Source organism: Drosophila persimilis, unplaced genomic scaffold (assembly GCF_003286085.1).
Source record: "Drosophila persimilis strain 14011-0111.01,24,50 unplaced genomic scaffold, DperRS2 tig00000002-arrow-pilon, whole genome shotgun sequence".
Taxonomy (NCBI): domain Eukaryota; kingdom Metazoa; phylum Arthropoda; class Insecta; order Diptera; family Drosophilidae; genus Drosophila; species Drosophila persimilis.
Genome location: NW_020825289.1, coordinates 7537466 through 7660323, shown reverse-complemented (window position 1 = coordinate 7660323; position 122858 = coordinate 7537466). Strand labels below are relative to the sequence as shown.

Here is a 122858-nt window from a genome sequence, read left to right as displayed (position 1 = left end):
ATTTACGGCACTTCTTAAGTGCGTGCAATTACAATCAAAACACACACATTGAGTGCAATAATTATTTGTAGTCGTTTAAATTGAGCGCTCACACCTAACAGCACTAACAGTGGTCCGTTAACATATTTCTGTTTGCGTTCTGTTAAGCGCAACCATACTGTTGAGAAATGAGGCTCGTAGTTTTGTAGTTCAATGTTCATGTATATTACAACTGCCCTATTCATACGCTCATGAGTGTATTGCACAGCTTAGGTTACTATTTTTACGCGCATAGCTGTGTTGTTTTTGCTCGTCTCCAAAACATAGCTGTAATGTTCTCACACGTATAGCTAAAGCCCGCAGCTGCGCACGCATACAACGATGTGTACCGTTTTGCATTGGACCGTCGCATCGCCTGATCTTTCAATTCCCTTTTGGCTCGACTTCTTCTGTGGACTGGAAGTTAGTCGAAATCTCTAGATGGAACCAACCGCACGCATTTATACCGCCGCATCATAGACAACCCCCGCTATTCATATATGTACATGTGTAACATAACCGCCAATCTTAAATACTCAATATATGAACCTATGTAAATAAATAAGCTCAATATATTAAAAGATTATACAGTCCGCTAATTCATAACCACACACAGAATATATACATGGTTCAAGTGGGCTAAGTTAGTTTTTCATCGTTTTTTCCCACTGCTCTTGTCCATCTATACTATCAATATATTACATTTAATTTTTAAAGGTACATTTAAGAACAATGGGTATTGAAACTTCCATACGCCCTCTCAAATCGTATATATGTACTTAATTTATTCTAATGGATTTAATTTAATGCTTGTTTTATACACAATACAATTAAAGGGAAGTCTTAAAAGTAGGTTCTCTTGTAGAAAATTGATTCATAAACTAGCTAATAATATTCGATGGAATCTCTAAATTGAACAATTGAACGACTATCCTCTTCCGCTTTTTTGTTTTGACCTATTTCGCTAAACTTTTTTTTTTTAATATTTTCGAATTTCCAAAATTAGCAACATTTCTGAATATTTCCAGTGTGGCCGAAAATGTTCAACCTCCCTAGTGGGATCTAAGAACATCGATGTCTGCTACTATCTGTCGCTTCCCCATCTCTCTCAAAATCATGTCCTCAAAATCATATTTCTCAAAAATTGGTAAATTTTGAAGACGAAGTAGACGATTTCTAGTGATGGAAGTTGCCCAATATACTCCAACTGATACGGAAGTGCCACCCAACTCCCATCACTATATACAGGAGGGGGTTTCTGTCCATGGGAGGAGGTGGGGTGAGACTGCTCTCGCGAAATTCATACTTGTTTGGTGGAGTCCGGCTCCACCCAGCACCTGAGAGTTTTAAATACATACATATACCCATACCATAAATACATACCTAGTCTATTATAATGTTTAATACATCTTCATAATCAGGATCGTCTGGATCGTCGGCGCCGTTGTTAATGGCGGAAGAGACAGGGGCAGGGGCAGTAGCAGCAGTGGCGACACTGTCTGACTTGGCTTTCTTGCCTTTCCTTTCTGCTCGGACACTTTTTTTATGACAATTATATAGTTTCTGCGCCCAATTTTCAGACTCCAAGGGAAAAACTCTCTTCATGTTTCGCCCCAAGTCTCTGCTGTCTTCCGCCGTCGTTTAAATGTTTCGCTACAAGAGAAATGAGCGTCCGTATCTCTCTTGGGCTTAGCATCTCTTGCTTGCGTTGCTTTATCAGCAAGGTTTGGGAGTAATCCTTTCGACGACTCCAACGACAGTCGCCATGAACCGATACGGTTCTGTCAAACTCCCGCCGATATGCAGGCACGACTTCCATATGTCGGACTATTCTGTGCACCTGGCTAGCAATCACCGACGCGCACAGCTCCAGGTTGGTGCTGTTCAGTTCAGCCCCTAAGAGGGCAACAACAATGGCTGCCGCATTTGGACAAAAAACATACAAACGCACAAAACAAAACAAACAAATATGTATATGCGAGCGCGACGAATGCCACGGACAAAGCAGACACCGAAATGGCCGTTACGGAAAGATCACTCCGATTAATATTTTCTTAAGCCGATCAACTAACGATACTAGAATGGACAACTGGAACTTATTAAAAAGAGTAGAAGACTCACGCGAACGATTGCTAAAAAACGCGTCCGAACAAGGCGCTGCTGTACAAAACTATGAGCGTTAGCATTTCTGCTGCGCAATTTCTGTCTTCTCCTTTTCCGTTCAACAAGGCGTTCAACCTGTGCCAGCTCCGTGATAGTCCGAGTCCGTAAGGTATTGTCGGGATCATAGGTGTACGTCGGGACCGGTGGATACCCGGTGTCCTGCCAGTGCTCCAGCACCGTGTCAGTCACCTCGAACTTCTCCGCGAATAGTTTGCGCAGGTGAACGACATCCCAGAGCACAGAGTACTCCTGGGCGGCGTTCGTCTTTCCAAGTATATTGGCGGGGCAGCCATCGCATAGGATGCACATCAATCTCGGGCCATATCCTCGCCGACGAATGTTGTCGAGGACGAAGGACAAACCGGAGTCGATGGCATGGCTACCCAACACCTCCTGCGATACGAGGGCTTGTAAATAAGTTAATTGATTAGAATACCAAAAAATATTCATTCTAATGAAGCTGACCAGCTTCAGGCGGAGGAAATGGAAATTCCTTCCATCCAAGTTGAAGGCTGCTATCGCTAGCACCTTCCACTTGTTGCCACGCACGCCCCACTTCAAATGTATTTCGTCGTAAATCACGACGAAAGGAGCATTCCCATAATGCTGGATGTTGGAGATCAAGTTGACCACACCAACTCCCATTTCATGGGAATGCCCCTCTCGAGTGACACGGCCGATTGCATTTATTACCCTTTCCTCGTTTACGCGCAGGAATGGAACCATTAAGGAGTGAAACATGATGTTACTGTGTTGCATGCGAAGATATCGATACCCCATAGAAGCGGTGAGGAGGAAAGAAGTTTGAAAAGAGTGGCAAGGCCAAAATTTAAGGGGAAAAGGTTAGCGAAGAGTGAGTCCGCTCCAAAGGGGGAGTAAAGAAACCCCAAATTAATTTTTTTTATTGGCAAATCCATAGGGAATAGGACACAGCTCCGCCATCCTGGTTTGCTTTTTGCTGGTCTCGAGGAAACTATCCTGGCCACGTAGTGCGGGTCCCTCGCCCATTTAGGGAGAGAGAAAAAATCATCAATTAACATATTTACTCCCATTATTTATTTTTGTTAGACGTCTCCATTTATATGTATGTATATGTTAATCCCCTAATTTAAGTCGGTCCATATCTATTTATATATGTAACTTATTTGCAGTTATTATTAATTATTCATATTTATCTATTTATTTATTAAACGCCCGTAACACATACATATAAATCTGAGACTCACGTATTGGTTTTTTGTACCGCCGTTGTCCTGTATGTGTGCAACGTATCATGTATATGTGCACATAACGGTGTCCGGAGAGACTCTGTCTTTCATGCCATTCTTGGAAATATCTCGAAAAGTGAAGTTAAGTTTGTGAAGAAATGTTTAATTTTAATTTTTATTGCGGCCCACAGAGCCAAAATATTGGATGGCCCGGATGGATGCCATCTACCGGTCCGGCCTCAACGTATGTGCTGAGCGCAGCTCTACCTCCACCTCCGGGCGCTGGAGCCGGACATATACCGTATGCCCAAACGTATGTGCCGCGCGCAGCTACACCGGGAGCCGGTCTGCCATACCAACACCAGCTCGATCGGCAACATATAATCTAAACTGCGCAGACTGTCAGTGAACAGTATGTTAACGACATGTTAAATTTCTGGATTTCCGTTGCAAAGGAGCAGCAGGCGCAGGTAAGGATATCGGTGTTTATCGGGTTATTTGATCATGGAGTGATCCTTCCTTTTTTCTCAGGCGCATGCACAGCAGCAGCAACCACGGCCAACGCAACAGGCGGCACAGCCATTAGCTGAAAAACAGCAGCCACAAATCTCGGCCAAGATTGCAAGTCCTTTGCATCAGCCCGAAGTGGAGGAAGCAGAAGGACTGTTATCATTTATTCACTCCGCCTCTCATGGCAATGACAAAATAAGTCATCTTTTGTCTTCACTTCATTGATCATTCACCCAACACTGACATCGCCGCATCACCAACAGCAGCAGCAGCATCTGTGCCACATGTGATCTCCACATCCCCATCTGAGATGCAACAGCATGAGCAAAAAACGCCACAACAGCAACAGCAGACGCCGTGAAGCGTGAAGCGGATCTCCAGGAGAGCGTAAACGCTTTAATAAAAGAAAAGGAGCTGCCTCTATCTCCGCTCTCACCGCTGTCGGAGGCAGAAGAGGAGCAGAGCACGGGTAGGATAACAAATCCAAGAATTGTGGACGTGCTGCAGTCCAGCTCTAAGCTTCAAAAACTCTACAAAGAACTGCTAGCGCGGAAGAAGATAGGCCACAAGATGAACTCGAATGAGGTACGTCTACTATGCGACGGAGCTATCAATATGTACAGAAAGGAAGGACTTGAGCTGAGCCTCTCCCAATGTAAAGAGCTGGGCAGGCAGGAGCTGTGTCCCCACGGGAGGAACTTTTGGTGCCGCAAGGTGGGAAGTAACTGTATATACAATCGGATTCGTACCCTTAGCAGAACCCCGGAACAAAGAGAACGGGTAAGTTGTAACTGTAACAACAAAATCGCGCAAATAATTAATGCAAATTTTCACCAAGCAGGATTCCTTGTAGAAGCGAAGCAAGCGTGAGGAAGCAAAATGTTCCTCTGCCACATCTGCCACGACCAGCAATTGGGATCCTGGGACATTGCAGGACACGCCGCTTTCGTAATTCCATTCCAGCTGACGTTCCAGGGAACGTTACGTTCTCGTTCACGTTTAGCATTTGAAATTTGAAATTTTCGCCCTTCAGCCTTTTGTAATCGTAAGCAAACCTTGATATTGGATCAAATCTAATCACGGCCAATAAAATGAAGAGTAAAGGGATGTGTTGTTTATAGAAAACTGTTTATTCTAATAATATATATTATGTATATATAATAATATTTACCATTTTTTTAAAGCGCTTCCAATTGCCCAACCTGAAGGATTTCGACAAGTGGGGCAATCGCGTGGTGAAGAACTTGCTCTATTACCAAACCAACTACATTCTGCTCTTCCTGGTCATCTATGCGCTGATGATTGTGTGCAATCCAACCAAGATAATCATTGGCTTGATTGTGCAGGCCTTGATCAGCGCCGTCATTTGGCAATGCTTCAGCAGCAAATCGAAGCCCAGCTTCATTGCAAGAACAAAACGCTCAACAGAAATGGTACATCCTGGCTGGTGCTCTGCTTGGCAGATATCTTTTTTTGCACCTGATTAGCGCCGTGCTGCTGACCGCCTTTACCTTGCTGCTGCCCATTTCGGTGACTTTCATACACGCCTCACTGCGTCTACGGAACATGAAGAATAAATTGGCCAACACCATCGAGAGTTTTGGTCCATCTACTCCCATGAGTGCCCTGCTGGATGCGTTGAACGTACGTGCAGAAGGCGTGATCAATTAAGAAACGGTTCAATAGCTGTTGGCCATACAGGACCGAGACATAGAATCCACGTTTTTACAACTAGTTATCCCTTGAATGTTGAACCTTGCAAACAATGTATTACCATATAATCGATTTGATCTTGAGTTTTGTATGTATGTATTTGTAAATATGATTTTATTACTTGTGTACTTTGCTATTATGATTTTCAATAAAGTTTTCCCATAAAGAGCAAAAGTAAAATCCCAGCATACATTGGGAGAAGCTCAGCTCAAGTCCTTCCTTTCTGTACATACTGATAGCTCCGTCGCATAGTAGACGTACCTCATTCGAGTTCATCTGGGAGTCGAGTCGAGTAGCAGAGCCTGTTGCACATTCTTCATTATACGTATATTGGTGGTTTTTTACCTAATTTCGAGTTTTGGTTTTTATAAATTGGTTTAACATGTCGTTGGTTTGTGTTGTGTTCAAGCGTCTGCCTCCACCTCCGCCTCTGCCCCTGCCTCCTTCGGGTGTGATGTAACTTCTGGTCTGGGGCGTCGGCTTCGGCTTCGTCTGGGTGTGGTGTGGTGTGGCCACCTTGTGGACACTGTCCTTAGCATTTCCTGCTTGCGTTGCTTTATCAGCAAGCGCTCGCCTGCACTGCCACTCTGCAGCAGGATCCCGTATACATTGACGACTGTTGTCACCGACGATGCGGCAGACACCGAGGACGCGTCGGATAAATGGCCGGAAAATTCTCCACTGTCCGTAGATACATATGTAAGTCAAAGTCATCAGTGTCGTCGCTGCTCAAGTAGTAGAAATAAAGTTGTGTGGGCTGCGGCAAGTCGTGATCCCGTAGGTGATCCGGTCGGTGCGTCAGTGTCCGATTCCGCGTCGGTTTCCGATTCCGTTTCCGCGTCGGTTTCTGTTGTTTCCGGTTTTCCGTTAGACACTTTTAAATTCCGTCCGTCTGTGGTCACCATTTTTTTTCTGCATTTTTCCGCGGCGACGCCAAAACATAACGGATCTTTTGCCTAGGGCTGCAGAATCGTTGGCAGAATCGATTCAATAGTATCGAAAGAGTGTTTTTATAAAATATATATAAATTTTAATTTGATTTCTTTCTTTCTTTCGGTTTGAGATTGGCGCGGCGACGGCCGACGCGGTTGATTTCTCCCAAAGAACTGCACTCCTGCTTACAAGTAAGTTCTAAGCACTCCCGACGCTCACTGCTCGTTCTGCAACATTGTTGCGTACCCAAAACTCCGGTGTCGCTGGGCAACATCCCCTGTATAACGGCTGATCTTGTGTTTTTTATGTTTTATGTTTATGTTTTTTCGATCGATTGTGTTAACTTATATATTATATTAATAATAATAAATTAATTGAATAATATAATTTATAATACTATAGTACGTTCTTATGGAGTACGTTATAGTAGATAGTACCACTAACCATACAGTATATACTGTATGGTTAGTGATAGTACGTTCTCGTCTCTTTTTAAAACAGTCGGTACGTGCGTGTCGTGTCGTGACTTGACCAGGGCTGCAAAACCAAATTAAATTTCAACTGTCAACTGTGGCGCACGCGAAAATTTCAAAACAATTTCGTCTTGATCTAAAGTGCAAGTGCTCGAATTGCAAGTGAATGGATAGTGATATGGATACGGCCACGGTACAGACCCGTGGAACAGCACAGCAGCAGACGGCCACGGTGAAGCGCAATATTGAACAGCAGCCGCTGGCCAAGTGGCCGCTGCCAATTGCAATTTGGTACCCCCCGACAAGCTCAACATCATCAGCAACAAGTGTGTATTTAATGCAGTTCTTTGCAAGGAGCAAGGATATTTATCTTGGTTTCTTTTCCTTATTTTAGCATTCGGAGACAATGGCTATGTAGTCACTCTCGAGCACTGCTACCACAAGCAGCAACGACCGCTGGGTATACCAGATGCAGTATCCAGGCCTCCTGCTGCGGCATCGCCAGCAAGGAAATGCAGTACCAACAACCAGTTGGCGCAGGCTCCTGTGCCGGCAAAGCGTGGGAGGAGGAAGCTAACATCTAACATTGCTGCAGCAATCCACACCCCCACCGCCACTTCTGCCCAATATTCTATCTTTTCAAAACATTCCAAAAAGTGCCATTTGTAGATGACCAGTTTAGAAAATGTATTAACTATTTAAAGCGGCCGGAAATGTTGGAGGCAAAAATTAACTTCGTGTCTCACTTGACATATTTCAAGAACGAACCTTTTTTCATCATGATAGATGAGTATCATATCCCTCATATGGTAAGTGTGCGACTCAACCGTCTCCACCTCCTGATCCAGCTGCTTCGGCAAATTATAATTAATAACTAGATATGTATTTACAGACATTTCTTCCGATACCGAAGTGGAAAGTGCTGGCGATAGCTGCAAGCAACGGGTCAGCTACGGCATTCAAATATTTGTACATTCGCGTGGTAAGTTATTATCCTTATACATAACAACATTATATTTTCGAATACTTCAACAGGTTCCAGTCGCAGACGAGTCGCACCTAGGCTCGCGAAAAATATGGTCGGATTTGATGATGTTCTAAGCAAGATTATCAAAATAGGATAAGAGAACAACCTGCTGGCGGTGGTGACTGACCATTGCCAGGCCAATCTAGACAATTCCCCATTTTATGGGATAAAAAACATATGGTTAATAACATGGCGATGCATCTCATAACAGACAATATGTTGAACTATTTATATGGCCAAACTTATACCCACACGAATTGGGAATTAAAATTAAGAAATGTTCCAGAGTTGGATAACTCGATGGACGATGGCTTACGCTTAAGTTACCAGAACGAAATGCTCATGTTCAGCAAAATGCTGCAACGCTATTTTAGCAATTCAAAGGATTCTTTGATAGCCCATAAAATAAGTAGCGACAGATTGGAGTCCTTGGGCACAGCCCTTGGGCCAAACATTTTTGAAATAATGGTGTATGCTGCGAATCTGCACCCACAAGAGGAGTAATCTTTTGTCTTCACTTCATTGATCATTCACCCAACACTGACATCGCCGCATCACCAACAGCAGCAGCAGCATCTGTGCCACATGTGATCTCCACATCCCCATCTGAGATGCAACAGCATGAGCAACAAACGCCACAACAGCAACAGCAGACGCCGTTTGAAGCGGATCTCCAGGAGAGCGTAAACGCTTTAATGGAAGAAGAGGAGCAGCCTCTAGCTCCGCTCTCACCGCTGTCGGAGGCAGAAGAGGAGCAGGGCACGGGTAGGATAACAAATCCAAGAATTTTGGACTTGCTGTAACTGTAACAACAAAATCGCACAAATAATTAATGAAAATTTTCACCAAGCAGGATTCCTTGTAGAAGCGAAGCAAGCGTGAGGAAAACGTTCCTCTCCCAAATCTGCCACGACCAGCATCTGGGATCCTGGGACATTGCAGGACACGCCGCTTTCGTAATTCCATTCCAGCTGACGTTCCAGGGAACGTTACGTTCTCGTTCACGTTTAGCATTTGAAATTTGAAATTTTCGCCCTTCAGCCTTTTGTAATCGTAAGCAAACCTTGATATTGGATCAAATCTAACCACGGCCAATAAAAGTCGCCTAATCAGATATAAAATGAAGAGTAAAGGGATGTGTTGTTTATAGAAAACTGTTTATTCTAATAATATATATTATATATATATAATAATATTTACCATTTTTTTAAAGCGCTTCCAATTGCCCAACCTGAAGGATTTCGACAAGTGGGGCAATCGCGTGGTGAAGAACTTGCTCTATTACCAAACCAACTACATTCTGCTCTTCCTGGTCATCTATGCGCTGATGATTGTGTGCAATCCAACCAAGATAATCATTGGCTTGATTGTGCAGGCCTTGATCAGCGCCGTCATTTGGCAATGCTTCAGCAGCAAATCGAAGCCCAGCTTCATTGCAAGAACAAAACGCTCAACAGAAATGGTACATCCTGGCTGGTGCTCTGCTTGGCAGATATCTTTTTTTGCACCTGATTAGCGCCGTGCTGCTGACCGCCTTTACCTTGCTGCTGCCCATTTCGGTGACTTTCATACACGCCTCACTGCGTCTACGCAACATGAAGAATAAATTGGCCAACACCATCGAGAGTTTTGGTCCATCTACTCCCATGAGTGCCCTGCTGGATGCGTTGAACGTACGTGCAGAAGACGTGATCAATTAAGAAACGGTTCAATAGCTGTTGGCCTACAGGACCGAGACATAGAATCCACGTTTTTACAACTAGTTATCCCTTGAATGTTGAACCTTGCAAACAATGTATTACCATATAATCGATTTGATCTTGAGTTTTGTATGTATGTATTTGTAAATATGATTTTATTACTTGTGTACTTTGCTATTATGATTTTCAATAAAGTTTTCCCATAAAGAGCAAAAGTAAAATCCCAGCATACATTGGGAGAAGCTCAGCTCAAGTCCTTCCTTTCTGTACATACTGATAGCTCCGTCGCATAGTAGACGTACCTCATTCGAGTTCATCTGGGAGTCGAGTCGAGTAGCAGAGCCTGTTGCACATTCTTCATTATACGTATATTGGTGGTTTTTTACCTAATTTCGAGTTTTGGTTTTTATAAATTGGTTTAACATGTCGTTGGTTTGTGTTGTGTTCAAGCGTCTGCCTCCACCTCCGCCTCTGCCCCTGCCTCCTTCGGGTGTGATGTAACTTCTGGTCTGGGGCGTCGGCTTCGGCTTCGTCTGGGTGTGGTGTGGTGTGGCCACCTTGTGGACACTGTCCTTAGCATCTCCTGCTTGCGTTGCTTTATCAGCAAGCGCTCGCCTGCACTGCCACTCTGCAGCAGGATCCCGTATACATTGACGACTGTTGTCACCGACGATGCGGCAGACACCGAGGACGCGTCGGATAAATGGCCGGAAAATTCTCCACTGTCCGTAGATACATATGTAAGTCAAAGTCATCAGTGTCGTCGCTGCTCAAGTAGTAGAAATAAAGTTGTGTGGGCTGCGGCAAGTCGTGATCCCGTAGGTGATCCGGTCGGTGCGTCAGTGTCCGATTCCGCGTCGGTTTCCGATTCCGTTTCCGCGTCGGTTTCTGTTGTTTCCGGTTTTCCGTTAGACACTTTTAAATTCCGTCCGTCTGTGGTCACCATTTTTTTTCTGCATTTTTCCGCGGCGACGCCAAAACATAACGGATCTTTTGCCTAGGGCTGCAGAATCGTTGGCAGAATCGATTCAATAGTATCGAAAGAGTGTTTTTATAAAATATATATAAATTTTAATTTGATTTCTTTCTTTCTTTCGGTTTGAGATTGGCGCGGCGACGGCCGACGCGGTTGATTTCTCCCAAAGAACTGCACTCCTGCTTACAAGTAAGTTCTAAGCACTCCCGACGCTCACTGCTCGTTCTGCAACATTGTTGCGTACCCAAAACTCCGGTGTCGCTGGGCAACATCCCCTGTATAACGGCTGATCTTGTGTTTTTTATGTTTTATGTTTATGTTTTTTCGATCGATTGTGTTAACTTATATATTATATTAATAATAATAAATTAATTGAATAATATAATTTATAATACTATAGTACGTTCTTATGGAATACGTTATAGTAGATAGTACTCTCCATAGTACGTTTTCGTCTGTTTTTAAAACAGTCGATAGGTGCGTGTCGTGTCGTGACTTGACTAGGGCTGCAAAACCAAATTAAATTTCAACTGTCAACTGTGGCGCACGCGAAAATTTCAAAACAATTTCGTCCCGATCTAAAGTGCAAGTGCTCGAATTGCAAGTGAATGGATAGTGATATGGATACGGCCACGGTACAGACCAGTGGAACAGCACAGCAGCAGACGGCCGCGGTGAAGCGCAATATTGATCAGCAGCCGCTGGCCAAGTGTCCGCTGCCAGTTGCAATTTGGTACCCCCCGACAAGCTCAACATCATCAGCAACAAGTGTGTATTTAATGCAGTTCTTTGCAAGGAGCAAGGATATTTATCTTGGTTTCTTTTCCTTATTTTAGCATTCGGAGACAATGGCTATGTAGTCACTCTCGAGCACTGCTACCACAAGCAGCCACGACCGCTGGGTATACCAGATGCAGTGTCCAGGCCTCCTGCTGCGGCATCGCCAGCAAGGAAATGCAGTACCAACAACCAGTTGGCGCAGGCTCCTGTGGCGGCAAAGCGTGGGAGGAGGAAGCTAACATCTAACATTGCTGTTGCTGCTGTTTCTTCCGATACCGAAGTGGAAAGTGCTGGCGATAGCTGCAAGCAACGTGTCAGCTACGGCATTCAAATATTTGTACATTCGCGTGGTAAGTTATTATCCTTATACATAACAACATTATATTTTCGAATACTTCAACAGGTTCCAGTCACAGACGAGTCGCACCTAGGCTCGCGAAAAATATGGCCGGATTTGATGATGTTCTGAGCAAGATTATCAAAATAGGATAAGAGAACAACCTGCTGGCGGTGGTGACTGACCATTGCCAGGCCAATCTAGACAATTCCCCATTTTCCCCATTTTATGGGATAAAACACATATGGTTAATAACATGGCGATGCATCTCATAACAGACAATATGTTGAACTGTTTATATGGCCAAACGTATACCCACACGAATTGGGAATTAAAATTAAGAAATGTTCCAGAGTTGGATAACTCGATGGACGATGGCTTACGCTTAAGTTACCAGAACGAAATGCTCATGTTCAGAGGATTCTTTGATAGCCCATAAAATAAGTAGCGACAGATTGGAGTCCTTGGGCACAGCCCTTGGGCCAAACATTTTTGAAATAATGGTGTATGCTGCGAATCTGCACCCACAAGAGGAGCTATACTACTTGGCCCGTGTGGTGGGGATAATAATTTTACTGACCACTCCCAAACCATGAATGATTTAAGCGACGAAATGGACAGCAGCGTGGACAAGGAGTGCACAGAGGAAAGGTGATGCGAAAGACCGGATACAAAGGTGGAGGAATCATACCAGACTTTGGTCGGCAAAGGTAAGTACTCGCTGAAATAGCAACTTTGGTTGAAAGTGAACAGCTGTGAACAGTACTAGTACTAAAAACTACAATAATTCATTATATTTATTAACATGGTCATTTAATACATGGCAAAGCGCAGACTTAAGTGCAAGTCGTGAATATCAATTTAACGTCGCAGTGACAGAGATGTTTTAGAAAAAATAGATTGCATTTAAATCCTTTTCGCTCATTAACTTTCAAACAATTTCTATTTGGCGCGCACCACTTGTATCAAGTCGATAGTATCGATAACCGAACTTGAACCGGTTGACAGACCATTTTCGCTAAAACCTATTTTTGCGTAAAATGCAATAATAGCAAGTGTTTGAAATAAAGCAGTCAAGTAGAAAATTGATTTATTAATCGTATAAAATTATGTGGGCATGGTTAAATGTTCTATATAGCTGAGAATATTCCACGGAATATCAAAATCGAGGAATATGTAAAATAGAACTTGAATTTGTCAGTATATTTACGGTATATTTTTTAAATGAGACGGTATACTTAGGTATATGTCTGAGGTTCAGACGGGTATATTTTATCGACTTTATCGATAAGTCTCCGTGCAATAATTGTTTGTTTTGTTTGTAATTTTCAATTAATACGATTCAATTAATTTCAATTTCAACGAGGTGATTGACTCGCCAAACATGGCCGACGACCCAGAGAGCTCAATGGACCGACCCACGGATGACAGCGACACCAGCAAACCGGAGAATATGTTCACCCTGAAAAAATGGAACGCGGTGGCTATGTGGAGCTGGGATGTGGAGTGCGACATTTGCGCGATTTGTCGTGTGCAAGTAATGGGTAAGTAGATTGCATTTATATTGGGCACTGAATATGTAAACAGCTAACCACATTTCGAAAAGTCAAGGCGATCAGTGAATACAGCAGATTCGGTTGAAACCAAAGAGACAATGAAACAAAGGGAAAGGAATGACTGATGGAATGAGTAACAAGATTCAACTTGAAGCTATTGCCAAGGGAAATGATTGGTATCAAGATATTAACATGTGTCCATGGATAACCTTCTATGATCCTATTCATTCTATCATTTCCAACTGGCTCGAGCTGTTGCTTGGAGTGGAGGTCAGTGGTATCCCTGTACAGGCTTCATAGTTCCATCCATCTTAAACTCCACTCTGTATTGAATTGTAACTTGCCCTCAAGCTTGACTCCACTCCGAGTGTCTGTGGGTAGATGCTGCAATAGATATTAAATTGTATACTAAATCGTTAGGGATTGTAGAGCAACTCCATTGTGCGTGACTGCCCCCATTACCAGTTCAATCCAGGCAAATTAAACAACAGATTACACAGGCAATCAGAGATTCGAATTGAGGCAACAAATTCTAGATCTGTCTAGAATCAGTCAGGCATCGGGCGAATGCACCGCTTTCAGTCCCTGTCCTAATGGGAATCCGATAAGGAACGTACCCCGAATCGAACCGAGGCCCATGTAATGCTCTGCCTTATCTGCATCACTATCACTCCGTTGCAGCGTCAGCAGCCAAATGTCTCTACAAATATTAAATGCAATTGTCAATTATACAATACAAAATGCTGTTGCCAGTCCCACTGGACGGGGCGGACGTAAATGCGTTTCTATTTTTGTAGTTCATGTGCATCTGGAATGGCCATCCGTTTGGCTGTATTTAGCCTAGACTCTGGCGGGGCATATTTCCAATGAAACTCACGTATTTTGAGCCGCTGACATTGTTCCAACTGTAAACTGCACCCTGAAGGTCGTATGGTAGTTTGTGCATTTGGCTTCGGTTTCCACTTGACCCAGAGAGGGGCGTGACTGACTGGCTAGGGAAATTCCAGCAGCAGCAACATCAGGAGAAAATGCACTTCAATTTGGTTTGATTGTATTTTAAATTAGTTTTTAAATATAGATACGCTTAGGACTTAGGTACAGTATACAATTATATATTCGATATTTGTATATATATATATATATATAGCCAATTGGTGTATTTTGTAAGGGAGATTGTTTCGGGGGGTTTTGTGTGTCCTTAGATTTAGATCTACGTGTTTATGTCATTTTTTACACCGATAAATTAAAGCTGATCGATCTGTGGTTGGTCTGGGAGCAATCATCCTCGCCAGATATCTATCAACAAAGAAACTAGTGGCTAAAATCATCATAATTTACATACATAATAAAACTATGCACTTAATGGCTATAAATAATAGTAACAATTATGTGTGTAGAAAGGAAATTCTTTTGCTAAGCATTACACGATAGCTAGGACTAACAATATCAGGACCCAAATCCTTCTCGTCCTCGTCTTGGTGTCGCCTGACCGTGTTCTCCTACTTCTATCCATTGCGCTGTTACACAACTTAAGCACTAAAGGCACTAGTCTAATATTTGGTTTGATCGCATTCAGATCCTTGATTATGGCCATGGACTGTGTGGACTCTCGACTCCACATGATTACATGTTGAAGGCCAGCGGCTTCATGTTCGCCACCGACGACATGCGGCGCACGCGGCCCATCATCTTGCGCTCGATATCCTCCAGCGTCTTGCCCTGCGTCTCGGGCACGTACAATATCACAAAGAACAGGCCAATGAAGCAGATGGATCCAAACAGCCAGAAGGCTCCATGGGCGCCCATGAAATCTAAAGAGGATCGAGGAACATTCATTAGCAACCTCTTCTTTTGGGACTCTATTTTTTTGGCTACTCACCAATCATATCCTGGAACGTCTTGGTCACCACGAAAGTGCAGGACCAGTTGAAGGCGGTGGCAACAGAGGCAGCTGAGCCGCGAATCTTCGACGGCAAAATTTCGCCCATCATCAGCCAGGGAATGGGGCCGAAGCCCAGCGAGAAGCCCAGAATGTAGATGACGAAACAGCTCAGCGGCAGCCAACCCAGCTGGCTCACGTCTTGTCCATGCGACTTGCAGTAGAAGAAGCCGCCCAGCACAAACAGAGTGATGATCATGGCTATGTTGGACACGTACAGCAGGATCTGCCAGAAAACGGGAAGCGTCAGTAAAGAGGGACAATATTCTCGAGGCTTTGGCCATTCGGAACTCACCTTGCGTCCGGCGCGATCAATCAGGAGGGTGGCTATGAAGGTGGCCATGAAATTGACGATACCCACTATGATGGTGCAGAGATTGCCGTCGATGGTCGAGCCGGCATCCTTGAAAATGGACACAGTGTAGAAGATGACGGCATTGATACCACTCAGCTGCTGGAAGAACATCAGACCCAGGGAGATGGACAACGGCTTCAGGTTGTTGCGCTTCAGTAGCTCCATCATCTTGTTCTGGGTGGCCTGGCGATCGGCGTCGGCCTGCGACCGCATCAGTCCCTTCAGCTCCGGCTCCACATCAGCCTCTTTGCCGCGCAGCCACGAGAGTGCCTTGCGGGCCTTCTCCTCCCGACCGCGGCTCACAAACCAGCGCGGCGTCTCCGGGATGAGGAACATCAGGATGAGGAACGGCACAGGCAATGCGGCCCCCAGGAAGGCCAGCATTGACCAGTCCATGTACGTTCCGGCTACAAAGCACAACAGTATGCCAATATTACCAAAGGCCGTCGGCAGCAGTCCGAGAGTGCCGCGCACCTCCGGCTGGACCGTCTCGCCCAGATAAACGGGCAGCGACAGCGAGGCGATGCCCACACAGAATCCAGCCAGGAAGCGTCCTGCCAGCACCATGGCCACATTCACGGCACAGGCAATCAGCAGCGAGGACACAATGAAGGGTATGGCCGTGGCCAGGATGGTGTTGCGCCTGCCCAAATACTCGATGAAGGGTCCGCCAGCAATGCCACCGGCTAGACCAGCCAAGGGCATGATGCCGCCCACCCAAGAGGCCTGCAAGTTGAGAAGGAAATTCGATTGATTATGAAATTTGATGGGAATTCAATAGGGAACAAAGTACTCTGGAAAAATGTGGAAGATTTTGCAGCAGATAAAGCAGAAAGGATCGAAAGGAGATTCTTGATGAACCAAATCCAATGGCAGCCAAAGCCATCATCTTGCTTGTGCTGTTTTCACTTGAAGAAATTCCACATTTCTGATACCCCCACAGAGATTCGATTGTACATTTGCTGGATTTTGCTGCTTGCTACTTGCTACTTACCGCTTGCGGAGTGACCTCAAACGAAGTCATATTTCTGTTCGTCATTGACACCAAGGCCGGGGAGGTGTAGGCGCTGACAAAGCCCACCACGAGAGAGCCCAGAGACACGCTCAAAGCAGCCAAGACCTGTAAAAAACAACAAGGAATATAATATTTAATTAAAAGTCAAACACTTTCAAAGATCTATAGAGATCAAGGACAAGGGAAATCCACCTGAGAGAAGGTGCAAATGGCCTTGGGCTCCTCCACGGGCACGGCGAAGGACACATGGGTGTCCGCACGCATCAAGATCTTCATGATCAGTGCTTTGTGTTTAGCGGATTTATGGATAGATCTGTTTCGATCCGAATGCAAACAAGGTTGCGGCTGGGGGCTGCCTTTCACTTTAAGCCTTGCACTCCTGAATGCTTTCAGCACGTTTGCCGTTCGCCCGACGAAACTCAACTGAAACTTGTCATTTTGCAGTTGCAGTTTTTGGAGAATCGAACCGTTTGGCGATCTATTTGTTAGGCTTAGGCACGTACATACATAAGCGCGGGCAGGCACACATGAACGACGAAAACATATATGTAAAGACGGTTATGTAGATGCAGTTTTGCGGCTTATCACTTATTGACCGCACTGCTGCTGCACAGCAGCGTACTCAATCGATTATGCGCGATGCCTTTAGTGGCAGCGCGGCATCTTATCACGCTATTTACGTGTGAGAGAGACACTCGGATTGATAAGCATCCCCAAAGCGGGCACGAAGAAGCTGCAGTTGTTTCTGCTTGAGTCTGGGTCTGGGCCTGGAAATCGCGGGAGTCCGGCAGCGGCAGCGAGCGAACGCGTGGCAAACGTCTCTGGCGAGGACGAAGCAAAGTGCAACTGCCGGACCCACACACAGGAGAGGCCCTTAGCCCCTAAGGGAGCATTGCATTCGACTCGTATCCAATACGATCCATCAGATACAAGTATTTTTAGTCTGGCCATAACTAAATGCGTTAATTTCAATTAAAGTGAACGGCAGTGCGAGTGCCAGCACCAGCGCCAGCGCCAGCGAATTATAATTCAAGGCGTGCGAAAATAGCTCTCGACACGCATGCCCCGCTCTGACCCACAATCTGGGGCTGCGGCTGCTTCTTGGGCTTTAAATTGGCTCAAAGAATGCTTTATGATGGCATTAATGCCCATTCATAATCCATAACTATATCCAGCCCGTGGCGGCGCCAACAAGCTTAACGAGCTGACAATAGCCGCACGGTGTGTCCTCGGGGGATAGGGATAGGTCTCATGGATGGACTGAGACCAGTAATAGCCATTGCACACTCTGACTCTGTAGTGTTCGACCTACCTGTGTCCATATATAGATGGGATTCGTGGTGGGCCTGTAGACCTCCAGCTTGGGTTTTCCATCTTCGGTTATCTGGCGCACAAAGGGCACTGCATGACGGATGTTCTCGCCCCGCTTGTTCCCCATTTCATCCATCTCGTACGGGCGACGGCTGAAATTGCGTTTCAATGTTGGATTAGAAGGTGACTAACCGTCATTATACTATCAAAATACTATTCGTCTTCCACTTAAGCGGACAGACACTTCAATTAGCCTGAGCATAAACGTGCTACGCATTAAGTTTCCGGTGACGTCTTGGGGTTCATCTGAGGTTCCCTGCTTATTTCTGTATATTTTTAACAATTTTTAGCTGTATTCTTCAGTAAACCATTCACTTTTCATTCCACTTTAGACTATCGATTTTCCATATTGCCTTGCTATATCTATTATATATCATTGTTCTGTGTGTGGGTTCCCCTAATGCCTACCCTGGCGCCTAGCACACGTTTTCAAATTACCCGCTCGACAGCTGGCAGTACTAAAAGATCCCCTAGCGACAGATCCAGATAATGCCTTGACCCCGGGACTCACCTTTTGCGGGAATCTGTGCTGATGGAGCGCTGCTGCTGGAAGTGCTGTCGCGACGTGTGGAAGTCCTCGTCGCTTTCGCTCTCCAAATCCTTGAGGTCGATAATGAGCGGCTTGGTGATGTCCTTGGGGCGGTGGATGAGGCGCTTGTGCTCCGGGTCGTCGCCCTCCTCGTCGCTGTCGGTGCTGGAGCCCTGTAATACTTTGTCTAGCTTGAAGGTGACACGCGGATCGAGACTCTGGTGCTTGCGGCCCTGGAACTCGCGGCGCGTCTTGTGGAACTCCTCCTCCGAGGATGACTCCTTGAGTAGGTCCTGCAGGAAGCGAGTTCCCTTCACGTCCAGCGACACGTGCTTCTTGGCCTGGAACTGGCGCCGATTGTCGTTGGCCAAAATGTGCTTCAGGTCCTTCAATATGCCCTTGTGGTCCACGCTGGTGGCCTTCTGTTGCTGGAACCCGATACGTTTGTCCTCAAAGCTGTCCTCGTCGCTGCTCTCCGCCTGTGCGGGTGGCTTGCTGCTGGCGTTGTTCTTCTCGAAGGACACGCGGGAGCCCTTCAGCGATTGCTTGCTCCTCTGCAGATCCTCCACGGGCACGGGCACGCTGCGCTGCTGTCGGTCGCGATGTTCGCGTATCTCCTGTGACGTGGGTGGTGGGGGTAGTGGTGTCAGCTCCAAGCTTCCGCTGGCCCGCAGTGGTGTGCGCTGCTGCTGTTGCTGAAAGGGCTGTGTGGGTGGCTCGTTGATGTCGTCGTCCTCGAGCAGTGGCCGAAACGACAGAGGTGGTTCGTCCTCGAGCAGGCGCAGCTGCTGGCGCTGCTGCTGCTGTTGCTGTTGCTGTGGTCGGGGCAGTGGATGCCTCTGGGGCGCCGCTTGTGGGAAGAGAAACGGATCCTCCGGTAGTATTGTGTCCAAACTGGTGGCCGTATTCGATGTGGACAGATTGCTCTCCACACGATGATAGCCCTGGTCGTCCTGCGGAGTATTTAAGCGTTCGAATTAAATTAATCTCTGTTCGCAGCAGACAATCGCGAATTAATGAATATCGCCATCGGCTTGGCAGCAATTATAACGAACCCACCACAATCCCCCATCCAATCAAATCCGCTTCAATCCGAAATATTTCCAAGATCGTCCACAAAATATATTTGCGATTATGCTCATCTTAAATGCCGAACCACAAAGGTTCATCTTGGGGTTCAGTTCAGCCATCTAGCATTGGACGCACGATCGGTCCTTATCGGTCATGTGTCTATGCCATGTTGTTCTTTTTCAGTCGTGAAACGGGTGTCCCATAACATGGCTGTACTCCCATACCATATAGTACTTTTTATTAAATTCTAATGACAATGAATTGTATGGATCCGTTATTGACCGATCTCTAAGAGCCCGCGATGAAGTTCTTGAAGTTGTGAAGAATTTAAATGGAAAATGTTGGAAAATAGGTATAGGAATATGTACCAAATCCAATGATTGGTCATCTTTAATACCGATTGGGGGTGTATAGTTCCCCCCTTAGTGTTCCAACGGATGTAACAACCGATTTTTGTGTGAGCGTTTCGCCTTGACCCCCCCATTTGGGTCACAACAACATTGATCTCATACGTAGAATAGTACTTACACCTGCTCTGGTTAGTTTCTCCTTGAGTTTGCCCATGGCGCTGCTCAGGGGCTGGTGACCGCCACCGCCGCCGCCGGCGCCTCGGTTGTCGCGTCCGCTCATCTTATCAGCTGTATGATTGAACTTGAACTAGTCGCTCGTCCTTCTGGGGGGAGTCTTAGTATTGTGACTTAGTTTTGCTTTCCCTTTTTCCTTTTTGCTTTAGTAAACAGTGTCTTCTTCTGGATGGTATTCCTCTTTGTCTTTGCTGTAAAACAAGAAAATAGCGAAGGAAAGCACAAATTAGAATACAGTACTTGTAGATAGATAGATAGATAGGTAGATGTGATTATTAGCTACTAGTACTTGTACTTTTACTGTCTGGAATTACTTGATGTCTGGAGCTCTTATCAAAGGAAATGTATGCATGTGTTTGCTCTTTGATAGCGCATTCACGCCCACTAGGGCTCCAAGCACACACCCACTTTCCACTTTCAACGGGAAATCGAGTGTCCTTGGCTAAAACGGGTGACCAACTTTGCCACAGTGGATCGGAACAGTGACGATGCGAAAATTCGTATTTGTTGATATTTTGTTGCACTCTTTTCCTTTCGGCACCCACTGTAAGCGGTTTGTCTTTCACTGAATTTATTTATGATCTTTATTCTTGGCATGCGGCTGCTCGTAGATATGTACGAAATTGTATATGTACATATGTGTATGTATTTTAAAAAACTTTCCACCCGCTAATTAATGAACGCGCACCGCGCGCAAAAAAAAGAAGCGAAATATTTTCATTTGTTTGGTTTTTGTCAAGCATTTTCTTGGCTTTAGTTTTTCTTTTTTCGCCTTTCCTTCCTTTCCTGCGTCATGTGACTGCTGGCAGCGCCTCAGTGTGGGCGTCATGACGTCGCCTCTGGACGCTCCGCCGCTCAATCATAACCCTGCCCTCCCACTACCTCCTCCTTCGCCGCCTTTGTGGAATGTGGACAGTGGTTTTTGACTGTATTCTCTTCATTTTTTTTAGAATTCCGCGCGAATATCAACCGGCAAATGACATAACGATTAACAATCTAATGGGGCACGGGGGCGTGGTGAACAAAGTTTGATAAGCAAAGTTCAATTGCAATGATTGCCATTTATAATAGTAGTGTGTCGTGTGTTCGCCGACTGAAACGCAATTACAAATAATAATTTGCAGATCCGAAAATTCCCATTAACCTTGAAACTATATCAGTTCTACATATATTTGGGGCTGTGTGGAGTGGGGTGTGTATGGGTGAATCATGACGGATATCTACTTTTCGGGGGCCTAGCTATCTAGAGCTATGTTAAACGATTGATCTTTCCCAACACGAGCCCCCCTGATCATTGACTTACACGCACGCACACACACGCTCGAGCAAAGCGTGCTGTGACACTCTCTTAAACCGCGCTCAAAGCTTATCTCTCTTTGACTGGCTTGCTCGCGCTCTCTTACAAATCGACTCACGTGCCGAATGAACCCGGTTCTCTTTGGGCCACACACACACACACACACACAGGTGTGACTGACTGCTCTCATTTGTCAACAGTGCAACGTTGCGATTTTGTTGTTGTTGTTGCTGTTGCTGTGTCATGATCTCTTGGCATTTTATTTTTAAAAAACGTTTTCGTGCTGACAAAAATACTCGGTAGTACGCAAACTTTTTGCTTGAGCAGCGCTGAAATTAACAAAAGACTGCCGACAATTTCCATATTTAGTTGCAGATTATAATTAATTTCGAGTAAATTAGACATCGCCCACACTCGGACTCTGGGCGTGTGCGACTTAAGGATGGACTTTGTTTTCACTTTTTGCGCGCTTCCGAAATATTTCGCATATCGCATTTGTTATTGTATTTATTTCATCTTGTTTTTCGCAAGGAATTTCTAGCGCCCCACTGGGGCGTGCACACACACACACACACACATGTCGGAATTGTGGTCTAAATTTAAGAATATTCGCGGTCGCCGCCGCACTCTCCCTCTGGCCCCGCATCGCTCAACAGTTTTCTCGACATTTCTTCTCAGCAAATTTGCAGTTTTACCCTTGGCACATCATTTGGGTGGTTTTCGCGTCGTCTTACAGCATTTTCCGTTTTTCATTTTCTTTCTTTGGTTTTTTGTTTTTTTTTTTTTTTTTGCACAGAGCCATCACACATTACGTAAAGTGGTATTGCAGGCAAAAATTCGGGACTGCAAAGACAAGTGTACAAGTGTCGTCCAGTCCAGTCCAGTCCAGTCCATCCGACGCAGGTCCAGTAAAAGTGTATAATTGTTCGAACGGTTTATGGGAACCTTTTCCCCTCTCTTTTTGGCATTTGACGTAGTGTGCAAAAAATGCGCATAAATTTCCAATAAAATAAACATTTTTCTTGACGCCAGACAGACCAGAGACTTGCTGCTTCGCTTTGTTGTAGTTTTATTTTATTTTTTGCTTTTTTTCTGCATAAATTTCTTGAGAACCGCGCCAAGTCGCCATGAAAACGTGATAAGGTTACGGACCGACCGGAACTGGTTGGGCAGAAATACATAACTAACTAACAAGAGTTTACACTTTTCGGTACATCGGTTTTTATATTTATTTTTAAAATTTTTAATCGAAATTCAGTTTTCAGTTTGTACAATTGATAGTTTTCACTGTTTATATCTTTGAGCGAATTGCTCGGGAGACGAGAGCGCCCATTATTACCTTTTGAACAAACTACTAAATGTATCCACTAGTGTGGCACTGAAGTACGAGATTCGAATGCGCAACGCTTATATAGCGCACACCGATTCCGCAGAAGCAGAAGCAGAAGCAGCAGCAACAACAACAACTCGTTTGAGCTTTTGTGCACACTGTGTTGTTCCCCAACGGTAAAACAGGCCGCCAGAGAGTCTCTCTCTCTCTCTCTCTCTCTCTTTGCACGTGTGTGAGTGAGCGAGCGTTTGAGTGAGAGAATGAGCGGTGAACAGTCAGCAGACTGCAGAGAGTGAGCCGCGGAACGAAGGTCGAAAAGAAGGCATGAATGAATGGGGGTCGCCCGTGTTTTGACTTTGTCTCTGCCCCTCTGTCCCCCGTCTCTACGCTTGTGGGAGTCGGACGGACGCCTCCTATTTGGAGGTGTATAACTGTTGTTGTGTCTTGGAAGCTGTGTGGGCGATTAGGCGTTCGGCGTAGTAGTTTTAGGATAAAAGAGAGAGCGCCAACGGCGACCCAGTGGCACCATCAAAAACATGTATACCCTACAAGGAAGAGAGGTCCCACACAGACCAGGGGGGTTTCTGGCAGTGGAAGGCCTTGGAAGGATGAGATCGGTGCAGTTCCAGTGGCTTTCCAATGGCTAAAACTTTCCCATTTTAGGTTGGAAATCAAAGATAGGATAAATCGCAGTTCGCTGTGATGAAATTCCGTTTAGTCTATATTTTTATTGATTTGTTTTGGCCGCTGCTCAGTTATGGTTATGCATGGTCTACTGGATGCTGTGGCGGATGTGTTTGTGTGAGTGGCTATCAATTGATTTTTATTTACACTCATATTTTCAATTGAATATTATTGAGTTGACTTTGAGGCTCGTGCAAATTTGTGGAAGCCTTGAGGAGCATTTCACTCTTGTCCCTTTGCTGATTTTCGGGGGCCTGACGCAATGGTGATGGATGATGAAAAAGTACAAGACGAATAATTTGTACAGAACACACGCCATGACTGCTGTTTAATTGCCTTATTTATTTCGCTGCAAATGACAAACGCGCCTCCAAAAGCGGGGGCTCGTCTTTCCCTATTTCACAACGTGGCATAAAAATGACGCCCAATGAGACCGCCACCAATTCCAAGTATCAGTGGGTTTATTTGTAGAAACAGATATGAATACCGAAAGCAGACAGACGCCAGTCAGATCTAAACATTCGGACAGGGATATACAAAAGTTTCCATGACGTATCGGAGCTCGCACTGATGAAATTTTAGATAAAGATTCAAATAAAACTCTACCTGACCTCTGAGCTTGGCTTTACCCTCGAAAGAAGGGGTTAGGCCCCCCACGGGTCTGCGCCCCTGTCCCTTGAGTGGGGCAAACAATTATCGCCAAGTTTTTAATCACGATTCTGCGGAACATGCGTTCAGTATTTGCCCTCGACTCGGCGGAGATTTGATGGAATCTGCGTTTGCCATGACTCAAGGTTCCGCTCCGCTCTGCCAGAAGTCGAGGAAAAGTTAGCACAATGCCTCTGCAATTCGTTGGATTTAGTTTTGGTTTTCAATTCGAAACTTGATTGACAGGGGACGGAGCAAAAGAGAGAGAAAGATAGAGGGAGAGGGGGTTGCAAAAAAGCTTGTGAAACGTGAATTTGAAGTATGTAAGTGCAATGAACTCTCTTGAAACAATGCAGGAACTACTGGAGGACGAAAAAGTGCAGAACTTAAGGAAGGGGGCTTAGTGGTGCCCTTTCAGAGATTATTGAAAATGTAATTCAAGGCAACCCCTACCATTATCTCCGACTAGATAGCAATATCAGTTCTGTTCCATACATGACGTAACGAGCATAGAGCTTTCTCGTAATTACTGTACTTGTACTGTACCCTGCCTCTTAGATCGCTGCCAAAGCTGTCGCTCACTCGAACACTTCCTCTTTGGCTATTTTTAGAGCGTAGCACAGCCAAAAACAGAAGAGCAGAAACCGCACTCGCAACCAACGAAACAGAAACAACAACTAAATGGCAAAGAGACGAGCCCCCAGCGGCTCCACGTACCCAGAAGAGAGTCGGTGTTCGGTGGCCGCTTTGGTCGCTTGACAACAGCGACAGAGGGGGGGAAGAGCTCTCTCGAGCATGACGCTCGCATTGCAGCCAGCTAGTGGAAGATGCAATTTTGCAAAATGGAAGCATTCCCCAAGACAGCTCTTAAAACTTGCCAATGCATCCAGCCTATGGACAGAGCAGAGTCAAAGCCGAGGCCTGCGCAGGCGCACGTATGGACTTGTGGCTATAATTGGCTGATGCAAGTGCGCATTTATTGCGTCAGAAAATATCTCTTTTTCGCTCCATGCTGCTCATGGACCAGAATACAGACATACATAAATATTGTCTTGCGTGTGCGTAAAAATTTTCCATACGCTAATTAAAGAACTCCCTGCCCGGCAATCCTTTCGAATTGCGACCAAATTGAAATAAATTACGAAAATCCATTAAAAGGTTATTTATCTAATTGGTGTTGGAGTCACATCAATACGCCAAACGACGCGAATTCATTCTCCCTCTCATCGCGGAGAGGAACGATTTCACGCACACTGTGACGCGGCGGCTCTCGTGATCTGCTTTACGCTCTCTTGCTCCCCGGCTCTCTTTCTGTGCCAAAATGCTAAAATTAGCATTCAGACGAAGAATAAGAACAGATATCAAAAGAAAATAGCATATAAATTAAATACAAAAAATAAAATTAAGCGTGTGATGCCGTGGGCTGCCGCCTCTTACCCGCCCCGCTTTTCTCTCTCTCTGTCTCTGTCTCTCTTAGTATCTCATCACGCGCCCACAGCAAAGTACCTACATATACATATGTACATATGTATGTGTAGATTTGCTTTTGGTTTGTATGTATGTACAGCTATGCATATGTAGACTGGTGACGTTGTTGCTTTTGGCAAGACCCAGACGAGCCTCCGAACTAATACAGAGAAAATTGCACACGAGAACAAATAAACGCAAGTTTCCACTGTATACGCCATAAATAAAATAATATTTATTCCCCAACCCACTCACCTAAATCCACTATCAGTGGAAATTCCACCTCCGAAGAACACTTAAAATATCATTTGCCGATTAGAGATTCATGACGAACATTGTGATTTGCAGAATTCCTGTCCTCTAATCGATACACGTCTGTACTTTAAACTTTCCAGTCATTGACCAAATCTGAACTGATCGCTGCCCCCAGCCGAAAGCTCAGAGCGAGAAAGCTTTTTGGGCAGAGCAACATTATTTTCACTTTGCATGCGGGTATGATGACTCAAAACAGACGTTTGCAATGCCAACGTTTATATGTACATAAGAGCGATCGGTTGAGAGCCATACATACATACATACATATGTACTTTCATGTGCTTCTTGAGGTAATTTGGCAATTATAATAACGATCGATCTGCAGTGTATCAAAAGCTTCGGCGTTTTTCTCTTTTGTACTAACTAATCATTAGAATTTGACTTTTGCTTTCTATTTATATATATTGCTGTTGCTTTTGTTGCTGCTCTTGAGTTGGCTAATTTTTCAATGGGAAGTGCTTACCTAGTACAACAGCAAACACGTGTGCACATGATACCTGTTCTCAGAGAGAGAGACAGAGAGGGAGAGTGAGAGAGTGTGCGTGTACGATTGTCTGTCTATATTCGTGTGTATTGTACAGGTAACAGCAATTATGGCTAAATGGCAAACCACTGCCCTTCATTCAAGGTTACGCCGACTCCCCGCCGTCGATCAGCGAATATTTGCAAAGTTTCTAAAACAAGCTTAAACTCTACGTAGTTCGCCGACTAACATTGACTAATTAGTCATACCCACTAGACCCACACAAGCATACATCCAGTCTGCGAATAGCTATAGAAATATCCGAACACGGTCTCCATCAGGTTTCGGTAGCTTTAATTGATTACGAGCAAGACAAGATATGTATTTTTAAACGGCCTCATGAATATGCACATTCCTGAAATGGTAAAAAAAGAATTCGATAGATGGGGGGACCATGTATTAGGTCAGATTTGGTCAGAGTTGTATAACCGTCTGGAAGTCTGTATATTAATTAACATGCTGCTGTGAAAGCACCACGAGGCTCGTAATATACAATTCCATCCAAAGAAATTCCATGCAAAAACAAAGATTATCCATTCTGATCCTTTAGTCTAGTATTCAAATCAATTTGTAAAAAGCAATCGTTTGTGACAATATTCCACAACGCAATCCCAATTAAACAATCTCAAAACCACACAAAACATTTCGATGCAACCTTTTATTTTACAATTAATTTAATGCACAAATATTGGAAGAATATGTGAGAAATAATATTATTCCACAACCTTGATTTACGTGCAAAAATGTTCGGCGAAGGGCGAGTAATTTCGATATCACATCATTGTTCTGGGCAACAACAAAAAGTCCATGCGAAATGCAGTGCCAGTGGCCCAGACATACGCCACGTGGCCTAGTGTCATGTAGGCACTTGGCCGACGTTAAGAACATGGCCTCGGTGGCGCAGTTGGCAGCGCGTAAGTCTCATAATCTTAAGGTCGTGAGTTCGAGCCTCACCCGGGGCATGTAACTTTTTTTGCTCCTTCTGTTCTTTTTTTTCTCTTCTTGGTTACTAGGCTCTGACTTTTTAGCACTATTAAACGAGTTTAGTAGTGCCAGTAAATCTTTCTTATGTGTTTAAAACCCTAAAAGAGCAAAAAAAACCGCAAACAGGTAATGCCATAAATTCTAAAATGAAATTACACTATCGTGCGGACAGGGATTACGAGTATTACGATTACAAAAGGCTGGCAGGCAGTCAGCAGTTAGAGCTGCAGTTAACTGGGCAATTACACGGCCATTACGAGTGACATTACCTCCCAGATGCCAAATGGGCAGCCGCCTTCACGCTTCCAGCTAGCAACGAGACAAAGCAAACAAACCCAGCCACCAGTCGGTGCGATGATCAGGGCAAGTGCAAGTGCATCAGGAGGCGTGGATCAAAAATTCTGGCCCATGTCACGCGGTGGCTTGCTCACTGGGGAGCACAGCCGGAAAGTAGTTCCAACCAGATGGGATTTGTGATAATAAAACGTATATAATAGCAGTCGTACGATGTATTGCCATAGGTCGGACTTTAATTGGCAATCTAACGTTTGAATGTCTTCAGTTTCGAGTGAGAAACATGAAATTTCAAGGATTCCCTGGGTTTGGGCTGGGCCTCTCACCTTCTAACGTGCACCTGTAAGTGGCAGCTTATCTGCTGCCTTTTACATACATATATGACACCATTTTGGTGCTCCACTGCTTATGTAAAGTGTGCCAAAAGAAAAAACTGTTCCAAGGTCAACGAGATCGGGTAGGAATCGCTGCAGAAAGCGAAACAACTTTCGCTACCCACGCCGAACGACAATGCACTCGAATGTGGTCCCCCCCTGGAGGTGGAGGCGCCTGTTGGTGGATCCTATATTTAGGACAAATGGAAAATTTTATGGAAATGTACCAGGCCAGACGACTGACACGCACACACAGAATTCCAAGGGGACGGAGTCCAAATGCAGGGTGAAAACATTCAAGAAACGACTCAAAAGCAGAATACAACAAAAAATCAACCAATCACAAAATTTTCCGTTCACTTTGTGGGGCGCATCCACTGTCATGGACCTGAGCTCTCTGCCGCCGCAACGGCCACATGATTCACTCTCTTCGCCTCTCTTTTGGGTCCTATCGATGACGGCATACTACTGCACATATTTCAAGTTTGCACAGTACAAATTCCACCGTCTGTGTATCTCTTCTTCGTTCGCTGATCTTCGCGAATGGTCTCGGTGAAGGGTATGAAGGGTATGCAGGGTTCTACCACTACCAGTAGCCACAAAATGCATCGGTGTATGAGGCGTTCGTTATCTGCGCAATTTTACAGCGAACGTTGCAGAAATGTTCCCGAGATCGAGATCGAGATCGAGATCTCCACGTGATGCGACAGATGCGGCCAAGTTGGTCACTGGGTTAGCTGCACTTGGACAACCTTGAAAATATTGAGAGATCTTTGATGAGAAAAAAAGGTAGACGGGCTGCCATTCTGATCAATGCTCAAATATGTTTAAATCTTTGATACATTCCCGCTAAAACGCATAAAGAGTAAGTGCTTTTCATCATTATAAAATATCTGATCACTCACTTCTAGGATGATCGAATCGCATTGGGGATTATCTAAACATGTTAACTACTTGTATTGTAATACTTAGACTCCCATTGTATTATCCCATCATCTACAGCTCGTTAATTTGTTCCCAGTTCTTTCTCCCGACTTCCCGCCATTGTGGAGCGTGACTTTAACAGTTGCCTACTAACATTCACACCTCCGTCTTGGTCACATGTGCGACTTTCCACAGAAATACGGTGTCAACTTTAAAATCTCCCGCACTTTTAAAATTTCCACGCGCAGAGTATATTTCCATGCAGCCGCCGATGCAGGCACCCCCACCTTAAACAAATGCACCTTGGACCCACAGAGACACCATCACAGAGATCGATTCGGTCTCTTTCTCTGCCTGCGGCTGAGGATGCATGCATTTAAGAGAGCGCCCGCTTGGCGCAGCAGCGCCAAAGAGCGCGCAGCGCAGCTGGTTTTAGGGGGCACGTTCGTTTCGCTGTTTGTTGGCCGCCTGATGGCGGCTGCTGGGGCGACAAGCCCCCGTGCGTGACGTCACGTAAGCGAGACGGTTACAGCCACACAGCCGAACACGAGAAAACGAGTTGTGTGCTGGAGAGAGGGGAGCGGAGCGACGGTGGGGGGCAGCAGCAGATAACCAGAACGAATCGTGCAACGTGATACTTGAAACGAGGCACTGCCCGCCCGTCAGGCCAAAGAGAAGACCAAGAACACATGTGACGCGAGGGGCGATAGATAAGACACAGATACAAATTATCGACTCGATATTGCCATTGGGGTGTCGTCGAACACCCCCCTGCCGCACGCCGTGCGCCGATTGGGGCGCGAGAAATCTGGTCACATGTGCGAGATCTGGCGAGAACTTGCGAGGCTAAATTTAGTTCCCGATCCCAGACAGACATCCGTTGCACCCGCTAACCTTGAACTTACACTTGCATTCCACAGACACAGACACAGACGGCCCTGAGAGGTACGGCATTTGCATACCCAGCGCCAGACTCGATTAGATCCGAATCACTTATCCGCAGATATATCCACAGACGGCGTCCGGTCTGGTCAGGTGCAGCAAACTGGAATTTAAACGAACTACAGAATCGTTAACCACAAACTGTCGGAATGTATCGGCCGAATATACCGATAACCGTCGAACAGGTTTACCAGACAGACGCCAGCGGGCTCTATATATGAGGTCGGGTATATGGATTACTTGGACTGCGAATTTCTTGTAGGATAACGAATGAATATAAGCAGAGTCCTTCTGGTAATACCATCAAGAATCAAAGGAAAACATCCTATCCCTCTTCTATTTCCTAAACTCTTTGTACTCCAAAGTCTCAGACTCTTTGAGAAGGTATTTTTCAGTTATTTGATTGTGTAATGCCTTACACCTGAGAGTCCCTTGAACAGGGTTTGGGTGGGAAGGGGGTTAGGGGTTGGGGTTGGGGTTGGGGTTCGGCGTCATTGTCACGTTTCGTTTGTCTGCGCTTCGTGTGATCTGACAGTAAACATTTTCTAATTAACCCGTGTTGGGGCTCAACTGTCGTCTGGCTGTCGTTTTGCATATATGTACGTCGTATAGTATGTATCTTCCTTATAGTATAAATACCAATTCCCATGACACACCCCCTGGAGGCAGGCCCTACTACTACGATCTGAACGATCGCAATTGGAAAAGAGTCGAATGAATAAATCAATTCCGAAGATTTCCAACGACGCAGTAGAGGTTCTTGTCCCTGCCTGTACTGTGGGCGTTTCCCACGAATTTATATGATTCATTTTTGTATATATTTATGTACGTGAATATATAAACTATGAAATTAGGGATAGTTTTTTTTTCGAAATATTTACACCACTTTGCCCGCTCTTTGGACCCAACTTTGTTCCACTGTTCCTGGGACAGGCGAGCCCTCTAAAAATATTCCATCGTAGATCCATCTAGACGATCGTAATTATTATTTATTGACTTGATTGACTTGCACATTGCTACACATTTATAACTAAATAGGGAACACAACAAATCGATGAACAAACTTTGGGTACACACTGTATGTAAATTGAAAATAGCGATGATATTTGATTGAACGATCGTACCATACCACGTAAGTATTTATGTACGAGTATATACGTAGTAGTGTAATGTGTAAAGTGTTTGCCCTAGATCGTTTTCTAGAAATTTCCCCTTGCGTAACTCATATTTCTTCTGACGGAAGCAAAGAGAGGTGCGAGTATACCGGTTCAAGTTTAATAGACACTGGAAAACATATGTTTATTAGGATCTGGGTTGATTTTCTGTCTTTCAGTCAATCTTCTCGAAAAACACTTGTGTCAATGTGCGTGGTATGCCGTATGCGTAGAAGGTGAAATCCAAGCGATAGACACCCGCAGGAAATGGCAAATTTATTTTCGTGGGATCCAGGCCGAACTTATCCACCGTCATGTGGTTCTAAAGGGAAAGATATATGAGCATTGGCTTTGAGCGGACCCCAGAATAGAACCCACCTCCTTCCAGGGACAGGAGTGGTTGAAGTTGCTGTGCTTGCGGATTGTGTCGAAGACGAAGCGCTCGAAGGAGAGCTCGCGGCTGGTGGCGGCCATCAGCTTGCAGAAGTCGAAGAGCACGTTGTACATGAAGGGGCGGTAGCCGTCGCGCCGCTGGAAGCACTGCAGTCGCGTGGTCAGGTTGCGCACAGGCAGCTGCAGCAGGCTGACCTTCAGCGAGAGCTCCACGTGGTTGCGCCGCACCACCTTCAGGCGACAGTACTCGTATCTGGTGAAGCCCGCCGTTGTGGGCAGATCCTGGCACTTGACGTTGGTGAACTTCAGCAGGCGGGTGGCCTGCAAGAAGTGCCTTGAGTGGCTGGATCCCATCTGGCGTTGATCTTACCCACACTCGCTGCTTGGAGCAGGACCGCCAGCAATATTATCAGGCTTGGGCGCATTTTCACAGAATGATCTGGAATTTGTACGACTTGCGGTCAGAGTGAAAAGGCCTGATGGAACATTATAAACCAATTTTGACTATTAAATATCAATCTAAATATAATTAACAATTTGGATACCCTGACAGAGGGTACTCGTGATTATTGCAGAAGCCTCTTAAGGCGCCAAAAGAATATTCAAAGAGTTCTTGATCGAAAGATTGACAATAATCTTTATTCCTTTTAACAAATAGCCTAATTGCTGTGAAAAGCGTATCTAGAGCCTCGGATAAGTGTGGATCGGAGTTTCAATTCCTCGTATAAATTTGAATCATGTGAAAAACCGAAATGAACGACGCAATTAGCCGCTTTTGAACCTTTTGCTGTAACCCCATTCAAAGGCCCATCCCATCAAAATTACCGCCCACATAAGCGAATTTATTGAAAGAACGCATTTAAGCCTCGATTAGAGCCCCAGCAACAACACCCTGCTTCTCCTCCCCCACCCAAACGGCTATTGACTTCATTGCAGTGCAAAAAAAAAAACAAAAAAAAAAGGAAAGCGAAATTCTTGGAAATATGTTAACAATTTCCTGTTGTCGTTCGGTTTTCAATTACAACTAACAAAAGAAATACAAAATTAAGCAAAAACATGAATCAGGGAAATCGAATGGTAATTTTTCACACCACATAACATAATTCTTTGACTCATCGAAGTAATCACATTTCCCTTGTACTTAATCCGCGGTTTGCTGTACGGTGCAGGGTGCAGGGTGCACGGTGCACAAGGGGTGTATTGGCATGGGCGGGCATCACATTAAAAGCTGATTTACTTTTCATATATTGAATTGAATTACCACTACCATTAAAGTGCTTAAAGGGGATTCCCCTTTTTTTGGTTATTAACAAATCCGAGTAGCGGGTGTCTGATAGTCGACTCCTCCACTGGACAGAGCATTATTCTTGTGGGTTTCTTTCTGCCCCAGTCAGCAGCATACAGCGATGCACCGGCAGCCACAGCGGCGTATACTTGATGCCTCACGTCATGTCCAACGACGACGACGCATTTAGCCCGTTTTTCGAATGATTTGTATGTAAAGTTTCTGCCAACGCGCTCATATTTCGAAATGTGAACACCAACACCTGCAGGTCTCTCAAGCGGCTCAGGTGATGCCCGATCCACACACACACACAAACGCAATGATTGAACCATTTTTGCATTGACTTGGCGAAATTTCGCAGCGGTTCTGAGAAACCGTTTTTGGGCAGCACTGAAAACCGATGCGTTCCCAAATTTGGGCCGCTGAGTCAGTGACCTCTCCCACGAAAACCCACCGAAAACGGGGAAAGGCTCGATGGCCTCCCCATGGGTTGGATGAATTATGATTTTCGTTGCACTTTTTGTTGAATGAAAGTACTTGGCAGTTTCTGGTGTGAATATTTTCTGAATGAAGTGCGATTCAGGCGATTCACCGTGCATATCAAATGACTGCCATTTGAGGTAATTGTCGATATTAACATGAATTTTGATAAGCCTCAGACTATTGCTTTAACATAAGAAAGTAAGATAAGGAGAGGAATATTAACCTGGGGGGATTTTAGGGTTCTTAGCACCCTATAAATAGTTCTGATAGATACTGCAAATAGAAAGGGCCTGTGGATAATTTTGCATCATAATGTGATGGAGGGAAGCCTGCGTCATAGGCATCGGCTAATTGTCGCTCAATGTCGCTGGTGTCGCATTTGACGCGGCTCGGACATTGCCAAGTGCCAAGTGCACTTCAAGACCAGTCCACACCCGTAAGCGGGGACTCTTCATTGTCGTCAATTGCTAACGTATGCCTGCTCTCTCTTTCTCTGATCTCTTCCAGACTCGTGCCTGCGCTGCCAGGCGGACAATAAGCGAGATGTGATGGGACGGCAAGACTGTGTGGTGGTGTGGGGCGAGTGCAACCACTCCTTCCACCACTGCTGCATGTCGCTGTGGGTCAAGCAGAACAACCGGTGTCCGCTCTGCCAGCAGGAGTGGTCCATTCAGCGCATGGGAAAGTAAACCACATTGATATTCCACTCGATCCATTAGATCCATTAATTAAGTTAAGCTAAAAGTCTGCTACTGTCTACTAAATATTCTAAAAATAAAGTGAAATTGTAAAAGAAGAAATCAAAACTATACTTTATTCCATATTGAATAAAAAAAGGAAAATAATAAAAAAGGCAAAAAAGTTACATGCCCCGGGTGAGGCTCGAACTCACGACCTTAAGATTATGAGACTTACGCGCTGCCAACTGCGCCACCGAGGCGATGTGTTCATTCCGGTCTAAGGAACATTTCAACATAGTCAAACGTTCTACTCTTAGAATGAAAACATTCAGCATGAACTCCAAATGTATGGTAATTAATTATTGGATATATAATCAAGCAATTAAAGATGGTTTGAGGTATTTTATCGGGATTCCAGCTGTCAAAACTCCACTGGGTTCGAGTGAGTCATTGGCACAGCGTCCACCACTTGTCCCTTTGGCGCAGAGGATAGCGCGTTGGACTTCTAATCCAAAGGTCGCGGGTTCGATCCCCGCAAGGGATGTCCGTCAGTGACAATTTTTTTTTAGTTGCAGTTTGATTTTAAATATTTTTTTAATTTTATCTAGTATCTACAGAGTATAACTTTTAATTCAGGCCTTTGGCTGCAGGGAAGGGGACAGATTTCGCTCCAGGACAGAACCGCTCAGCCGGAGGTTCTCCAGTTTGTCGGCGTTCGTTGTGAGGCTCTCTTCGGACAAGCGCTTGGAGCGAACTTCCTGAATGGAGGCTGCAAGGTAATCAAAATACGTTTTAGACCAACTAGAAAGTTCTTTCGGCACGTTCACTTACGACTGTATGGGGTATATTTGTCAGACAGCAGGCTCTCCAGGTTATAGCCGATAAAGCCCACCACGCCGGCAATGGGCAGAGTTATGTAAACGGCATTGCGCCTGAGGACAGCCATTACAAGCGGCCACATTGTACTTCTCTTATTGTAAGAATATAGATTATTTTCTATTATATTATTTTTCTTAATTTAGATTCAGAATTTTGCAATTTGACAAGCGGCCATATCAACAGTGGATATCGATAAAATCGAACTTAACCCAATAAACCCTCTCTTATTTTAACAGATGTGCAACTTGAGTTAAACCGCGTTAATAGTACTGATTGTAAATTCTTCTCGTAGCACAACAAAGTGCATTCACTGCATTTGTTATCGCCATAAAAAAACAACATATTTTATGAGCCTATTGTTTGTTCATATTTTTTTATACATACGGGAATATTTAAAAAATATTGTTGGTTTAACGGGCTTTGAACGCACCTTGTTGTGCTAACACACCGATTTAAAAATAATGTAGAAATGTCATGTCTCCTCATTAGGTGCCTCCCTGACAATTGCATCTCTGTGTAGTTGCCATGTGAGAAAAATAAAAAAGATTTCCGTTATTCAGACAGACATCTTAATTTTCAAAGGTTTATTTAAGAACAAATGGGTTTTTGAACTTTCGCTCTCAAATCGCTCTCTCCAATTTATTGCATTTAAGTCCCTATCGCTCATTCACTTTTAAACAATTTCTATTTGGCGCGCACCACTCAGCTCTCTCTGCTCTGAATCGGGTATGAATCGGTAGCAACAATTTTAAATACTTTTAAATTATATACAGCAATTAGGGTGCTGTACTTGGATGTAGTGATGCACTTCATCCCCGCTGTACTTGGCTTTTCTTCTTCATTCTTCATTCAAATTTCGGCAGAAATTTAAATTTTCTTATCGATTTCAGCGTATAAAATTACAGCGACAGATACGTAGGTCGATAGTATCAGGAAAACCATCGATAGTAGCGGCTACCATAACATCGATACTATCGATAGTGCCCTCGATTTTTTGACACCTCTACTTCATCGCCAACAAACAAAAAACAATCTTTCTCGGGCCGCAAACAATGTAAACAACAGAAAAAATAAAAACTAATTAATTAATTAGCATAACGCAAGGAACAAACCAAGCAGCAGAATATAAAGAAAACTTAATCAATCAGTGGCCCGACATTGGGAAAGTCAATTGGAGTGCAGTTTTAGTTCTGAGTGCAGTGCATATTGCAGTTTATTAAAGCGATGAAAAAACTGGCAATTACATAAAAACTAACATTTCGAAAGGCAGTAAAAAAACGCAGCAACAAGTGCAGGCCAGTGGCGGCTCACAGGAGAAGAGAAGCGAAAAAAAATGCCTGAAAGAGAAAAACTTATTTACGCATCAAGCAGTGGATTGGCCAATCGAAGTTGCAGGTTGCAATAATGTCAATGGCGAAAAACTGCAGCGAATGCAGTTGCAATGAAAAGAATGCAAAGACAGCAGCAGGAGTTAAACAATTGCTACGCAAAAGAACAAAGAACTACCTAAGGCAACAACAGTAATCACAACAAGAAGAGGAAGAAAAACAACAATATCAGCGACGCATAATTTCCTGCTCACAAACACACACGCACATAAGCACGCAAGCACACAAAGAGCCAAAAGCTGTGTCTGTGTGTGTCTGTGGGAGAGGCACAGCAGAGAGGAGGAGAGCCGGCCAACAAAGAATATTGCTTCGGCGGAGGGGAACGAACGAGAGCGGAACAGAGAGTGAGCTGCTGCATTTCTTGATTTTTACAAATCGCAAGGCTAAAATGACCAATTCTGGACGCAATCCTCATCGATTCGATGTAAGTAAACAACTTGAAAGTACTCCGCTGCTGTACTGTACCCCTACCCCCTTTGCACTTTTCTTCAATATAACCAATGAGAGCTGTGAATCAGGTTTAGTTATGTATTTACTTGGTATATAAATATGTATATAAACCCCGTCAAAAACAACTGCAATTAATGCTGTGCTGCCTGCAACGTGGGAGTGCAAGAATGGATTTGCTTGGGTGTGTGTGGTATGTGGCTTGGGGTATTGCGCAGGGGTCTTCCCCCAGCTTAAGGCTCCGCACCTCACTACTCTGACTGGCTTCCCATTTGTGTGTTTACTCTCTTTCGCCCCTCTCCACCCAAATGTTTGTCAGTCAACAGATTCCTGTTTCCCCCCCTCTTTCCCGTACTAGATGTAGTTTCTTTGTTTCCTGGGCTCGCTTTGATCCTCATCCTCATCAACAGCACCAGCAGGAGTCATCGCCTTTGTTGGCGGTCGACAAAGACAAGGAAAGGAGTTTACAAAAAATGTAAAAGTGTAAGTGTCTAATGTCAACCCCCCAACCACTGAACCCCCCCGCCCGGTGGCTCCAGGCAAAAGTGCAATAAACTCACTGAAAAACTCACCCCCTATCAGATAATGACCAGCGACGGGAATGGCGACTTCTTTCATTCGAAGAAACTCTGCTCCAAGCCAATTGCGATATGTACTACAGTGTAGATAAGCAAACAGCGCAGGGGGAGAGTTTCTGCGTCGCCGAAATGGTTAGAATAGTGTTAATTGACAGAGAGAGAGAGGAGGTGGGTGGTTGGGTGGCCACAACACAGTTGGTGGGGTAATCAACTGGTTTAAATTGCGTTCTCATACGGTTTAATCGATGGAATGGAGCACTTATTCATTTGGAGCTTATAGCGATTCGCAATGCCCAATGGGCACTTATCTAGGCCTTGCCCCGAGGCGGAAAACCAATAACAAACGAAAGTAAACAGATTGCTCGTCAAGATAAACAGCTGACGGGCGCATGTTGCTGCAGCGGTCTGGCAGCACTGCAACAGCTTAAGCAGATTTGCAAGCGCAAGAGAGTAACAGTAATAACAGAGAGAGGGGGAGAGAGCAAGCCAATTCATGGAATTTACAGTTTATTTTGAGAGATACCCTTTAGACAGATTTTAATGAAGTTCTTGGTTTTAAAATTTGTCCCTCCCCCTTTCAAACCCACTTAAAAGTTCAAAGTATTTTGAAGAGACGCACACACACACACACAATTAATGTGCGGACATTTGTTGTCGCCGCAGTTAAAAGTTCAAATGGCTTTTCAAAGGGCATACAAAAATGTTCATGCTGTAGCTTGAACTCTGCCTACCTTCCCTCTCTCTCCACACACACACACACACACGCGCGCGCAAACAGACTCGCTCTTATTGAGACTTTGTTATTTTTTTTTGCACTTCTTTTTGCTTTCATTTCTTTTATTGGCGTGGGTCCATTGCACCGCCCCAAAAGACGCCCCCGCACGCCCTTCGTGCACGCAGCAGCTGACGAGGCTGCTCGCTCTCTTTTGTGGGGGTCTGACCTCTGTTTGGCGTGCATTTGTCGGAGAGAACCGAGCCGTCGCGTTCAGCTGTTCCTCTGCACTTTGCTCGCTCAATCTCGATGTCATTCAGTTTCACTCCCCATTCGGCGCTCTGTTTTCATCGATGTTGGCTCGCTTTCGCTGTGGTTGCCCGTCATTCTCGCCTTAGCCGTAGTGTGTCTCGCGCGCCTCTGCATTTACCCTGGTTCTGTTTTCTGTTTTCCGCTGGTGTTGGTTCAGTCACTTTTCCAGGCCGCAGCAACAGACACGAAACGAAACCGAAAACTGCTGGAAAAACTATTGAAAATCCATTCTTGCACAAAACATACCCCGCCTGGGTCTTTGGCGTTCATGCAATTAAAGGCGATAATAGCTCGGCGGAAGCAGAACGTATAAACAAATGGTATATTGTTGTAAATTTTGTGTATGTTTTTGTGTACTTTAAAAGTGTCTTCGTGTGTGTGGGCTAGTGAGTGAGAGAGAAAATTCTGTGTGTGTGTGTGTGTGTATTGCTGCTGTTGCAAATACCGTTTTAAGTTCTTTTTGCTGCACTTCGTTTGCTGTTTTTTGTGCTGTTTCGTCTGTTTTTGGTGTGTCATCAGCTGTTTTCTTTGGTTTTTCTTAGGCCCGTTTAAGCGTGCCATTGTTGGGCCTGGCGATAAGGTTTTGGAGAGCATGTGTGTGTGTGTGCTGTGTGCTATATTTATCTGAAGCATCGGCCACAATAGCAACAAACATTAAATGCAACCCATTTTGGAGGGGCTGACCCAGTTTTCTGCTCTCCTCGCTGACCTTGTTGCTGCAGTAGCATTCTATATAAGCATATGCACATAATATGTACATATGTATATTGCAGTAAATAGAACAGAGCACAAAGCTTGGCCATCGCCATCGATGGCGGCCCCAACAGTTAAACTTTTGGTGGTGTCTGTCCAACTGACTTTGGCCATGGCTTATATAAAATGCAGCCAGCAACAGCAGCAGCAGAGAACTGGCTGTCATGTGGCCCTATTTGTCTGACTGTGGGTGTGTTGTTACCTTTTTTTTTTCGAGGTCACTGAGCAAGTAAAATTCCTGAACGGGAATTTTTAATTTGCTTACCGTTTTTCAAATTCAAAGCCTTTGACACGCATCTACATCCACCTTTTCCTATCCTTTTCCTCACTCCCTCTCCCTTTCTCTACGTTTGTCAGCTGTTTTTTTATAAAGCTTTCGCATGGGAGCTTCGGTATGTGTTTATGTGTGTGTGTGTTGTGGCTCACATTACGTATTCGCCATGTGTTGCATGATCAAATAAATAATAAAGCATGCAAAATACAACAATCAACTGAAATGCCTTGCACTTGTCGCTTCTATCACTCAAAGCGAATTGAATTTGAGCTACGATGGTCCCTCCGAAAAGAGAACTTGCATAACTTGGAAATTTCCAGAAACTATAACCGTGTACATCACATTTGAACGAATTCGCAGCATCCAAGACACCTCTATAGGTATTGGGATTGCCGTTCCTGAGCGACCACTGTACTTGGGTGGGCTCCATGCGGTTGGTATGCGCTTAACATATCGCTTGTGTTCCATGAATCTCAATTGTTCCTTCACGTAATTGCTCTGATTGCATTCGCGGGAACGGATACTTCAGAAGTGCTTTCTTCGCACACACACACACGCCGCACATGTTATTAATGGTTTCGCTTGTTTTGATAAACTAATTGTATTCGTGTCCCTGCCTTTCTTAATATGATAGCAAAAAGTGTCAACTCAACTTCCATTTAGGTTCAAGATCCCCCCCAGCAATCAATAATTCATTGGACCTTCGGTCAATCGCTTTATTCGATGCTCATACATATGCATGCTCAACCACAATCGTATAAATAGCAATTTAATAACAATATATGTATATTTACACTGTTTTTTTTCTTCTGTAATTATTGTAAATGTCTGTAACAAAGAAAAGAAAACTAGGAACTTGCTTTGTACGTATTTGGATGCCCCTAAGAGGAGTGACCTTCAGAGGATGTAAAACCGTGGAAAACCTCTGGTAGATAGATCCCTATTGGGTTAAAAAGATAGATACATCTCCCTTGAGAGGATTGTGTGCTGAAAAACTAAGGGTATTTTATAGTCTTATAGCCTATATACATACATATGTATGATGTACATGATACATGTATGTACATCAGGCCTAGCTTGTTTTTTTCCACAATTCTTGTTCGCGATTCACTCAAAAATTCGTCGCACGTTCGATTCGATTGCCTTTTTCAATTGGCTTTGATGATTTTTCATTTAAGTTGAGTGCCAGTGAGTGGCCGATTCAGGAAGGGGGCGTGCCGGGGCCAGCAGTCTTCGCTTCCGCCCCTCTTCGGAGTCTCTGAGTTGGGCGCGCATTTCAATTAGAGCGGAGCAAGTGAGTCGCCACTCGACCCTCGAGCGGCCGTCGTTGACAACCTTGGGAGGCGAACCTTTGAAGCCCAGTCTCTTAATAATTTTGTTGTTGTTATCTTTCTCACGTGCACACACAATCGACAATCGAAAAAAATAAATAAAAACAGTTCCCGGTGCAACGACGAGATTAAGGGAAGCGACGACGCTGATGCGAATATTTAAAAATAAATAAACGAAGATTACCGAAATAAACTGCGAGAGAGAGAGGAGTGGAAGATCCATACGCGTCAGCAGGGGAGGCAGGGAGAGCGGATGAAAGAGAGCGCGGGAGCAACGAATCGAAGACGCAATTTGTGAATATTTTAATCGTGCATTCACACGAAGACGCCGAGGCTACCGACGAAGACTTCAGACGCACACACGAAGGCGAGGCAGCAAAGAGAGACACAGTGGGAGAGTGGGAGTGAGAGAGAGTGCCGCCTGCCAAAGAGTTGATTGAAAGAGCATCGCAGCGCAGCAGCAGAGGACAGACGCAGAAAGAAGCGTCACTTTCTGATAAGAGCAGGCAAAACAAAGGAGACTCCCACAATGTTTGCGCCCAACGGCAGCAGCAGTATCAGCGGCAGTGCCAGCGCCAGCTTCAGCAGCGGCAGCAGCAGCAGTAGCAGCACTGGAACAGGCGCCACCTCCACCAACACCAACAGCACCAGTGTCAGTGGGAGTGGGTCCGCAGAGCGGGCCGAAGCGAACAACAACCACAATCACAATTTGAGCTTACAACTGAACGGTAACGGTAACGGTAACGGCAACGGCAACGGTAACGACAGCAACAATCACAGTAGCGGCTGCAGCAGCAGCGTCATTACCAACGGCAACAACAGCAACAACACACACACAAATCTCATCAGCGGCTTCTGCAGCAGCATCTGGCGCTCAGCCACTTTCGGGAGTGCCACACCTGTGGTGGTCACTGCAGCACCTGCCTCTGCCTCTGTTTCTGCCTCAGGCTCAGGCTTGGGCTCTGCCTCTACCTCTGGCTCTGCCATGAGCGACTGTTCCTCGTCCAGCCTGTCGGTTTCCCCCGATGCCGCCTGCCTGGCTGATGATGATCAGCGGCGGCAGCAGCAGCAGCAGCAGCTGCCGCTCCAGCATTGTGAGGCCATCAGCACAGACAGTTATCCTGACCAGGATTCGGACGCCGCTCAGCAGATAGTAAGAACCCCAAAACAAAAAAAAAACAAAAAAAAAACAAATTGATTTTCGTTTCCATCTGCGATGACATTTCCTTCAGCGGTCGTTATATCATTCTTGGTCAAGCATTTGTACATAGCCACCCCTCCTCCCACCCCACCCCCTTCTCTCAGTCTCTCTCTCTCTCTGTCTTACTCTTTCGCTCTCGCTCTACTCCCATGATTCCTCCATCAATTAATTTGTTTTCCTCGAGAATTATATTTTATCTATTAATTTTTATTTCGATTTCTTTTGTTTTTGGGACCCATTCTATCAAAGAAAAATTCGCCTCAGTTCTTGTCAATTGATTTTGTTGGGCCCCAGCAAAGCCATCACATCTCCAATTAGAACGATACAAAACATGCATACATACATATGTACATACATATTATATATAGTAGATCTGACATGTGCCATACATATTGCAGCAAACATTCCTAGGCGCCACCGAACTGGACGATGAGCTAATCAAACAACTGCCAAAGGAGGTACTGCTGCGGGTCTTCTCCTATCTGGATGTGGTCTCGCTATGCCGCTGTGCACAGGTCTGTAAAAGGGAGCCTCCCCCCCTGTACCTTCCCTCGCCACCTGTGCTAATGAATATTTGAATATCCCTATCGCCCCTCCTCCACCCCCCACCTAACTGCAGGTGTGCAAATACTGGAATGTGCTCGCCCTGGACGGTTCCAGTTGGCAGAAAATCAATTTATTTGATTTTCAACGTGATATCGAGGTGAGTACAGGGCTTACAACTACTTTATTTGCTACATATCAAATCTATATCTTTTTCATTGACTTTTCTACATTAGGGGCCGGTAATTGAGAATATTTCGCAACGATGTCGCGGTTTTCTCAAGTCCCTGTCGCTGCGTGGCTGTCAATCGTTGGGAGATCAGTCTGTAAGGTGAGTCCATGCCCAAAGTCCCCCCCCTTTACAGACCTACTCACTATATATACGTACGGTGTAGAACTCTAGCGAATCACTGCCACAACATCGAACATCTGGATCTGTCCGAGTGCAAGAAGATAACGGATATATCAACACAGTCCATCAGCAGATATTGCACCAAACTAACGGCCATCAATTTGGACTCCTGCCCCAATATAACAGATAATAGCCTCAAATATCTATCCGATGGCTGCCCGGTAAGCCTCTTCTTACCAATCCGAATGTTAAACCTTACTAATGCGAGATCTACATGTGTATTGCATTGCAGAACCTAATGGAGATCAATGTGTCGTGGTGTCATCTGATTTCTGAGAATGGCGTGGAGGCGCTGGCCCGCGGCTGCGTTAAGCTGCGCAAATTCAGCAGCAAAGGTTGTAAACAGATCAACGACAATGCCATAATGTGCCTGGCCAAATACTGTCCCGATATAATGGTGCTAAATGTACACAGCTGTGAGGTAGGACTCCCAGGAATAGTTCGTTACCCTTTGCCCATACTATAAGTTTCCTCTGTTACTCCTTAGACCATAAGCGATTCATCTATACGCCAATTGGCCGCCAAGTGTCCCAAACTGCAAAAACTGTGCGTGTCCAAGTGTGCGGATTTAACTGATCTCTCGCTGATGGCCCTGTCGCAGCACAATCACCTGCTGAACACGCTGGAGGTGTCCGGGTGTCGCAACTTCACGGACATTGGGTTTCAGGCCCTGGGACGCAACTGCAAGTATCTGGAGCGCATGGATCTGGAGGAGTGCAATCAAATCACGGACCTAACGCTCGCCCATCTTGCCACGGGCTGTCCCGGCCTAGAGAAATTGGTAGGATGGCCCCAATCCTTTGCTTACTTCCAATTTTTACAAAATATGTTCGAAATTTTGTAATTCTGTAGACCCTGTCGCACTGCGAACTGATCACGGACGATGGCATACGGCACCTGACCACTGGCAGCTGTGCCGCCGAGATATTGTCCGTTCTGGAGCTGGACAACTGTCCGCTGATAACGGACCGAACGCTGGAGCATTTGGTTTCGTGCCACAATCTACAGCGCATCGAACTATTTGACTGTCAGCTCATTACACGCACCGCCATACGCAAGCTGAAGGTGAGAGCAGAGAGGAGCGAAAATTACTATATAACGAGTGCGCCTCTTGTGTATTTTTCAGAACCATTTACCAAATATCAAGGTGCATGCATACTTTGCTCCGGGCACACCGCCGGCGGTGACAAGCGGACAACGGCCGCGCTACTGTCGCTGCTGTGAGATTCTCTGAGATACGGCCATCGGCTTTGCCAGGAAGATAATGCGCAAGGCAGCCACAGACTGATGTTGGCCTGTTTGCATCGTTATGTTCGCCATGGTGTTCAGCCTGACCCTCATCTCGATGATCTGCATGTTTTTGCTGGGACTGCTCGATGGCGTTAAGAACACGTAACCGGAAACGTAACCGTAACCGGAACCGGAACCACAACCATAACCAGCAGCACCGGCTAGCTCCGAACGAAGCGGAAACGAAACGAAAAGTAGCTTTAGATTTTAGTTTTTTTTTTTTGCGAGTTTCCAAAACTTGCTCCAGCATCAAAAATTGTGATTATTTTATTTAATGTTCTCTGTATGTTAACCTAGACCTTCATTTGTGAGCGTGTATTAGTATTTTGTTTCATATCAAGCTCTGTGAAACCTTTTCTGTTTGTGCATCTTATACATAGATATATGTATATGTACATAATGGTATATACACACACACACGCACTCGATATGTGACCGCTTCTGTCGCACTCACTGGACTGGTCGTCCCGCTGAATGTTCTGTGTCTAGCCTGTAACTGCGATTAATTACGAATTAGTTGTAACAACTCTCAGTCACGCCCACAAAACTCATACATACCTGTATTAAACGTTGCTAAAAAACAGAAAAAAAACATACACGAATCCATCGGAATGTGCGTGTCACTTGGATTTTAGACAACTCTGAAACATGTCGATAGAACCAGAAAGCGTTCAACCCACACACGAAATACACACAATGCACCTACCCCACACAACCCATACTCCCCACACACCTGAGGAATCCCTTAAGCTTCAACTGAATCCTTGGACGAATATTTATTTAATATTAATATTAATTTTAAACTCAAGTCTAGTGCCAGCTAAACTCCGTACAGCAATTAGCGTTATCCATGTATATTTATGTATATTACACAACGAACAAACTACTCAACTCACACGTGGGGCGGGGGGAACTAACTATATTCATGCAAAACAAAACTATAATTAATCTCATTTACACACAAAAAACAAACAAAAAACGGCAACAACTAAATGGATCATCGTTTCTAAAACAAAACCCAAACCAAACCAAACCAATCAAATCATGCAAAACCCCCCACACACACGATAAATAATTAAATAAATCAATATCCATACACACAAATACTATATATTGATGCATACATATATTTTGTAAATGTATTAGCCATGCAAAAATCTATAAACGGGGCTGGAGTGCAAAAGCGAAGAGAAAGAACGTTATCCCAAGGGGGCAAAGTACATACATACATAGTTCACCATTTGAGATCTCTCTCTCTCTATAAACTTATATTTCCCATTTCGACACACCAACTAAATGGTTTCCTTAACGCAACAGAACCTATACATAACATATATCAACTAAACCCCCTTCAAATGAATGGAGAGAAGTGGATGCTCGTGAAGTGGACAACCAAATTGAAAGCGCTGGCGTGACAATAAGCGGACAGGCCACAACAGAAGCTTAGGCCCCAATCTACACTCCCCTCCTCTCAACGCACACATACCATACCATATATTTTACTAGAAGAAAAAGCTAAAAAAAAAACCATCAAAATCATATTTACACAAAGAAAAAAAAAGAGAACAACAAATAAAACAAAGATTAATGGCTATATTGGAGGCGTGTGCTGCGTATTTTAACGAGTCTTTTCTCAGTGTCTCTTGTAGTGTGTTTTCAACTATTGTATTGTATGTTTTAAAACAATTAAACACCACTGATATGTCTTAGTTAGAGTTAGTGATTGGAAACAGCCATAGAAATGGGAATAATTCAAGCATAACGGTAAAGTGCAACAAATTAGTTCCGTACCAAGAAAACAAAAAATATAATATATATATATATATATTTAAACAGACACTAATAAATGTTTTGGTTTAACGAAATTTACATTCATATATACATATGCATATATGCTTTACATAAATAATATTTTAAATGCAAAACTAATTACAAGTGTTTTATTTGCATCAAATGGTATAACACAAATAATTTAAAACTTGGCGCCTTTGCAACAGCGCTGTCACAACACAAGGCCCTTGGGGTTTTCTGGCGCTTTTTATGTAAATTTACGTAACATTTCATGCCGTGTTTTTGTCAAATTGAAATACATGCGAATCCGTATAAGTAGTTAATCTTGAACAAAATCGATTCATCAATCGTATAAAATTATGTGGGCTAAGCTGAGAGGTCCCTCTAGCTAGTAATATTTCTCGGAATATCAGATCGAGGAATATGTATACTGGAACTTTAATTCGTCACTATATTTACGGTATATTTTTAAAATGAGACGGTATATTTTGGTATATTTCTGAGGGTCGGACGGTAAAGTTTAACGATAAGTCCGCGGTCACACTGTGTCTGAGCTATCAGATAAATAATAAACAATTAATTAAACATAATCGCGGTGACGTGCGTGTGTGTGAGCGTAACTATGCCTATTTCGGCATCTAAATTGCATCAAGGCGTAGTTGTTGGCTTAGATGCAGCGGTATTGGCAGCCTGCACCTGTGATGGCATTTCTTGCACCAACGTTTTCAGCTGTGTGGCTGCTGCAGTGAGTGGCAATGGCGTACACGAAAACGATCAGTTTTAGCGAATAAATAAATAAAGACAACTACTAGAGGAGCGTTGCGTGCGGGTGAGACGTGGTCGAGGAGCGAAACGCGCAAGATCCGTTTTCTTCGTGCTTTTTTCAGTTTGTTCACGGAAAGGAGTGAAAAGAAGCGAAGTGGAAGTGTTAAGAGAGAGCAAAAGTGTGTGCAATGCAAAGAAAGGCTGATGATGTGTTATATAAAATATTAATACGAAATGAAGGCCAAGAAGGTGTTTAAAATGCAGCGAAAAAATCAATGTATGCGGTTTTAGACGGACGGACGGAAGGCACAGCACCAGCGCCAGCACCAGTACCAGCACATGAAAGGCACAAGGAAGAGAGGAAGCAGCAACAAAGCACAGCACAGCTGAGCAGAGGCTTCGTGTGTGTGCGTGCCTGTGTGTTTATATTTGTGTGGGCTGTGTGTGGGAGGCAGCAACAGCAGCAGCGCCGCACCAAAGCAGCAAATCAAATCAATATCTGCAACCAAAATAAACTGCAATCATGTCTAAATAAGGCAACAAATTATAATTAACAACAACTGCAACACCAGCATTTTACAACAAAGTGTGGAAATTGTGCATTCTGCCTTTGCCCGATCTTCTTGTTTAAAAAAAGGTAAGTCGGCCATTTTGATTGGACATTCCTTTTGCTCGAGTGAAATATTCATAATGGATCCCATCCCGGGAATTGTGTTTAATTGCTTTGAACTTTATGCGGGGACAGAGGTCCGTCCGGAAGACGTGTCCGAGATATTTTATGGGGGGAATTTTGTTAGAAATTCTCTTTGAAGATTGCTCGAAACTTGTTTCGCTCTCTCCAGTAAGTAGAGGCCTTGAGTAAACAAAGCATGCACAGTGATACATGGCCTTATATACTCGATATACATGTATGTGTGTTCTTGGCAACGTTCTTCAATGATTCTTCTCTTTATATGGTCAAACCGAACTGCAAAAGTAAATGATTTCAATTCACGTTTCACTGCGTTCATTTCAATTTGTATTTGCAGCGCGCCTCAGAGCCACAGACAGACACACACAGATTTCTCCCCAATCAGCTGATGTGCTTGTATGTGTGCTGCAGACAAAGAAACTGCTAAAGCCAAAAGAGCCAGAGAGGGGGGGCGCAGCACTGTTCGCGTTGGCTTGGCTCTGCTGTATCCTTGCTTTCATTTCCATTTCCTTTTTGCGCAGCCCCCAAAGAACAAAGGAAATCGTATTAAAACAGTTGACAGTTTGTCCCCGCAAGTGAGTGTGTGTGTGTCTGTGTGTGTGTGTGTGTTCGCTCATCCATATTGATTTAATATTCGCATTGATTTGTTTAAAATAAATAAATAAATAAATACAATGCGAACCATTAAAGCATTCCAAAGATCTTTTCAGTGTAGACTTTACAGTTTTCTCCCCTCTCTCTCTGTCCATGTAACGCAGGCAGCCATGTTAGATCTTTGGATCAACGGAACAAAGCTGAAAGGAGGAGATCAGAAAGAAGAGAGAGCATGTTTAACATTTGCTTACTCTCTTGCGGAAATTATCCTGTTGTCGCGCTGTTAAATCACTTTTGTTAGACCCATCCAGAGGGGGTATTATGCATTTTTCCAGAGAAGAAGCTTTGCCTAATTTGACAGCAGCGGCCACAATAATAGTTGAGCACAGCTGCTGTCGCTTATTCTGTCCTATGAACGTGCTAGGGGACTAGCTTTCAATTTAACGAATGCCCGCATCTGCCGCATTCTGTATCAATCATCTAGGTTCCCATCATCATATCCCCCCCAATTGTCATGTAGAACACGTAGCAGACAGCACTGCATGCGGTACAGCACACATCTGTGTGTACTTTCAACCTTGTTTTACTATGTACATATGTATGTACCTTAAAGTAAATGCAAACATAATAAAATACACATAAGGTTTTCCCTAGTGGGAGGCCACTGCCCCCCCTCTCCTTGCGATGGCCTCCTTTTGCCTTTTTTATGGTTTTCCATTCAGTTAATGAAGCCATAAGTATTGTCAACCGTTCAGCACTTCTCAAACAGTTCTTCGGCTTAATTATCTGCGATAACGAGAAACCGAACCGAAGCGAACCGACCCGAACCGCAAGGGAGCCTTATCTTCGGAGTCACCGAAACGCATAGCGTCGGTTATGCGGGGAGAGTCGGGTCTCGAGATAAGCAAACAATCAAAAGCCAGAAAGCCTATCAGAAGCTGCGCCCCTTATGGTGACTATTCCAGATTCGGGTTTCAGTTCCGAGTGCAGTGCCTGACCACAATTCAGGGTCATAAATTACTTGGGGGCTGATAAAGAATCAGGAACTTCTATGTACTTTTTGGTTCTTTAACTGTGTGGCAATGATCTTATCCTGGGGCTCTTTGCGGGGGGGAGTGTGTGGCGGACAGCCAGCCACTTGACGCATTCCATCAGCGGACTTTGCTACGCCTTATATTTTCAAATTTCACTCTCGCAAAACGTGATGACGGTGGGAGGAGATACGGGGATGGGGGTGTTAGTGAGAGTGGGAGAGAGTGGCAACGCTCAGTGACCCCATCGACGCTGCTGCCGTTGACGTTTCCCGTTCTCCTTCCCGTTGTGGTTGTTGTTGTTGTTGTTGCTTCTGTTCTTATGGTACTCCTCCTCCACCTCCGCGTCGCTCTCCTTATTGCGTTTTACTTTACGTTATTTTGTTGCTGGGTTGAATGACTTTGAACAACGTGTGCGAGCAAGAAGAAAACAACAAAATGAAGAGCGTAACTGTGAGAGTGCTAGAGAGAGAGAGTGAGAGAGAGTCGACGAGCCAATGAACCCACCAAAAAAATATTCGCAGCTGATTTCGGGTGAGAAGAGAGTTAGCAAAATGTCGATGGTTTCAGGAGAGGAGGCGCCATGGGATAGCGGAAGGAGATGTAGATGTCTCGCCTGGTGTTCTCCCCTCACTCCGTACCCCTCCACCACCCCTTGACTGCTGTTTTTCTTTTTGTTTAGAATTTCATTTTGATCCGAGGGTTGTTTACCCTGTAGAAGGATATCATATCCTTGGCAGGGTGGGGACTGGTATGTACTGTGTGTTTTGGTTTTGATGGAATTTGCGTTTCTTTTATCGCTTCAATCAGGCAACAAATTAAAATATGTATACACACATTTCTCTAACTCGTTAACAAAGCAAAGCTCTTTGTTTAGATGTGTTTCTGTTAATATTTTTTCTTCTTCTTTTGTTGTTTTTTTTCGTGTTGTTCAGCATTTACAAAAATAAACATCATGTAGTCATCGCATGGTCTTAAAGGTGGGGTAAGGGGGGGGGGGGGGGGGGGGGGGGGGGGCTGGGCATCGTCTACATAGAGAAAGAGAGACAGAGAGAGCTTTTGATCAGAGTAATACGAGAGGGTGGGGGGAGGGCAGGCAGTATTACGTATGTAGTTCCCGTTTTGGCAAAGTTCTCGTATAATTCGTTGGGGATTATTTCGATCTCCAACAAGATGTGGAGCACGCCCCAGTGTGTGGGTGCCAGTGGCTCTCAAAATAGGCAGGAAATGTACATCTATGCTTATCGGTGGGTGTGCGTGTGTGTGTGTGTGTGCACATGACAACTCTAAAACTCAATTAACTTTAATTATTTACCATGCACCAGGCCCCATTCAAAATGTCCGCCTGCTATCTAACGGAGATTATCAATATGCATAGTCACACATAGTCGTCGCTCCGTCGGGCAGCACAATACATATATTATTCAGCTCACCCCATCTCCCAATCCCCTATGCCCTACCCACTTAAACATCCACTGCCTCACTTCACTCAAAACATGGCGGCCGCCATTCACAGCTGTTGGCTCTCTCTCTCAACCTTAAACTTAGTGTGCGACAAGCTCATTACCGTTACACCTCCTTTAGAGCACCGCGCACCTGACGACGAGTCAATCACAGTCACGTGTAAGCGAAAAGAACAGCTGTACGGAAATAGAAACAAAAGGGATAGAGACGAGAGCAAGCTTTTGGTTAACCCTACATATTGGCATATCTTCTTCAGGGGTAAAGCAACGCATTTCCTACAGAGGTGGTTACGTATTCCATTCCTCCCTGTGTAAGTGACGTCTCGTCTGCGTCGTGTCTATATTTGCTCACAATCAATTCAAAGCGGGATCCGGCAGTCCCAGACACTTTTCCGCAACTGCGTTCTACACAATTTCACATTTATGGCAACGTGCTGAACAGGCAGAGAGCTCTACATACATACATATATGTGTATGTGTGTGTATGTATGGGTGTGTGTGTGTAACAAAAGAAAAGCTTTATAATTTATAAGTTATGGTAAATAAACACACATGTTCGCAGCCAAACAGGCACTTGAAGAAAGATAATATTATTGTTAGTCTTACCCAATTCTTTCAGAACATTTTTCAAATAAAAATAAAAAAACAGCTGATCTCTGTTGCTTGTGTGTGCGTGTTTTTAGGAGCATTTGTTCCTATGGCAGAGCACAAGGACATCTCATCTTTCTATAATTTGTTCAAAATTCGATCAATCAATAAAATGGGCGCCACTGTGTATACATAGCTACAAATTATGTGATGCCCCTCGGACGTTTCTTAAATTCCACTTAATTAAAGCCCAGCGAAGCCAAGAGCCAAAGAAAGCAGTCAATCAGCGAAGCTTTTAGCCCAAAGGGGGAGCGAAGCAGGGCCAAAGGGGAATAAGAAAACCAGAAACGGAAAAATTTCCAAGCTTGAGGCCAAACGTCTGACCCCCCCAAAGGGCTTCCATGCGATTGGACTGACCGGAGAGCAGCGCAGCGCCCTCTGCCGTTGGGAAATCACATGAGCATGACTTAGCTTCATAAAAACCGAAACTACCTGTATTCGGACGAGGGTTTCCTTCGAAGCAAACACGTTTTATTTGTACTTGGAGTGTTAGGAACGATAAAAAGAGAGACGCTCGGTTCGGTAAGAAAGTCGGTAAATATTTGTAGGGAGTCTTGCGTGCTATCGCCGGGACCTATTCTCGGGTCTGGGAATGGTAAGAAGAGCGACCTGAGATGCATTAGGACTAGTCCCTAGATAACGATCCAAAAGGAGGACCTGGGAAATGAATCGATTGGGAGATTGATAGATGGCAAATTACACTTCAGTCACTAATCTGTCCACGTCGTCAAGACACCCCTCCAATCGATTCCCCCTTAGCTTCGGATTTGTAAAAATTCACCCCCCGCACACTTTGCCAGGCCAGTGGAGAGTTGAGAGTGAGAGGGGTCAACAGCAGATTCTTGTTTTCCTGTTTGGCCAAGAGCAAGAGCAAGAGACCCAGACCCAAACACAGACGGTCTTGGCATTTCTTTGTCTGCAGCGCGGACAAGTCTTTGTTGTCGCCAGAGACGCCTCGTCGTCGGCCGTGTATCCTTCGGCTTGGGTTACTCAAGTTCGTTCCGCAGACAAGTGACGAGAGTCCATATGCACCCGTAGGTGGTTGTGGATGTGTCTGCGTCTGGGTCTTGGTCTGTTTTTGTCCGCGATTGTGTGTGCGCATTGATTTGGTCTTGAGAAAAGAGAAAAAGAGAGCAATAGGAAGGAGATATTCAACAATATTCGTCTAAGATACAAAGAAACCACTTTGAGCAGATTTATTCTTATCATTAACACATACTCCCACATGCAGAGAGACCTGTGACGACGTATCAAGTACAAATCATATCAGCATATCACTGTTCCGAGTTTGTGTGTGTGTGGGTGCTGCTGATAAGATGTCGCATCGTTTGGCTTGCAAGGTCCACAGAGAATAGCACACACAGATAGAGAGAGAGCGAGAGAGAGAGAGAGAGGCAGAGAGACAAAGAGAGCAGCAGCTTAAGCAAACATAAACTGAAACTGTAAATGCTGTTGCTGTTGTCTGGGTCGCGACGTCTTTTGGGGTCTGTCTGGCCAACTGCTGACTGTCTTTGGGTTTTGGATTATACTTACACACACACACACACACACATTCACGCATACAGTACATACATATGTATTAAGTGCAGCGAGGGCGCATGCGTTTTTTGTGGTTTTTATTTTTTTCTGCGTTTTTGTTGTTTACTTCTCTCCAAGAACTCCGCTCTGTGCGTCTGCCAGCCCCCAACAAGCACCTCAAGCAGCAAAAATAAAAACGCAAGCAGATTCTTTTATATGCCAGCTATTTTGGGTATATAAAGCAAAAAGCAAAAAGCCACAAAAGCAACAGCAACACGAATGTAGCAGAGGCAGTGGCAGCAGCAGAAGCTGAGGAGCAACCATCATCATCATCTTTCAAACATATGGAAACGGGTTCGTTTCGCTGTATTGCTGTGTGTATACTTTTCTGTATCTGTGATTGGCTTTTGTTATTGAATCGCTATCACTTGGAGATGTCTGCCCCTCTATTTACGATCTACACGTATACATGTGTATATAATATATGTATACATAGTACATATTACCTATTTACTTCACTTATCACTCAAATGTCGCCATGCATGTCTCTCACTCTTGCTATGTCTATGTGCATATGCGTTCTCCCTCTCTCCCTCCAGGGCCTTGGAAATTCCATATGATTTTTGTATACATTCTTTGTGTTATTTTTCCCTGCGCAGTGCAACATGTTGGCGCACACCACTGTGACGCTGGCAACATGTTGGTTACCAGATGTTGGAGGAGGGCCCATGCCAAAAAATAAATAAAACAAAACAAAAGAAAATGAAAAAAAAACTAGCCAAATGTACGACGTAGTTTTCCCTACACATAGCCACACGTACAGTACATACATGTAAATATGTGCTGCGTATATAGAGAGAAACATATAATGTACACACCGAGCACATAACACACAGATACACACGTACGCAGACAGAAGCAAAACAAAGCCAGCCGTGGCGTCGCGAGCGTGTGGCTCGACTCAGCTGTTTTAGAAAGTTGCCGTCAGCAGCGGAGCACTGTCGTCGTCCGCTCATTCAACTTGCGAACCCCAAAGCGACCACACGCGGCCCACTCTGCAGTTAAGCGAGAGAGCAAAAGCAGCCAGCGAGAGAGAGGCAGGCAAATCTTGGGGTTTTTTTTTGTTTTGTTCGTGGAGAGCCAAAAAGTGCAGCCAGAGACCAAAAATAATATTGAAATCTAAGCAAACAAGTTTCATTTCGTTAACAGTCTGTTGGTATTTGTTACCTGCTGCTGCCATTGCTGGACTCTTGTGTTTCGCATTCGTTTGTATTCCGTTTCGTGCTAGTGAGCAAAATCAAAATCAGTGTGGTGTGGGAACAAAACAGAAACTGAAACAGATACATATACAGTACGATTGTTCTGCGAGTGTGTGTCGTGTCGGTGCGTGCAGTGTACTCTTCGAAAACGCGACTTCAATTCGATTTCACATTGAAAACGCTAGGCAAAACCGTTGAGAATTCAAATGCAGCTACGTGAACACCCAATATGTCGACGCTGTCAACGTTGTTGCTGTTGTCAGCCGCTTAGAACTAAGAGCAAACAGACGCAACATCAGCAGCAGAAGAAGCCGCAGCAGCAGCAGCATCAGCCAAGGCAGCAGCGAGTGAATAGTTAAATATGAACAGTTGAAAGGAAATGGGATTTGGAATTCGGTTACAAAGAAAAGCGAAGCCAAATCAAATCAATCAAGAAAACCCACAAAAAGTTTAAAAAGTTTTGGATAAACGTGAACATTTTGGCAGTGGAAAAGTGTTTAGCAAAAGGTTGGTACCTAGAATATACATATGTACAAAAGTCCCCCCTATGTACTCCCTGTGTGTGGGTGAGAGTAACGTGCTGTGACGTTCCCCACTCAGCTGTGCAGTTGCGCATGTGTTGGTGACGTAATGCTCAAATAAAAACATCGCAATAGTCAAAGCTCTGCCCGTGTCCACCCACACATATACATATACAGTATAATAATTGAAGATCGCTCATGCACTAGTGTGTGTGTGTGGGTGAAACACTTTGGGAGACTATTCGACGCCCCCTTCAGCGTTATTATAGCTGTCGTTGTGGTTGTTGTTGCTGTTGTTGTATAACACATAAATTACTGAAAAGGCAATTGGAATATCGCTCCCTCTCACTCTCCAGCTACCTCACTATCGCTGACTGCTCCGTTCCACTCCCTCAAACGCCCCGAGTGTTTCTTTTGTATGCGTGTCCGTGTGTGGTGTGTGTGTGTGTGTCAAGTCGGGAAAACTACTTTTTTTTTGTTAATATAATTGACACACATTTTCTAATTGTGGCGTCAGTTGTTGGTTGTTGCATTCGCTGTGTGTCAACATTCGTGTGCCCCATGCAGACAGAACGAGAGGCACTTATTAACTATTGAGAGGAGGGCAGAACAGAGTAGCTGAGCAGCTGATTACGATGGAGAATCGTGCTCGGAGATTTAGCTAAATCATTTACACCTGGTATTTTCCATGCAACACACAATCGTGGCGTGCTGTCGCTGTCGCTGGGCTGGGTGCGCCCCCAGATCAGATCATACGGATTTATGGACAATTGCGCAACATTTAAAACCACCCACGTGTAAGATCTTACAACGACAGAGAGAGAGAGAGTAAGAGAGAGAGAGGACAACACACACATGGGTTGGGGAAAGCGCCGTAAGGAATGGCACGATGATGAAAAAGCTTCCCTTTTTAAGGTCAATTTAATGTGATTGATGCACATACATACATATGTAGAATATGTTGGCCAAAGAACCCGATTAACGTATACTTTCACTATCCATCTGTCTTATATAAGAGAAAGCTGTATGAAAAAGACCACTTAAGAGAAAAATAAAAATGAAGCAACAGTTGTTTTTTGGTCAAGAGATTGGGAAGTTATCTGCTCTATCTTTCCCCACGTCTCGTACGTTTTAATATGGCAATTTGTAGAAATTTTTGTGAGCAGATGAAAGAACTAAATAAGTAAAAATTAAACTTAACGCATTCCTCACACACACACACACACACACATCCAATTATAATCGCGGGCAGTCCAACAGTCTCGATGTAATTTTATACGTGCGCAGTTGGAAATGTAAATGAAGTGAGCGGCCAGAACGGAGAGCGGAGCAGAACATAGTGAGGAGTGGAGTGGCGGGGGGCGGGGGGCGCTGGGGCTGGGTGAGTGGAGCACAGAACGAAGTTGTCGCACTCTGGAAGTGGAGGTGGGGAGTAGAGAGCGGGAGAGCGAGCAATGGAACTTCTTGCGGTCATTTGCTTTTGCCTGCTGCTGTGACGGAGAAGAACGAATGTGCGTGCCCGTCCGTTCATTCTGTGCTCTCGATTTGCAAGACGGGTATAACGTTTTGGCTAAAAATAAAACGTGCCATCGGTGTCTTCGACTTACTCTCACTCACACTCACTCGCAGTTCTTTGGCAAGTCCTGTCCTGTGCGTCCTCCTCCTCTAGCTGGTGGTTACTTCAACTCTCCCACTCTCTCTCTCTCACACACACACACACACGCACTCCAGACAGTGTGAGCGAGACGGTCTCACGTGCTCACGTTACAGACCTCTCACACACCACACTCTCACACGTGGGGAAGAAGAGCGCCGAGCAGAGCCATAACTGGACTGCGTTTGTTTACAATTTTTGTTTTTGCTGCGCACATGTGAGCAGAGCCAGAGTATATTGATAGCAAGGTGGTAGACAAACTTGATTCAGTGTGTGCTTGTCCCACCTTCTATTGCGATACCTTGAGCAATTTTGTGTGTGTTTGTTGAATGATTAAGCGAGAGCTGGCTCGACTGCCGTTTAACTTTATTTGTTGTGTAAGAAACAGGGTGTCTCTGTCTCTATCAGTATCCCGCTCTGTGTAATGGGCTTAATTACGCTTCAGCTTACAGTATAACAATGTTGCTCAATTATTTAATTTTCGCTGCTATTTGTTGTAATTAATCTTGGAGCATTTCCTTTTTTAATAGTTTCTCTTTCTTCCTTGCACTCTCTCTCGTTGCAGCAAACAGCAAAAATAATGGAATTTTAGCGTTTTGAAAGGTGAGTTGTACTGCAAAACCTTGAAATATTACAACTTTCAACTGTTTTGTTCGAATGCCTCTTATCTCATGGCCCTCGCTCACTTGTCCGTGTCCAAAGAGTCGATAAAATCCCCTACAATATCATGCATGTGCCTGTTCCATGTGTGTATCTGCTACACAACAAAGCGAGACAGATAGAGAGTGAGAGAGATATTGATGGAGGGGGAGGTAGGCAGGCTGTGTGACCATGTAACCCATCAAAGGTGCAGCCCCCTCAAACAACGACACAAACGCTCGCTCAGCTGTGAAGCCATGGGAGGGTTGAGCACATACACACACACACACACACGCGCGCGCATACAGACAGATAGAATAATGGGTATTTGTAAGGTCGACTCCGAGGTCAATCAGCGACACGAAGAGTCTCGATACACTTCTAACGATCATCCCAACAGCCAGCTGGAGTGGTGTGTTGTCATATTATAAACCGAGCCCGAAGAAGGCCACGACTCCACTCCACCGCTTCCGCCTTAGATGACACATTTAATGGGGCGATGGGAGGGAAGATGGAGACACAAAGAAAGAGGGAATTAATGACTGCAATGAATGAAGCTTTTGTCATGACGCATCTTTCTGGATGACTAAAGGAAAACGAATTTAATGATAATTGCCATAAATGCTGGTTGGCGAATCCGTTCTGCAGCAGTCACGTGTGCAATATTCATATCCAACCTTTGGGACCATTTCATAAGACACACAACAAAGAAAAATGAAAAAAGGGGAAGCAAAAAGCAAACGAAAGGCGCACACAGGCGGACACGACACGGAGGGACAGAGGACGGAACTTGTTTTCAAAAGTTGCAACATATTTTTTGTTTCCACTCGCTTTAGTTGTTGTTGTTGCTGTTGTTGCCGTTTTCTTTGAACGGGTTTTCCTGTGGCTGTCGTGCAGCGCCCTCTAGCGCCAGTTTGGTGGTGTGGTGCCTGCTGCCGCCTGCCTTTCACTTGGCGCTGGCTTGAGGCGCACGGGGGGACGGGTCGCCTTCGCCCCGTTTCCATTTTCCGCCAGCAAATATAAAATGCAATGCTGTAATGTGCGTCAAAAAAAATACATTCATAGGCAAGCATGAGACACTGACTGGGACAGAGAGAGAGAGACAGGAAAATGAGCAATAAATAAATAAATTAACCAAGACCAATGAAAAACGCAAACCGTATTGCAAAATCAAAAAGCATGCCAAGGACGGTGGCCAAGCCAAATGAAATTAGTTCAACAATGCGCTCTCTCCCCCTCGTAACCAGATTCCCTGCCTCCCTGCCTTCCTCCCTCCTCCCCACGCCACCTGTCGGACGGAGGCAGCGTGTGGCTGGCGCGATCGGCTTGCCAAGAACTGCATCCAATCAGCGCGGATCGGAGGAGGAGGGGTGGAACCCTGTGACAATGTTTTTTTTTGATTTTGATATGCCCTTGTTGATGATATTGAGAAGAGAAGTATTGTCCATATTTTCGCATAAAATCAACAGTTCCTCGATTGCAAAATAATCTATCTGCAAGCGAAAGTTGAAGATTTCGTGGCTAATGACATTTTGAGTGCCGTCGGGGGACTGCTTGCCAAAACCGAAACCGTTACCCCGAAAATCACAGCCACTCAGCAAAATGTTTCATAGCGTCGTCGTCTCGTCGCCCTGCCACCAATACTTTACACGTTCCAATCCAATCCGTTCCCTTCCGTTTCGTTACGCTCGTTTTGTGATAGTGTAGCGGATTTCCACTGCGTCATAGGCATGATGATTTTCCCGTTTTCGCTGTAACTTTCGGGCAGAGTGATGAAATGTAAATGATAATGGACAGATGAAATGGAATAATCGAATACATACACACTAACAATATTATTATAATATATGTATGCATATGTGGAAATAAAAGCGTGGCAGACTGTAATCTAATCAAATATTATTAAACTCTGTCCGCATTGTACCGTCGTTCCGTTCGTCGTTCCGTTCGCTTGCCCCCATTTTCATACAAGTTTTCTTTCGTCTGTGTGCGCGCGCGTGTGTTTGAGTGTGAATGTTGTCTATTGTGGGCCAAGTGTATTTGTATGTATGTATCTATGGATGTGCCATAAACAAAACTTGACACACACACACACATACGCGTATGTACGTACAAATTCACACGCTCACATTCATGGAGCTGAACAAACATTGCCAACTGATTGCAAAGCAATACAAAAATCAGATGTTTTCTAACACACACACACAAACTTAGCATATAGAGAGCATTAAGCGAGAGCGCGCTACCACTCTCCTCTCTCGTGGTCGCTCTCTTTCGCGTGCCAGTTATATATTGTGCATGCAGGTCAAGAAGAAACACAAAAACAAAAGCAAAAGTAAAGACAAACATGTTTACCTAACCGCCAGAGAGAGAGCACGCGCTCTCGCAACATGCTGCCAGAGCGCACAAATACATGCTGAGCGCGCGGAACGCGTTGCTGCAACAGCTGTTTTTTGTATACAAACTTTTTTTGTTGTTATTTTGCATTTTTTTTGTGCATGTATGTGCATGTTGTCGCTGCTGTTGCTAAGCGCGGTTTAAGCAGAACAGAATTGCGTCAGAGTAGACGAGAGAACGGAACGCGAACTAGTCGAAGCTTTGGTACTCTTACATGAGCTTTTGCTCGCCTTGAGTGGGACGACAGCCTTGGGCTGCTTAAAAGTTGCACTACCTTCACATAGAATAGAGTATATTTGCAGCGACCTTCAACGTACCATACAGGCACAATTTTGGTGCTGCTGCAAAGCTCGGCTTGGCTCGGCACTGACGTCACAGCGTTAGCAACATGTTGGCCTTAGCTTTTGAGTGGGAAGCAGAGTGCGCTGCGCGTGCCATAAGGAGGGATGGTGATGGGGTAGGGTAGATGGTGGGAGAGGGGGGTAGAGAGAATTGTGCTTTGCCAAATGCACGACATGTTGCACACACAACTGGGCTTCATTCTGGTTAAGTAACGACCTGGTTTTTCAATTATATTCTTTTTAGGCCAAATCGGGGCCGTGTCAGTGTGTCGTGTCGGCAGTGGCAGTAACAGACATCGAAGGCTAGTCTCTGGTTGTGGCCATTGTTTGGGTCGGGTGCGTTACTTCCGCATCTTAAGGATAAAAAGTAAACCATGTCAGCCTTATGTAATATATAAGAAAGAAAAAAACCGTGGAGGGGGAGGGGGAGGAGACCTTCAAAACATAATTCAGTTTGATTTTTCCCCATCAATGGTCTTGTCCGCCCCCGCCCCCCGCCGTGTTGTGACCTCATTCGCTTTGTGACATTTGACATTCAGAGTGGGTTGGAGGCCACAGAGGGGGAGTGAGTGACGGCCTCCTGGTATATCCTGTGGGCAGGTATTTTATTGTCCTCATCTCAGTTCCCGAATAAAAGTCAATGATTTTTCTTTCAGTGTACTTCCGGTGCAAGAACAACTCAAGCAGTAGCAGCAGCCGAGGCTGAAGCTGCAGCAGAGGCAGCAGTAGGAGCAGTGCAGCAAGGACATCAAGAAGGACACCCGACCATGATACCCACCAGCGTCACCAATTCCCCGCCGCCCGCCAGCCTGGCCCAGAACGGAGCTGTTGCTTCCTCCCTGGTCTCGGCGGCAGGCACTGCTACCGCAGGTGGCGTCGGGGGAGGAGCGTCTGCATCACCATCTGCAGCAGCAGCAGCAGCAGCGACAGCGGCACAGAACAACTACAGCTCCATTGTGTTGGGACTGGCGTCGCTGATCCTCGAGGGCAGACCCATTGCGGATGACGAGTACCAGCCGCTGGCGGTAGCAGGTGGAGGCGCAGGCGGAGGCATTGTAGTGGGGGGAGGTGCAGCACCAGTCAGTGGGGGTCGACTTTCGCCGCGACCCTCCACTTCCCGGGCGGCCATTAATATAACAACGAATCCCTATGCAGGCGCCAGCACTCCACGCTCTCCCCATGGCAACGGGGCAGGTGGCGGAGGCGGAGCAGGAGGGGGAGGCGGAGGGGGAGGGGGAGCTGGGACACCGACCAGCACTACGACGACGCACCAACGTTGGACGCAGAAGCTCTGCCAGCTGCGACAGATATCGCCGGCAGCGCAGAGCATGAGTGCCGAGCCAGAGCTGGTGTCCCTGGCCATCAATGATCTCAACACTGGGGATCATGGAGACTACGAAATAGTTCGTCGAGTGATGCTGAATCGAGCTGGAGGATTGGGCATGGGAATGGGAATGGGGATGGGCATGGGCATGGGCAATGTAGGAGTAGGAGTAGGTGGAGGTGGAGGAGGAGGAGGAGCTGGTACAAACAATTCCAGTGCCGCCAGCTCCCCCGGCTCCAACTCCTCGGACAACATATTGCACTCGCTGCAGTCACTGGCCACCACCTGCCTTAGAGGCGGCCCAGCCATGCCCATAGCCCAGCCCTCTCCATCAGAGACGCGTAACCTGAGTCTGACCTTTGGCTGGACAGCATCAGGATCACTGGGAGCAGGAGCAGGAGCAGGCGCAGGCAATAGCAACAACACGATCAATACCAACACTGCCAGTGCCACTGCCAGCAGCGGAGCAAGCAGCTCTGCCACCACAACCACCACCAGGCCCAAGCACGGGCCGCACTGTGATCAGTTCCTCAGGAAGATGGGTCTGGCCAAGGGCGAGGCCACAGCCGAATCTGAGGAGCACATCTGTGATATGTCCTACCTAAATATGACCGTAAGTACTCGGAGACTCCCCTCTACTCCTCGAAACTTTCCACTGACACTCCTCCTACCACTCGCTTTCAGTGTAATCGTTGGCGTGCGCACTGCATGAAGATGGAGGCCATTCTGGCCCGCCGTGATCCCGTTTGCATTGAGGTATACCTGGGTCCAGTCAGCCACAAGCTGCTGCTTGAGCAGTGGATCATCAGCGGCAAGGAGAAGTGAGTAGATCATCCATCTGTCCAGCCCCCACTAATCTCTCTCTCTTCCGATAGAGTGCCGCCTCCGACGATGACCCTGCCCTCGCTGTGCAGTGCCATACGCAGCCAGCTGTACTTCTCCCAGATCGTGGCCTGGTGCGACCTGCTGCGCAAGTGCGATCCCTCTGTCTACGACAGTGGACGCGTTGTATTTGCCAGCCACAGCGCAGGTGATCTGGCTGGCAACGGCTGTGGCTCCCATGGGTCGCGTCGGCCACGTCTCAACATCTTCTACAGAATCAGGCAGCATAATCCCGCGCTGTCGACCAATGGCTGTGGCAGCCAGTACCTGGAAGAGAGCGGCTTCAGTGCCAAGGCTTTAGTGCACAATTTTCCCAACGTGAACATCTCGGAGAGCTTCAGCGTGTCCGTGTGCGTGAAGAGTCTGCCCCGGATCAATGGTGGCCTGCCGCACATAGAGCCCCCGCCCCTGCCCCTGCCGTTGCCGTTGCCGTTGCCGACACTACCAACGCGATCTCTGCGTCCGCCGACGCAGCCAGCCAGCACTCCCACAGGTGGCGGGGGCTTTCATGCGGCTTCACCCACGGGCCTGGGGGCACGCACCACTGCGATGAGCAGTTCGCCAACGCCAACGACAACACCTGCAACACCAGCAACACCAACAACGCCAACGACGACGACGCTGACATCCAGCTCCAACTGTGATAATAATGGCAAGCAGCTGGTGGTGCCGTCGGGCGATGAACTCGACGTTGGATCGGGAGAGTTTGGGAGTGTGAGCCACAGGGAGCGCCAGCTGCAGAAGTACCGCAAGCGGATGCAGCGACGGGACAAGAAACGAGACCAGAAATCATCGACCGAGCGCCTGCAGGTGGAAGAACCCATGGAGGAGGGTGAGGAGACGACTACACAGTCGGGTTCCCAATCCCACTCCCAATCGCAGTCGCAGCAGCAGGTCATGGTAATGACCCTGTCGCATCCACACCCACGCCGCATAGCCATGATATCCACTGGGACCCAGACCTCCCTGAGCAGCTGCCAGCTGTGCGGGAGCGAGAAGACGCTGCTCTGCTTGAACTGCACAGCCGGGGAGGGGGAGAGGGATGAGAACGATGACGATACGACGGCCTCGGAGATTGAGGACACGTCCAGCTGCAGCCTGAGCAGCAGTGATCTCATTGTGGGCACGCCACGGAACAAGGCCGAGCTCCTCCTTCAGGCCATACAGCGTACCCCAAAGAACCGAAACCGAAAGCCCCACCAGGCGGCAAGACATGATCTCAATGGAGGGCAGAACAACAACCAGCCCAAGGCGGTGCCTGCCAGCGGATGTCAGGTTTGCAAGCGACAGAAGACGCAGCACAACTTTGCCAACGGCCGAGGGCATGCAAATGGAGGCCGCAGCAATGGCTACACCCGTATGGAACAGGAGCCAGAGCCGGAGGCAGAGGCAGAACGAGAGGCGGCGCAGGTAAGCCCAAGCAAGTCTTGCTTAGAGATTGATTCCAGTGATTGATTCCAATGCCAATCCCACAGGTGGCGTGCACCAAACTGTCGCCGAACATCGAGCGCTGCTCCCTGCTAAATCCACAGTCCACAGATCGCTGCAAGACCCCGCCGCCAGGCGTGGCCGAGCACATTGTGGTGCAGTTCAAGACGCCCATTAGTCATCTGCCCCTCACGCCGCAGTCGGGCGCCCCGTCGTTGGGACGTCCGTCGCCGAAGCCCAGCCAGCTGCGTCTCAACTGCAGCGGATTGGCGGCGGATAGCGAGACACCGCCACCGACATCCTCGCCACTTATGCGCAAGCCCCTGCCCAAGGTGAATCTGACGACAATATTCTGCAGCTCGGCTCCGATAGCCATTGGATCCGGGAGTCGAGGAGGTACCGGATGTGGCCAGAGCAGTCCAGCCTTCTCTTTCGATTTGGCGGCCCTAAGCCACGCCCACTCACAGCTAATCACCCCGGAAGCGGGAAATCTGACCGTGCAGAAGTCCTTCTCGGCCCCCACGCTCCCCAATGCATCGCTGTCGGTGTCGCCGCGGTTTGCCAAGCAGGCGGCGGCCTTCTACAAGCGACGCTCCCGCCACCTGAGCGATCGCTCGGACCGCAGCTCCCTGGGATCCGACGAGCAACTGTCCGACGAGGACCTGGAGTCGGGCATGTGCAGCCCAGCGGGATCACCGCTCAAGAGTCTGGCGCGACTGGCCACGCAGTTTGCGGGCCGTCCGCTGCTCGGCAACCTGGAGGAGTCGCTGTTGCAAAAGCGTCTGATGCCCAAGATCGAGGTGATGGGATTCAAGCTGCAGCTAGGAGCCTCCGGCGGCTTCTGTCCCACCCAATTGACCATACCGGCTGTCTCCTACTTTTACGAGCTGCATGGCGAGACCCTGAGCACCCCCTACCTGGTGAGTAATCCACGTGGAAGTGCATCTGGAAGCTGGATCTCAACAATCTGAACTATCCCCTTTTCAGTGCGAGATTCGCTTGCCACGCAAGGGTTACTCTGTACCCAGGACGGGCACGGTGCAGGCCACGCTCTTGAATCCGATGGGAACGGTAGTGAGGATGTTTGTGATACCATATGATATGCGGGATATGCCGCCCCTGCATCGGACCTTCATCCGTCAGCGGATACTGGCCGAGGAGTGCCCGCCCGCGTGCAATGGTCAGCAGCAGCCGCAGGAGGAAGTGCACCAACAGCAGCCACCGATTCCCCGCAGTCCCACAGGCAGCACCACGAGCACCACCACCAGCAAATTGGGACACTTCATAACAGCTGAGCAGATGAAGCGCCTGCGCTACTCCATACACCTGAGGTAGGATTCGATAAGTGACAAGTTCTCCGGATATATCTGATTCTCTAAACACAACCTCTTTTGCCCTCGCAAACAGGTTCCAGACATCCCGCTCGGGACGCCTCTCGCTGCACACAGACATCCGTTTATTGATCTCACGGCGCACCGACTGCGACACGGCCGCTGCCCACGCCAAGGGCGTGCTGGAGGCACCCAATGAGCTCGTCACAGACACCCTGACGCCCACAGAGCCGCGCTACAGTGCGCGGCAGGAAAGCGCCGGCAAGATTTAGTAGTTGCTAAAGGCCTTGGGCGGCACCTACCAGCTCATACGCCGCCTTTGCCTGCAGCTCCACGCCCAGCTCTGGCACCGCTTCCAGCAATATCCAAAATATCAATTGTAGTAGTCCCTTGGAAAGCAGACGGACGGACGGAAAGAAGGAAGGAACGAAGAAAGGGGGGGAGAGAACAGGAATCGAAAGAAATTCCTATGTGAAACACCAATCGCTTTATTAGTTATTCTTTAATCTACCTAAATTAATTTACTTTTTTTTTTTGCAAATTTTCCCCACTATTTCCCATCACGTGGAAAGTGCGTTTTGTTCTAGTTTAGTTTTGAATTTTTTGAAAATGTGTGGAGAAAACATTGCGTTGTAAAAATGTTGAACAAGTTGAATATTTAAAAGCAATCGAAAATCGAAAAGCCAGATAAAAACCACTAAACTGGGTTTTGATCCTTCTTAACGGATACACACTGTGTCTCCGGCTGCAATCGGGCAGAGACGGAGACACCTAGCAATACTGGAGGAGAGAGTATGCCCTATGCATAGAGGAATATAACATATAAATATACGAGTATATATATTTATATATCATATATATGTATGTATAATCGTCGTGTAGCGGTCATCTAATCTAAACAATTTTAAATGCAATTTATCGAGTAGAAAGCTAGAATTTTAGTGCATTGAATTGATGGATGGCAGGGATGATGTGATGATGGGATGAGAGGATGATGTGAAAGTGGTATTGGGATGCGCTCATATCGATCGTTGTTGTTAGTGTTTAGTGTGTGTTTTTAATCAGCCTAAAAGACGACGCACTGCCCCCCTCCTCCGCAGTGCAGTGCGTCGATCGAGAGGCAATCAAATTCTAAACGTATTTTTGAGTGCAAGTTTGTTTGAGTCTGTTCCGTTCCGAATTTTGTGTCTATTAAGCGTGCCTGTGATACGATATGAGCCGCATGAGCGCGGGGTATATTTCTAATAGGGTTTTTCTTTAGTTAAATACAATTGACAAATTACCATATGGTAGTTTTTGGGTTGTTTGCAGTTGTGTCTCCTTTAATTAGTTTTCACTGTTTTTTTTGTTTTCAAATATGCAACAAGTGCTTATGGATGCACCCACTGTATACTTCAATAAAAAAAACTATATATAATGTGGTACGGATATGTGTTGAAAGTCTTCACGACAGTTCTTATTCTATTTTCCATTGATACCTGACTATAACTACAACTATAATTGATGTATACTTACTTACAGCTATTAACAAAACAAGCAATTTCAATCTATGTAGGTGGTATGAGCAATTAAACTATATACGATTACTAACAAGCGAAAGAATAAAAAACAATCAAAGTCAATGCGAATGCGGATTGGATTCGTTGGTTGGATATCGAAATCATAGTTTGTTTCATTTGTTTTAAGTAGAGAGCTTAATGTGCGCTGTCAATAGCAATTATATGTGTAACAATAACACCAATATACAATGATTCAATAAAGGGATTTGTGTTTTTAATTCAAACTAATTAATAATTGGATTTTTTCGAAATATTCGAATTCAAATTCAAGTCCAGTGAGAAGAGTTTTATAGCAAGCAGCTTCAGTGCAGTTGTAATTTCACCAACACCAGTGGGCCAGTGTTGGGTAAACATCGTGCAATTAAGTTCGTTCCTTCGAACCAGTTTTTAAACTGTTTATAGCTAAAGCAGGAAAAAAGTGAATGCTTTTTACCTAAATTTAGCTAGTCAACTAGAAAATTGATTCGTTAATCGGAAAAAATTATGTGGGCATTGCTAAATGTTCTATCTTGCTAATAATATTCGACGGAACATCAAAATTGAGCAAATGGTTTCCAATCCTTGACGGAGAACGATTAACCAATTATAGGCCAAGGTGGTATTTCAATTTTCCACCGAAAATAACGAAATTTTTGGTAATTTCAGACGAAAGATGGCATGAATCTACAAGAAGAATTTACAATCGTTAATATTTTCCGCCATTTACCTCAAGACGCTGAACTATTTAAATAGAGGGGGCTTAAGTGGGCTAAGTTCGGGTTTTCATCATACGAGACGCTATATTGTTGTTGAGGCTATTTCAAATCGTGCTTCCGTGCATCATTTATTCCAATGGATTGATTGATGGATCTAAATACTTGACGCCCATTCACATTCAAACAGTTTCTATTTGGCGCTCAAGTTTGGTGGGACTTTTTTGGTATTTTCTCTGATGGGATTTTTCCTCGCCACAATGTCCCTTTTCAGCTCAACAATGTCCTTACATTCCATACTTACTTACGTTTTATCACTAACCATACAGTATATAGATGTGCCAGTTCATACAACGAAAGTGTCACACACCGACTTGCGCTATCCGTACCCCAGAGTGACGTCATCATGAGTGAGAGAGCGCAGAGAGAACATCTTTGCATGTGTTAGTACACACGCAATATGTTTCGACAAAAATATGTGATTGTATGTTTTTTCAGATTTTTTGAACTCTCTCAGGTCTGATCTGTTTTGCCACCAGCATGTTTTAGTGTATGGGTGCCCATGCATTCTCACGTACTTTGCGTGTGTGTGTTTACTATTGCTGGCCGCTAGAACTGAAATTTGAGTTTGGTTCTTGTTTCGGGTCTTTTGATGGACTGACCTACCGCCACAAAATAAATGAAGAATGGGCAGGGGGTGGGGGTATGGTACACTAGGGCGCGGGAAACAAAATAAAAGCTGTTATTTGTTTGATTTATACCACAAAATATAAAATATTACAATAATATAATTACACATTTATTTCCTTATTTTAAACAGGTTGATTATAAAAATTATAAAAATTATGGAAACGCCGTCGGTTCTCGACGTTTTGTTTATATCAAAGACTATACAATACCAAAGACTATACAATACCAAGATGTTGCATGAGCGACCAAAAAGCTGTTCTATGGCGGGTCCTAACATTAGAACCCAAAAGGCACGAGGGAGCGCGCGGGGTTTCAATTCCCTTTTCGCCTGTACTTCGTCTCTACCGCGACCCCGCTGCCCATCGGTTTCGTCTGTTCGGCAATTCTTGACTCTCGAGCCTCAGCACCGTCGAAGCGGTGGTCGCGGATCGCCGATGTCTTTGGAGCGGCACAGTAGGAAAATTCGATTGGAAAATTCTCTATTAGAATTTATCTAAAGCACTCATACAATTTTTTTACTATTTCGGCTGAGTCCCACTGTGCCGCGCCAAAGACATCAGCGACCACGCTGCCCTACGGTTTCAGCACGCAGACGATTCATATTTTGTTTTTGTATTCTTTCTCTCGAGACACACCGACTCGACGCTGACCGGGCAGCAGTAATTTTGAAAACCCTCATGCAATATACGAATGTAATAAACTTTAATATTTATGTGCATATGTATGTACATAAGATATTTTATAATTGAATTAGAAAATTTATGGGTATTGTCCATGAGAGTATTCAAGGTGCGACCGGCATCTAAATTTGTACTTTGCAGATTCCCGTCGGAAAGCGCGCGATTGACAATTGATTTGAAATACATATATGTAAAACCAATTCCATTTATATTTATGCATATTTATTTAAGTATATATATATATTTTCTTATATTGTATATTTAGATACATCATTGTTTTAGTTATAATAAACAAAAACGTCGAGAACCGACGGCGTTTCCATAATTTTTATAATTTTTATAATCAACCTGTTTAAAATAAGGAAATAAATGTGTAATTATATTATTGTAATATTTTATATTTTGTGGTATAAATCAAACAAATAACAGCTTTTATTTTGTTTCCCGCGCCCTAGTGTACCATACCCCCACCCCCTGCCCATTCTTCATTTATTTTGTGGCGGTAGGTCAGTCCATCAAAAGACCCGAAACAAGAACCAAACTCAAATTTCAGTTCTAGCGGCCAGCAATAGTAAACACACACACGCAAAGTACGTGAGAATGCATGGGCACCCATACACTAAAACATGCTGTTGGCAAAACAGATCAGACCTGAGAGAGTTCAAAAAATCTGAAAAAACATACAATCACATATTTTTGTCGAAACATATTGCGTGTGTACTAACACATGCAAAGATGTTCTCTCTGCGCTCTCTCTCTCATGAAGACGTCACTCTGGGGTACGGATAGCGCAAGTCGGTGTGTGACACTTTCGTTGTATGAACTGGCACATCTATATACTGTATGGTTAGTGGTTTTATTAAGTCTTATGTTGCTGGCAACATTAAAACAGCTTGACTTTTTTTGTTTAAGCCTTACTTTGACCTTATTTTGTTTGAACATTTCTGAATATTTCCAGTGTGTCCGAAAATTTTCAACCCCCCTAGTGGGATCTAAGGACATCGATGTCTGCTACTATCTGTCGCTTCCCCATCTCTCTCAAAAACATGTCCTCAAAATCATATTTCTCAAAAATTTGTAAATATTGAAGACGAAGAAGACGGTTTCTAGTGATGGGAGCTGGCCAGGTAAACTCCAACTGATACGGAGGCGCCACCCAACTCCCATCACTATGTACAGGAGGGGGTTTCTGTCCATGGGAGGGGGTGGGGTGAGACTGCTCTCGCGAAATTCATACTTGTTTGGTGGAGTCCGGCTCCACCCAGCACCTGAGAGTTTTAAATACATATGTACATATACCCATACCATAAATACATACCTAGTCTATTATAATGTTTAATACATCTTCATAATCAGGATCGTCTGGATCGTCGGCGCCCTTGTTGATGGCGGAAGAGACATGAGCGTCCGTATCTCCTGCCGTTAACGTTACCGTAGTCCGTATTATTTAATTATTAATAATTATAATCAAATTTACCAAGAACCTTTCCAGCCTTTGCAAATGTGAAATTGAATAAAAGAAAATATTTCCATCTCTATGAATTTTTGGTGGTCCTGAAAAGGACCGATTTGTTGACGCATGGCAACGTCATCCAACGTCGACAGGGCCGGTTCCCGGTTTGGGAGTAATCCTTTCGACGACTCAAACGACAGTCGCCATGAACCGATACGGTTCTCTGTCAAACTCCCGCCGATATGCAGGCACGACTTCCATATGTCGGACTATTCTGTGCACCTGGCATGGCTACCCAACACCTCCTGCGATACGAGTGCCTGCAAATAAGTTAATTGATTAGAATACCAAAAAATATTCATTCTAATGAATATTACCAGCTTCAGGCGGAGGAAATGGAAATTCCTTCCATCCAAGTTGAAGGCTGCTATCGCTAGCACCTTCCACTTGTTGCCACGCACGCCCCACTTCAAATGAATTTCGTCGTAAATCACGACGAAAGGAGCATTCCCATAATGCTGGATGTTGGAGATCAAGTTGACCACACCAACTCCCATTTCATGGGAAAGTTTTTGGGTTTTTATAAATTGGTTTAACATGTCGTTGTTTTGTGTTGTGTTGGGTTGTGTCTTCGCTTGCTTTCCTTTGCAGTGCTTGCATTGAAGGCCGTTCGCCTGGCAACTGCCAATTCAAGCGTCTGCCTCCACCTCCGCCTCTGCCCCTGCCTCCTTCGGGTGTGATGTAACTTCTGGTCTGGGGCGTCGGCTTCGTCTGCGGTGTGGTGTGGCCACCTTGTGGACACTGTCCTTAGCATCTCCTGCTTGCCTTGCTTTATTAGCAAGCGCTCGCCTACATTGACGACTGTTGTCACCGACGATGCGGCAGACACCGAGGACGCGTCGGATAAATGGCCGGACAACTTCCACTGTCTGTAGATACACAAGTCAACGTCATCAGTGTCGTCGCTGCTGAAGTAGTAGAAATAAAGTTGTGTGGGCTGCGGCAAGTCGTGATCCCGTAGGTGATCCGGTCGGTGCGTCAGTGTCCGATTCCGCGTCGGTTTCCGATTCCGTTTCCGCGTCGGTTTCTGTTTTTTCCGGTTTTCCGTTAAACACTTTTAAATTCCGTCCGTCCGTGGTCACCATTTTTTTCTGCATTTTTCCGCGGCGACGCCAAAACATAACGGATCTTTTGCCTAGGGCTGCAGAATCGTTGGCAGAATCGATTAGAATCGAAAATATATATAAAGTTTAATTTGATTTCTTTCTTTCTTTCGGTTTGAGATTGGCGTGGCGACGGTCGACGCGGTTGATTTCCCCCAAAGAACTGCACTCCTGCTTACAAGTAAGTTCTAAGCACTCCGGACGCTCACTGTTCGTTCTGCAACATTGTTGCGTACCCAAAACTCCGGTGTCGCTGGGCAACATCCCCTGTATAACGGCTGATCTTGTGTTTTTTATGTTTTATGTTTATGTTTTTTCGATCGATTGTGTTAACTTATATATTATATTAATAATAATCAATCAATTGATTAATATAATTTATAATACTATAGTACGTTCTTATGGAGTACGTTATAGTAGATAGTACCACTAACCCTACAGTATATACTGTATGGTTAGTGGTTCTCGTCTCTTTTTAAAACAGTCGATAGGTGCGTGTCGTGTCGTGACTTGACTAGGGCTGCAAAAACAAATTAAATTTCAACTTTCAACTGTGGCGCACGCGAAAATTTCAAAACACTTTCGATCCGATCTAAAGTACAAGTGCTCGAATTGCAAGTGAATGGATAGTGATATGGATACGGCCTCGGTACAGGCCAGTGGAACAGCACAGCAGCAGACAGCCACGGGATCCGCTGCCAATTGCCATTTGGTACCCCCGACAAGCTGCAGTTCTTTGCAAGGAGCAATATTTAATCATGGGTTCTTTTTCTTATTTTAGCTTTTGGAGACAATGGCTATGTAGTCACTCTCGAGCACTGCTACCACAAGCAGCAACGATCGCTGGGTATACCAGATGCAGTGTCCAGGCCTCCTGCTGCGGCATCGCCAACAAGGAAATGCAGTACCAACAACCAGTTAGCGCAGGCTCCTGTGCCGGCAAAGCGTGGGAGGAGGAAGCTAACATCTAACGTTGCTGTTGCTGTTGCTGCTGTTAACTATTTAAAGCGGCCGGAAATGTTGGAGGGAAAAATTAACTTCGTGTCTCACTTGACATATTTCAAGAAGGAACCTTTTTTCATCATGATAGATGAGTATCATATCCCTCATATGGTAAGTGTTCGACTCAACCGTCTTCACCTCCTGATCCATCTGCTTCGGCAAATTAAAATTAAATTAAAACAGCTTGGAAAGTTCTAAAAGTTTCTTCATATAATATTAACGAAATAGGGTCTACCAGTTCAAAAACTCCGGTTGACGTGACATTTCATACTCACTTACGTTGCCACTGTTTTTTTGTTGTCCTTTTTTGTTTAAACCTTGCTGTAGTCAAAATACAATAAAAAGGAGAACTTAAAAATAGCCAATCTTGTAGAAAATTTATTCATCAATGGCCTAAAATTATATGGGCGAAGCTAAAGATTTTAGTTAGTCAGCATTATTCAACGGAATATAAAAATTGAGCAATAGGAACGATTTTTCTCTTACGTTTTATTACGCTATTACGTTTTATTTTGTTTGACCTTTTTCGCTAAAACGTTTTTTCAGGAAAAATTCAAGCAAAAGCAAGTATTATGAATGAGCCAGTTAAGTAGAAAATTGATTCATAAATCGGATAAAATTATGTGGGCAGGGCTAAGAGTTATATTTAGCTAGTAATATTCCACGGAAGATCAAAAACGAGGAATATGTACAATACAGCTGGAATTTGTCAGTATATTTACGGTATATTTTCAAAATGAGACGGATTATTTTGGTATATTCCTGAGGGTCGGACGGTATATTTTATCTATAAATTCGCTAATAATACTAAATAATATTACCTAATTCTCCAGAATGATACGTTCCCAACTGTTTTCTGGGGCCGCGCGATTGCTGAGATACGACAGAACAAGGACACTACTGATACGCGGCAAGGGCAGCAAGGCCACCACACACAGCCTCGATGCACAGCGGCAGGATGGGGGACAGGCGGCGGCGGCCGGAGGCAGCGAAAAACCGGGCGGCGTGCAAGAGGCGGCGGATCAGCAGAAACAACAACAGCTGCCCGCACGTGCACCGCTGGTGAAGAACTTCTTCATTGGGGCCGTGGATAAGGAGCTGCTGGCCTATCCGGAGGTCATAGCCCGCGAGGACATGTCCCAGCTGCAGAACGCGCTGCTGCCCCTCAAGAACTATTTCAGTGAATGCAAGGAGCAGGAGCCAGAGCAGACGTCGGGGGACAATCTCAAGCAGCTCGGACTCTACAGTCTGAATGTGCCCACCGACTACGATGGCAGGGGATATGGCTGGAGTGCCAGCTTGATGGCCAGCGAGCCGGACTCGGCGGAAACCAGCATAGGCCTGGGATTGCAGGCTCATCGGGTGGTTGTGGACCTGTTGCGCGAGGTGGGCACCCAACAGCAGCAGCAGCGTTATCTGCCGGCTCTGGGCAGTGGACAGCTGATTGCCACCGAGGCCATCTATGAGTATGCCCCGCCCGAGGACGACTACTTCTGCACACAGGCCACATTGACGCCCGGGTCCAACTCGTGGCTGCTCAACGGAGAGAAGGCCTATGTGGTGTGTGCTCCCGGCGAACGGCAACTGTTCCTGGTGCTGGCCCAGACACAGCAGCCCAACGTTCCCGGATCCTTGGGCCGTGGTACTACCATCTTCCTGGTGGATTCCCAGCAGCCCGGCGTTCGGCTGGGCGAGCAGCATCCAACCATTGGCTGTCGCGGGACCCAGATGCGGCGTGTTCATTTCGACAACGTACAGATAAGCGAGGATCAAGTGGTGGGACTGCCACATGACGGCAATCGACACTCGGAGAAACTGGTGCGTGCTTCCCGACTGCGCAGCAGCCTCGTAGGTCTCTCCCTGGCGAAGCGGCTGCTCAACGAGCTGACCCAATTCAGCGTGGACACCACCCAGTGTGGGGTGCATATTAAGTGAGTGGGCAGCAGCCCAGCCGGATGTGAATTCATCTTCGACTTACTCTTGCTAATGGTTCACCTTTGCAGAGACCTGGAGATTACCCGCGTCCACCTGTCCAGGGCCATGTGCTCGGTGTATGCCATGGAGAGCATGCTTTACCTAACCGCCGGACTGCTGGACGAGTTCCAGGGCCAGGACGTGACGCTGGAGAGTGCCATAACCAAGTACTACACCCTGAAGCAGCTGTACGCGATTGCCTCCGACAATCTGGGTATCGTTGGACCCAAGAGCCTGCACAGCGGCCAACCCACAGAGCTGGGACTGAGGGATGCAGCCCAGCTGTACACCCAGGGGGAATCCATCGACACGTTGAGCATGTTTATTGCCCTCACAGGACTGCAGTATGCCGGGGTAGGATCTCGAATGGATTGTAGTCCCACATCAAAGAATTACCACTGTTCTTTTATTTTTCTTAGCAAGCGATGAATTCGGGCGTGCGCAAGTCCAGGAATCCGCTCTTCCATCCTGGCCACATCTTTGGCAAGTTCCTGGAGACCACCAGCGTTGAGAACCCGAAGACCAAAATGCAATTATCGGAGCATGTGCATCCCTCGCTGGACGCGGCGGCCCAATGCATTGAGCAGTCGGTGGCCCGCCTCCAGATGGCCGTCGAGCTGATGTTCACCCGCCACGGCAATGCGGTGGTGGAGCGCCAGAGCGAAATGCAACGCCTGGCCGAGATCTCAACGACCATATACGCGATGTGGGCCAGTGTGGCGCGTGCCTCGCGGTCCTACTGCATCGGCCTGCCGCTGGCCGACCACGAGCTGCTCACGGCCACCGCCGTCTGCTCGCAGGGCCGGGATGTGGTCAAGACCCTCTGCACAGAGATCTTTGGCGGCAATTTCGTGAACAACGACAACAACCTGGTGCGGCTCTCCAATCAGCTGACCAAGAGCAAAGGCTACTTTGCCGTGCATCCGTTGACGTTTAATTTCTAGGTTGTTGATGAATAGTTAATATCATAAATTCTATATAAAGTAAACGATAGAACCAACTCCCAGTACAGTGTATGATTAAACGGAAGGGAATTCCCGTAGAATGCTTTACCGATGATCGCATATTTCGTGTCACAAAAGAGCGAAAGAGAAAGGAGACTCATCGAAATGTGCGACTCGAGAAACGTCAATTCCTCTCCCTACAAACGCAATTAAAACCCCGCCTCCATCGTACCAGATACACCTGGCCGAAGAGGACTGATTAGAGCAGAAAATTTGAATTCGTTTAACTGCCAGAACGGTTTAAAGTGTGTGTGTGTTTCAAATTTTGCTGGGGACCTAAAAACGTTGCCCGACATATACTGGCATATTTCATCAATCCATTTTTAAAGGTACATATGTTAAATAACATACGAAATAGAGACTTCCATACCTTGGATTATTTAATTTAACTTTCGCTCTCTCCAACCGGACTGCATCATTTATTCCGAGTACCAATGAGTACCATCAGTACCTTTTACTTCTTCGTTTTCGCTTAAACCTTATTTTAGACACAATCCATTAAAAAAGATTCCCTAAATTAGCGAATCTTTTGGATTCATTAATTGGATAAAATTATGTTTTCAAAGCTGAAACTCCCATTTAGCTAGTAATATAAACCGAAAACCAAATTCGGGCAATACGATTTAGGACCATCGAGAGACAACGATTAACCCATTGTCGACCAGTAGGTATTAAAACACACACCACGAAAGTGATGATACTTGAATAATTTTAGCGCAGTTCAGAAGAAAGATATCGTGGGTTTCTTGTAATTAGAAATTAATGATAGGATGGATCTACAAAAATACTTTAAAAACAGTACTATTTTCCGCAGTTCAACTCAATTTGTTCACCTGTTTAAATAGAGGGGGGTTACGAGGGCTAAGTTCGTTTTTCATGGTGCATATTTGAATGAACGGCCTTGCCGCCATCACATTTTTCTGTCGAACCGCTCGGACGTGTGTGGAGGATAAATTTTGCAAAAACAATTATGCGGGGATCTACCGCTTAGCTTCGACCCGCGGTCGCGCGATTTATTAGTTTTATTGGAGAATTATATTTAAGCAGAAAAAAACGTTGGAAATTGCGCGTGTGCGGGTGGTGGAAGAACAGTGACATTTTGTGGCGACCGTGTGAAAATAAAGAGCAAAAAGAAAAAGAAAACCGCCCGCGGCGAAAATTGTTTCCCGTCGTTGAGCGGTTGCGTCTGTGTGTGTATGTGACTGTTCTGTGCATGTGTGTGAAAAACGTGAAAAAAATTGGAATATAATATTTGCACAAAAGTTAAAATCAAACCAAATATAAAGAGAAGCTCCAGAAATTAAAAAAAAAAATAAGAGTATATGTGGGCGATAAATGATTGGGCGGCGGCAGGCAAAAGTCAATCAACGATAAGCGTCGCGTCGCTGAGGAGGAGAAGACGGAGAAGCGCTTAAACTGGACACAGGTAAGGTACGTTTTTTTTTTTACCAGGGAATCGAATTTGAGCTCACATTGTGGATCGAATTGCGTGTGTGTGTTTGTGTGTGAGTGAGCCGGCAAAAGATACGAATCATAAAGGGACAGTGGCGTAGCCTGGTTTTTGATGGGGTGGAGAAGCCCACAAAACAGAATAAACTTACGATTGAAGTCGCGGAAGGGGTGTAACGATTTTTGTAACAGTATTCCATATCTTCTCCTATTATTAGACATCCCCCCACACCTGACAGCAGTTACTTCATAGCCAGCGTCCGTGGCCTACAGTTGATACCCTACAAAATAGTTATCTTTCAGGACCTATTTTCCGGCAGCTCCTTTCTACGACACATATCGATGGCTGACAAAATTCGCTCCACATCAATATACCTTCGGCAAGGATATAACAATAAAATGAGTAGCATAAGAAGTAAAAGAAGCAGCAGGAGGCGGGCAGTGGCAGCAGCAGCAGCAGCGTCGCAGAGTTCAGCAGAGGGTTCTGCTAGCTGCTCTGCTTCTTGTAGTTGTATTTCTTTTTACGGGCTTTGACTTCGACGGCGGCGGCGGCGGTTGACAGTGGCACACGACACAGGCAAACACACAAATACAAATACAAATGCAGCGGCGGCAGAGCCAAGCAAGGCAAAGACACTGGAGAGAGGAGTCAGTCCCAAACTTCGGGTTTTTTTCTTTTTTTTTTGCTCTTGCCCTGTCCGCATATATGTGCTTTGTGTGTGTGCGCCTCGCTCGTACAAATACAATTCATCAGCAGAAGAGCCCCTCAGTCAGCGGGAGCAGAGGCAGAGGGCAAAGGCAGCGACGTCGCGTTCTGCGCGCTTTTATTTGAGATTTGCGCACGAATGGCTTTTGCCCATTTGAAGGGGGGAGCTGGGGAGGGAGTTGTGTGTATAAATTGTGTTTGTTGTTGGATGGAGTGGGGGGAGGCAGAAGGTGGGGTGGCTAGTTTTATACTAGAGTCGTGGACCCACACACACCCGTGCACGTACACGTACACGTACATAGGGCCCGCACAAAAGAAAAAAGAAGCAGAAAAAGGAAGGCAAGTGGATTGGGTTTTTGGATTTTGTTTTATACGCTTGGCCCTATCCCCCGCGGTTTCTTTTCAACGTTTCTTTTGCACCTCCTCTACTTCCCTGTAAAGTGACGAAGCATATTTTTATCCCTTGCCCCCACCACTATCCCTTCTCATTGCGTTTGTTTTTTCTCAAATGTTAATTGCTGCTTTTGAACTTTCAGTTGTTAATCAATTGCTTTTGAGTGGAAGTGCTGCGTGAGTGTGTGTGTGTGGGTGTACTGCTTGGGAGCTTGAGAGCCGTTCGATTACGGATTCGGTCAAAGTCGTCGTAATCAAGGCAAATATCCGAGAGTTAACCCGAGCGTTCGTCCAGGGCTAATTAGGCACCGTTTCGTCTGGGGGTTGATTAATGATGATTGGTGGCTGTGCGGGACAGGTGGAATAATGATGGCCATCTTCTTTCTAATAACCAGTAGATATTCAATGCGCTGACGGTGGGTAAGCAGTCTGTTCCCATGGTTTTCCTCACTGCACATATGTATGTACAGATTATATGTCAACTTGATTTGCATAGAATTTGCTAAGAAGGTTTTTGCAAAGAGCAAGTAGTGCATTCAGTAAGCAGTATAATTAATCTGATTTTTTGCTAAGCAGTTTCTTTTCCCATGCTTTTGATAGCAATGCACTGCTTCCGGATTAAACAGTTAATTAACTTGTATATACATAGCTTGCTTCTCCCTCGCAATGTTGTCGATCACCTGCAAGCAGTACATGAACTCGGTTTTTCGCTTAGTGTAAGGTAAGCAGGGTAGAGTGCAGAGCAAAGGTCGCCTGAAGTTGGGGGACGATAGTAGATGTCGCTACCGTTGCCGCAGTTTCGTTGCTGTTCTGCTGCCTGCCCACAAATCGATTTCAATTGAGCCCTTCCCTTGCTCTCTCTCATTCAATTTCCCCCCGCTCACTCCTCTATCACCCATACACACATGCACTCACACTCCCCTCAACATTGAGTGTTTGTGGGCTTGTGTGAGTGGGTGGCCTGCCAATAAGCTTAACATAAATCATTATAACGGCACATCCATATGAGAGGCGAGCACATGCATACATACATATATACATACATACATACACCATGTACTCTGCTACTCTTTCTGCTTTTTGCTTTGCCTGTCTCTCTCTCTCTCGCGGCAGAGGCGGCAGGTCACATGTGTGTACTTTTGTTCTTGTGTATTCCGTTTGTCATTTCATATTGAATATTATATGGGAATCGCATAAAATCGATTTCTAATCGTGTAAATAAATGGCGACAAATGCTCTACTCCTCCTTCCCAAAAAAAAATAACAGCAAAAACCAGCAAGGTGGAGAGAACGAAGACAAGGACAGGGACAGTGATAGGGACAGGTGGCGTTGTCTCTCAGTCACACGTGTGCCTGTCTGTGCTAGTGTGTGGGCAGAGAGAGAGAGAAAGAGAGATCTCCGATTCAGGCCCGTTGCCAATGTTGCACCTTGAGAGTCTCCACAATCCTCAAGAGACGCGCATCGACAGACAGAGGCATGAAATGGGAAGGAGATGCCCACGAAATCAAACTGGAATCGAGACGATGCCATGCACAGGTGGCGGTGGGGGGTAGCAGCAGCAGCAGCAGCGGCAGCAGCGCTGTTTAAGTGCCAAGAGATAAGCAAGAACTTCGGAATTCGAAGCTCGAATTCGCAAGAGAGTGAGTCGTACAGCAAACAGCAAGCAGTAGCGACCACAACAGCAACAGCAGTAAAAGGATAACTGACGGTGTCGCAGCTTTGAATACCCTATGGAATCAAATTTAAATGGAAAATAAAGGTAGCAAATATATCGTTAAGCCTGATACCTGAGCAATTAGGGGACTAACATGCCAATTTAAATTCTTATATTGTACAAAAAAGTGTGTTTCCTTGGGGACAAAAAAGGGTATGCCCTTTGAAAGGCTGGAGAAAACCCAGAAGCTTATAAACAATAACATCGAACAGGCTTGACTGAATGTCAAATGGTTAGAAGGAAAGTGTACAGTGGGGTGGAGATTGGGGAGAGTAGCTGCCCGCAGATTGGGTTTGGGTTGGGGATAGGAGGAGGTCCGAGATACGATAGGTTGGTGCCTGTCACAGTGGTGCGTAGCTGTGGGAGAGGGGGGGTTCCAACGATTGCATTTGGTAATGCACACACACGAACGCAGAGATTTTATTTGTGTTTGTCCCTTTGCCAACCTACACCCTACACCCTACACTCCTCCAATGGCACTCTTCAAACACAATTCAAACTGTAAAAAGAAAGAGAATGGTAGCCCGACTCTCTCTCTCTCTCTCTCTCTTTGGGGGGCTATAACTGTATGGCAGGATAGCTGTAGATTGAATTTGTTGTTTTGGGCTGCAGTTTGGATATATTTTCAGTAATTGAATGAATGCATCGTTTGTGTCGGATTGGGTGGGCAAAGAGAGGTGCTAGGCATACGGTTGGTGCACAACACTATCGAAAATTGCCATGGGTAAGATGAGTGAGCACCGACCCCCTCGCCGCACACCCGTATCAAAATCTATGTGGCATTGTCCACTCATTTGCCACAGACCAGACAATGTGGATACCCGTCCCGTTCCTGCAGCAAAACATGAAATTTGAAAAAGGGTATTGTAACTATTGTGAAACGTTTGACCCAATCATCGACGTATAAATTCGAAGAGTAAAATATCTTCGGTGCGTTGCAGCTTCAGCTTTTCTGGTGAAATTTTGAGGTAGAAATTTTTCCCGTTTATTTGCCGGTCTTATTTCTGTGTTACGAAATATTCTTTCATTGGTTTGTTTTTAATTAAATTTTCCTTCGACTGTCGGCGATTGGCGAACAACGCCGGTCCTCCTGTTAGTCGATAAACTTTATATATGTACATATACAATATTTGCCCATTTTATACATACATGGAATGGGTGGAGTATGGATTATTGGTTGTTGCACGCCCTCGACGAACGCTGCATAAATTACGACCCTTCGGTTGGGGCAATATATTGGACGTGTCCTTTGTGTTTGCTTAATCAAAGAGGTCCTTTCCGGCTTTAATAACGGAATAACTTGTGGCATTCTTAACTAGATTTTGCTTGGAAATCTATTCCTAGGCAGAAAATAATAATTGTTGGATTCATCTGAAAACAATCAACAGAAGGTGTGTGTGTGTCCTTATTTTTAATGTTCATTTTTTAAGTTGACAGATATTTCCGTTATTTCTGTTGTTTCCATTCTTCCTTCATCTTCATTTGGCTTCTTCTGCTTCTGCTTCTTTCCGCTCCTTCGGCTTGTTGGTTCGGCTGACAAAACGAAGCCAAATGTGAGCCTTTGCCCTTGCCCCTTTCCTTCGATTCCCTGTTGCTGTTGTTGTTGTTGTTATTGCTGTGGCTTTTTGTTGGGTGTTTGGTCATGCGACTGCTTGCTCTTCGAGGGAGCTGTGTGGGGCGGAGGTGGAGGTGGTGGGGGGGGGGGGCAGTGCTCGGCTCGGTGAGTGGGCAACCCTCGTGGTGGCTGCCTCTACTTCATTATGTGAATGTGCACACCCATAAGCATGGCCATAGCATATGTCTGTGTGTGTCTGTCCTCTCTCTCTGTTTCTGTCTCTGGCTCCCTCTGTTTCTGTATGGGTGGGCAAAAGGTAGCGTCACCATCTCCGCCTCCGTCCACGTCGTCTATAGAATCCTGCTTATTGCCGGAGCGCGCAAGTGGCGGCATTTTCGTGGCACCCATTTCCAGAAGCGATGGGCGGGCGAAACTATGCAGAAGCTGAAGATTGAAGCGGGAGGCGGGAGGCGGTGGAGCCAGGACTGTTCGTTGTTGGTCCTGGTCCTGGTCGTTAGATGGCGGCCGTTATCCCAGCAACGAATTATATGCATCCTAGATGCCACATGTGCTGCTGTTGCTGCTGCCCGATGCGCACTGTGTGCAGCGATACCGTCCTGTCCGACAAAAGCGGGGGCCCTTCGTATCAACTTCTGGTTTTCGAATAAAATATACAAATCAGTAGGTAAGCGGCATAATTTTTCTTAGAGAGTAGACCCTTGCGATACCCTGTGGTTATTGTGGCTCCTAATGTTGCTCTTGGGGTCTCTATTTCCCACAAACCCTTGTTGTGTGTTGACGAGTGTAATGCAGGGTACTATCACTGTTTGCATGAAACGCGAGCACAGTCGAGGACCAGAACTCTGCTCGGGTCGGTGTCGGTGTCGGTGTCGCTGCCACTGAGGCACCTCTCCGCTGCCAATGCCTGTGTGCCTTCTGCTCCTGCTTGCAGTCCTTACCTCCTCTGCTCCATCGGCATGCAGCGAAAACTTTGCAATGTCGCTTTTGTGGTACTCCCGCTGCTGCTGCTGCTGTTGCTGCTGCTGCCCCACGTATCACCATATGTGTTTTGTGTGAGTGTGTGGGTATGTGGCGTGCATGCATGTACATATCTGCAACTGTTGTATATGTATCTGCGCAGCGAGCATTTTCTTGACTATTGTACAAATTATACAAATGCAATGCTCTGAGACGCTGGCGATGCGACGGCAACGGCAACGGCGACGCTGTCACCATCCTTGCCACTCACATCTCATACTGTTTGACTCTCGCATCTGTGCGATACATTAGAACTGGCTGGCAGATACAGATACAGATACACATTCTGTATCTATTTCTGTGCGGTGTACGGGAAATTGTTGTAATTTGCATGGCTTAACGCTGGATGAGCTGCCGCTGCCGCTGTCACTGCTGCTGGCTGCTATTGCATCTGCAAGATGCGTGGGCGTGGCTCTCCACTCATTAGATTCACTTGATATACGTTCCTTGGAAACCCGCACTACACCTACAACCTCCCCCATTTTCTCTCTCTCTCTCACTCTGTCAATAATTCATCGAATACATAACAGTTGGCATCCGTTTTGTATTTATCTGCTAATTGAGATAGTCTTGTAGCCCCCTCTTAATGGGGATCAGACTCCCCATAGTCATTGATAGCATTAGAGAAAGAGTCAATTACGACTTTCCTGATTTCTGGCTCCCGTAGAATGGTGTGTTGAAAATCATAGATTATATATAATTTCCACAAAGGGAGTCCCCCATTTAAGCAGAGCTAAGCAGATGAATTGAAAGCCAGAACGAGACAAAAGTAGGTAAGGTTGTTAATGAAGAGGTGTGCTTTAAAGCAGTGCCTGGAGTTAAGACGAGTGTTGAGGCGGCTATCCTTAAAGCAGTTCGTTGCAGTTATTTGCTTGCTGAGAAGGAGACTAGCCCCTACGTTCATTTTCAAAGCAGTTCTTCTTTGTTAAATTATTTATAGCAGCGTTTTAAGCAGTTCCTGGGTGAAAGCAAATTAAAGTTTGCTCCTTTTGTTCACTTCCGTTGGCTGTCTCTCTGCTGTCGCCCCTTTTCGGTAAACTAAAATCCCAACTAATCATGGCGAAACGTGTGCCGCCGACTGCTCTGCTGGGATTGCTTTTGAGCCGCGTGCAGCGACGGGGACACAATCCCAATCAGCTGCCCGAAAAAAGCTCTCCGCAGTGCCAATTAAGCTGACTTTGAGGAACTTCGTGGTGTGGCCAGCATGGTAGAATACCTCTCTCATCCGCTCTTTCTCTTCCTCTTCTCTCCCCTTTGGCTTGCGGCTTGCGCCACTCACTCATTTGCCGTTTTGTGTGCTCCACTGATGAAAATTAACAAAAAGCAAAAACGTCGCTCGAGCTTTTGTGCCTGTGTGCGTGTGTGTGTGTGTGTGTATGCGTGTGGTTGGTTGGCTTTGCTTTGCTTTTGGCCCCTTTGCGCTCATTTATTTTGCCGTCGGTTGCAGTCGCAGAGGGAGCAGCAGCAGCAGCAGAAGCCGCAGGTTCCTTTTCTTTACAAAAGCAAAGGCAGTCGTCGCCGCCGCAGCCTCTGATGCGCTGATGCTGATGCTCCTCCAGTCTCATTCCACTCAATCCCTGCTTCTCTTACTCTCCGGCACACACACTCACACAATCTGTGAGACACGCATGTACTTATAAATTTTTTCTTCCGCACATTTTTTATGCATGTGTATTCTTTGGCTGCAGCTTTGGCCAGCGAGAGAGAGAGAGGGAACAACAGGACAGGCAAGAGCTTGGGAGAGGTAACGAGCGGTGGAAGGGGAAGGGATAGCAGCAGCAAAACTTGGCCTGCGTTGTCGTTGTTGTTGTTGGCAATGCCGCTGCCTGCCACCTTCTGCTCGGCACGACACGGCGCGGCTTTGGCATCCCTTGATGCCATGCCCTACCCCCACCCCTACCCCTTCCACTTGCCCCTCCTCTTCGGCTCTGGCATTTCCTTTATTCCGCTCTTGCTCTCGCTGTCTTCCCCCTCCCCAGCCCACGGCCATGGCAGGCAGCCAGCCTGCCAGCCAGCGAGGCTGACGAGCAAGTTTGAATTGTAATCCTTGTCGTTGCTGTTGTTGCAGTGGCACGTTCTCCCCTCTTGCTGTTCTCCTCTCCTCCAGCCTGTTATTGCAGCAGCAGCAGCAGCAACTTTCGGTCCGTCTGTCCCTCTCGTGTGTGTATGCCCCACCTCCCCCCGCCGCACAAGCCAAGCAGCCGACCAAACGAGCGACCACCAACCCGACCCGACAGCAGTCTCTGCTTTGTCTGCATCTCCTGTCCTTTTGTCTCCCGCTCCCGCGCTATGCACGTCTCCCATCCTTGTCGGTTGCCCTTTTACATTTTATTTCGCTTAAGGTCCACCAAACTCGTGCTCTTTCACTCTCTTCTCCTGCTTACTCTTAGCTTTCCACTGCTTGGTTTTAGTAGCGTTAATCAAAATATGGATATCGATTAAGCTCTAGATCAGGACCCAAGCCCACCATAAATCATTCCCCGAGGTTTTCGTAGTTATTTGCTCTGTAGGGTATCCGCCTGTGCGATGCGAGTGGTGCAGTTTTTCTTTTTAGTCGCTTTTTGGCTGAGTTTTTGTTTTTTTTTTTTTTTTTTTTTGCTTTATTGTCCGGCCACGAGCGAGGGAAGAGCGCGCTTACAATAAAAGTGCTCCCATTAGTTGCAGCTGCAGTTGGGCCATCGCTGACTGGACTGACTACGCCGTCGAACGAGGGCTGGCTGGCTGCATTGAACTGCTTGGCAATGATGGTTCTCCAGGTTGTGCAACTGTTGTTTCTGTTTGGTTTTGTTTCTAATTGTGCGCCGAATGACATTTAACACCTACACACATGCGTACATGCACGTCTCTGCAAGAGCAGCAAGTCTTTCCTTCCAGCAAATTCCATTGAAACATGTCTTGCCTGTTCATGCCATTTCCCCAGTCATTTATCATGCTCCCGCTTGCAGCGCAATTCCACTTGACATTATTCAACAATTTGCATTGCTGCTTCCGCAGTAACAAGCAACACGCATTGGACTCTCTCTGTACTTCCGCCGCAAAAGTTTTGGCAGCAGAAGCAAGCCTCTCCCCAGCAACACCCAGCAGAGACACCTTTTGCCAGTCCTCCTTTTCTGCTCCGGGCTGGCTCGCTCTCTCACTCACTCACACTCATGCCTAGAGCAATGCACTTGAGCATAAGCACATACACTCACGCACTCACAGACGCCGCAGCATTGCGAAATTTGCTGGCTCACTTCCTCCCACACCACACTCCACTCTACTCCGGGCATGGCATGCATTTGCTTAATTTCTCACTTGTTCCTCTTACACACACACACACATACACACACACACAAGAGTAAACGCACCCTGCAGGCAGCGGACATACTCCACAAAGCAAAGACAGAGGCAGAGACAGAGGCAGACGCCGCTCATCTGATTTAGTTATTGTAGCAATTTTAATTACCAACACTTGAATGGACGTCGACGCCCGCAAAAGCAGCAGTAGCGGCAGCAGCGCCAGAAATAAATGTAAAAGAAATTGAAACAATACCAACTCTGCTGCTCCTCTGCTCTGTGGGCTGCTCTGCTGCTTCTCTGCTGCTGCTGCTGCTCGTGGTCCTGGTTTTCCACTTTGGTCCCTGACAACGACACCTTTGCCCGACTCGACTCCACCCGCTACCCCCGTGAACTGAACCCGATGCCAACCACGACGCCGACCCGCTGCGCCCACAACAAGGCACGTTCGTTAAATGCTGAATAAATTTTCCCATATAATCGTTGCCACTGCAGCCCGTCGCCCATCACCCTCCCAGATTCCCTCCCCCCTCTGCCCCAATCATTGGTTTGCTACGCCAGTTGTCTCCACCAGCTGCGCTGTCGGCGCCGCAGTCGACGTTTCGCAACTTGGCTTCGGCTGGCTTCAGGCTGGATGGTGTCGTTAGTTTAGTTCGGAAACTCGTCGGGCGCACAAGCAGAGCAAGCAGCAAGCATAGCAATCCAAGCAGTGAGTGTAAGACACTGAGCAACAGCAACAACAAGAGTCGTCGTACGGGACGGACGCCAAGAAGAAATTACGAAAAGAAAGAAAAAAAACATGTGCGGAGGGGGCGGGCGCCAAATAAATGATATGTGAGTGTGCGCGCGAGTGCGAATGAGATAGAAAAATTAGAAAAAGGAAGAAGCAAAGCATCAGCAAGCAGAGTGTGTTTACGTGTGTGTGAGTGTTCAATATTTATTATTGCAAAAAAAAGTAAATAAATAAGTGGAAGAAAGAGAAGAAGCAGGCGGGCGGCAAGGCAGTTGCGTCGCGGGGGTGCAGGAAGTGCGACAGATACAGATACACAAATGCCAAAGCAGAAGCAAAACGAATACGTTTGGGCCAAGTTGCCAGCCCCGGTCCGAGAGCCACAAACGACGGCGACAGCGAAACCCAGCCAAGCAGCGCAAGCAGGCAAAAATCATGTCTGTCGCGTGTATGGGTGTGTGTGTTGAGTGTTTCTATAGTGTGCGTAGAGCGCGCACCGCATTTTCTTTTGTCGGTTTTGAAAAAGGATTAAAGGCACATCGACAGAGCGGCAAGACTGCAAATGTGATTCGCGATCGACACTTGATTATTTTGCAACAATATTGTGTGTATTGAAAGTGCAGTGAAAAGCAGTGCCATGCGGTGAGGTTCAAAGGAAGTGTCACACTCAATCAATAATAATGCAAAAAATGCAAGGCAAAAAAAGTGTCGCAGTGGGAGCCAACGGAAAGTCCCGCAGTCGACGTCCACGCAGCCAAACTGTAAAAACGTCACAAAATGAAGGAATTTTTCGGATTATGGAATAACAATATTGAGATAGTGATGAAAAGCAAACGAAAATTTGCTCATGCTAAGAGTTCTTTCAAGTTTTGCTGAGCAAATTGCGGCTCCAATAAGATTTATAGCGTCAACTGCATTCTGGTGACTGCAGTAGCAGCAGCAGCAGCAGCAGCAGCGACAGCAGCAGTCGTCGTTCAGTTTTTGTATTTTTATGTATCAATAATTACAAAGAGAGGGAGCCACAGGCAGAGCAACAACTACAATCGAATCGCTGGTTGAGAGCAATGGTTGCGTTCAGGGGAATGGAATGGTGGTTGAGTGGTGGAGTGAGGGAGCTAGGCAGAGCAGGCTGTGGAGCGATGGAAAGGGAGAGGCACAGCACAGGCAGAAGTAACGGCCAGTCAGAGCAAGCAGTAACAACAAAAACTACAACAAACACATTGGAGACATGTTTGTGCGGCGGCGCTCATTTATTTTATGTCTCGGTTTTGACGTTGTTTCTGTTGTTGTTGTTGTTGTTGTTGTTGCTGTTTCTGTTGCGCCACTTTGGAGCTGAGCTGCCTTTCTGCCTGCCTCTGCCTATCCTACTCCTCCTGTCCCTTTGCTCTGGCAGAATGTTTGTATGTCTCCCTCTCACTCCTAGTGTGTGTGCTTGTTGTGTGTGTATATATCAAATTGTGTGCATGACACGACCCGTAGCGCTGCCAGCGTCGCTGTCGCAATCGCAGTCGCTAACATTTCGCTGGCTGTTACTTTGTTCTTGTTATTCTTTCAATACTCTCGTAGAGTAGGGAATTATGATTTTTATCAGATGTTAGCGACGCAGAGGTGGAAAGCGGGCTTATAGGCAATAAAGGGTACATATGTATGTACATATGTATATGTTCTTGACCATCATTAACAGCGGACTGTCGCACAGTTTGTGCCTTATCTGGCTGAAAGTTTTTAGTCAATTTATCAGCAAGGGTATTTAACGCTGCGGAACACACACTTGGTAGGTTTTTTTCTGGTTTGTTGTATGCTGCCTCTGCGATGATGATTAAGATAAAGCAGATGATGATCCACAATGTCTGTGAACTGCTTGCTGAGAACAACAAAAAAACTTATACGTGTGTGCTGCGTGGGCAGAGCGCGGCTGGCCGATACGATGATGATATGTATCTCTCTCGATTCGCCTGTCAATCGTTTCTTAACCCATTAGCGTTGAATGTATGCCTATGGGGCTTAAATTATGATGCCCAATGCCCAATGCCCATACGAATGCCTCGCTTTGCCGTCTCTCTCTCTCTCCATCTCTCTCTCTCTGCCAATTGTTGTAATAGTTGCATTTCCCACTGCGCTTTGACTCTGTCATGGCGTCTGCTGTCTCTGTCACTATCTCGGTCTATGTTTCTGCCTCCGTCTGTCCCCGTCCATCCGTCTGTCTGCCTGTCTCTTGCTCTGTCGGTTGTACTGCTCTCGGCCATTCCATTCCACTCCACTCCATCCACTCTCTCTCACTCACTCGCTTCGCCCATTCCCATTTCCACTCGTTTCTAAAATACAATTTTGTTTTTTTCTCGTTTATTGTAGCGCAGCAGAGCAGCAGCCAGCTCTGTTTGCGGATTTGTGATTTCGATATTTAGTTGGATTTTTTCCGACGCCCCCTCCCCTTCTCTCCCCCTTTATCACCGCGCTCTCCCCTCAACCATTTCGCTCAACAACCGTTCCGTTCCCCCTTTTCCCCTCCGTTCCGCACGGTCCGGTCCATCTGTCAAGTTGTGCGCCCGTCGGCTGGTGGCGGCTTTTGCCTCACTCCCCTCACTCTTCCATTGTTGATTGCTATGCCGCAGCGCCCCCTCTGCCTCTTCCGCCCCTCCCCACCCCTGCTCCAATACTGCTCTACTGGCCGGCCAGTCCATTTTCGGTTTTCGGTTTGTTTCTGGGTGTACGAGTACGTACGGAGCACGGCGTGAGAGGTTCGTGTCTCTGCCGCATGTTTCTTTTCATATTATTTAATTTATTTCGTTGGTTTTTATTGTGGTCCCCGGCTTCTACTTCTCTCACCACTCACCACTCTGCACTCTGTGCCTGCGTCTACAATTCGTTGGTGTTTCCATGGGTTTACCTTGCCCCGCAACCCCTGCTTCATCGCAGCAGCATCGTCATCGTTATCCTCATCATCGTCATCCCTTCAATCCGAATTTTTCAGGAGGCATCTCATGATGAATCTGTTTTCTTGTTTAATTTTAGTCATTTGCTTTGTTCGGCCTTCCTGCCTGCTGCTGCCTCTTTTCTTTCCTTTCCTCCTTCCCACCATTCTTTGAGAGAGCACCCTCTTCTACACACACACACACACACACACATGCTCTCGCAGATGGATTCCCTTTGAGAAATGCATCTGCTTTGAATACATCGCCTTACTTCAACTGCACTTTTTGTGCGCGCTTGTTGCTCTCTCGCTACCACACCACTCTCCTGTGCACACAAGTCAAAGTGGACAGCGCGAAACTGCTTTGCCATTTGATCCACTTGAGTGGAAAGCAGGGTGCGGGCCGGGCAATTAAAGCAGATTTCCAGTTTTCATTCAAACGATATCTTTTTAAAGGGAAAGAAGTAGTTGGTGAGGGTGGTGGGCCGTGTGTGTACGCCCGTGTGTGTCAAAGTTAACGAGAAAACTGTGACATCATTAGAGCAGAAGGGGGAAATTGCCAGCAAACAGATGAAAGCCCAGACACGACTATGAGTACGAGTATTAATTGAATTACAAACCTCCGCTCGATGGTTTCCCAACCGTTCTGCACCCCTAAAGCTGAAAAAATAAAACTTTTGTATGGTGAAATGGTAATTTACAGTTAGGCTGAGTTCGTTTGACATGCCATCTGATTGATTGCTTTGAAACGATCAATGCTGAGGGGGAGTGAGTAGGATTGAGAGACCAGCCTACTACATGGCATAGCCATTGCACTGCTTTCCACTTGAATTGAAAGCGAGTATCGCTGTTTTTTGTTGGCATTTATTGAGGCGCAGCACCGAACCCGCTCTCTTCTTACCTTGTGCTTGCTAGCATATTCCCCTGACAGAGTGGCCTCCTTCCTAACCTCTCTCTGTCCGCATTCCTTCCCTTCCCCCTGATCCGGCCCACGCATTGGCCTGCCTGACTGTCAATTGTTTTCTTGGCCTCTTGGACGAACTGCTTACCCCCACTGCTTACTCTGCCTATACAACCCTCGCTCTCTGGGCCTGTCGCTCTCGTTCTCTCTCTTCCTCTGTCAACTGCAGCTGATTCAATTGAAAAATGCGAGCCATTCTGTTTCTGTGTTGGACTTTCGTTTCGTTGTTGCTTCTTTTTTATTTTTTTTGCTGTTTATTAGCTTTCTTGCTTGAGACTTTGCTCGCAACCCCTACTAACCTCACCCTCGCCCCATCCCATCCCATCCCATCCCATCCACCCCATCTGTCCTCTCCCCCCCAATTCCCTCTTCGGTGTTCGTTTGAGAAGTGCTAAATGACTGGCAGCAGCCACGTCTCTGTCGTTTTCGAAGCTGACGCTGACGTTGGCGTCGAACATTGTCGCCGAAGAGAAGCTGACCAAAATGCCGCCATTGTTTCTCTGAATGACTCATATCTCCTCTCTCTCGGCCTGTCTCTTTCCCGCTCTCCTATCATCAAAGTCAGATTGCTGTTGTGTCTATACGAAAAATGTAAGAATAAATGAAAAAAGAATAGAATAAAGGGGGGTCCCAGGAGGTTATGATACCCTGGCAGATAAACCTACGGATTGTTGAGTTCGATTGGTTCCCAAATCATATGTGACGCTGATAGCAGAGGGTCGGATAAACCTCTAAAAGTGTATACAATTAAAAAGACAAAAAAAAACAAAAACATCAAAATTATAATTGTGCCATGCGTTCTCTTCATCTTCTTCGTCAACTGTGCTTTTCTTTTGGTCGAGCGACGAGAGAGAACGAGTGGGAGAGGAATCGTCCGACCCATAAATTTCAATAATGATTTAAAAATTCATTTCCTTTCCCATCAGAACTGAACAAACAAACGGCTTCATCTGTGTCTGTGCTGTATATCTGTGTGTGTGTGCGTTAACCAGACCAAAAAGCAGCCAGAAAAAACAGAAATCAAAAAATGAAATCATAAATTTCAAAGAAATACAACAGAAATAATCATTAAATTATCCCCGAAAAGAGTGATTAATAAAAACTACAACAAAGAGCGGCAAAAATCAATTGTTAATTTATGATTAATAATGCAATTTAAAGAGAGCAGCAAATAATAATGCGAAAGGTGAGTTTTCTCAAAAGAGTGCGGAGAGACTGCGGGTGCACTGCCATCGGAGCGGATTATATGTGCCAGAGGATATGTGGAGCGAGTGGGAGAAAGATAGACGTGAAAGGAAACTCGAATGATGTCAATCGTTTTGGTATTTGCAAAACATGTAATGAGATTAAACTGTACATAAATCAACTGCGAAATTCAGTTTTTAGCTTCCCAAGGAAGGTGTGCGTGCGCCCCCGCCAAGAGAATTCTACGAACTGTAGATTTTTATGAAAATATTGCCCAGAGGTCGCGAAAGGTTTTATGCATTAAATCCGGCTACCACATACGCAAAGGCATCCTTTCTCTCTCTCTCTCACACTCTGTTGAGCGCCACCCGCTCTCTTGCCTTTGAGCGAAACCGCTATCCTTCGCCCTCGCCGTTTTGCCTTTTGTGGGGATAATCTGATTGAAGCATTAATTAAATGCCAGCGTGTGCGTGATGGAGGCACAGAATGTGTAGCGTGTGTTGTGTCCCCTTCTCTCTTATTTACTGAATGTGTGTGTGTGTGAGCGGGAGTGAAGGAAGGGGATAAGAGGAACCGTTCCTGTTGTGCAGAACATGTTAGATTAAGGGCAGGCAAAGTTTTTAATTTTATTTGCTGTCTAATGAAATCACCGCAACGCAATTGCATTTAAAAGCTTTTTGTCCTTTGCGAAGCGTACAGTTGTGCAACAGTGCAACAGTCGGAGGCAGGAAGGCCCCGTCAGATGGCCACAAACCCTCTCGAGTCTAAACATTATCTAGATGTTGCCTAATTTTGCGTATTTTGCTCTTTGTTTTCTTAATTCCCTCTAAGCATGGCACCTTTCATTAGCTAAATTTGGGGAAAGGTGGGAATTACGGTCATATACTGGTCACCTGCACATGACTGGAAATTGCATGACATTATCAACGACGCGAGGCGCTTGCAACTTCCAACAATGGTTATAGCCAGAGGGAAGGCGGGGGGGCTTGGATTACGGGTTAGAGTATTGTATTCCATGCTGCCGCAAAACCCACCAACACTCCGCAGAGAGAAAAAGAGCGAGTCCCACAGAGAACGGATAAGCGAGAGAGGATGGGTTCGGTTCAGTTCCTCTGTATTTGTATTTGTATTCTACTTGCTCTGCTTTGCTTTGGCACTGCCGCCGCTGCTGCTGCTGCTGCTGCTGCACTCTCCCACTCAATTCTGCTCCTCCTTGAACTGCGCTGCCTGGAGAGATTCCAGAACCGCCGTCGACTGGGGGAGTGGGGTTGGGTTGGGTTGCGTTGGTGCTTGTGGGACTGGGATATGGACAGGTTGCGCTCTGGGTTGTGCAAATGGCAAATACGTCAATGTTGTTGGTTCCTCCACCACTCCACCACTCCACCCCTCCAACACTCACCCGCAGGCGATGCTGCTGCATTTGTTAGTTGTGTGCTGTGCGCTCTCTCAGTCCTCATCCTCCTCCTCCCTTCGGTCGCTCCGTTATGCCTGCTTCTCCTGCCTTTGCTGCTGTTTGCGTACTCGTTCTCTCACTCTAATTTATGGGTCGTGCGCGCTCTCGTTCCACATTGAGGCTTTGCCTTTGCCTCCTGCAGGCAGCAGGCGGCAGCAGTCACATCAGCCAAGGAGGGGTGGAGAGAGAGGGCGGGCGAGGAAGGCAGAAACTACAGCAACACCGTTACATAAATACCAGCTACAAAAACAACTGCACTACTTGTTGTTGTTCTTGTTGCTGCATAAATTCATTTGTTTGTCGCTCCTCTTCTTCTTGCTGTTGTTGTTTTTGTTGTTGTTGTTGCTGCTGTTTTTGGTATTTACTCGCTCTGCCGCTGCTCTGTCACTGTCCCTTGCGTTGGCGTCGCTGTCGGCGCTGGCATCGGCATGGCTATCGTGTACGATAGTCCTCGTTCTTGGTATAGTTGTTGTTGTTGTTTTTGTCGGTGGTGGTTTGCCTTTCCTTTCCCCTTTCGTTGCCATTTTCAATTTTAGTTTTGCTGTTTCTCTGCTTCGTCTGCGTCGGCTTCTCCTTCTTCCTGCTCATTCGTTAGTGGATTCGTTTTACTGCCACTCGCCGCACGTTTCCCTCTCTGCTGCCGCACCCCACACTTCCCCACACTCCCACGCCACGCTGCTGTGTGTCCTTGCACGCTCGTTTCCTGTTCGGTTTGGCGCAAACTGCGCGACAATCCATGGAATGCCCTAGAGCGGGGTGGCGGGGTGGCGAGTGGCGACAGACTCTGGTGTGACTCGGGAGTTACAGTGCTCCCCTCTGTCCTCGCTTGAGGGGGAGGACTTACACACGCCCCGTTTCGGTTCAGAGTTTACATTTTATGTGTGTCCCTTTTTTTTTGTGGATTGCGCACACCATGGCCGAGGCGAGAGACGAGCAGACCCATCAGAGTCTTCCACTCTCACTCCCTCTCTCTATCTCTCTCTCTCTGTTACTCTGGTTAGGGCTTTCCTTCGAGATAATGTAATACAGCAACAAGAAGGAGAAACAGGAAGAAGAATAACCTGCCATCTACAACGCACAGAGTGTTCCGATATCCCTTCTCTTTGCTTCGATTTCATTTTCGTTCATTTCCTTTACTTAGCAGTGAGTGAATGATTTACCTGCCCTGCTCTGAGGCTCGTCGTTGGCCGCAGGAATAAGCAGCTCCGTTAATGCCAGGCTTCAGGAAGTTACAAGGTCTGCTTCTGGTAAGGTGAGGAAATCATAGGAAGAGCTGGAAGTCCTCACTTGTACAAATACACCTTGCTAGCCATTGAGCATGGAAAATGCATTTACCGTTGCAGTTTGAGTGAGCATTATTGCTTCCTTGCCCTGAATACCCCGCATACCTTCTGCATGGTATTCTGGATAATTTGTAATTTTCATGAAAGTACAATCGCCTGCCTACGCATTCACATTTCTTCAACTGGAAGGTGTCAAAATGCTTCATTTGACAAGTGGTTAAACGAATAATGGACGAATTGCTTTGGGTGAAAATCCAATTATAAAGGTTTTAATTCAATTACTGAGATTTTGCGAAAACTGAGTGATTTTCTGGCCGACGGCAGACTGAAAACTTGCAATGAGAAAATAAAGTGATTGATTAAAGAACGGCTAGCCTGCAGTACTTGTTGCTGCACTTAAAGTGCTAGTGCGGGGGGGGCAGACGAAACAGAGAGCTGAGTGGCTGAGTGAACGAGGCGGAGGAAGAGAGAGAGAGAGAGAGAGAGAGATCGCGCCGCCAGACGAATGACGCAGACTGTAAGCACTGTAACTTGTCCGCTCTGCATGTGCTCTCTGTTCGGCTGAGTCAATAACCCCTGCCGCCGGGAAGAGAAAAACAAGAAATAAGCGAAGAAACTCTCCCAATCTCTTCTCTTGCGTGTTTGTGCCCGAAGAACAAGAAGTCAACGTGAATAATGGACAGAGACAGGGGCAAAAAGAGTGAACTGAAAAACGGCGGACGCGTTAAGGCCACCGCCAACAATCAAAAGCAACAACAGCCACATGAAGCGAAACGCATGGTTGGCAACAACAAAAACAACGAAAGAATAACGAAAGAAGGAATGAAATCATGGCCATACCTAAATCTAAATCCACAAGAATTCCAGGCAAAAGAATAAGTGCATGTGTGTGTGTGTGTGTGTGTGTGCAGTAACAGTCAAGTCAAAGATGAGAGCGCGAGCGAGAGATCAAGGAAATTGGAATCGAAACGCGGTTTTTGGAAAGAAAAGGAGAATCTTCCTTCCTTCGATTGCAGCAGCAGCAAAAGCTTCGGTTCTGAGTGCACTTGACCCAGAGAGAGAGAGAGGGAGAGAGATAGAAAATGTATACTGAGGTTTTTTTTTCGATGAGGGAATCAATAATGAAAGTAAATAATTGGACTCATCGATACCTTTAGGGTAGCTGGGGAGGTGCACACCCACTGTCAGGCAATTGATTAGCTTATTGACCGATGTAGCACCAGAACACGAATAATCTTGAATAGAGCAAATCAAACGGAATATACCGAACAGTCGGCGGTGGCGGTGGCGGTGGCGGCGGCGGCGTCATTTGTTGTGTGTATAACATGAAAACGAATGACGGCAACGGCGGCAGTGGCAGCGGGGGTATGGTATCGCCAAGATATAACACAAAATCAAACACCCATACAACCAAACAGACTCGACATACACACACACAGACACAAACGCACAACGGAAAGACAGACTGCCAATTGAGTTAGAGAGAGAAGATAATCAAGAGCAAACAACAAAAGCAATAACAATGGACTTCCAACACCGTCGAGCTTAGCCGGAGGAGTGGGGAGGGGAGGGGATAGGGTGAGATGTGAGCTTTGCAAAAGAGGCAGAGGTTGGGTAGGGGGGTATGTATGACTATGACGCCAGCAACGGACAGCACACAATGAGCAGAATTTTTCACATTTGTACGCTGTCACTCACAAATATTGAAACGAATGTCGAAGCATGGAAGAGGGGGATGTCCGTGGGGAGTGGTATCGAATCATTTGCTATGAGCAGAATACTAACACAAACATATCTAGCGCAAAAAATATGTGCTGCTCGCACACCTTCATTCTGGGCGACTATGGGGCCTGCCTGCGTTGACGCTGCGTCGGCAGCGCTAAATGGATACCGTTTTGCGGGTGGAGACCGAGCACAGAGTCAAATCATATTCCTACCCATCCTCCCCTCCTCCTTTCGCTATGCGGTCACTGTGCGGTTGCGAGCGAGAATCAAACGAAGAAGAGCCAGCATTAAACCATTTAGCCAGTGTGCGAAATCCGACTCGATTCCCCTCCCCGCCAGCAGACTTCTGCCGGCTGCATGATAAGGGCGCACATCTGCCGCCAGTCGATGCGTGACAAAAACACCAACACAAACACAGTGCGCAATAACGAACGGTTATTAACGAACCTCCTCCCAACCACACGACAGACAAACGATACAGTGCGACAGACACAGTGGGCCCCACCTTTATTGCTCTGCCTGACTAAACGTCGCCTCATTATAATGATTAATTCAACAAAAAAAAACCAGAGACATTTTCTTTGCAAAAAAAAAAAAAACAACTGTAATTATCAACCACTGTGCGGTGTCCAGCACCATTCATCTGTGTGCTGCCGCCGCGCTGCCTGGCTCTCACGGTCTCACTCTCGCTCTTGATCTCTCTCATGTTTCGTTTCCACTTGTAACGCGGCAAGCCATTCACACTCTCTGGCAGTCGAGTCGCCGCGAAAACCCACACAGAGACAGACGGGTCGCGTCGCATCGCTGTCGGCGCATTTGTAAATATATTTTGTTAATTCTACATTATTTTTTATCAACGAAATGCTATGCCGAAGAATGTAAACAAAAGCTATTTGATGCCAGATCCAGTGGATTTTTGTAAAGTAAGCAGATAAAATAAAAGTCTGCGGCAAACAGTCGTCTGTCTGTCTGTGCCCAGGAAGCAGCGCAGTCGACGCTTAGTAAAACCGTAAAATGCGAAGACAGGAGAAAGAATGAAAATAAAAACCCGTACATTCCAAAAATTTCATGAATGAAAGTGTAAAAAGTGCAACAAAAAAAAAACTCAATTAAAAAAGTGCAAAGTGCTTTAAGCTGAATTTGTTGTTCTTTTTTTCTGCTTTGTGTATGCATCGGCGCCCACAGTCTTGTCACATGTGTTTGTGTGCGTGTGTGTGTGTTGGGTCTACCTTTTATTCTCTTTGATATGTAAAGTTAAACGTTTTCCGCAGCTTTTCATTTATCATTTTAATATGTGTGAAATACATACAATTTTGTGCGTAAATTTGAATTCGCCGTGTAGTTTTGTTTGCGGTACGTCATCAATTCGCCGCTCTGCTGCTTGTATGCAGGTGTAGTGGTGAGCAGCCTTCTCTCTTGCGCGCTCTCTTCGCTCAACTGTTTGCTCTCTCTCGCTGCCGCATACAACTACAAAAACATGACGCGGCTTTTGCTTCCGTTGGCGTGCGTGTGTGTGTGTGGCGCGTAGTTTTTTTTAGTTTTGTTTTGCTTTTCATGTTTCTGCCGTTTCCACTTTGTGCTCGTGGTTCGCCCAAGCGCGGCATTGCCAACACAAAGTGTAGAGTAGAAAAGAAGTAGCAAACCACTGAATGATATTCTGGGTGCCGGAATGGGTGGAAATTATGATTATGAATACCCCCTTCCCAATCAATTATTTCTCTTTATAAATTATCTATTATTTTACACTATCTAGAGAATTGAACCGCATGTAGCGCGTAATAACGGAGCCCAAGAACAAAAGGAACACCAATTTTAACACCATTGGATTTTGAACATGAACAAAAATGCCGGCGATGGCAGCGGCAACGACGGCAAAAACTCAAACAATCATGGCAAGGGCGGTGGTGGCTCCAACGCGGGTGGGGGCGCCGGAGCCGGCAATCCGCACGATCCCACCGGACTCCTAGATGCCGCCTCGCTATTCGGTGAGTCCCTGGTGCATCCTTGAACCATTTACCTGGTCAAAAGCTAATCCAATGTTCTCCCTCAGCTTATTGGGGCCGTGATCCCACTGGAGCTGCGGCGGCAGCCGCCTCTAATCCGCTGTTCAACTCACAATTCAATGCAGCCGCCGCCGCTGGCCTGGGCCTCCTTCCGCAAACGGGAGGCGGCTCTGCCAATGACCGCTACTCGATGGCCGCTGCAGCGGCGGCGGCGGCCGGCGCCCATCATCATCAGAACACCATGGCAGTGGCCGCTTCGCAGGCCGCCAGTCTGGCAGGTCTGCATCCAGCAAGTGAGTAAAATGTCGGCATGCATCCGTATTTTGGTGCTCCCCCTACGACTCTCAAGGACCATTTATGACGCTTTCAAAGGAGCCGCCGCTATGCAGCTGCTCGCCAAAGGCTTTGGTCTTTTGGGATGTGTTCCTTCTCTCAATTTCTGTGGAGGCAAACAGCAAGTGCTCTCGTCCTATCGAGCGGGGCATTTGAAGAATATCCTCCTAGAGCAAACTTTCGTCTAATACTCCGTATTTCTGCGTCCTGCACTGTGCTCTCTTCCATGGCCAGTGCGGTGGGCGGCAGGGTTAGACACACTATTTTGTAGCAAAGATTATTGTGGATGCCTTGCTCTGAATCATCCGATTGCTGATTCCATTTACTTTTCGTTGCAGGCTGGTGGTCGATGGCACAACTGGCGGCTCAGGACTACTTTAGTCGGCTGCAGGCGTCCGGCCTCTCACCATTCCCGCATCCAGACCTGGCGGCAGCCTTCGGGCCGGCGGCAATGGGCATGGGCGCCACAGGAGCAGGCGGAAATGGTGCAGGCAGTGGCAGCGTAATGGGTGCGGGTGCTGGCAGCGGATCGGCTGTGGGTGGCGGCAATGGCGGGGGCGGAGGATCGTCCAGCTCCTCTGGCAGCAAGTCCAACAAGTCGCGCAAGGAGAAGCGGGCGGCACAGCAGCAGCAGCAACAGCAGCAGCAACAGCAGCAGAGCCTGGCCAACAGCCTGAATGCGGCGGCGGCAGCGGCTGCAGCAGCTGCGGCCAACAATCCGGCAGCAGCGCTCGCCAGCATGCACGGATTCGGTGTGCCGGGATCGGTGGCCGTGAGCACGGGAAGCGGATCGATCTCCACCAGCAGCGGAGGCGGCCATGGAGGATACAAGGTAAACTTGTCTTCTTAGCCTTCTTTTGGTGCGGTAACCTGTAATCCTCCCATTTGCAGAGCACGGCCAGTGCCTACGGGAAGCCTTCGACGATGACGAGCAACAGCATGGCGAGCAATCCGAGCTCCGCGTACGATCCTGTGACCCTGCACAAAGAGCTGATGGCCATGCAGGCGGTTGCAGCCGCCGCCTCGGGATCGGGCGGAGGCTCCGGCAGCGGCTCGTCGGGCAAAAAGTCCGGCGGCGGCGGCAGTTCCTCCTCAATGCACGGCCACGGAATCTCCGGCCTCGGCATGGGCGGTGGGGGCAACGGCGGCATCATGTCCGGCAGCAAGGCATCGTCCACGAATGTCAGCTCCAGCAACGCGTCGCTGGGTGGCATGCATCCCAGCCTGGGCAGCGCCAATCCGCTAATGTCTCCCCATGGCATGGGCGGTGGATCCTCGTCGTCGGCGGGGGCATCGGGCAAGGACCGCGACAAGAACAATCCCTCGCTGAATGCCCTCAATTCGCTGTCGCAGTTCGGGGCCCTGGGCATGACGCCGCAGCAGAGCATGCAGGCGGCGATGAATGCGTTTGCGGCCAGCACGGGAGTGGTGCCCAGTGCCACAGTCACGTCGTCGTCGCAGCATCACAGTTCCTCCCAGCAGCAGCAGCAGCAACAGCAGCAGCAGCAGCAACAGGCGGGAATCAGCTCAACGGGTGGATCATCGGGGAGCAAGGGTGGCAACGGTGCAAAGGATTACATGAGCGCAGCAGCGGGAATGATGAGGTGAGTGGAAGGTGGTTCTCTGATTCTCGCCCCCGAAATCTAATCAATTCTCTTTGTGGAACAGCGGCAGTGGCAGCAGCGAGCATCCCTCGTTGCTGGGCGTACGCCTGCCACCGGACACGGAGATCATCAAGTATACGTCCTCGATTGTGGGCCCCAAAATACCTGGTACTACATCACGGGGTCGCAAGAAGACTATTTCCGAAACAGAACAACAACAGACCACACATCAACAGAAACAACAACAACAACAACAACACCAAGCAGAACAACACCTACTCCAACAACAATTACAACAGCAACAGCAAAAAGAGCTCGACAGCACCACAAATGCACTCTCCTCTCTGCTTGCATTTCCAGGTCTCAGTCCCGCGAAGCGGGCTAGACTCGAAATGGAGTACGCGGCAATGGCAGCAGCCGCCCAACAGCACCAGCAGCAGCAGCAGCACCAGCACCAGCACCAACAGCACCAGCACCAGCAGCAGCATCACCAGCAGCAGCAACAGCAACAGCAGCAGCAGGCGGCAGCAGCTGCTGCAGTGGCAGCTGCCGGAGGACTCCATGGAATGCTGGGAGCCGCTGGCATGCCAATGGGCAGTCTGTCCGGCCTCACGGGCATGTCCAATCCGTTGGATCAGCTGAGTGTCACCAAGTCCAGTGCCTCAACGGTGACCAGCAATGCCAATTCTTCGGCGTCCTCGATGGGCGGCCACGGTCACGGCCAGGGCTCATCGAGCGATCGGGTGGAGGTGATCAAGCTGCCGCCGACCATCACCTCGAACGGCGCCTACAATCTCTCCAGCAAGGGCAAGGAGGTGCACGATCTGACCAGCGATCATGCAGCCCCCGGCTCGGGTGGCGTTAATCTCAGCCTGAAGTCGGCGTCCAGTGCGTTGCCACCCGCCGCCACTGGGGCAGTGGGCTCCGCCTCGAATCCCATCACCATCGACGACTTTGATGCGCCGCTTAATCTGTCCATGAAGCCTTCGGACAAGAGCAGCGGCGGAGCCCCAACGGCGTCCACTTCCACCTCCAGCTCGGCGCTGGCCAACATGGCCAGTGAGTACCAGGCGGCTGCTCAGGGCGGCAACAGCCTGCAGTCTCTGAGCTCCATTACGGCCGCTCTCGGCGGCAGCAGTGGGGGCATGCCGGGTGGGTCCATTTCGGGCAGTGGCGATACGTCGCCGGCACCTCAACACGGAGGCGGTAGCTCGACAGGCGGAAACTCGTCGGGCGGCGGCGGCGGAGGAGGCGGTGGTTCCTCCTCGTACAAGGAGGGGCGTCCGCGCAATCTGGGACGTGGAGTGTCCAAGCCCAAGAAGAATACAGTGGCCTCCCTGCTGGCCCAGTCGCGGGCTGTGGGCCTCAAACCGATGCTGGCCACCCAACAGCTGCTCCAGCAAGGAGCGGACATTGTGAGTTCTACTCCCCAAGGATCCCCAGGGATCAGCTCTGAAATTTGCTGAACTTTCTCTCATTTGCAGGAGAAGATCCGGCTGGCATTGAGCGAGGCCAATGCGCACATGGAAACATCAACGGACTCGGAGAGCATGGCCGCCGAGAGCGGGCTGTCGGAGTCGGAGAGCGAGGATGCCAACATACACAATGTGTCGGAGCTGCGAGTGCCCCTGGACATGGGCTGGAAGCGGGACACGGTCATCCGAGGCCTGACCAAGCTGGGACAGATCCGTGGGGAGGTCACCTACTATGCGCCGGGCAGTGTGGCGCCCCTGAAGACCATTGGACAGGTTTTTGCTGTGAGTTTGTAGGGCGAACTTTTTCTCTCCTTTTGGCACACGAATCCACACCCAAGCGACCCCACACCCACCCTCCTACCCATCTTTGAGAGCAGGACTCTAACAGCTTTTTCTCGACAGATCCTGGAGCAGCAGCCATCGAATCTGACGCGCGAGAACTTTAGCTTCTCCGCACGGGCCATTGTGGGATCGTTTCTGCAGCCAGCGCCGCCGCCGTATGCCAACGATGGCGAGTACATACGGATGACCGACGAGGATGTGGCTAAGCGGCTGGAGGACCTCAAGGTGTTCACACGCCAGACACTCAATGTGGAGCAGCGCATCGAGATTGCCAAGCAGCAGCAGGCGATGCGGGATGCCAAGAAGCTGCAGAAGGAGGAGCTGGCGCGCAACAAGGAGAAGGCGCGCCAGGAGAAGAACGCCAAGCTCGAGCAGCAGCGCAAGGAGAAGGAGATGAAGAACCAGCAGGCCATCGAGGTGAGCCCGGAGAAGGGTATGGTGGTGGTGTGGCATGCAATAATCCAAACTCCTTTCTTTCAGGAGCGCAAGAAGCGGCAGGAGGAGCTCGATCGCCTCAAGCAGGAGGAGCTGCTCAAGAAGCAACAGGTCAGTCTCTCCCTCCCCCCCTCCAGGCGGCACCCAGGCAGATTTTCCATAATTTCCATTTGTTTTTGTTTTTTTTTTTGCACTAGGAGAAGGAGAAGCGTCGTCAGGAAGCAATTTTAGCCAAGGAACAGGTACAAAATGCAATTCCCTTTTCGTACATTTTGTACTCCTCTTTCCTCTCCCTCTCTCATCTCCTCCTCCTCCCCCCCTCCACACATTTTGTGCTTTGTTTTTAAATATTTTTCAACCTTGAGTTCGGTTTGTTTTGGCATTAATCCCTGCTTCGGCCATCTTGCTCCTTTAAGAACTCGCAGGAAATACCTTTCCACTAACAAATCTGCTCTTTTCTTCCTCGCAGGAACTGCAGAAGCAGAAGGAACTGCTGCTGGCCGCTGAAATGGTAAGAGCATCCATAGATTATCCCAAGATCAATCAATAACTGACCTGATCTCTCCTCGAAAACAGGAACGCGAACGTCGACGGCAGCACATGAATCTCATACGGATGCTGGAGGTGCGGCGCAAGTTCGAGGAGCGGGAGAAGAAGAAACACCAGCTGGTGCTGGATCGCCTCATACTGCGCGAGCGCCGCATGGCCGAGAGGAAGCGTGACGCGGAGATCCTACAGCTGATACGGCGACCCAACGAGGACTCGGAAATGCTGCAGGAGATGGCGGTGCCGGAGCTGGAGCGCATTGCCGGCAATCGATTGCCGGGCCAGGCAATGGCCGATCTTCTGATGGTCTTCGAGTTTCTGCACAACTTTGGCGAGACCCTCGGCTTCGACATGGAGTCGCTGCCGTCGCTGCAGAACCTCCACGACGCTCTGATCAGCGACAGCAATGCGGATGCCGAGGAGGAGCTGCTGTCGGTGATGACGCACCTCCTGGTGTGTGCCATTGAGGATCCCGGCGTGCCCAATCCCGGCCGTCACACAACGCTGCTGGGCCAGTCGCTGCGCAACGCGGACATAACAAACTCGAATGTGTCGGAGATTCTGCGCATCTACCTGTACGCCACGGCCACCGGAGAGGTGCGCCAGATGCACGGCATCACCGTCGACAGGGAGCGGGAGCGGCGGGTGCCCGACCACCACCAGGTGGACGCCGACACCAGCACGCACTCGGCCAAGAACCAGGAGTACTACAAGCTGCTCCACGAGAACGACACCTGGAAGCTCTCGTACGCCCTCAAGGACCGCCCCTTCGTGGCCCTGAATCCGACGCGCAAGGCCCAGATGTTGGCCCACCTATGCAACGACCTGCTGATGAACAAGGCCGTGCTGCGGCAGATCGACGGCAGCCTCGAGACCTGCGCCCAGATGCGCAAGGAGAAGTACATGACGGACATGAAGGTGCGCAAGTACAAGGCCCTCCACATGCGCAAGGCCCGCATCGAGGCGTACGAGAAGGCGCAGGCGGAGCGGGAGGCGGCCATGCACGCCCTGATGGCCCAGCAGAAGCTGGACGCCGAGCGGCTGGCCCAGGCACAGGCGAAGCAGGCAGAGGCCGTGGCCGAGGCCGAGGCGGCAGCAGAGGCCATGCAGGCGGCGGCTGCTGCCGAAGGAGACGACACATCCAAGGCACCGGACATCGAAGGAGAGGGACTTCCTGTGGAGACCAACAACGGGGAGACCAACAAGGAGGGGGAGGATGGCAAGGACATTCCATCACAGCCCATGGACGTGGATGGCGTTGATTGTGCGGTCACTAATCGGGAGGAGGCCACGCCCGCTGCACCACTCCTCGATTCCTCGCTGGTGAGCCCCGCCAAGAGCTGTATTTCTTCCGTGGATTGCATTACTCCCGGCAAGCAGATGTCGGGACAGGACTTTGCCACACCCACGCCTACGCCAACGCCCACGCCCACCTATCAGCACAACGGTTCGAGTACGCCCACAACAGGTGGCCTAAATGCGGCAGCGGGAGTGGGAGTGGGAGTGGCAACTGTGGCTGGAGGTCTCGAAATGCAGGCAGCCCTGATGCAGGCCAAAAAGAGCGGAGCCCGCAACTCCATCAACGAGGATGGCCACAACGATGTGAGCATCATCGAGGACGACCTCTCCGACCTGGACTCGGAGATCACCAATGTGGAGGAGGACGAAGACAATCGCCTGAGTGCCGATGAGCTGCAAAAGAAGCTGGACAAAATCGTGCGCGCTTCGCTCAACTGCAAGGAGGCGCTGGAGAAGAGCACCAATCAGCTGCGTGCCGCCTGCTTTGGGCAGGATCGCTTCTGGCGACGCTACTGGAAGCTGCCCAAGGCCGGAGGCATCTTCATCGAGGCCCTGGAATCAGCCCAGAACGATATCTGTGACTACCACGAGGCCCTGGAGAATATGGACGAGAAGCGGCTGCAGAAGGAGCAGCAGCAGAGCCAGAAGCAGATCGAGGACGGATCCAAAGACCAGGAGGCAGAGCCAGAGACTGAGAAGGTGGCAGCGAAGGAGGCGGAGACAGCGACGGGCACGGTCACGGACACGGAGACGGTGTCGGTGACGGGGACAGTGCAGCCCATGGAGGTGGATGAATCGCACGCAGAGATGAATCCAGCTATAGCCGTGGCCACAGCAGCACAGGATCAGGATAATCATCCAGAACGGAAGCGGGACGATCAGGACGATGGAGAGGAGGCGGAGGCGGAGGATGACGATGACGATGAGGTCACCGAAGTGAACAAAATCGAACCGGAGATTGTGGATCTGGGCGATGATGATGATGATGATGACGAAGCGGGTGCTGTGCCTCCAACGGTAGCCAAGATCGAACCGCCCCGACCCGAAATCAAGGTCAAGTCGGAGATGGAGCTAATGGGTCCGCCCACCACGATGATCTCCACCAAAACGGACTTCGAGGCGGAGATCAAGATACCCTCGATGCCTGGCCACATGATTCCAACCCTCAACAACAACAACAACAGCATTGGCAACGACAGCAACTGTGATAAGTTGGAGGGAATGGGCATGGGCATGGGTATGGGCATGGGAATGGGAGTGGGAATGGCACAGACATATGGCCAGAATCTGATCACATCTTCGACCATCAAAATGGAGGACCTGAAAAAGGAAACGTCCGACGATTGCATCATTGTGTCCACCTCCAGTGGCGACGATACGCCCAAATGGTTCTCGATTGTGCAGCGCGAGGTGCCGCTAATCAGCGAACTGCCCGCGGAGGAGGGCGGTGTGGTCGCCCAGGAACTGCAGTGGGGCTATGCAAACCAGAACTGCTATGCCCAGCTGCAGCTGCAGGGCCATCCGTGGGACCTGATCAACAACGTGCAGTACTACTCGATACCGATGGAGGAGTGCAAGGTGGATCCGGGGAAGCTGGCGCAGGAGTGCATCTTCTCGCTGAGCGGCCTGGACGAGCGCCAGATGCAGGCCAAGCTGGAGGAGTACGAGGCCAAGATCAAGATCAAGTGCACAGTGCCAAAAAACGGTCTGGAGTCTCCTCATCGCCCCCTCGTGACGACCGATGATGAGGAGCAGGAGATCAAGTTGAAGCCGGATGCCGACGAAGATGGACAGATGGATGTGGATGCGGAGGCGGACGCTGAAGCGGAACCAGATGCGGATGCTGAAACGGACGCTGATGCTGAGGCAGATGGAGATGCGCATGCGGAGAAGGACAACGAGCACGCCGGCAAGGACAAGTTTTTTCGTTTGCGCACTGATGTCCCCCCGGACACGGGCGGGGGAGAAGGGGCACTTGAGGACGGAACAGATGCCCCAGAGCTAAAGCCGAAGATTGAGCTGCGGCTGGATGAGGCCCTGTCGCAGGCCTACTACCACAACATCGCCAACATGTCGCTGAGCAGCGTCCAAACGTACATCCCCATCGACATTCCCCTGCCCCTGTCCATGACGCCCGACGAGCACCGGCTCCTCGAGCAGGTGAAGCTCTCCGGCTTCCCGGACAAAGTGCACGGCGTGTACGTGCCGCAACGCCAGCGCTACGGCTGGTGGCAGCTCGACGACGAGCAGAAACTGCGCCAGCTCCTAAAGACCCTGAATCCGTCGGGGCTGCGGGAACGGGAGCTGCAGGAGAACCTGACGCGCTTCCTCACCCTGGAACAGCCGCTCGGAGTCAACTACCAACTGCAGCCGCTGGAGGCCCACATGGTGGAGTACCTGCTGCCGGACGGGCCGCACGACTGGAACCCCAAGGTGGCCAAGCGGGTGGAACTGGCCCTGCTCGAACAGCTCGAGTCGCTGGAGGACAAGGTGGCCAGCGCCTCGATGCAGCTGAAGAACTGGCAGGTGCCCAATCGCGTCGAGGGCGAGCAGAGCCTGCCGGAGCCGGAGGAGGTCAGCGAAGAGGACTTTATCAGCATCATTCCCATGATCCGGGAGCGGATCATCGATCTGGAGGCCAACATTGAGCGGCGCTACCTGAAGCCGCCGCTCGGCTCGCAGACGGGCGACGCCCACCTGGCCGTGATTGCCCAGAACCAGCACACCTCCACCCAGACCCAGAACTCGGCCTCTGCCGCGGCCTACCTGCTCCAGATGCAGCAGCAGCAGTTGGTCCAGCAGCAGCAGCAGCAACAGCAACAGCAGCACCAGCAACATCATCAGCAACAACCGGGAGGAAACAGTCTCAATCCCTCATCCTTCAACGAGCGCACCATGGCCCTGGCAGCAGCCGCCGCGGCTGCTGCGCCCAACTCCACCAACGCCTCCGGCTGCCCGGGCGAGTCTGGCAGCGTGGAGCCCGTCTCTGGCAACGTCTCGCCAGCCAGCAACTGCGACAGCGACAGGGACGAGAAGGTGGAGAACATACCCAAGGGCCTGGTGCAGTGGCGGGATGCAGTGGCCCGGTCCCACACCACGGCCCAGCTGGCCATGGCCCTCTACGTGCTGGAGTCCTGTGTGGCGTGGGACAAGAGCATTATGAAAGCGGTAAGACAAAGAAATGTACAACCACCCCATACCCTGGCACCACCACTCCCGCCCCAGCCCCAACCATCTATCCATCCATCATCTTTTTGTGAACACTCCCCAGCCAGTGCTCTGCCAACATTTTTTTTTTGTTATTGCACACTCGCTAGACTTTACTCGCTACACGCTACTCGCTACACTCACGCTCACACATGCACATGCACATTTTAATACTAACCGTATTCACCACAGCCAAACCAACGAGTGAGAGACGACGAGAGCTCTCGTTTATTTAGTTTTGCATCGTAGAATATTTTTAAATTTCTTCTTTTTTTTGAGTTTTTTCTTATTCTACCTCTGCATCCCCTTGCCCTTCCGCTTCCGCTTCCACAACACACCTCCTCCTATCACACCCCACGCCCCTACCGGTCCAAAGGAAGAAATTTATTGCATTGCCTGCCAAAAAATATGAAAATTAATTCAAAATTTGATTTGTTTGTTTCCTCTTCTAATTATATTTATATTTTTTTCTTTCTTTCTTTCTTTCTTAACAACTCTCTTGCTCTCTTGCTGAATGTTTGACTTGTTTGTTGTTTGTGGTGTTCTAAATGGTGTTCTAAAACTTTAAAAAAAAAAACCAACAAATATGCAACAAATTTAACGCTTTCATAATTACTCACACTCACACACATACACAAACACACCCACATACACACACACATACATTACAATACATTACATTACATTACATTACATACATGAATGCTTTTGTTGCCCTGTTAACGTTTACCGTTTACCGCTATCCGTATTACCATTATACCAACTCCCCCTCCCCCCCACCTGTTGACAAAAAAAAAACCGAACAAAAAATAAATTTATCCCCATCCCTGGACCGACTCGAACCACAACCACAACCCAACGAACCTTCAATCACAACCACAACCGCAACCGATTCCAACTGCAACTGCAACCAATTCCATCTGCAACCGCAACGAACACAACATGTTTTTGGTTTGCGCACAAAAGTATGCAACAAGAAACAAGTCGAGCAAGAAGAGCAGCGCCAAGAAGCAGGCAACACCCAACAAAAAGAAGCAGCAGCAGCAGAAGAATAAGAGCAAGAAGAAGAAGCAACCCACGCCACAGAAAACAACAAAATCGGAACCGCCACCGCCACGGCCCCCGGCGACACCCCCAAAGGAACAAAAGCATCAAAAACAGCAGTCCCTGAGCATCAAAATCAATCTAAAGGCTCTCGCCAAGGCAGCGCAAAACGGACAATCCCCCCCAGCCCAACCGCCTTCCTTATCGCCCTCCCCCAGCGAGGATCAAGACTCCCGCACGGACTCTGACTCGGACTTTGGGGCAAAAACGACGACCACGACCACGACAAAGACAAAAACACGCAAACGTCGACGCTCGGCCACAACCACAAACTCTAGCAAATATTCGAATTCCTTACAGAATTGCCAGTTCTGCACCTCGGGCGAGAACGAGGATAAGCTGCTCCTGTGCGATGGCTGCGACAAGGGCTACCATACGTACTGCTTCAAGCCCAAAATGGACAACATACCCGATGGCGACTGGTGAGTACTCTCTCTCTCTCTCTCAACGCCCTGCATCCCCATTTCCATCTCCATCTCCATTTCCATTCCACCACACACAACGTTGCCTCATTCTGTGCACACACAAAAATCATCCATGGATGTCCTTCTTGTCCTTTGTGTCGCGTTGTTTGTTGAACGTTTATGTGACCGTTAACCGTTGAGACACTCTGTTGTTGCGTGGCACTGTTGTTCCCACACCCACTCCCACTCCACCTCCACCTCCTACTCTCTCAAGGCAAAAAGGATCCCCAGAGTAATCCTTCCCCTCTCGCTCTCGTCTGTCTCCCTCCAGGTACTGCTACGAGTGCGTGAACAAGGCCACCAATGAGCGCAAATGCATCGTGTGCGGCGGCCATCGTCCCTCGCCGGTGGGCAAGATGATCTACTGCGATCTGTGTCCGCGCGCCTACCACGCCGACTGCTACATCCCACCGCTGCTGAAGGTGCCGCGCGGCAAGTGGTACTGCCACGGCTGCATTGCACGGGCCCCGCCGCCCAAGAAGCGGAGTGGCGGCACCAGCAGCAGCAGCAGCAAGTCGCGTCGCGATCGCGATGCCAGCACAGCCGCCAAGCGGCGCAACGACAAGCCGGGACTACCAGGGCCAGTGGGTGCCACCAGCATGGAGCACTTGCCCCAAATGGGGGGAGGGGACGCGCAGCACCAGCTGCAACAGTCGCTGAATTCGTCGCACGACGAGTCCATGACATCGCTGCCGCCGCCTTTGAGGTGAGTGTTGACACAGCCACCAGTGCGGGCCCGGGACACACATATAATCCGCCCCTTTACTCCCTGTTTTTTTGGTAGTCCGGCGCATTCGATTGCCTCGGCCACGTTCGAGGATCAGCAACACACCAACTCTATCGACAGCAGCCGTTTCCAGGCGCATCTGGGCAACAGCAACAACAACGGGGTCGTGCCGCTGCCCGAGGAAGTGGCTGTCGCTCCGACGGGATACCCGGTCTATCCGCAAGCCAGCGCCTTTGCCGCTGGTCTGGTGAACCCCACAGGACCCACAGTTCTGCCCATACTTCCCGTACCCCATGGACCGATGCAGTTCAGCAACGTGGCCATGTCGCCACGGGCTGTGACGCCCACCCGAACGCCGACGCCGACACCGGCGCCGACACCACCGCCACCCGGGCCACTGCATCCGCCCGTGCCCACATCGACGACACCGCTGCTTATGCAGGCTTCGCCGACGGCCCTAAACGCCATCTGCCAGTCGCCGCCGCATCAGCAGCCGATGACCATGCCCTCGCCGCGTGCCTGCACACCCACACCACCCACGGTGGGAGCGGCAGGGGGAGTGGGAGTAACGCAAATGTCACCGCCGCCCATCAATATACATGCCATACAGGAGGCCAAGGAGAAGCTAAAACAGGAGAAGAAGGAGAAGCACGCGACCAAGAAGCTCATGAAGGAGTTGGCCGTTTGCAAGACGCTCCTGGCCGAAATGGAGGTGGGTTTCCCATTTCACATTTCCCATTTTCCATTCCCAATGCCTAAGGCATACCTAACACTGTATTTTCGTTCTTTCGCGCAGCTTCACGAGGATTCGTGGCCATTTCTGTTGCCCGTGAACACCAAACAGTTTCCCACTTATCGCAAGATTATCAAATCCCCCATGGACCTATCCACCATTAAGAAGAAGCTCCATGATTTGAGGTAGGGAATCGCCAGCCGCCCCACGATCACTTGCATCCAAGTATTAATTTCCCCTCGATATCTCTTTTGGTTATACAGCTACAAGGCACGCGAGGACTTTTGCGTGGATGTGCGACAGATCTTCGACAACTGTGAAATGTTCAACGAGGATGATTCGCCTGTTGGAAAGGCGGGGCACGGCATGCGCAAGTTCTTCGAGTCCCGCTGGGCAGAGATGACCGAGAAGCACTCCTGATCGTATCCGCAGCTCCAGCTTGCCACCAGCGACAGCTCCACACCGGATCCCATAGAAATAGTGATACCAACGGCGGAAACAACCGCCGAAGCAGCACAATTTTGGCCAAGAGATTAGGACTAGAGCAGAGAAGGACGAGTGGGAGGCATACAATTGTATATAATTATAGAGGGATAGCCGATACAAGCAAAACACACACACAAGAAGCATTATTATATTTATATATAGTACGATTAGATATATATATATATATATAGCCCACGTCCTACGCTGTTCGTTGACGAGACCTTTGCAAGAGCGCCTCGAATGTCCTCCCCAGTAGCCAGGCGAACAAGCGTGTGCCAGCAACAAAATTGTATCTAGTTGATTAAGCATCCACGAAAGCAAGGAAACAAAACAGTGAAGCAGTATAAACCATAACTATTAGCCAACATAATCGAGCAGCTCCTACATATAGCTAAAATCGTTTAAGAAGCCATCCACAGTACAGACGCGACTCTCTGACAAAATGAACGTACAAAATGAAACTATGTCGCCCCAGAAAAAACCAACCCCCATTCAATCAATCGATCCATCATTCGAACAGTATTTTGTGCACTCTGTGCAGCTCTGCGTCTCGCTTTGTTTTACACAATTCTAAAACGTAATAATTTTAACTCTTAATTTAAATTGTAATTGTAACTGTAATTGTAATTGTATTTGTATCTGTAATGTTTTATGTTTAAAGCTGACATCAACGAAGCGCTCATTTAAGTTTTAACGTGTATTACTGTATTGTACTTATAGCCACTCCGACAATTGTATTTAAACATATATACACATACCTATATACTAGCATTAAAATTAACATTAATATTAACTAGAGAGAGCCTTAATCTGGCAGCGGAGCGGACTCAAATATACTCAAAAGGGATGGCAGTACGTGGCACAGATCGAGAGTTGTAAATGAATGTGAAACGAAGGCAACATACAATTAAATTAAATTGAATGTATTAAATTATATTCTCTGTGTAAATTTTCCACAATGTAGTTGGCATTTTTAATCGCAACTTTTGGCAAATCTCAACACGCAAATTGCAAAACGAAAAACGAAATTCAAATACAAACAAAAGTTAAATATTAATCAAATGATGTTGAATGGCGGGAGCGAGAGACGGAGACCCTTTGTTGGACATATCCTAGCGGGATTTAAGCGCAACTCCAGAGGCGAGAAACGAGAATTGAGATTAACGGTTTAGACGTAGAATCGTGAGGGGCAGAATGCAGATGCAAATGCAAGTTTTAGCTGTAGATAGTCTATATCCAAAAACAATATATGCACGCGCCTAAAGTGTAGTCCCTAGCCGTTGTTGGGGGAGCATTATGAGAATTATAAATGTTAAATATACATTTACTATATATGTAGTATAGTATAGTATGTACACAGAATACACACAGACAAGTTAGCAAAAATCAATCATATTTACACGAATTACAAAAAAACATTTTTGAATAAATCAAACTCATTTGCAGTGCAGCACAATAATTGAATGAAATTGAAAACGAAACTGTTGAACGGACGGAGAGGAGAGCGAAAGGAATAAATGCAAGTACCTTTAAGTACGAGTATATCGGGAGGAACAGATAGTTTTTTGCAAACGTTTTCCCGCTTAAACAATACAAATAGAACCGAATCGAAACAGAACCCATAGCAGACAGACCAGACAGAAAACCTCAACAATAACTACCTACAAGATACAAGATACAGACACAACTGCACAATCGATTAGGCAGGCAGTGCAGTTGTGTGGATATACATACAGCCATTATAGATTTTTTGTGTAAAGTTCAATATGATATGGAGAGATGGGGCAGCATTTGCAATGAGTTGCTTGTGTAAATAGGAAGCGATGGCCCCGCCCCCTAACCCCTAACCAATGCTTGTAAATAAGTCTATATATGATATATACTTAAGATTAAAGTCCAATCGAGAAGCAGAACCGCAGAACCAGAACAAGTCCTGGTCCCAGCATGTTATTGGCATTCATACAGTTGTGTCACTTCCCTAAGCGATAATTAACGGAGAAGCTAATATATTGGAGTAGCAATATCTATTTGTATTCAGATTTGTATTTATTTATGTGTTTGTGGTGATACAGATATATAGTATATATAGAAATATATTTTAAAATCATAGGTACATACAGTATATTGTATCCCTATCCAATGCATATGTGAACGTACTTAATCATTAACAAATATTAAACGATAACTAAGCCTCCTACATATACACACACACTCACACACACACACACACACACACTACACGCACACTAAAGCAACATTAAATTAAAAGAAAAACAAAAGAAAATTTACAAAATTTATATATGAAATTATGGTGGGGCATTCATTTTCGACTCTTTCGTGCACAAGGAAACAAAATATAAGTAAAGTAAACCGTATAAAAAACAAAACAACAAAAGCGTGTGTTCTTATTTCTATGGGGTCCCTGCATTGCACCGGAAAGCTATTAACTCATTTTTTTTGGGAAGATGCATCTCGTGCCAAGGTGGCAGCCAGCCTGTCTGCCTGCCTGCCTGACACGCTCCATCTCTCCATACGATTGGATCGACAGATGAGTGAGCCTACCTGCAGTTGCAGTTGCAGCAAACCGCAAGCTTGAGCCTGGCCATTGGCCTTACCATTTACCGTTCCATTGGGCCATGCAAATGCAATGCTCCGTTGGCTGTGACAGGGCCCATAATCAACGAGGGGGAACGTTGTGAGTTGCTGCGGACACCGCAACTCTACGGTTATACCCGATACTAAGTCAGTATGGCTCTCCTCCAGCAGGCGGCGTCTAATATTAAACGACACGACAAAGAGTGCGTGCGAGAGAGACAGAAAATCAGTCTGAGCGTGACGTCGGGCACTGCGTAGCCACTGCAAATTGATTTGTTCCTTTTGGCTATAAAAATGATCTGATCTGATCCAGATTCAGTAATCTGATAGATATGGTCATTATCTTTGATTCTGCGTTTTTAGTTTTCTCAAATCTGCAATATTGTGGATGCAACAGATTTTCCTTTGTGGGGGCGGAAGGGGGTGGGGCGAAATTTTGAGATATACGTTTTATAGTGAGATCTAACAGGAGTGCGGATACTAAATTTGGTTACTCTAGCTTTAATAGTCTCTGAGATTTGTGAATATCCCCAGATTTGCATCCTTTGCGGGGGCGGAAGGGGGTGTGGCGAAATTTTGAAACAAACTCGTCTCGGTCCGATATATTAGGAGTGTGGATACCAAATTTGGTTGCACTAGCTTTTATAGTCTCTGAGATCTAGGCGCTAATGTTATACTCTAAGCAAAGCCGCCTATGCTACGTGTGTGTTAGAGAGAGACAGGGCGAGAAAAAATGAAATTGTTTTCTTGATGCTGGCTATAATAATAATACGATCCAATTCAGATTCCGCAGTCTAAGAGATATGGTCATTCTCTACGATTCTGCGTTTTTGGTTTTCTCGTATCTTTAAAATTGTGGATGCAACAGATTTTCGTCCTTTGTTGGGGCGGAAGGGGGTGGGGCGAAATTTTGAGATATACGTTTTATAGTGAGATCTAACAGGAGTGCGGATACTAAATTTGGTTACTCTAGCTTTAATAGTCTCTGAGATTTGTGAATATCCCCAGATTTGCATCCTTTGCGTGGGCGGAAGGGGGTGTGGCGAAATTTTGAAACAAACTCGTCTCGGTCCGATATATTAGGAGTGTGGATACCAAATTTGGTTGCACTAGCTTTTATAGTCTCTGAGATCTAGGCGCTAATGTTTTACTCTAAGCAAAGCCGCCTATGCTACGTGTGTGTTAGAGAGAGACAGGGCGAGAAAAAATGAAATTGTTTTCTTGATGCTGGCTATAATAATAATACGATCCAATTCAGATTCCGCAGTCTAAAAGATATGGTCATTCTCTACGATTCTGCGTTTCTGGTTTTCTCGTATCTTTAAAATTGTGGATGCCACAGATTTTCGCCCTTTGTGGGGGCGGAAGTGGGCGGGGCAAAGTTTTGAAATATTTTTGTAGCAGTGACATATCACAGAAGTCTGGATCCAAAACATCGTTGCTCTAGCTCTTATAGTCTTTGAGCATTAGGCGCTGAAGGGGACGGACAGACGGACAGACGGACGGACGGACAGACAGACAGGGCTCAATCGACTCGGCTATTGATGCTGATCAAGAATATATATACTTTATGGGGTCGGAAACGATTCCTTCTGGACGTTACACACATACACTTTTACCACAAATCTAATATACCCCAATACTCATTTTGAGTATCGGGTATAAAAAGAACTGCAGGGCTGCAATCTGCACATACTTTGGCTTTTGTGCAAGCGCATCAAAAACCCACCGCAACTGTCGGATGGGAGGAGATGGAGATCTCCTGAAGTCATCCGACCATCCGCTGCAATTGAACGCTTTCTGAGTGGCTTTAACCATGGGCATTGGGCATTGGGCATTGGGCTTTAGCTTTCGTTATTCCCTCAACCAAATCAAGTCTTCAAATCATTCAATTATGAATAAATAAATCTAGATTTTATACTTTTGGGCTTTCGGACCTTCGATCACTTTAAACTATAAATCTCTATGCCATAAATCTTTCCATTTTGAACACTTTTTGAATTGCTGACAGATTGGCAAAAGGGTTTCGTGGTGCTTCCCTTTTTTACGTAGGTGCGATTTGGCTTTACTGGGAAACAGCATAAAAATCCAAATTTCGTGTGGGAACCGAAGGTGTTAATATTTTAGAGCGTAATCCCCCGCAGCAATCAATGCTCCCAAAAAGAAGCCGACCACAAGATTATTCGTCGTATTGGTATACGAGTATTTTCCCTACTGCCTGTGGCTGCAACATTCTGAGGCATTGACAGTTTGAAACTCGAAACGCTTTAAAAATCGCTGATTTATGTAATTATTCGCGGCGACAAGAATTTCGTGCGCAGCCCAGAACCAAGAACCCAGAAGAGAGACGAACAAAAAGAAGAGGGGCATGCAGCGTAGGACCACGACACAGAGATTGGGTCCGTAGCTCCAGCTCCCGCCACATTATCAAAACATCATGGAAGATGACCAAATTAACTGGGGCTTCGGCCCCAGACGACAGACTTGGACTTGGACTTGGGCCTGGACTCCAGTTCCAAACGCGATGGCGACTACTTAGCGGGGCTACCTGACAGGGCCCTATCCCTGTCCCAGTCCCTGTCTCTGGCTGCTGCTAAAGGCAATAAAATTGACTCCATCGAAATTAAGAACGAACGGACGAGCCAGCCAACCAAACGAAATTGTATTGAAAACTCTTTGTGGATCTGCAGTTGGGTCTCGGACCGCGAAGAGCCAACTAATTTAGTGCCCTGCAACGAAACGAGTTTGCTGCCGTTGCATCCACCTTCCCCCGCCTCCCCCTGCTATGTATCCAATATACAATATATATACATATGCATAAATACATATGAAAGCAGCCAGCCCCCGACTTGGGTCCGTTGCCCAAAATGGAGATTTTTACGAGGCTTGCAGCCAGTCGTGGCCCGCAGTGAGGGGTAGGGGAGGGAGGGGAGGGGATGGCAGAGAGAGTCTTGATTGGGACATTAATTAAGACACAAATTGCTTTACCAAAAAGCGAAGCCACAGAGGAAACAATATCATCCATGCATCCATCCCATACTCATATGAAAAAACAAAAAGAATACCTCTATAATTCATGAATATTCATGCGGCGTAGGAAATTAATGACAGCTCAATGAGGCAGCTGGGAGCTCTCTAAAATGGTTCCACAGAAGATCGTTAAAAAAGAAACTTAATCAACTATTGGGAGACTAAGAAGCCATTAAACGGGGGAGTACAAGCTCATCGAGGACACAGGGAAAACGACGATAAGGAGCTGGTCCAGGCGAATAGATGGAGGAGCGGGGCAGTATTGGCCTTAGCAACTTTCACCTCTGCCGGAAGCCTGGCAACGAATTTTAGATTGGGATTGGGAACCATTTTGCGTGCCAGCCAAAGCCAAAGGAATGGTTTATCCATGTTGCAGTTTGAGATGGCCGAAATTTCGTCATACTGATAGTTCTTTTTACGATGAGATACTATACCTTTGGCCTTTACTTTGGGGTCCTTGTTTACCACAGAGAACTATGTTACTGTTCTCCAAATCAGCACATTCTTGCATATAAAGCGGGAGGCTAAAACATCTTCATCTAACATTTCTGGAACTACTGCTGTTCGAATAGCCCTTGGCAAAGCATTGTTGGAGAAGTAGGGCTAAGATCACTGGGATCATTGTTGACGTTCGTGTGATTAGCTGGCACCTGCCTTCTGCAAGCGACGGAAATACTGAAGGAACCCCCTGCTCCTCCTGTATTGTTGCGCCGCAGTCCATTCGTCACCTGATCCTGAGTCACATCAATGCAATCGATCTATTCCGCATGTGCCTGGGACTGCACAATCGCTGCATAGATTGGCCCCAAGGAAGAGTTCCTCTAGATCCAGACACATCTTAACGGTTTTACACTGTATTTATGTCCTCTATAGCATTCAAACGTTGTTATTCCGAAGTTCTCTAAATTTGTTATTCCGCGATATACAGATCGCGTCTGCTTTCCAATGGGCACCTAATTTTGCAATTTTTGATTCTCAAAAACTCCGATTTGTGTTTTTGTTGCAAAATTTGTGTAGTAATATTTTCTGAAAGTTTGTGGGGCTTAAACGGATGAACGCCAATATATTTTCTATTGATTGATTTACATATGTTTTCGTTATACCCTTACTTTTGGACACCAATCCCAGCGCCCTGCCTACAATGGGCCTTCCAGCCATGTTGAAATGTTCCAGAAGGGTAGAAAGAGACAGAGCGAACAGCAGGCCCCAGAAGTTGCCTCAGCGAGGAGGAGGGATCGGATCGATGGCTACAGACGGCGACGGCGACGGCGACGATGATGCTGATGATGCCATCTGTGCCGGGCAGCCTGACATGGCAGTTGCTTGTCCCGCCTGGTCCTCCGCCCAACATTCTCTGTCTCCTCTCTCAGTCTCTATTATCGCTTCGTCTCGATCGTCGGACTTGGACTTGGACCTGAACCTGGCTCTGGGTCTGGGTCTGTGTCTGCGACTGGGACTGGGGTCTGGACAACGACATCATATTGGTGACACATGAACACGATTGTGAGCTACCAGGCAGAAGTCAGTCTATAAAGTTGGTAAACAGTTGCTGCTGCTGCTGCTTTTAGTGCTGCTGCTGCTGTTTGTTGTCTGGCTGAACAACGTGCAACATTTGCATTTTTTTAATTTGCTACAACTGCAGCCAGCCTCCTTGCCCTGCAGCCCGGAGGCGGCAGCATGGAGTGTGAGCCGATTGCAACTCCATCTTGGTCTCCGTTTCCATCTTGGCGTGCGTTGGATTGGGTTGAGTAAGGTCCGTGCCATCTACGGCTCGGGGCGTAGTGGTTTGCCTGCTTTATCGGGAAATGAAAACATCAGGCTTTGTGGGTCCCAAAAAAGGAACCCCACCAGATGGCGGCCCACAGGGTCAAAAGACTGGAAAGGACTGGTCTGGGGCCTGGGTTCTGGGACTGGGTTCTGGGTCCCCCAATTGCCCCTCATCCGAGTTTCGGGCCATGGCAAATTGGGAATGGGTGGGGGAATGTGATAGAAACTGTGGCTTTAATGGCCCGGCTAATCATGATTTCCGCTCGCACTATTTAAGCCGCACACACAAATCATGATGATGCGGTTGGTGTCAGAGACTCTCAATCTTTCATCTCCATCTTTCAACGTCCAACGTCCATCTCCAATCTGGGCTGGGACTGAGGCTTCGGCTTGGGCTTGGGCGTTGGCGGCTTAGCTCGTTTCATGTGTAATTGTCTCTGTAATTCTAGAGAAATTGCAGCCGGCACTGGGGACTGGGAGGCCACTTGATTTATGCGTAGGGGAAAAAGGAAATGGCAATTCTCCGGCAAACGATAGAAGACAAAAAGAAGAAGGAGAAAAATAGTTTTTAATTAAAAATATTTTATGCTCGATTTCTGACGAAGCTGCATTAGTCTCTCTCTCTCTCTCTCTCTTTGTCCCTTTCTCGCTCACTCTCTGTCCCTCTCTTTGAGTCGGCCATATTGTCGGCCATTAAAACAATTCTACACATTTTCCACACCACACTCAACCAGGCAGGGCCCATCTCCATCTCCATCGCCGCCTCAGAGACCCACTCCAAGACCAATTCCAAGTCCAAGACCCAGACCAAGACCAAGTCCAGAGCCAGTCCCAATCCAGTTGGCCGACACCCATTAGTGCTCAACATGGAAGCTTCGGCGCTCATTCGATTTTAATTGCCACCTTTTGCTGTTGGGCCCTTTTCGTGGGATTTTTGGTTTTGGTTTTGGTTTTTCGTTTCTCGTTATTCGTTATTCGCCTTCTCGCATTTTGGTCATTAGCGCTGGCCGGGTCGGGTCGGGTCTGCGTGTAAAATGGCAGCTCATTGCGGTTGTCCACTCCACACTCCAAACTATAAGCCAGAGAACTCCATACTCCAGCCAGCCATCCATCCATCCATTCCATGGTCCGTTCGCCTACAAAGTCGTCGACATATTGAGGTTGATTCGTTCGGTTTGGTTGTAACTACAGTAATCCGTGGTGTGGAGGGATCTCTCATCGCATGCCTCACATGTGCAAAGTCATCAGCAGGCAGCAGGCAATGGTTCCAGCCCTGATAATGATGATATATGGCGCACACACACAAACAACACATCGAGGCGAATCCCGGCTAATGGAAATTATTTAAAAATGCTTCCACAGAATTTCTCAAATATTTCCCCTGATGATTGCCTTATAAGTAGTTATGACTGCTGCAACTTATTGGTCGGCTCTCCGTCTCTTCGATTATTATTTATTTGCGCAGGTGCCTCGTTTGGAGGGCAGGAAATCGGGGTAATTGCTGCAAAAATTTCGTAGTTCCTTCGTAATTAGGATTGTTTGTCGGTAATGATTTTGGTCGTTTCTGCTTTGCCACTTCTGCCTCTTGTGGCATGCCATACGTAATCAATGAATAATTGATTCAATTTGGCTGCTAAGTTATTCCCCGTACGACCAACAGTATGGCATGAAATAATTGCACAAAATTCGAATGGATTCCTTCGGGTGGGTTGAAATAACTTTTTGAAATGCACAGGAAGAAAGGAGTTCTAAAGATATTTTATCTGTGGAGCTGTTCACTTTTAAAAAGCTTTATAATGGGGTGCAATAATGGTTACATTTTTTAAGGGAAAATAAATCTTTCAAACGATGAAACATACTTTCAAAAGTAATCAAAATTCCCCTGAACACCCACCCCCGGCTAACTCGCTTCTGAGTATGAATAAAGGATCGGACGACGACGGGAATTTTGTATATAATAGAGGGATAAAAACCCCATACACTAAATCAGAAATACTCGTAGTACTTCTAAAAGCGAAAAAGGGCTGAAATTTAATTGCTGAAAATATTCTACTTAAATAAAAGTAATTAAATGAGATATAGAAACCTTGAAAAACTCCACCTCCATTATTTCCATAAAATGTGGAGTTCCATTTGGGTTTACCTGAGAATTCACACGCGAAAAAGTGGATCAGAAGTGGTTCAATTCCTGCCTTGGATACAAATAATTTATATAAATAACTAAACTCTCATTGAAAACTATTTTTCCACCCACATTTCACTGAATTTTCACCAATTTCCCCTATGGGAACGATGGCGGATTTCTCTGATGGATTGTCTATGGGTTCATTCATTAACTGGCGATTTCCGGCCCCGGCACTCGACAAACGTTAAATGCCTGTGAGCCTCCCCTGGAGCACTGGAGATGCAGAAATGCCATTGTTTCGCCAACTAACTCACTGACTAACCGACTAACTAACTGGCTAACTAAGTGGCTAACTAACAAGCAGCTAAGCACAATTAAATACTCGCCAGCAAGTAGCGATAAATAAATATTTTTGTTTTCTCAGCCCCAGCCCCAGCCCCAGACAGCGGGCCAGCAAAAGTGTTGAGAGCACGCAATAATTAAGCTGAAATGCGGCGCGGACGGGGCCGTGTGCGAGTGCGAGTGCCAGATACAGATACAACTTTAGCTCTTTGGCCGAATGCAATTAATTAACGCTTAGACGGAGGCCTGAACATTGAAATACAATTGCAAAATCCGCCAAACGCTCGACAATTCCCACTCGGACTCGCACTCGCACTCGCACTCAATTGTTAATTGTAATTGGCTTTAATGATCCAAGACTTGGCCAAGATGGATGACGATGGGGGAGCGGGTTGTGTTTCGATTTTGATTTGCTGCATTTGAAGTGACGCTGAACGCATTTTAGCGCAATTGTTTTAATTAGCCAACGGATGGGTTGGCGGTTCGGTCCATCGGGGGTACTGCCAGTCATCAGATCAGCCTTCGCTCACACGCTCCCACTCCAACTCCCACTCCCACTCCCTCTGGATGTGTGCACAGTAGATACAATAGATACAGCCGCTAATGGGGTACAACTTTATTGGTCAGCCTCAGCTGGAGTTCCAGTTGCCCCTCTCCATTCGGTTCGATTCGATTCGATTCAATTCGGTTTTTAATGATGATGGCTGTAACTCCAATTGCGTCGTGTCCATGTCCATGTCCACGTCCACGTCCATGTCCATGTCCATCTGTGTGCGTTTAATTAACTTAATGAACCGCAAAGAGCCGCCATGCTCACTCACACTTGACCAGTCGCCGGAGTTATGGCATCTCTATCGCTGCAGCAGTACGAGTATCTGTATCTGTATCTATTGATGTATCTGGTTGAGACAATTAAGTGCCTGCCATTTGTGCTCTCCACTGATTGGCAACAGCTTTGGCCTTGGCAATTGCCATCGACCGGCAATTTACACTCTGATTTCAATCGATTATTGTTCCTCCGCTTGCCCAAACCTCGGCATCCCCATCACCCCATATGTACATATGTCTGTGCTTCTTTCCCAGTGAACTGCCATCTGCGGGTTCATTAACAAATATTAGTCTCAATATTGTTTTATCATTTTCAATTTATATCTTTCGAGGAGGCAGTATTTTTGTTCAACTTTTGAGATCGTTCTTGGGGGAGGAACGTAGGCGAGTATGGTATGGAATGCGGGCATCTGAGTTAATATATAATTATTATATTAACCATGATTCGGACTAATTCTGAGCATCGCGAGAAGGCAATGAAGGTTCAATTGAAGATACACCAAGTAGGAGTATAGGGCATCTGAGAATATATACTGACTGTTCCCAAAAGATCTCCCCCCATTGAGAATAATTTTCGGGTGAGCGAAGTATTCAATATTTGTAAAGTGTATGTAAATGCTAGATGTAGTTGTGGTTTCATTCATCTTGCGCCTCTTGTGATTGAGATTCCCCCAATTACGACATGCTCACACGCACATTTTCGTTATTTTGTTGGATATCGCATGTTTATTGCTGATCCCTTTCGTCCTGCTGGCATTGTAACACCCACTAACACACAAAATGTTCAAATTGCTGTTTCTACGGGTTAAAATCGGTAGGAAATTCTGTATACCTTGGTAGAATTCATTACCAATTTATAATTCATCTTTGAATGTGGTATTTAAATATAAACAAAATACTTTAAAAACCATTTCTCAACAATCATCTATCCTCTCTAATATCAATTTAAAGTGCTATTTGCAATCTACAGATCTCTTTTTCCATTAGAGATGTGCGTGGGACTCTGGAAAATATGCTTCTTAGCAATTCTTCGCGATTTCAATGAAGGATTCCCAGAGTCTAATTGAGTATTTCTAACCATTTTTGGCGTATCCAATTATATTTCGCATATGGATCCCCGTCTCCAGCTTGGGGGCTGGGCTGCACAAAAGTAAGTTATTTCCTGGCGCTGGCTGAGCCATATGCTATCGGGGTCCCGGGCACCATTTGCGGAATCGAAATGCTCGCGGTCAGAACGTGAGACAGGGGAACGTGAATGGGCGGAGAATTGGCGAGAGTCGAGAGTCGAGGCGAGATCCAGCTACGAAGATGGTTCTACAAAGATGAGGCGGAGGCTCCAGCCACAGCCACAGCTACAGCTGCAGCTCCAGGTCCAGCCCCATCCCCTGGCGATGCAGACAAAGGTACGAAGGAGGCTCGCTTTAAATGGAATGGCTAAGTCTTCTTTGGGCCTAAGTAAGTTATAAATAATAACTGGCATGTTGTAAATCAAAATTATCAGTTTGAGTTTGGCTTGCCCTTCTCCTGCTACTCCTGCTCCTCCTGCTCCTTTTGCGTCTGTGTCTGCGTCTGGGCCAAAATGGCAGAAAAGCAAATTATGGCAATGGCCATGGTCTGGACTGGGACTCCTCGCACTCCCCGTCTGGCTCTGGCTCTGGCTCTGTCCATTGTGATTACACGTCTGCCTGACTGCGATCGCTCTGGACGCGACTGTAATTATAAGGAATCACCTTGTGCCGGCTGATTGCCGGTGCTGGTGGATCGTAGCAGGGTGAACTGCGTTGGAAATGGGGCTGGTCAAGCGTTTAACTATATAATGTTTACCCTTTTTTTGGGTACTCAAAACGGTACGGGGTACATTTTCATTTTTTATGACGGAAAATTGTATTATTATTTGCTGGAAACGGGTTTGTGCTGCTTCCATTTCGCTTTCAAAAGTGGTTCCCAGTGACTCCTAGCATGAGCTCATCCTGTGATCCATGAGTCAGTGGAAAATGTCAACCGCCCTCCCTCCTGGCGGCTGCAATCCCTCCTTCCGCCTGGTCTTGTTGCCATGTTCATTGGCAATTGAGCCATGTTCGATTAATCTCTTTGATTTATGCTCACGTGAGCCGCCATATACCGGCAAATGCCGAACATTAACAAATGTCGCCTGTCTGCGCCCTGTTTCTGCCCGACCGTCCGACTATCCGACCGGCCGCCCGCCTACCACCTACCGTCTGGAACCCAATGACTCTCCACACTCCGCCATATTTGCCCATAAAGCCATGTGTTATGCGACTTTAATTGGCGTTTATTGTGAGAGACGAGACGCCTGGCTGTGAGCAAGCCAGAAACCGCAACCAGGCCGGGCCCCTGAGTCAACCCAAAGCTATAGGCAGAGG

At 46.9% G+C, this 122858-nt stretch overlaps 8 protein-coding genes, 3 non-coding genes and 2 pseudogenes across 16 annotated transcripts; 9 read left to right on the top strand and 4 right to left on the bottom strand.

Moving 5' to 3' along the window:
- The first annotated feature begins 3809 nt into the window (after nt 1-3809).
- LOC6590863 lies at nt 3810-5674 on the top strand (annotated as a pseudogene).
- Nucleotides 5675-8656: 2982 nt separating this feature from the next.
- On the top strand, nt 8657-9760 carry LOC6590862 (annotated as a pseudogene).
- Nucleotides 9761-13151: 3391 nt separating this feature from the next.
- LOC6590173 (RING-box protein 2) lies at nt 13152-34146 on the top strand. 2 transcript variants are annotated; one of them, XM_026986697.1, is made up of 2 exons: nt 13152-13382; nt 13445-14151. In XM_026986697.1, exons 1-2 carry the CDS (start codon nt 13223-13225, stop codon nt 13477-13479), a joined length of 195 nt encoding a protein of 64 aa, XP_026842498.1. In that variant the 5' UTR covers nt 13152-13222; the 3' UTR covers nt 13480-14151. The 2 variants fall into 2 exon arrangements, with proteins under 2 accessions (XP_026842498.1, XP_002016107.1); XM_002016071.2 differs by lacking the exon at nt 13445-14151 and adding an exon at nt 33863-34146 and having other exon boundaries at nt 13156-13382.
- LOC6590176 (facilitated trehalose transporter Tret1) lies at nt 14510-20304 on the bottom strand. 2 transcript variants are annotated; one of them, XM_026986695.1, is made up of 7 exons: nt 20203-20304; nt 18586-19556; nt 18016-18166; nt 16683-16808; nt 15629-16414; nt 15274-15559; nt 14510-15205 (listed from the first exon to the last, which is right to left on the bottom strand). In XM_026986695.1, the coding sequence occupies exons 1-7, from the start codon at nt 20302-20304 to the stop codon at nt 15018-15020; spliced, it is 2610 nt and encodes an 869-aa protein (XP_026842496.1). In that variant the 3' UTR covers nt 14510-15017. The 2 variants fall into 2 exon arrangements, with proteins under 2 accessions (XP_026842496.1, XP_026842497.1); XM_026986696.1 differs by lacking the exons at nt 18016-18166; nt 18586-19556; nt 20203-20304 and adding an exon at nt 16896-17109 and having other exon boundaries at nt 15018-15205.
- On the top strand, nt 27412-27484 carry Trnam-cau. The gene has a single exon. It is a non-coding gene; the product is annotated as a tRNA-Met (tRNA).
- LOC6590174 lies at nt 31341-32118 on the bottom strand. Its single transcript, XM_002016072.2, has 2 exons — nt 31573-32118; nt 31341-31516 (listed from the first exon to the last, which is right to left on the bottom strand). The coding sequence occupies exons 1-2, from the start codon at nt 31939-31941 to the stop codon at nt 31370-31372; spliced, it is 516 nt and encodes a 171-aa protein (XP_002016108.1). The 5' UTR covers nt 31942-32118; the 3' UTR covers nt 31341-31369.
- A 76-nt stretch (nt 34147-34222) lies between the features above and the next one.
- Nucleotides 34223-34295, bottom strand: Trnam-cau. Its single transcript has one exon. It is a non-coding gene; the product is annotated as a tRNA-Met (tRNA).
- A 211-nt stretch (nt 34296-34506) lies between these two features.
- On the top strand, nt 34507-34579 carry Trnar-ucu. Its single transcript has one exon. It is a non-coding gene; the product is annotated as a tRNA-Arg (tRNA).
- A 31-nt stretch (nt 34580-34610) lies between these two features.
- Nucleotides 34611-35027, bottom strand: LOC6590170 (small integral membrane protein 12-A). The gene is made up of 2 exons (XM_002016070.2): nt 34867-35027; nt 34611-34804 (listed from the first exon to the last, which is right to left on the bottom strand). The coding sequence occupies exons 1-2, from the start codon at nt 34994-34996 to the stop codon at nt 34668-34670; spliced, it is 267 nt and encodes an 88-aa protein (XP_002016106.1). The 5' UTR covers nt 34997-35027; the 3' UTR covers nt 34611-34667.
- A 981-nt stretch (nt 35028-36008) lies between these two features.
- Nucleotides 36009-46006, top strand: LOC6590169 (F-box/LRR-repeat protein 20). Of its 3 annotated transcripts, none has more exons than XM_026985116.1 (9): nt 36009-36726; nt 42309-42425; nt 42530-42613; nt 42690-42784; nt 42849-43026; nt 43098-43286; nt 43353-43646; nt 43718-43930; nt 43992-46005. In XM_026985116.1, exons 1-9 carry the CDS (start codon nt 36691-36693, stop codon nt 44097-44099), a joined length of 1314 nt encoding a protein of 437 aa, XP_026840917.1. In that variant the 5' UTR covers nt 36009-36690; the 3' UTR covers nt 44100-46005. The 3 variants fall into 3 exon arrangements, with proteins under 3 accessions (XP_026840917.1, XP_026840918.1, XP_002016105.1); XM_026985117.1 differs by lacking the exon at nt 36009-36726 and adding an exon at nt 38391-38671; XM_002016069.2 differs by lacking the exon at nt 36009-36726 and adding an exon at nt 40818-41862 and having other exon boundaries at nt 43992-46006.
- Nucleotides 46007-46567: 561 nt separating this feature from the next.
- Nucleotides 46568-65288, top strand: LOC6590168. 2 transcript variants are annotated; one of them, XM_026986783.1, is made up of 8 exons: nt 46568-47348; nt 56656-56693; nt 60124-61404; nt 61476-61612; nt 61667-63083; nt 63149-64021; nt 64089-64432; nt 64509-65288. In XM_026986783.1, exons 3-8 carry the CDS (start codon nt 60235-60237, stop codon nt 64702-64704), a joined length of 4137 nt encoding a protein of 1378 aa, XP_026842584.1. In that variant the 5' UTR covers nt 46568-47348; nt 56656-56693; nt 60124-60234; the 3' UTR covers nt 64705-65288. The 2 variants fall into 2 exon arrangements, with proteins under 2 accessions (XP_026842584.1, XP_002016104.1); XM_002016068.2 differs by lacking the exon at nt 46568-47348 and adding an exon at nt 53670-54422.
- Nucleotides 65289-72497: 7209 nt separating this feature from the next.
- LOC6590784 (acyl-CoA dehydrogenase family member 9, mitochondrial) lies at nt 72498-74645 on the top strand. Its single transcript, XM_002016066.2, has 3 exons — nt 72498-73602; nt 73675-73999; nt 74065-74645. The coding sequence occupies exons 1-3, from the start codon at nt 72506-72508 to the stop codon at nt 74587-74589; spliced, it is 1947 nt and encodes a 648-aa protein (XP_002016102.2). The 5' UTR covers nt 72498-72505; the 3' UTR covers nt 74590-74645.
- Nucleotides 74646-75607: 962 nt separating this feature from the next.
- On the top strand, nt 75608-110746 carry LOC6590783. The gene is made up of 19 exons (XM_026986743.1): nt 75608-76075; nt 96783-97014; nt 97080-97325; nt 97704-98197; nt 98257-98969; nt 99034-99455; nt 99528-100384; nt 100454-100726; nt 100847-101203; nt 101267-101332; nt 101419-101463; nt 101691-101732; nt 101798-106234; nt 107240-107799; nt 108113-108547; nt 108626-109083; nt 109117-109280; nt 109365-109486; nt 109565-110746. The coding sequence occupies exons 2-19, from the start codon at nt 96864-96866 to the stop codon at nt 109719-109721; spliced, it is 9999 nt and encodes a 3332-aa protein (XP_026842544.1). The 5' UTR covers nt 75608-76075; nt 96783-96863; the 3' UTR covers nt 109722-110746.
- Nucleotides 110747-122858: the final 12112 nt, after the last annotated feature.

What these genes read in the sequence shown, in the direction of transcription:
- LOC6590173 (XM_002016071.2), top strand. Translation starts at nt 13,223, where the DNA reads ATGGCCGACGACCCAGAGAGCTCAATGGACCGACCCACGGATGACAGC. An exon ending in TTGTCGTGTGCAAGTAATGG is followed by an intron (nt 13,383 to 33,862) that starts GTAAGTAGATTG and finishes GATCTCTTCCAG; the next exon opens with ACTCGTGCCTGCGCTGCCAG.
- LOC6590176 (XM_026986695.1), bottom strand. Translation starts at nt 20,304, where the DNA reads ATGAGCGGACGCGACAACCGAGGCGCCGGCGGCGGCGGTGGCGGTCAC. An exon ending in TTGATCGCGCCGGACGCAAG is followed by an intron (nt 15,560 to 15,628) that starts GTGAGTTCCGAA and finishes GTTTTCTGGCAG; the next exon opens with ATCCTGCTGTACGTGTCCAA. An exon ending in GACGTTCCAGGATATGATTG is followed by an intron (nt 15,206 to 15,273) that starts GTGAGTAGCCAA and finishes GATCCTCTTTAG; the next exon opens with ATTTCATGGGCGCCCATGGA.
- LOC6590174 (XM_002016072.2), bottom strand. Translation starts at nt 31,941, where the DNA reads ATGGGATCCAGCCACTCAAGGCACTTCTTGCAGGCCACCCGCCTGCTG. An exon ending in ACTCCTGTCCCTGGAAGGAG is followed by an intron (nt 31,517 to 31,572) that starts GTGGGTTCTATT and finishes CTTTCCCTTTAG; the next exon opens with AACCACATGACGGTGGATAA.
- LOC6590170 (XM_002016070.2), bottom strand. Translation starts at nt 34,996, where the DNA reads ATGTGGCCGCTTGTAATGGCTGTCCTCAGGCGCAATGCCGTTTACATA. An exon ending in CAAATATACCCCATACAGTC is followed by an intron (nt 34,805 to 34,866) that starts GTAAGTGAACGT and finishes ATTACCTTGCAG; the next exon opens with CCTCCATTCAGGAAGTTCGC.
- LOC6590169 (XM_002016069.2), top strand. Translation starts at nt 41,239, where the DNA reads ATGTTTGCGCCCAACGGCAGCAGCAGTATCAGCGGCAGTGCCAGCGCC. An exon ending in CGCTATGCCGCTGTGCACAG is followed by an intron (nt 42,426 to 42,529) that starts GTCTGTAAAAGG and finishes ACCTAACTGCAG; the next exon opens with GTGTGCAAATACTGGAATGT. An exon ending in CCGCCATACGCAAGCTGAAG is followed by an intron (nt 43,931 to 43,991) that starts GTGAGAGCAGAG and finishes TGTATTTTTCAG; the next exon opens with AACCATTTACCAAATATCAA.
- LOC6590168 (XM_026986783.1), top strand. Translation starts at nt 60,235, where the DNA reads ATGATACCCACCAGCGTCACCAATTCCCCGCCGCCCGCCAGCCTGGCC. An exon ending in CAGAACGAGAGGCGGCGCAG is followed by an intron (nt 63,084 to 63,148) that starts GTAAGCCCAAGC and finishes CCAATCCCACAG; the next exon opens with GTGGCGTGCACCAAACTGTC. An exon ending in CCCTGAGCACCCCCTACCTG is followed by an intron (nt 64,022 to 64,088) that starts GTGAGTAATCCA and finishes TCCCCTTTTCAG; the next exon opens with TGCGAGATTCGCTTGCCACG.
- LOC6590784 (XM_002016066.2), top strand. Translation starts at nt 72,506, where the DNA reads ATGATACGTTCCCAACTGTTTTCTGGGGCCGCGCGATTGCTGAGATAC. An exon ending in CAGTGTGGGGTGCATATTAA is followed by an intron (nt 73,603 to 73,674) that starts GTGAGTGGGCAG and finishes TCACCTTTGCAG; the next exon opens with AGACCTGGAGATTACCCGCG. An exon ending in CAGGACTGCAGTATGCCGGG is followed by an intron (nt 74,000 to 74,064) that starts GTAGGATCTCGA and finishes TATTTTTCTTAG; the next exon opens with CAAGCGATGAATTCGGGCGT.
- LOC6590783 (XM_026986743.1), top strand. Translation starts at nt 96,864, where the DNA reads ATGAACAAAAATGCCGGCGATGGCAGCGGCAACGACGGCAAAAACTCA. An exon ending in GCAGCAGCGGGAATGATGAG is followed by an intron (nt 98,970 to 99,033) that starts GTGAGTGGAAGG and finishes TTTGTGGAACAG; the next exon opens with CGGCAGTGGCAGCAGCGAGC. An exon ending in ACAAGAGCATTATGAAAGCG is followed by an intron (nt 106,235 to 107,239) that starts GTAAGACAAAGA and finishes TGCGCACAAAAG; the next exon opens with TATGCAACAAGAAACAAGTC.